General features: G+C 38.4%; 2 protein-coding genes and 1 pseudogene across 2 annotated transcripts; 2 read left to right on the top strand and 1 right to left on the bottom strand.

Annotated features, from left to right (window-relative positions):
• The first annotated feature begins 23474 nt into the window (after positions 1 to 23474).
• On the top strand, positions 23475 to 34208 carry F3 (coagulation factor III, tissue factor). The gene is made up of 6 exons (XM_033116001.1): positions 23475 to 23761; positions 24939 to 25050; positions 28933 to 29123; positions 31026 to 31204; positions 31769 to 31928; positions 33243 to 34208. The coding sequence occupies exons 1-6, from the start codon at positions 23662 to 23664 to the stop codon at positions 33368 to 33370; spliced, it is 870 nt and encodes a 289-aa protein (XP_032971892.1). The 5' UTR covers positions 23475 to 23661; the 3' UTR covers positions 33371 to 34208.
• An 18173-nt stretch (positions 34209 to 52381) lies between these two features.
• ABCD3 (ATP binding cassette subfamily D member 3) lies at positions 52382 to 118667 on the bottom strand. The gene is made up of 23 exons (XM_033114841.1): positions 118439 to 118667; positions 99433 to 99469; positions 93512 to 93610; positions 89723 to 89811; positions 83200 to 83269; positions 81763 to 81860; positions 81291 to 81414; positions 79022 to 79078; positions 76936 to 77078; positions 74191 to 74260; positions 71853 to 71922; positions 71672 to 71769; positions 71476 to 71567; positions 69779 to 69870; positions 69625 to 69697; positions 69439 to 69502; positions 65362 to 65439; positions 65192 to 65257; positions 65003 to 65092; positions 64409 to 64528; positions 59062 to 59166; positions 56417 to 56473; positions 52382 to 54336 (listed from the first exon to the last, which is right to left on the bottom strand). The coding sequence occupies exons 1-23, from the start codon at positions 118546 to 118548 to the stop codon at positions 54259 to 54261; spliced, it is 1980 nt and encodes a 659-aa protein (XP_032970732.1). The 5' UTR covers positions 118549 to 118667; the 3' UTR covers positions 52382 to 54258.
• A 2868-nt stretch (positions 118668 to 121535) lies between these two features.
• On the top strand, positions 121536 to 122468 carry LOC117027704 (lymphokine-activated killer T-cell-originated protein kinase-like; annotated as a pseudogene).
• The last annotated feature ends 21711 nt before the right edge of the window (positions 122469 to 144179 follow it).

The following is a 144179-nucleotide window of genomic DNA, read 5'->3' as shown; positions in this document are numbered from 1 at the left end:
TGGCAGAGGGTGAATGTGCTAGGAAGAAAGACAAAACCAGGATATAGGGTGGGGGTGCTTTTAGATAAAGAGGTCAGGAAAGAACTTTCTATGAAGGTGACCTATGAACCCAAACCGAAATAAAATGCAAAGATCTGAGGAAGGAGAGTTCCAGAAAGAGAGAACAACTACAAAAGCTGAGGTGGGAATGCTCTATGCCTGTGAAGATTAGTGAGAAGGCCAGTGTGAGTGGAGTCTCTTCTTTCAGCATGTATCTCGGATTCAGTCTGCCCTTCCATGCCTTCTACCACAACCCATCTCCTTAACGTGTAACACTCACATCTAAGTTATTTCAGGAAGCTTCTCATTGTCCTTCTTGCCCCAATTCTGTGTCCCACACAAGTCATCCTAAACCCCATTGCCAGAATAATTTTTCCAGAACAACTTCTCACAATCAAGAAGTTCCAATGGCTCCCTACTACAGCTGAACCCTTCAGCTCCTCCACAAGGATTTACTGGATTCCTCCTACGTCCCAGATACTTTTCTAGGCACTGCGCATACACTAACGCACAATGAACACCAGGTTCCTGCCCTCACAGAGAGTTCCTTATGTTCTTGAGGAATAAGACAGACACTGAACAAATAAACAAACATATATCAAGATCATTTCAGATAATGGGGTAAGTGCCAAGAAGAGAACAGAGAAATAGTGACAGAGGTGGTAACTTGAGGTGGTCTGGAAAATGTGAAGCCAGGGTCTGTTCCAGGAGTGGAACTAGCAGGTGTCAAGGCCCTAATGGGGTCTCTTCGAGGGCTGGCCTTCACAGCACCCGCTTCAGGCAGTCTCCCCAGCACACCATGGTTACAAGCCACCTCTCCGCTGAGTGACTAAAGCCCAGAGCTCATACTTCTATTCGAGGCTTGTCAAAGGGTCTAGTTTGTCTCCCTCCAATAGATTATGTGTCCATTGAGCAGAAGAATTCAAGCTAATTCATATTAAGCCACCTGGAGTATCTTAAGTCACTGATAACCATTGAATAAAGCTTGGTGTCCTAATCTGACAGGTGGAGTCATCCATTGCTGAGCTCTAACCGAAACTTCACTCACACTCCTGGATCTTAAGCCAGTTTCCTCTCTACTCCTGTCCTCCCTGGGTAACACTTGGCAAAGTTTACAAACTTTAATAAACCAATATCACATGAATGTAAAATTCTGGAACAGAAATTATTGTTTGCCTAGTTAAAATAACTTTCCTCCAAGGATTAATATGCTTTAATTCCTGGGTTGGAATTGTCAATGATCTCTTCCATAAATAGTTTAAACTTTTGAAATTGATATTAGCAACAGTGATTTGTGGAATATGCTTTATCTTGATTTAGCAGTTTGGTTAAACAGTCAGTAATTTATTCATGCAATTAAGACTATTAGTAATTAATATTTCAAGCCCTCCTATGTGCTAGGTATAGTACCTCTTCCTGGTTATGTACGGGGGAATAAAATATACACATTCTGTTGCCCTTGTGACGTTTACAGTCTTGTCAGGGATTCAGTTAAGAAAAAAACAACTAAATGTATAATTACTGCTTTCAATACATGCTGTTAAAGAAATGAATGTCATACAGGATACAAAACAATCGGGAGAGTTTTGCATAGTGCGGTGAGGGGGCGCCTGACATACAAACCTTTACTCAGCTGTGCAAAAAACGAAAGGATCTCCCAGCCTTTAATAAATTCTAAATAATTTGCTTAATTTGAACAGGTGATTTCCAATGTCCTGTGGCCATTCTTATGAGAAGATTTTCTCAGCTTTGTCCTATAACTAATCAGAATTCACTGTGTGTTTATAGTAGCTCATGTCATTGTAAAGTAAGAATACTTACCAAGGAGAGGACACTGTGTTCTTCATCTTCCTGGGGCATATTCCTTATCATTCGTTTAGCTGGGTGCACGGCAGCATTTGTAATTGTGTTTCCCAATGACATCAACCCCTCTGAGCAGTTCCAAGCAGGCAGACTTCTCAGTGCTCACGTTGGTCCAATCCCACAACCGCACATCAGAAGGCATTCAGGTCACACAGTTCACCTGGTTGGAACGTGGTGTCTGTGGAACATCTAGGGGATATTTCGGTTGGAGCCTGGTGACACGTCAGTCCCCTGGTCCCAGGCCTCATTCTACCCCAGCCAGCGACTTCACAGAGTTGTGCTGTAGGTCCTGTGGGGAGCCATGGGAAAGCGTAGATGACTTAGGGAAGATTCTTCACCATCTCACAGAGCTGACGCAGGAGGGCACTTGTGAATCCAATTAAATGGCTCATTTTGAAGCAGCTCCCCAATCTTCTCAGAAGCAAGACAAAGGAAATGCAGGGGCCTGAGAAGTACCAAACAGCCACTGATGGCTGTGTGTGGGGACAGAGCTCCAAAAAGCAGTTTCCAGGCTCTCGGCCTCACATAGAAAGGTGCTGGCTCAGGTAGTAAATGGCTGTCGACTGTGATCAAATGGCCATCAGCTGTGGGTAGTTGGCCGTCAGCTGTAACCAGTGAGCCATTGGCCACTAATATAAATGCCGTGGCTAGGCTAGCAGAAAATGGGGGCTAGCAAGAAGATGGTGGCTGAGCCTGCAAGCGGCACAGTGAGGGTTGAGAATTGTGTGGTTCCTGTTTCCTATGTCTCCAACCCAGCCACCAGCGAGAAAATAGTGGTGTGACTCCCCTACCTATGGCTCCGTGGGGGTTCCTTTTTGGCCTCACCATGTCCTGCGTTCTTATGTGGGGAGCGGGAGCTGAGACCCCGCATGACACATGGTGAAGTCGGCAGGATCCCCTGCACTACACTGTGTCTGTGCATGCCCACCCCAGACAGAGAAATCATTGTAAATTCCAGTGAGCTAAAAAACAAATGTGGAGCGTCCCTCCCCGCATTCCTGGAGGAAATGTGCAAATACTAATAAAGAGAAGGACGGTCAGATAGTCACGGGACAGGCGTTCTTTGACAGAGATTATTGATATGGTTTTAAGCAATTTGAGGTGCTAGGAGCCACTAGGAAAGAACCACATCTAGGATTGTTGAATAGCTATTAATTTATGATCCATCAAATAAGAACAAGATGTGCCTAATCTGGGCCAGTAACAGGTGAGAAATGATAAGAAGAGCAATAAGAGAGTTAGGGAGAGAGACTCCAAGTGGCGCGGAGTGACTGGAGGAGTGGCCATTGCGTTTCTGGTCAGACAAGTTATTTACCACCAGGGAAATCTCTTGCTTGATTCTAAGACTAAACTCAAATGAGGACCTTGGATAGAAATCTATCGTTGTTAGGAGAGCCTGTAATTCCCATACACATTTCTCACCAAGGATAGATTCCTTCCTTTATTCATTCACCAAAATTTGTTGAGCACCTACTATGTGCCAGATACTATTGCTGCTGGGTCTTCAGTACCTCCAAAAGAAATAGAGGATGTGCCTGCCCTCATAGACCTCACGTTCTATTGGTGGGGTGGAGACCTGGGGGAGACAGAAAATAAACTAATGAACAAGCAAATGCTTTTAAAAGCAATGAAACAGATAGTAGAGGGTGAGGGTGCAGAATGATGAGAAGGGGACCTTAAGAAAAACCCTCTTCAAGGGCCTTATCTAGAGTGGTCAAGGAAGACCCGTCTGATAAGTGACATTAGGGTGGAAAGTGCAGGGTAAATCCCGGAAGATGCGGGAGAGAGGGTCCCAGGCAGAAGAGGAGACGCAAATGCAACAGCCTTGGAGCAGGAGCGTGCTTGGCACGCTCAAGGAGTAGCAACAAGACTGTGGCTGAACGAGTGAGGGAGAGAATAATAGGAAGTGCCAACAGAGATATCGGCAGAGGCCAGGCCGGGTGGGGCCTTGGGCCTTATAAGCCACAAAAGGACTCGGATGGGAGCTGCGGAAAGGCTCTGAGCAGAGAAGTGATGGTGCCTAATGCAGATTTTACAGGGATCAGTCTGGCTGTGTGAGCAAAATAGAGTGGACGCAGGAATCCCCCAGGGAGGAGACCAGGGTGATCAGCACACTATTAGCCCGAGCGTCACCGTGCATACCAGGAAGCCCAGATCAAGGTGACTTAACATGAATTCCTTAAGTGGGACTTCAAAACTATGGAATGTCAATGAATCAGAAAGTTTGTTGGATGGAATGGTCTTACGACTGCACTGCCCAACATGGTAGCCACCATCCACTTGTGTGTCTTGAGAACTTGAAATGCAGCTACTCGAATTGAGATATTCCATAAGCATAAATTACACTGAATTTCAAAGACTTGGTACCTCCCCCAAAAAACAGAATGTGAAATATTTCATTAATAATTTTTATACTGATTATCTACTGAAATAGTAATGTATTGATATATACCGTTAACTAGAACATACTCTTTTCTTTTTCTCTCAGAACTTTTACTACATATAGTGAGTATGTCACATAAGGTAGCATTTTATTAGATTTTGCATTGTTTTCTAGCAAAAACCTTACTTCAATAAAATGACAAAGGCTTATGTTTCTTTATGTATTACAGGGCCTAATACCCTGTTAGTTTCACAATACATGCTTTGTAAATGCTTGACCTTGTATTGAAAGAAAGGTCATGAATGCCAAGCTGTTGGCAAGTTGCTTTCAGAATTATCAAGATCCAATTCATCTTGCTACGATCGCTCACAGAGCAACCAATAGACCAGTTGCAATAAAAATTATTCAGAGGAATTAATTTGGCAAAGTAATGAGAAAGGAAATTAATCTCACTTTTAAACTAGGACCACATTTCCCAGATGAAGTCAAAGGCTTTGGTTAAAAGCTCTTCCTTCTTCTCCTGCTACCTCTGGTCCCCCTGCCCTGCTGATCACATTCCTTGTGACAGAGTTCAGTCCGGATATCTCCTGCTGTCAGTTATGGATGGAAACAAGATTTGCCTTAGGGCTCATGAAATCCAGACCTTAGGACTGAGGTTTATCTCCACACCAGGGAAGATGCAAGACCTCCTCAGGACTGGAAAAAAATACTCTGGAAGTTAATGCCACTCGTTTTTCTTTACATTTTTTTCCTTCATGTTTTATATTTTACAAGAACATGACAAAAGTAGATAGGAAATTTTCTTTACTTTTTAAAATGTGGCTACTAGAAAATTTTAAATCACACATGTGACTCACATTTGTCACTCACATTATATTTCTCACATTACATATTGGACAGCACTAGTATTATAAAATGAATTATTAATATGTAAAGAAATCCTTTGTGATTTCAAGACTTACTGAAAATTTTTCTAAAATGTATTGTCCATCATCTGATTTTAATAAAGTTATGCAAAGCATAGCTAATGTAGTTGAATTTATTCCAATTAATGTGTGTCAGTGATTCTGCATCACCAAAGCTTTGTTCTAACCATCTCTCAGTCACCCCATTATCGTGAAGATGATAAAGGTGGTCTTTGCGTGCTGGTTCTGCCCCTGGAGTGACTCATGACCTGAGGTCCACAGCTTCACAGGTTCAGAACACAATAGGTTTCCTGGCTAACATCTTACGGATACATTGCTCAAGAGTTGGTATGAGAACGGTGACTTTCCAGAAGAACAGGCTTTTCTGGGTCATTCTGTCTGGCTTCTTGCTAATTTATCTTTTCACCTCCCAAAGTTGTATATGTCATGGGCTGGGCCCCAAACCCATGCAGGGCAATGGAAGCTACAGTGTGGATCCACTGCACAGAGGCTGAGAGGTTCTAAAGGCGATACATTTCCACACGTGAGGCTGTGGGGTGGAAATGGGGTAGGACGCCCTCACAGAGACAGCCAGCCACTGATGTGAACTTACCTCAGGTCACATGTCTCTCAATCCTAAGGTGACTTTCCAACATCTCATTTCCCAAGAATGATCAAGCTCTTGAGGAACAAGTCGAAAATTTTTCAAGTTCACTAGAGGTGGCTATGCACATTTAAAAGTCAATTTACCAATTTACAGGAGGAAACAAATTGTCAGGGATCATAACATTTTGGCCCCTTGCTCTGTGCGAGAGGCAGCTCAGGAGAGCAGTCCATCAGAATAGGACAGGTAGAAGGGTATCCCAAACATTTGGAAAAAGGGAAAAATAGATCACTTCTGAAGAGTTAAACTAGAAAGTCAAATTGCCCAATGATACCAGAGAAGAGCCACTTGTATTGGTTAACTTGGAGTGAACACTCAAGAAATATTCACAGTCAGCATGTATGTCTAATCTAATAGTTAGTGAGACAATGATTTCTAGGCCAGAGAAAGACTTGACTGAAATAGTAACATGTTTCATAGAGAAACGTGTTAATCACCCACAGAAGCACAGAAAAGGAGGAGTTTCAGAAAAAAACTTTGGCTGTCCCCATTCTCACCATCCCAAGAGGGTGTCCTGACTAGAGATGGACTGGTGGCCAATGAGGGAAGAGTTCCCAGCTGTGGAGAAAGACACATCCAGCTGTCAGGCTTGGACCATCCAACATCTGAATCCTAGAACTATGGTCTCTGGTTCTGAATCCAGTGTCACTAAGCTGATCATTTGGCTTCCTGTGCAACTTTTCTATGGGAGAGACCATGGTAGTGAGCTTGGTTTGATTATCTAGTCTGCCTGAGTTATATTTTTCCATCCTGGTAAGTTAATTGGATTTATGGTTGGAGACAGTTGTCTCTTACGGGTTTTTAAGCATGGAGCTCATTTCCAGAATAAAGCACATAAGTGAACTGTGTTTCCGAGTCTATAAGACTTACTCAAGTGACAAATTCACTAAGTCCTGCTACTGTGTCCTTTCTATTGAGAGCTCTCTGTGTTACCAAATTTCACTGCCTTCCAGTACATTCCTCAGCACCGAGCACAAAGAATCACATTCCTATCTGGCTGAGATGCCCAACTTTGTCTCTGCTACCATTTATCAATTTGCATTCTGACAAGCCAGACTCCTCCAAGACCCGGCCCACCCATCCACACTTCCCTTCTCAAAGGGAAATAAGGGGAAAGGCTCCTTTCAGCTGCCCCAAAAATCCCTTGACCACCTCCCTTTGATGAAGGGTTGAAGTTTTATGCCTCTTAATCTCTGAACATGCAGGTTCTTTCCTAACCGTGCTTTTCAAATCTATGCAAATCAGCACTTGGTAGGATGGTTTGAGATGTGTACAGGACTCCTTGTCCCCCAAATTGCCCATTCATCTACCTGGGTTTGCTTTTTAGAAGATCCTAATGTGAGTTTATTGGCTTGAATTTTCCCTTTTAAGTAGTGAAAGCAATGGCTAAAAACATTTAACAGAGTTATTAAATGAAATTAAGTTAATGGTGTAATTTGCCCATTCCCCCAAACAGCAGAAATCAAGTCCTATCAAGGGCGCTCATAGCAAAACCATGGCCCTGATACGATACCCTCCAGCTTAGAGTTTGGTGAGGCCAGAACTCAGGCTACAACTCATAATGGAAAACATCTGTCTAGTCCCTCAAGGTCAAACGTTCGGGACCTATGTTACTACCAACACCATCCAACATTTACCAGATCTGAGCTCAGAGCTCTGCAGTTAAACATTCCTCATCTCTTTGTTTTTATATCCTACTTGCAAAGACTAAGCCATCAAACACGTGTTTAATAAACAGGCAAGATGAGTAAACACCAAAAAGAAATAAATTAAAGAGGCTGACATTTTAGTAGAATCAGAGTTATTATGTTCCTTAAAAGGTCCTAAGTTCTGAGTTACTTCTGAACATCTCTTGAAATGGATGGGAGCAGGCTTTGGGTTCTTGATAGACTTTCCAGAACATGCGTTACCTTCTACCTCACATGCTGAGTTGATGGGAAGGCAGAAGAGCCAGTTCTTAGCCAAGTCTTAGATTTGTAAATGCTGGCTGGGGCCTTAAGGCAGGTCTTTTTCTGTGGGGCAGCTACCTAATGTAAAGCCTGATGTAAAGTTTTCTTCTTTCCATTTGACATTAGGGGGAAAAATGAGGTTTAAAGAGGTTAAGTACTTTTCCCAAACTAACACAGCTGAGGAGATGCAAGGCTGGGATTCAAACCCTAAGGTCATGCTGTCCCCAATAAACCTCATCAACCCAAACCTGGAGCCTTGAGTCATCTTCTAGGTCCCTTGGGATATGTACCCTGAACCTAGCTTTGGCTGCACACTGGCATCCAAAGCTGAGGGGGGAAATGGCTTTCACACAGGTACCAGGTGGTCCAGCACTGAGTGAGTGACAAGTCAGGTACCACAGCTGCCTCCAGGCTCAGAAGGCAAAATCGTCAAGGGAGTGCGCCCATCTCTTCAACCAAGGACCTTTCAAATGATTGCTCCAAAAGGAATAGAAATTAAACATTGTTTTGCATACAGAGGGTATTTGGATGGACGCTAATTACTGACATACTGCGATTTCAGAGATCTTCCACAAACATCTGATTATGGCAATAATTTCTAAGGTAGGTGCTTCATTCCACAGGGCAGCCAGAAAGTGAGGAGCTCACATTAACTCAGCAATGGTATTTGCAGGCTGTCTCTAGTAGAGTGTAGTCAGAAACCAGAAACCACTCTAGTTTCTCGAACAGACTGGATTTAATACAGAGAACTGATAACAAAGGTAATGGAAGAGCTGAGAAACTAAAGAGGATACAGGGAGGCAATCTCAGGCAGAACAAGAGCAAAACATCTGCTACTATCCCTAGGGATGGAGGGACAACAGGTGGTGCCACCAGATTTCAGGGGTAGGACTGTCTTGATGGATCCATGGAGGAGGTACAGCCAACAGAGGGCATGCTAACTTAAGTGAGGGTTGGCGACGGAGAGAAATGCCCTGGCTTCTCCCTTCCTCTCACCCTCCAGGATTCTACTTAGGTTGGTGCAAAAGTAATTGCGGTTTTTGCATTGTTGAAATTTGCCGTTTGATACTGGAACACATTCTTAAATCAATGTGGTTATGTTAGACAACATTTTAATGCACATTTCTCACTTTATGGTTTTTTGCTAATGAATTATTACTTGCTGTTTATTTTATATGTATTTTAGACTATGGAAATGATGTTAGACAAAAAGCAAATTCAAGCGATTTTCTTATTCAAGTTCAAAATGGGTTGTAAAGCAGCTGAGACAATGCAACATCAACAACGCATTTGGCCCAGTAACTGCTAATGAATGTACAGTGCAGTGGTGGTTCCAGACGTTTTGTGAAGGAGAGGAGAGGTTTGAAGATGAGGAGCATAGTGGCTGGCCATCGGAAGTTGACAATGACCAACTGAGAGCAATCATTGAAGCTGATGCTCTTACAACTACACGAGAAGTTGCTGAAGAACTGAACGTCAACCATTCTACAGTCGCTCGGCATTTGAAGCAAATTGGACAGGCGAAAAATCTCAATAAGTGGGTGTGTCGTGCAGGGTATCAGGCGGGGTCTCAGCTCCCGCTCCCCACACAAGGACACAGGATATGGTGAGGCCAAAAAGGAACACCCACAGAGCCATAAGTAGGGGAGTCATACCATTATAGTCTCACTGAAGGCTGGATTCACAGGACGTGTGACCTGCTGTCTGCTTTCTGCCAACAGACCGACTCCACTTGCTAACTGCAATCCGCACTTGCCAGCCACCAACTTCTTGCTAGCCCCCATTTTTTCTGCTAGCGCAGCCACAGCAGTTATATTAGAGGCCAATGGCTCACTGGTTACAGCTGACGGCCAACTAGCCACAGCTGATGGCCATCCAATCACAATTGATGGCCATTTACTACCTGAGCCAGCAACTTTCCACGTGAGACCGAGAGCCTGGAAACTGAACTCCTGGCTCTGTCCCCACAGGGTGCCTCATGAGCTGACCAGAAGTCAAAGAAATAGTTATTTTGAAGTATCATCTTCTCTTATTCTACGCAACAACGAACCATTTCTCGATTGGATTGTGACATGTGACAAAAAGTGGATTTTGTATAACTGGCGACGACCAGCTCAGTGGGTGGACCGACAAGAAGCTACAAAGCACTTTCCAAAGCCAAACTTGCACCAAAAAAAGGTCGTGGTCACTGTTTGGTGGTCTGCTGCCAGTCTGATCCACTGCAGCTTTCTGAATCCCAGCGAAACCATTACATCTGAGAAGTATGCTCAGCATATCATGAGATACACCAAAAACTGCAATGCCTGCAGCCCACATCGGTCAACAGAAAGGGCCCAATTCTTCTCCATGACAGCGCCCAACCACAGGTCACCCAACCAATACTTCCCAAGTTGAACGAATTGGGTTACGAAGTTTTGCCTCATCTGCCATATTCACCTGACCTCTCGCCAACGGACTACCGTTTCTTCAAGCATCTCGACAACTTTTTGCAACGGCAAACGCTTCCACAACCAGCAGGATGCAGAAAATAGTTTCCAAGAGTTCGTTGAATCCTGAAGCATGGGTTTTTACACTACAGGAATAAACAAACTTGTTTCTCGTTGGCAAAAATGTGTGGATTGTAATGGTTCTTATTTTGATTAATAAAGATGTGTTTGAGTCTAGTTATAATGATTTAAAATTCACAGTCCGAAACCACAGTTACATTTGCACCAACCTGTGTTTTCTGGAATATCTGTTTGCCTTGAAAAGTTAAATCTTTAAACATAATCAAGGCCTTAGTTAGCCAAGGGTGTCTGTTTACATAGTTACAGGATGTTGGATATCATGTAGCAATTTGTACAGAGCTCTCAAATTATTTGTGTTTTCTGGAAAGGACAAGGGCTAGTGGAGTCCTTCTGGGGTTTCCGCCTCCCTCCACCCTCTCCAGATTTGCAGCCTGGAGCTCAGCGGGATTGCCTAGGAAGCACCTCTCATCCTTTCTGTCTCAGGATAGACTTTCTCACCCACCTCACCCCTGGGCTTCCTGCTGCCTCATTTTGGGTGAATTTGTCTAGAAAAAAAAGTTAGTCTACCCAGATCTGTTCCTAATTAGAATTTTGATCATGACACTAAGGGATTTTGTTACTTTTGTGAAAAAGAAAGGACAGTCCCAAAAGAAACACAGTCACTTGCGCTAAGCCCCACAGCAGCAAACCAAAACTTAATGGCTAACCTAATTGCAGTTTCAGCCTCTCTCACGAATGTAATCTTATCCCATCAGTCTGGAATTTCTCAGCTAACACTAGTGAGGTCATCTGCCTGAGAGACCCTTGCCTTCCCCAAAAGGAAGGTGACCTTGCCTGAAATAATCCTTTCTTTTGTTTAGGACTTTCTTGTCTTACCCCGTTTCTGCCTTTAAAAAACCTCTCCTTTTCTGCAGCGCTTTGGACCTCCTTTCTGTTTGCTAAATGGGATGCTGCCTGATTCATGAATGATTAAATAAAGTCAATTAGATCCTCAGCTTTACTCAGATGGATTTTGTTTTCTTTAACGCTTTCAACACCTGGAGAATTTTGTTCTCTTTAACACTTTCAACACCTGGAGACATCAGTGAAGTTTTAGGACTTGTCTACAAGATCCTAACAATGTTACTATTGTCATTGGCCAGGGCAACCAAGCCAGAACACTATGCATCAATCCAGCAACTATTGGGGGCTGAACTTGAGATTTGGACAGTTTTTTTGTTTTGTTTGCTTCTTTAGTTTGTTAATTAAAGCAGCTGGAGTAGTTTAACAGGTATGGGAGGGCAGGATCAATGTCAGGGCGGCCTTTCCTCCTCAGGAATTAAGAGATTTTATATCAAGGTTAATCCTTCGGGAAGTAATGAAGTCAGCTGCTAAAGAAAGCTGGATTCACCCTTGGAGAGAATAATAGACTACACAATACAAGAAAAAACAAAAATGAACAGAAGGGCGTCCAAACATTCCCCACCTACCACTCACCAGGGGATGAAAGTCAGAAAATAGGCTCTGAAATTTTATTTAAAGCCATACAACTTCATTTATTTTTTTTTTCGTAAAGGCACTTCTAATTTTCAAACTCTCAATGTGTCGTCATTTTGATATACAATAATTCAAGTCAGGCAGGTGAGACTAAAAGGATAAAGTAGTTCCCCACTGAGACCGGATGACTCCTTTCTCAGACCTCGGCAGCACATTTCGTTCTCCTTGGGTGGTGGACACCTTCTTCTATAGTCAGCACATATTTCTGCCTTCAGTGCCCTGGGCCTCCTTGAGGGCAGCGGGAACACCTTGATCTTGCTCTTTCATGTGCTCCCACGGTGCCTCACCCTGAGCTGGTGCATAGTGAGTGCTTAGGGTGGGGTGTGAGTACACACTCTGGAACCAAACAACCTGTTTTGAGCCCCAGCTCTGCCACATCCCAGTGTGTGATCTTAAGCAAGTTAGTTTCGCCTTGCTAAGCCCGTTTTCTCAAGCGGGAAATTATAGCCTCTGTTTCCCAGGATTTTCATGAGAAGTAAATGAAATAATCCTAGTACATGGTAAGCATTCAAAACAGTTAGGATGTTATTCGTGAGCAAATCATAATGATCTAGATAGAAATGTTTATCAATGCTGTAAAACAATTACTTCTTTAAGAAGCATACCAGCAAAGATAAAGCTACGCGTTTAGACCAGCCCTGAGACAAGATGGGAACATTAGGAGGTAGGGACTGGGGGGGGAGCCACGTTACTTGTCCAGTATCATCAAGAAGGCTTTGAAGAACGGAGGTTTCAACAGCTTTCGGTTAAAGGGAGAATCCAGTGAGTTTGCCTGGAAGAGTCTTATAGGCAAGCAGGAAAATCCCAGAAAATTGCTCTGTGCCTCACTCTCTGAGCTGTCCCTATGGAGTTCTCTCCTCTCCAAAGCCATTCCCAAAACAGCACATCCCTGCGGACCTTGGAAAGAAATGGACACTGAGGAGCAGGTACAGAGCCTGTCATACAACCAGCTGCCTCCTAGCCTCCCCCTAGGACATCACCCAGCCTGTCCCCTATGTGTGATATGCCCTACAAGTGTACCTGCTTCAGTTTTCTGCCAAGAGCTGTGCCTGTGTTGTGCACCGACTGCATGGCTGGGTCTCAGGAATAATGAAGAGTGCGAAGATTGCAATGACCATGCCACAAGCAAGTGCTAGGCTCACAGTCCGTGCTGCTGCCTCTTCTTGCAAGTCAGGGGGACTGACCCCCGAGAGACTCTCAGAGCCCCAGGATCTACCTGGCACTAACTGAAGCCTTCCCTGTAGCCGTGGCACAAGCGAAGAACAGCGCACGCAAGATCTTAAATGCCTTTCAATATGCTCTTTACTCAAACATCAACCATCAACACACCAAACAGTAAAGCATCAATCATCAATGCACCACCCAGTAAAGCACACAGAGTAATACAATAATTGGGTAAAACAGAGTAACGGACCAGTCCCAAAGTTAGTCAGCGTCCTGGTGGAGCGAGGAAGGATGGCTGTTCCGGAAGGTCACTCCAGCAGAGTTTCTGTCTGAGTGGAGCAGAACAGAGTGGACGGTTCTCGCAGCAGAGTGACAGCGTGGTCACCTCTCAGTCGAGACCGGCTCTCTGAGCTGCAAAAGTCCTCAGTTCTTATACAGTTCTGAGTACCTCTCTGATGTCACTTATCAGTGACCCTGACGTCCTCTTATCTTCAGTAGCAAACCTTCAGAGTGTAGCTGGTTATATCCAAGTACCAGGTCAACCAGGCAATTCCTTGGGCGTTGACTGCTAAGTGCCCTGTGCATGTCCAAAATGGAGTCACTCTTGCTCATTCAGTATGGAGTCACTCTTGCTCACACAAAACTCATTCTAACAGCTTCCAGGGGTGCTCTGCACGGACAGCAATTATTGCATGTGCTAATACTGAAATAAAACAAAACAGACCCACAAGCAAATGACCACTCATATCTAAGTTAATTCCAGTGACAAAGAAATGGTAGGTCAGAATTTGGTCTCAGACTCTCATAACGAGTTTATATCTAGAAAGATTTGATGCTTTGAACCAAGTCAATTTAGATGGTACGTTCATTGAAACTATGAGCTGTAATCCTTAGAAGAAGATAACTGTCCACTAAAAGCCTTAGAAAGAAATTTGGAAATAATAGCTAGTTGATACAACTAGGATAATATATCAGCCATAAAAATAAGCTCTGGCCCCCACGGGCAAGTCTCTAAGATAACAAAATAAAGACTAGGAGATCTGGGCCAGAGTTCCACTGTGCCCATTTTACACTTAGAGAAACTGAAACCCCAAGAAATCAAATGTCTTACACACGTGCACACACGCACACACAACATATTAATCCTTCCTCCCCCAGTGGAAGAAACATATACCATTTTTTCCATGACCACTTAGGATTTTAAGACTTGGCTATTCACAGGGCCTCAAAATCCAGTGTGCTTTGTCTTGGATTAACTGAACTATTTGAGCTAAATAAAGACTTAACTTGTTCTTAATTTTCTCTTTGAAATGCTGACTTAGAGAATTAGTGCCCTGCCCAACAGGTCACAGGCACAGAAGAAAGGCCAGAGCCAGCAGGCATGCTTCTTTAGCAACAGAAAGTGCTTGGGTCAGAGATCTAGGGACCAGATGTCCACAGAGCCCATGTTGGAACCAGCATGCCATGGTCAGAGATCAAAGCAGAGACAAAGATAAGAGTAGGTTTCCAGATACTACGGTGGCCAGACAGCAATGCAGGAAGCAGCTCTCTTGCGTAAATTAGAGCAAGCCCGATTCTCTGTGAAAGAAAACCACAGACATGGCACTTGTTGCACACCTATTGTTATCGTTAGTCATAACTGCATAAGGCCATGGTCACCATCCCGACCCCAGGGAGCTAAGAAAACAGCTAGGGCTCAGAATTTATGAGTACGGCCTGGTCGAACTGCAGTAGTATCTCCAGTTACAATGTGAACTTTCTGCCGTGTGCAAGCAGCTGGTGAGAACTTGTCGTTCCTGTCCATGCACTCAGCTCCAAACTCCTCTCCATTATAAAAATAAAGTTCTCTCCATCTTGCCCCATAACTGCCTCACACCACACACACTGTCTAACTTAACTCTCGCTGCCTCCATAGGTTGTTTCCTCTGGTGGATGCCCCTAATGATTATTGGAACATGCTTGTCAAGGGGTAAAAAATGTTTCTGATGTGATGGGAGGCAGGAAAAGGACCCAAGGTGGTTTTCCCTGGGATCAACCTCAGTCATGGGTTCTCAGACACCAGCAACATTTTTCTCAGCTGTGCTAAGATGATGCAGAAATGACCTCATAGGCAGGATGCAGAAGTAGTGACTGTGGACTAAGCAGGGCCCTAGACATGCAGGCACAGGTACCACGTGACCTGCTTCCAGAGGCAGGTTCGGAGGTTGGTAGATTAGGTCTGAGGGGGGGTGACACACCGTGGAGGAGTCAGATCAGAGGTGGAACAGCCGTGGATCCCACAGGAGGGAGCTCAACCGCAGAAACTTGACTCGGTGCTCGAGTAAGGAGAAATCATTGTACAGAGACACCAGTGGAAATATAAGTGACTCCCGCAAGTTCCATCTTAAGCCTAGACATTTGTATTATAATGACAAATAGGATACACTTTTAAGTGAGAAAAAGTATGCGGGAGGCTGATAGATAAGTGGAAGTGATTCTGGATTAAACTAACTCATTAGCTCAATCACGCCACAAGCGAGGAGTAGGTCAGGACTCTAGTTAATTAATTGTAATCATGACCCATATTTCTTAATTCACAACAGAAATGCTGAGGAACATTTATTTCATGTAGTGAGGCGGGGGAAGCCATTTTCACATTTAGTCACTTTTTATTCTGCTTTAGAAAGAAAAATAATCTGGATATGGAAAAGACATTCAAGACTACATGAGTTGAAAACAAAGCAAAAGAAGGAGTCCTTTATATTTGAATAGGCCCAGGTTTTGGCTTGGTTTTCTTTTGGAAATTCCCCTTATTTTGAAGCCAGGAACTTCAGAGAGGGCCAGCTTCACAAGGCAGGGAACATAAGGGAAAAAGGCAAAGGGACTTGAATCCATGCTGTGGTTTCCCCTCGTGGTTAACCACAGGGGACGTACACCCTAGAGCTCAACTACCTGGGTTCAAATCCCATCTCTGCCACTTCCCAGTTATGCAACCTTGGGCAAGTGACTCAACCTCTCTGAGCTTTGGGTTAACTCATGTGTTTAACATTCCACCTACTTCTCACAAGGTTGTTGTGAGGGTTAAATAAGTCACTACCTAGAGGATGCTAGAATAGTATGTTCTGGCCATTTTTACTGCTTGCAAATAATAGAAATAGATTGCTGCAGGGGGTCACTGAATATTTCAAGATGATCATTGGCTTTTCTGCTGGCCTCCTGACACCAGCTAAGACGAAAGAAAAGAGGCTAAATGTAGAAAGAACAAAGTTACTTTGCAGATTTCCTGGATGTTCAGAAAGTGACATCATGTCCGAGATATGTCTGGTTAATCATCCATTTATTTGGAAAATACTTGATGATATCATCTAAGCATTAGAAGGACTGTCCTTCCGTGAAGGAACAAGGCAGAGTTCAGATCAGAGCAGAAGAGAATGACACCGTAAGTAACCTCATCACAGGGCAATGAATGCTGTGGGAGGGTGTGCGTGGGGTTCTGGCAGGGGACCAAGTGGCTGCATCTTGAACAGTCCTGTACCTACCCCCAGGTGCCAGCACAGGTCAGGCATCGGTGACAAGAAATGTTCACAGAATTAACGTGTACAGCACCTATTGTGCTGTATGGTGTGTCTCATGTTGTCCTTTATCTAATAATCTTCAAAGCAAGAACACACCCTCTTTTTGTGTCCCCAGCACCTACCGTCATGCCCAACACATAGGGTAGGGGGTCAATAAATGTTTATTGAATTGATCTGAGTGACCAATAAACCCACTAATGGGTCTCTCCCTAGTCAGCTGTAGAGGTTTTCCTTGCTTTAATCCAAAGAAGTGAGAAACTTAACAAGATCAATAACCAAGTTATTTTTAGAAACTGGGTCTTTTAGTTCCCATTCACATTATATACGTAACTGATTTTTCTGCTCAGTCTTAGCTGCCAGCACCTACTCTTTCCCACTAAAACTCTCTTCCTTTAGTGTTAGGGTCCCATTCTGTCCTCTCCCATCTCTCTGGACAGTCCTCTAGTTTTTTCCCCCTGGGGCATCCTCCTGCTCCAGCAGCATAACGTGGTCGTAGCCAAGCCTCAGTCCTGGACCCACAGGTAGCTATGATTTCTGTCAAGCCACTAACTTTATCAACCTGCTCCCTCTAGTAGCAGCGCCCCCCCACACCCCCGGCCCCAGGAGTTGACACATGGTCCAGGCCTGGACACATGACCCAGACCCAGGAGTGGGTATGTGACCCAAGCAGGGACAACCAAAGTCCGTCCCTGGCACTGACTGCTGGCGCCTGGTGTGATGGAGCTGAGAGGATGCGGCTCCGGGGCTGTTGGTAGCATCTGGGCCCTAATACATGGAGTCCATCTGCAGGGAGAAAAGGAGAGCAGCTGAAATGAGACATGCGAGAGGTCCGGCAGGAGCAAGAGAGAGACTCAGTCTCAGAGGCCTTGGCTTCTGTCATCCTTCCACTGGGCTATGAGCTTCCCAGGCTCAGAATCCTATATATTCCCCTTTAATTTGGGCTAGGATGAGTGGGTTGCTGTGCTTCCTAAGGAATCTGCTGTCACTATAGAACCTCCCTTGAAGACCTTGTCCACTTTTACATCTTTAACCAAACCTCTGGGGAAATAGCTCCCAAATTCTATTCCAGCCCCAATCTCTTCCCAAGCCTTGGTAACTCTACGCTGGGCATTTTTCCTAGAGGTTCACTGCTCTTCAACTTGAACATATCTAAAACTTATTGTTTTTGAGCTACCAACTTTCTCTTTCAGGCTCTGTCTTGACCTTAGGTGCCACCTTTCTCTGTCCCAAGACCTGAATCCTTTCTCTCCTTCCTGCCTTATCTACAATCAGGCACTAAGTCCCGTTGCTGTGCCTTCATACTGTTCCCTACAGCTGTCCTTGCTTTCTGCTCCTTAGCCACCATGTGGGGTAGAGGCCTCGTTTCCTGATGTGTCCCCCTGACTCAATTTTTCTGACATACCACAACCACAAGAGTAAGCTTCTCAAGGTGCTGTCTGCTGAATCGAGACCAGACTTCTTAGCAGCGTCCACAACGCTGCCCACCAGCTGTCTTTGTAGCTTCCAGCCACACTTCTCACGTACAATATCCCTGCTCTCTAAATCCATCAGGTGTGGACCCCTTTCTAACACTTCAGCCCTTGGCTCACCCCTCTCCCCTCTGCTTTCCTCCGTGATCCGGTTCAGATTCTGCTGTCCTTCTCTCATCACCCCAGTAAAAAGTGAACTCTCCCTTTGGAGGTCTGAATACCTTTTATATCTTGAAATAAAGCTTTATGGATATAGAGGACCTACTACCATGTTTCCCCGAACATAAGACTTAACCGGGAAAACAAGCCCTAGCATGATTTTTCAGGATGACATCCCCTGAACATAAGCCTTAATGCATCTTTTGGAGCAAAAACTAATATAAGACCCGGTCTTATTTTCGGGGAAACACAATAAGTGCCTGGCACTGGGGATATCGCTAAAGATAAAGCAGTCTCTGCTGGCACAGAGCTCTCAATCTTCTAATGGCAGACGTGGCAACATGTCCCACTTCACTTACACTGCCTTCTCCCGTGGAAGCTTACATACTTGTCTCAGCTCCCTGACTAGCTTCCAAGATGTTTCAGAGAAAGGAACTCATAAAATAGTTCCTGGCACATTGCCCTACACATAGTAATCCCTCAATAAATATTTGCTAACCCGTATAAAGCAGATCTTGGTTAACAAATCCATAAAGGATATGAGATGTAAAGCAAATGTTATGCTTAAAATTAAGGTCCAGGCTTAAGACTAATCCTTATAAAATGTCAACAAATGAATTATCTAAAAAAGAATGAAGCCTCCTATACAAAGCTTTAAATTGTTTACTTCGCTAATGTTTTAATATTTCATCTTAGGAATCCCACACTTAGTTATCTTTTTTGTTAGACTTGCCTTTTTACAGAATCATCTTTCTATATTGGGATTCATTTTTTTTCTCCCATATGCAAAACTGGAGTTCATCAACACATTCAAGTTAACAAAGTCCATGTACTTCTAGCCCACAGATAATTTTCTGAGTTAAAGATACCTCTTTGATGGACTGACCATGACATGCTTAAATCTTACAGGTTTTTTTAAATTTGCATGGAACAAAATTTATTAATAAATAACATTGTTAAGATTGTTTTATATCCAACCCAAAATGCTGACAGAAAATCATTCAAACCATTAAAATTGGGACAGTGATTAGGAACAATGATATATTTCATAGGAAAAGGACGCTTGTTTTATTCTGTATATCCAGAGTCTAGCAGAGAATTAAGTATCAGGTAGATATTCAAGTATTTACTGAATAAAAGGATTTCAGTTCATTAAATTAATGCATATATCAGGTATAAAGAGTTAGAGAAATGGAGAATTAAGGGATGCTTACATAAAATGATACCATATAAAAACTTTCAAATCATGTTATATTAATAAGAATGTATGTTAAAGGTTTTCATTTTAAATGACTTTTTGTTACTAAAAAAATATCAACAATTTATATTTATGTTTTATCTATTTTGTCACCATTGTATGTAGAGAATAAAAATACTTACTGTTTGTCAGAATGAAAGTTGATAGGTAGTTTGATAAGCCTTAGATTTATAAAGATAGTTGTGTGCTGAAAATACTAATCCTTGTCTAAGGTTTGAACTGGAAGCTTTTTCTCTAAACTTATACTTTTCAGAATACTGGTGCTATGTGATCACTTATTTGGCAAAGTTTCCTATAAACTATCCTAGACAGTTAATAGAAGGATTTTGAATAACCAGGACAGTAGATTTCATTGTATGGGCTTTCAACACATCTTTAATTGTTTTTATTAAATCTTGGCCTAAATGTTAGCTGTTGGACTAGTATATAATTATTTTTACAAAATGCATAATCATGACTGCCAAATTTTTCCATGACTAACTATATTCTGCCAGATGTGTTTTAGGTTCTGCTGAGTCACATTTTTTCCCCCAGAACTCTGTGTTCCCACTCCTAATTCCCTCTGGCCTTTTTTCATATTTTTCCTTTTACCTGAATTTTGGGTAGGATGCTTTTATAGCTCTTTTTACCATTTCATCTGCATAAAAAGACTAATTTTATATGAACGACTCTCAATTTCAGCTACTATCAAGAGCTTAACCTATGCCTTTCCCAGGCAAATAGACATTTTGTGCAATTTACTCTGAAAAGTCTTTAAGCCTTTCTATGCAAAGAAAGCTAACAACAACCTCATGATGTGGCTGAAAATCTTCTGAATCGCCATAAAATCAAGTCTTTTAGAAAAATGTTACCTTGTTCATAAACTTCCACATTTGTTTTCTGTTTTTCAGCTACCTCTCCTTCCGATTAGATTTTCTGTCTAAATCAAGGATCAATAATCACTAGTTAGACATCTAGAGCTTGGTGTGAAGTGATGCATTGCAACCCACAATGGATATATATATCCTTTTTTTTTTTTAATCTGAGCATTATGGGACATTCACTGCCCGGCCCCTAGACAAGAAAATTTCAGCCAATGAAAATATTTGGTTGCATGCATGGTTCCCAAAAGCATTCATTGATTCAAAATGTATTAAAAGCCTACAATGTGTGGGTAATTGTGTGAAGGGTTGAGAGACGTAAAGAAAAAAAAACCTATCCTTATTCCAAGGAGCTCTAGTGGAGAAGACAGAAAACAAACACAGTTGAAGTCAAGTAAAGCCCTCAGTAGAATTAAGTCTGTGACATTGGTGGGGAGTGTTACAAAAGTACAGAGGGAGGACTGTAATATCGCCGGTCATCCTCAGATTCCTCATGGACCACATTTCATCACCGGTTATGCAAAGGCAATGCAACCTCTTCTACATGTCCCCATGCATGCGTGTTTTAAGGAATAAGCATCCAGATACTTCTTCTGGAGAACAGTGAGTTCCCCAACTGCAAGTATGTTCTATACAGACGACAAAGCATTGTTGAGTGCCTATGGATGAGTAAATTGATCCAATAAGCCAGGGTTTGTGGCCCCATCTTACTTCCATGAATTGGTAGTAGAAGAAAGCACGGCCATGGAAAGAAAGCTCCTGAAGTCAGAGATCTGCCTTGCGAGGTTAGGCAAACCGGTTCACTCAGGCCAGGTCACAGATCCTCATCTGTAAAAGGACGTCTGAGAGGTCCCCTCCAGCCCTCCGACTTTCTAACATCTAATCATAAAGGGATTGGTCTGTCCAGCCTGATGATCATTAGCGTTTAGGAACTTTTCAAACTTCTCAGTCTCTAAGACATATCATATAGGAGGGAACTTTGGTAACTGCTAAGCTCGACTTTACTAAAGGGGGTTAAAAAAAAATTGCGTATTGTTAGTGAGAAGTTTTAACAATCTGTTCCTGTGCAATAAATATCAACTACAAATTTTTAGAAATGACATTTATCGGTGCCAAGCAGCAGCAACTGATCCAGAAATCCGGCCACTGTCTGATCAACCAGAAAAGAACTTTGCTATGGGATGTTATCTACCATAGTCAGTTTTCTTCCTCTTCTTCTTGAAAACGGTAATAATTTTTAGCATTTTTCAAATCTTAAAGAATGTCATTCTGTATTTACTCGACACCTGGAAAAAAACTAATCCCTACTTTCTTTCCAGTGTATATCCCTTTACAATGGTATTTATCACATCTGCTACAGCTCTTGATGTGTTTCACCGCCTGGACTCTGATCTCCTTGCCCATGTCTCACTCATTTTTGTCTCTTGAGCCCCTTACATGTGAGGAAATTTACTCAAAACCCTATGCAAACACCCAAGAAATTCCTCTCTTCTCTGCCTGATAATTTTAGTGAATATGCAAAATAAATATTCATGTAACTTATCAACCTTTAAGGCACCTTTTGTGTCACATTCTAATGTTAAACATATTTTTCTTCTCAAGTTGCTGATCTTGACATTGCTTAAAGCCCTTGATGATTTCAGAACAGTCAGTGGCTCCAAATTGAACCTGTAGACGGAACAATTCCTTGGGTTTCCTAATGCGCCTGATAGAAGCGTAGCATATTCTAGCTATCTTCACCTCCAGAGTAGGAAGAATCACATTCTAGGTGGGGCTAAAGATCTGTTAGGGAAAACGACTCAAAAAGAAGGATTGCATGGCTTAGTTCTGCAAACATAAACTTTGTGGGTGTAGAGCTGGAAAAGAGCTCATAGAGGAAACCAGCAAGTACAGTTTCACAGCCTGGATGTGTTATTTCACTTCAGGCAAGAGAAGAAAATAAAACTATTGCAAAGTTTTCTTTCTTTTCAAATGAGTGCAAGCTATATGGAAATGTGCATACAGTACGCACTAAAATGCAAGGCTGATTTCCCTAGGGAAAAAATGGAAGAGGAAAAAGAGAAAAGATTCCACACTTCCCCTTAAAACTCTCCAGTCAGTCTTGGAGGCAACTAGGGAGTAATAATTAACAGATAATGGGCAGTACACGTACAATGCACTTCCCAATGGGAAGTTCACTCAGTAGAATGAAAGTGGACGTTTCCTTGCCTGACCATTTTACAGCAAAGCCCAGAAGAGGAAGCCAGAAGCTAATTCAGAAAAACCAAAGCATAAGACGCACGTGTGATTATATTTTTTAATTTCATTTTTTGTTTCTCTGCCCTTGAGCGGAACTAACTCCGTCCCCCAAAATGTCTTCTTCAATGTGAGAACAATCTTTTCGGGAACCACAGGGTTGCAGATGTCACGCTGGAATTCTCCCACAGGCCAACTGCCAGGTTTGGGGCTGCTTTTCCTGGGTCACTACTCCGGGTTGCGCTGGGTTATGCCGGTGCTAACTACCTTCGCACCTGTGAGCAGATACCTGCATTTACACCACCTTTATAGTTTGCGACCCACGGTAAGGGCCTCGTAGGGGAGGAAGGCCAGGTATCATTGCCTTCGGGGTAGAAGACCAAACCGCAGCTGGGAGAGTGCCCTACTCATCCTCACGCGGTTACTGGGCTGCAGATTCCAAGGCCCAGCCCCACGTGGGCAAAGCGCAGGGGAAATGCCTTGCGCTGTCGGAGCGGAGCCCCGAGCCGGTACTTGCTATTACACTTGGTAAATGCTGCGGGTCCACCGGCCGGGACACCACCGTATCACCAAGTAGAAAGAAAAATCCCTCTCCTGCACCCCAAGAACTCCTTCCAACGCTCCCCCCCTTTCTTCCCCACAGACTGCTGCCCACTCAGGCTGGACCGCCAGATCGCCGGCCTAAGGGTCCCGGGGGCCACGGGGCTGGAGAACCAGGAGGCCTGGCTCCCCTCGGCACCTGGAGCTGCCAACGGCCGAGGGGCAGCTTGGCGCTCAGCGGCGCAGTTGAATCAGGGGTGAATCACTCCTTTCAGGGTCTCGGAGTTTCCTACGGGCAAGAGGCGGGACGGGGGTGTGGATTCGCCGGAGCCGCCCACCGCGACGGCTCTGACCCGGCCGGGGCGGGGGCGGGGAGTCAGGAGGAGAGGCGGGGCGGGCGCCGCGGACCGCGGAGGCGCTGGCGTCCTCTCGGCCCTTTATAACGCACCCCGTACTGGCTCCCCCAGACTCTGGCTCCCTACACCCCTTCCCGCTCCCTCCGGCCTCCCCAGGGTGCCTGCGGCCAAACCACCCCAGCCTCCGGAATCCTCCTGACGTCGCCGCCAGCTCGTGGACATGACGACCCCTACCGGCCCCCCGGTGCCCTGCCCCGAGGCTGCTGTCGCAAGGACGCTCCTGCTCGGCTGGGTCCTCGTCCAGGTAGCAGGAGCCTCAGGTGAGTGGCACCCGCCCCCTTGAACATGTGGTGCGCTGCCCGGAGGGGGGTGGGGGGACAGTCTTGGCTGGCAGCGGGCTCGCCCTGCTACCGGGAGGTGCTCCTGGTACCCACCAGACTCAGCCGCGCTCACCCACCCGCGTTTGAATGAACCCCGGCTGGGAGCGCACAGGCGAGAGTTGGAGGTTAGGTGGTTCGCGCCCGGGACACCGCCTGCTCTTTCTGCTAGAGATGCTTGCTAGGGGAGTCCATCGTTGTTGCATAAGTGGCTTTGTGGCTCCAACGTTAAGTTTAGGAAAAGAGCTTCCCAGTGACCTTTAAGGTGCTGGGTGGGATTTGGGTCCGCACCTGCACGGGCCGGCAGCGTGCAATGGTTTGGATATTATCCTTTATTAAATGTGCACTTTCCTTAATAAAGAGCGGACCGCGCGGTCTTGTCTTGATAGTCTTTGTTTTAGATTGGGTTAGAGGCAATCCTGCTGCAAAATGTCGCTTGGATTCCAGCAGTCACCACCTTGTGCATGCCCCATACGCCTGTTCTGTGTGCGGAGCAGACCAGAGACTGGCCTGAGTATTGGCAAAGCAGACCTTAATAATAAATAACAAAGCATCCTGACAGTATGACAGGCTGCACGTCGGCCTCGGTGTCTGTGGAAGTTTCAGTATAGACATTTTTAGATAAAAATGAAAGAAGTCAAGATTTGTTTTTTTTCATTGTATACAGTCCTAACTCTTCTCACACATGTGGGATTTGCCCTTTTCCATAACGTATGGAAGACCCTTCCTGTCCGGCCTTCCCTGCCAGAGTTCAACCTTGGAGTCCTCCACTTCCCCAGCTCTGCCCTGGACACCCTGGGGCACTGACGGCTCCTGGGCTGTGCTTCCCGGTCACGTTGTCACAGGGCTTCCCCCGTGAATAATTTCAAGCAAGGACTTCCAGCTCCTTGCCCGTTTCCTTAGATTACAGGGATGATTTTGCCATGAGGAAATTCTGAGCTTAGGAAAAACTTGAAGATTTTTTTTCTCTTGACAATTCAATAGTGAAGCTTTGCGGTTGGAAAACAAAATTAATGTGAGGTTTATGGTGCTGTTGGGGGGGGGAATCTTTTATAACGTAAACATGAAATCGTGTGCTGAGAAGTTCATGTAATAATAGCTGTTTCTCTGTTGTTTAAAGGCACTACAGGTGTCGTGCTAGCATATAATTTAACTTGGAAATCAATTAATTTCAAGACAATTTTGGAGTGGGAGCCCAAACCCATCAATCATGTCTACACTGTTCAGATCAGGTAAGCCGGGTCCGAAAAAAAGAAAAACGGTTTTTGATGTTTCCACTTTCCTGTGCTGAATTCACATGTCCTTAGAGTTGATTGATGGATGAAATTATTTAATAGATGACAAAGAAGAGGGCATTCATGGTAATTTGCTGGCCAGACCCCCCTATTCCATCAAGCCTGCAACATTTCCAGGTCTTAAACTGATAAAACGTTTTTTGTTTTGGGAAAGGATGGGAAAACTCCTAAGTAGAGTATGAGCTAGGGAGAGCAGGCCATGGCGGCACTGACGGACATGGTCTTGGGTCGATGACAACTAATCTGATCGAACCACACACGTCTTTTTTTGTGCTGTCTAGACTGTGAGTCTGCTCTAACATGTTAGGGAAGAGGTGGGGAGGAGTTCGAATGTCTCCATTGCCCTGAAGCCGTGTTTGATGCATTAATCTTTGGACTCATGATTCAAAATTTGGTTGCATACGTGATATCGGAGGAGGCCAAGTTCGTGACTCACCTAGACAGGAAGAAATACTCCTCTTTTTGCACCTTCACTAGTCAGGGCTGCTCTGCTTATTTATCCTTATCTCTGATTGACAGCTCTCTCCAAGATCCTGTAATTCAACATATTCAGTCTAAATGTCCACATGTCTTCCTTGATGGTTTTCACCATATTCTTGTAAGTTTCTAGTTTCTGAAATGTTCTAGGAGGCTTGGTAGAGATCTTATTAAATAGAGGAGAACCCCTGTGGAAATTATTTAAACACTGCTTGTATAAAGGCACAAAGGTGTCACCGGCTGAAATTAAAGGTGTTTTGCTGTTTTGTTTGGTTTAGCTTGTGTCAAGCCTTTTATAACATTAGGAACGCAACTCCTAAGTATGGAGGGGGTCTTTTAGGTGGATGTTCTTGCTTTTTCAAAATGAACTTCATGACAACTGTTGCCAAAGCAACAGGGAAGAGAATTTGTGTGTGTGTGTGTGCACATGCAGTATAGATAGAGGGAGAGAGAGAGGAATTTCATAACTTGAGGTAATAATTACAATTACAGTCAAACTTGTCAATTCAGATTCTACTAGCCAAGAATTAAGTAACTAATTCCATTGATACAGAGCTGAAGTTTACCTTAGTAGACACTTTCCTTCTCGTTAGTGAAAATAAGATTTTAGTAGGAATGCTTATCTCCTAAATATATTCAGTCTTATGTTTGGTGAACATGTGGAAACATTTATGATTTACCTGATTTTTTAAACATAAGCCTTCGTTAACTCGCAGTTCTTGGACTTTCCAAGGCTGCTGTTATTTAAGTGCAAACATCCTAGTGCAGAGCTGCCGCTTGGGGGCGCCCGCGGACACGGGGGTTGGGGGTTCCTGCGGTGCTGGGATCTCCCCATGCCCTTGCCTGTGAGCGAGAGAACCTGCGAGCAGTCCCTCCCCACTGCTGGAGACCTTACTCTAATCCGTCCCCCTCACGGGTGAAAAGGATCATAGCAATTACTTTTTATAGAAGAGGAAACTGCTGCCCTGGGAAGGTGAGGGATTTCTTTATGACTGCATTGATGGCGAGTGCCAGCAGCTGAGTCTGGAACCAAGGTCTCTCCAGCATTCCACCACCACCACCTCCTCCGGTGGGTTTGTCACAGTCTGATGTGACGCCCCACAGCTGGAAGGAGGAAGGAAAACGGTTCCCATGGCATCTCCTCAGTGGACCTCCTTCCCTCTCAGTTTTCCTCCCCTAGAGGAAGCAGCTTACCTTGCTGCTCCTCTTCACCCACTGCCGGCCTGGCCCCAGCCAAGGGGCACAACTGCAATGCCTGAAGCTCCTACTTGGAGTTCCAGCCGTAATTTTCCCCTTTGGAAACAGTTTCAGTGATGGTTGCACAGTGCTATTGGCTCAAGCGCTGAAACATCACTTGTAGCGTTGCCTCCATGGGAATGTTCTGAATTCTAAAATTGAACTTCCAAAGCTTCTAGAAAACAACCTGCTTCTAAATTAGTGAATCTGAATTCTGCTGGCATTTTTTCAGTAATTCAGGCAGGACTTTTATTATTTCCAGATCAGGAGATTTGACACTACCTCGAGGGCCCTCGAAGGTTTCTACAGTGTTTATGCTGGTAATCGCATCCAGAGGAACTTGATACAGAATTGTCCCTTCAGTACCTGTTAACCCGACTTTACTGACTTTGCTAGTTGCAGGGATATAGGTGCTTGTGCTACATTTTGCCATAAAGTGCTGTGACTCCTACGTGTGAGCTGGGAGGAACCAAATACCGATCTCCCAGATAGAATGTAGCCACAGAGCTCAGCCGTCTTTCTCCTGCTGTCTGAATGATTTGTTTGCCTTTGCGGTGTTGGCGAATCATCATGTCCCCATTCACTTTTGTAGAATGCATTTTGGTCACTCTGGAATTAAGATAGCCTCTCTACTTTTATTTACAAACTAAGATTGACACAGCCACATTGTGGTTTCTTAGGGTTAATATTTTGGTTTCTTGGAGTTTCTAGAGAACGCTAAGAAACCAAAATATTGCTGTTTCAATCTTCTGTGTTTGTGAATTTTAGGACAAAGAGGGTGTTCACCCATACCCTTTTAGCCTGGTTATTTAGTTCAGATTTTTAAAAAATACGTATTTATGGCTCTTATGCATGGATTTAGACAGTTGAATTCATACAGCGGCTTGTTTTCTCCTTGATTCAACCTGTAAATGCAAACCATCTAATACTCAGCAAGGCCTGGCTCTAAAACCCTGCTGCTTAACAGCAAACCCAGGGCATAGACCCCTGGTACCAAGCAGACCGCGTTCAATGTGAAGTAGTTGAATGGAGGTATCAGCAGTGGGGGACAGGGAAGGGAGACATCAATTCTGAGCAAGGAGATCTGGAGATTCCTGGGGAAAGTGGGATTGACGCATGGCCCTAAATGATGGATAGGGCTCTGGTGGTCGATGATGCTGAAGAGAAGGGAAGAGCAGTGTAGCTGCTCAATTTATGGGGGACAGAAGTGTGTGGATCAAGTTGCAGTGGCATTTATCTATGAATGATTTTGGTCCTTTAAAATAATTTCATGTTTAATACAAGTTCTTTAAATCCTTTCCTCTTCAGCACATCTTACAAAAGAAAGATCTTTTTAGCCTCTTCGTCTTTTAGACTTTGTTGGATACTACCTGTGCGGCTACTGTTTAATCTTTGATGGGACGTATCACATCTTGTTAAAGGGAGAGAGGCATGTAGTGTAACGAGATGAACAGACCCAGCTCTCACCTCATTGGCTGTGTGACCTTGTACAAGTTACTTAGCGTCTCTGAGCTTCAGTATGCGCATGTGTAAAAAAGATCCTTCTCGGAAGGATTATATCAAATGAAGTGACATGTGTAAAGGGCCCAGTACAGTACCGGGCACATTGTGATTCAGTGAATGTTAAGGAACCACACCAGTAACGGTCATGATAGAATGTAACATACAGACTATATCAGTAATTCTACAGAGCCTATAGAAAGTGATATAATAAACAGAATGTCGTATGATATAATAAGTAGACTATAATAAATAATTGGGTCTTAATGGAAAAATCGTCTACATTTTAAGAAAGATGTTTAACAGAATGACTAAGAGCCCCGACCCAGTCGTCTAACTGGTCTGGCTCAGTCCAATTGTGCGACTTTGAGCTGGTCACTGAGTCTCCCTTTGCCTCAACTGCCTTATCTGTGAAAACAGATGATTATAGAGCCAGCCTAGCTGCTGGGCAAACTGAACTTCATCTAAAGTGTTCAGCACAGCACAAGCCGGCTCAGGAGTGACGGTTGTGGAGACTATTACTGTACGCAGCACCACAGCCAGAAAGCCATGTGTCTTATTGTTTGCAAATAATCATCTTCCTCTTCTCTTCCTTCCTTCCTTTAGCCACAGATTAGGAAATTGGAAAAACAAATGCTTCTCCACAACAGACACAGAGTGTGACGTCACCGATGAGATTGTGAAAGACGTGAAGGAGACATACATGGCGCGGGTCTTTTCCAAGCGGGTAAACGACACCAGTTTTGCTGGGGATCCCATGAGTACAAACTCCCCGACGTTCACACCTTACCTAGAGAGTAAGTAGCTCGGTTTGCAATAACCTTTCATTCTTGTTGTTATGAGCTTCTGAATCTTCTTGTGAGCTTGTGACCCTCAGGGGCCATTAGATTTTTAAAAAGTGTTTCTCCACACACACATCTTCTTGCTCACAAACTGGTACGTGCCACAGCCCTCTTCAGTCCTTCCAATGTGGTAGGAAGTTCACAGAGCGTGAACTTTGGAGTTGATAAAAATGTCATCAAGTAACTTTCTCCACCTGTCTGTCCCCAGACCGAACAAGTAACTGGCTGGATGGATGGGGGTGGTGGGGAGCACGAAATCCACCAAGGCTGGGGTTTCAGCATTTCCCCACACATAGTTCTAAGATTATATTCACACACAGATACACACACACTGAAAATTCTGTCCCATCATCAGACCAGAAGTCCCACTTTAAGGTTTTTCACAGCCCCAAATCCACAGGGAGAATCTAGTTTCCCTCTGAGCCCATAATTGGGTTTACTGACCTTTTTTAATCAGTCGGCCATGCTTTGAGTCCCGTGATGTGCCACACTTGTCCAGCCAGCTCCCAGCCTGCCTCCTTCATGCTGGTTTTCAGAGTGCTGAATACTTTCCTCCCCAGCCTTTGCCCCAGTAAGCTGACCTTAGCATCTACTAAGGGAATGCAGAGGATTCCTGCCAAGTAGGAGATTACATTTTTGTGTGGTGACTCTGGTTCTGAAGTAGGTATTTTAAATAAACACATGTAGCACATTGGGGAGAGTGAAATCTTTTGTCTTTAAATCTTCAAAGATCTTTTAAGAAGACCTAGAATGAAAGGTTAGAATGAGAGTGTGATGGTATTGGTGCTTTTTTATTTACCCCTTCTGACCTCCTGGGGAGAGAGGACAGTTTCTCAACGGCAGGGATGGTGAGAAGGGGCGGAGTGACAGTCAAGCAAACTTTCCCCTCTGGTACCTACTTTGAGGGTCAAAATAGGAAGCTGCCTTCCAGGAGCCTCTGTTTGCAGAGCCCGTCTTCAGACTCTTCTAGTGCTTTTCACCTGTGTGTCTCTCGCGGCACTCGGCTGGAGTGTAGACTCCACGTCCACAGCCAACTCCAGTAACTCTAGGATCAGTGATTGTCATGCTCCTTCCATGGGTGGCAAACTCATGATTTTCTGTTACAGGTGTTGAGTTTTTTGTAAGCCACTTCAGATCCTTTGTTTGGTGCAAGATAGAAAATATTTTATATATTTATTTTGCATGTGCTCACATATACATGCACATAGTTGCTATAATTTATATTAAATTATTAGAATTGGTTTTAGGGTACTGTCATTCATCCAAAGCACACGAGATACTTGAGCCATTCTAGAGTCCCAGTGGTTAAAACTGGTTCCTTGAGGTACCAAGGACATTTCCTCGGCTTTCCCTTAGCCCCTAATTTATTGTATCTAAAATATGGAATCTTATGCAATTGTACTGTTTAATATAGTAGCCACTAACCACATGTGGCTATAGAGCACTCGAAAGATGGCTAATGGTCTAAGAGTAAAATACTTATTGAATTTTGAGAAATATTGCCAAAAGGTTTTATATTGATTACATGTTAAAATGATAACATTTTAGCTATATTGGGTTAAATAAAATATATTATTGAAATTAATTACACATATTCCTGTTTACATTTTCTCATGTGACTGCAAGGTATTTTAAAATGCCACCTGTGGCTCCCGTTATATTTCCCTTGGGCGGCACTGGCACAGAATGTCTCGGGGTTCAGCTCTGTTGCCACTTAGCTCACTGCTGTCGGGGAGTTGATACTATGTGGGTGTTTTATGACAGGTGACTAGGTTGTTATCACCTGTGATAACTGAATGAGATTCTATTTTGTAGAGAATTCTTTGATTCCAACGAAGCTCATTTTCTCTGTTTCAGCAAACCTCGGACAGCCAACAATTAAGAGTTTTGAACACCTCGGGACAAAACTGAATGTGACCGTCCAGGATGCACGGACCTTAGTCAGAAAGAATGGCACATTCCTAAGCCTCCAGGATGTTTTTGGAGATGACCTAAGTTACACACTTTATTATTGGAAAGCTTCAAGTACAGGAAAGGTGAGGAGTCTTCCTTTGTTTTAATGACTTGTTTTAAATCAGGGGTCCTTGATTTTACAGCCTACTTCTTCCCCAATCCAAAACTAGCAGAATGGGATAGTTGAGAGGGCAGCATGGTGGAGTGGGAGGGGTGCCTGCTGTCCTGATTGTGCTTGTCACTTTGAGCAGCGTTGTGACTTTGGTCAGTGCCCCCTTGGATATCCAGTCCTTCAGGCAAGGGGCTAGACCAGATCATCTCTAAGGTTCCTGGCAGCTCCCACATTTTCTTCCTCTATTGAGGGTCACAGAGACAAAATTGGTTTTCCATTCAACAATTAATTTTTTCCTTTACTGTAAATGTCTTCTGAAGGGGCTAAATTGGGTTGAATGTGCCTGAATTGGATATCTTCAGTCTTGGGAAAAGCATCCTTAGCAGTTATCATGGGAAACGGTTTGGTCAAGCTATTTCTAATCCTGTATATGTGAGATGTGTTCATGTAGTCTTTCACTGCCACAGTGACTTAGTTAATGGGAAAGAATTCACTCTGAGCTCAGATGAATTAAGAACTCCTTATCTTTTAACAGAAAACAGCCAAGTCAAACACTAATGAGTTTTTGATTGATGTGGATAAAGGAGAAAACTACTGTTTCAATGTCCAAGCAGTGATTCCATCCCGAAGAGTGAACCAGAAGAGTCCAGAAAGTTCCATTGAGTGCACTGACCGCAAGAAAGGTATATTCAGAGGTGAGTGGCTCTGCCTGGCAGGCGTGGATGCACAATTGCTTTCCAGGGGACTAGCACCAACCCCCCTCAAAACCAGAATGCACTTTTGTTCAGAGAGAAACTGTCTTCATTTTTCTTTTTTCTGTGTGGGATTTTGGTACTCTTACAATTTTAGGCATTTAGAAATAAATGTTTCTGTGTTGTTCCCTTATATTAGCAAGTATTTTCTTGATCACCTACCATGTGCTAAGCTCTCTTCTGAGCACTGGGCACACAGCCCATGTGTAGGATTTCGCATCAATCACAGGTTTCTCTGGGAACGTTTTCATACTTAAATTCTGATCTTGGGGGTTTGGGGGCAGCTGTTGGACCACCCGATAAACATTTGTGAGTACCCATGATGAGCTGTTGCCACAGAGGAGATAGTCTAACCCATGAAGGGAAGGGATTGAGTCTGTCACATATAACCATGTGCGTGTGTGTCCACGCATATGTACACACTGGGCCCAACTGGAAGTGCAGTGGGTGTTCAGACACGTACCTGAGGCTAAAAGCCTATGAGTCTCCCTCCAGGCTTTGTAGGGAAAGTACTCTGGCTACTTTCAGGGATTAAAAGAGTCAAAGGATAGTAATGATGGCCTAGCTCCTTGCTAAGAGGAGATTTAAAAATTTAAAACCACTTTTAAGTAAATTCTCTCCCATTTATTGACATTGACAAAAGGAAAGGACTCCCCTTCTCTCTGGTCTTACACCCCTCTGGGCGGTCGTACCCACGGCCCTCACATCCATCTTCCTAAAGCCAGCTGCAGTCCCACTGCCTCTCTGTCTTCATGCACACCCTGATCGCTGCCTCCTCTCTCTGCTGAAATGTGTCCTTTGAGAACCATTGCAAATGCCACTTCCACCAGGAAGCCTTTTTATTGCCCCAACCAGTGTCACCTCTCTTCACCTGAGTCCTGGTAGCACTCTGGATCTCTCTTCTGATAGCTCACCTTCTAGTGTAATTGTTGCCAATAAGTGGCCTTATTTTTAGCCATTTGTTTCTACCAGTGGTTCTTGTTTCCATCTACATATGTCTTTTTAAACTGTGAGCATTATCCAGTTTATTTAATGGCTTGTTTAATGCTTTTTTTTGCCATTGCCAATTGCCCTAAAACATCTAGGGTTTGACAAATATTTTCCTCATCAAAATGTTGTGGAAAGAGTGGAGGAAAGACATTTGAAATTGTGCAAAAACAAGGTGGTGTAATTTGGGGTTAAGCCCTCAATGCTGCCCACTGATAAGTGGCATTCTAGCGCTCTCTCTCAGTTGACTTGGTACCTGTTCTTTTTCAGAAATGTTCTTCATCGTCGGAGCGGTCGTGTTCGTGGTCATCATCGTCATCCTGTCTGTGTCTCTGTACAAGTGCAGGAAGCGCAGAACTGGGCGCAGAGGGAAGAACTCCCCTCTCAATGTTGCATAAGGCACACGCCATGGGATCTGCTGACGGCTTCACAGTTTATATTGCACTGCGACCAGGAACTTTTAAGAGAATGGAACATATGGAAACACAAATGAGTATTTTGGAGCATGGAAACCCTTGGGCGCAAAGAAAAGTTCTTTGCCTGACCTGGTGTCCTGATTAGCACTCTGGTTTTGACATCAATATTCGTCACTTTGGAATGTAATGAATGGTACGACCAACTCCAAGTATTTTTAATTTCCTTTTGAACACTGTGGCACCTTTTGCACATATCATGCTTTAGACTGTTTTTTCTACAGTCAAGATGAAACTAAGTCATCTAAGCAAAAATATTAACAAATGAGTTAAAAAATCCTGGGTGGACTTTTGGAGAATTTTCAAGAGGCTGATTTCAAATCATGTGGGAGAATGAAATGGAAATTGGGTGGACTTTTTTAACATATGGTGGTTAGGTTCTTCTTTTTTAAGAGTTCTTTTGGAGGTACAAAACAATTGGCACATTTTCATATGAATGTGTTAAATGCAGAAGATTTCTTATTTGGGACTTTTCCTGACATGCATGACATTTTAGCACTTTAACTGACTTAAATGCTGTTGATTAAACACTTGACAGCTACTTATATTTTTATAAGACTACTATACAAACAAACTACATAGAGTTTATGACTTAAGGTACTTCAAGTTCATATGGTCAATAATGTATATATTTTTTTAAATATATTAAAAGGTTTTGTATATGGGGATTTTCTATTTATAGAGGTAATATTGTTCTATTTGTATATATTGAGATAATTTATTTAATATGCTTTTATATAAATAAAGGTGACTGGGAATTGTGCTTTTTGCCTGTATTATATTTTCCATTTACCCTTTATGATTTGATCTTTGGCTTGGTGACAGTAACAAAGGACCCTAAGATGCTCAATCTTATGACAATTTTATACTATTTATTTCTCACTTACGTTACAGGTGGGTGGTTGAGGGTTGACAGCAGCTCTTCCTAATGTTTTCTCATCCTAGGACCCAAACCAAAGGTGAAGCCCCGATTTGGATTAGGGCAGAGGGAAAAAAGAAAAACCTGGTAGAAACAGGCAGTCCCATCTTCAAACTTTAAGCTGCCTCTCGAAACGTCTGCTCCTACTGGCTCCCAGTCACTCCTGCTCCCATGCCACTGGCCCAAGCAAGACACATGACCACACCTGACCATACTCTGCCTACAGGCAGGCGCCACAAGTCACCGAGCTCAAGGCTGGGACGTATAGTGTTACAGGGAAGGGAGAAATTATACAATCTACTGCAGATTTAGAGGGAGAGATTTCTTCCCGTGGGCATTAGTTCGCAGATGAAGGTTGGAGAGGAGAAAGGAAGAAAAACTCTTTGGATTATTGTCTTAAAATTGGATAAAAGGACAATAAGCTAGGGAGAGAGAGAAGAAGAGTGGCGTCTCTAGAATTAACTAAAAGCAAACTAGATTGAAAGCTCTTTGCAGGCAGGACTGGGTCTAGCTCACGTGTACTCCTTTAGGGAGGCCTTGCCAGTAGCTCTTAGTCATGGTGGAGTCAAGTTGATTTCATTACCTCCCTCTAGAATGTAGAAACAGTGAAGCCTCCATTCAAATGCAAATAAAATGTCACCAAACAATCTTGTTCTCTCAACTATATTGACAGAGGATTCTAACTAGAGATGAAATTGAGATTCTTGGCACCTAGTTGGACCAAAACCCTATTTGCTTTCTGCTGTGGAAGGCTGGGCCGGGACAGTCTAGGAAAAGCACGCCAGATGGCATGCCCACCTGGACGTGGTCCCCACCTGGACATGGGCCCACAAGGAGACACCGAGCAAGCATTAAAATGAGCGAAGACATGGTTTACTGTCCAGCTATCCATAAAATTTAAATCTATATTGTTCCTTTGCTGAAAAGAACACTAAGCATTGGCAATAAAACACTGAACATGAAATCTTTGATATGATATTACATTCTAAGGAAGAATAGGCAAAGCAAACCTTTCATGTTCCCATAAAAATAGTAGCCTGAAGAAAAAAAAAAATATGGTAGGGATTCTGAAGAAATTACGGGAAACAGACCTGTGGTTGGTTGGTTGGGCTGGTTTTGTTGGTGGGTTTGCCATAACCAAGCTGTATCGATGCTGGAGAGAATGAATCGTACACTGTTGCAGTGTTTGTTATGCCAGAAAAAGGGGGAGGGTGCCCTGGCAGCAGAGTCAACAAAAGAGAGGTCGGCATGGAGCATGTCCTGAAAGAAGTGTGCTTCGGCCATTAACGTGAATTCCTGGTCACGGGGGAGGGGGGGCAGGGGGGGTGGGGGGTGGTGACCCCGAGCAAATGGCTTAGTGCACTGTGAGAGCGTAGAACAAGCTCCAGGAGAGGGCATCTGTCCAGACATTTCCGTCAGGCTGCACCTTCCCTGCCGGGAATCATCACCGCATTATGTGCTTCTGTGGCTTCATAATCTAAAGAATTCGAATGGTCCCACTGAAGAAAGTCCTGGCCGAGTGAAAGCAGGTCCCAGTAGTAATGAGGTGTCTGGCTGTTCACGGGGATGGAATCCATTGCAGATCTGAATGAGGCCACCCTGTGATGGTTGGGAAGCTTCAACACTGCACATTTTAACCTCGCCTCAGGTTGCCACACATCTTATCGCTGAGACAAAACAGCTGCTGCTAAAATCAACACCGTCGTCTTCCTAATAATATCCAAGCCCATGTGCCCGTCTGACACCCTACGAAATCTTTACCTTCTTGATTGTATTCCCCAAACTGTCTTTCACGTCCCCAAGCCAGCATTGTGGCTATCGATGTGTGCTTTCGAGTCCCCTCACCTTCTCCCTCAGCACCACCCCCTTCCCATCTAGAGACCATCAGTCTTAAATCTATGTCTCTGAGACTGTTTCTGATTAGTTTGCTCATTTATTCTTTTCTTTAGGTTCCACATATAAGTGAGATCACGGGCCCTTGTCTTATTAGGGAGACCACTTTATGGACGGTGTAGATGCCTGACCACTGCACTGTACACCTGAAGCTGAAGTTGAATAATACTGAATGTCAGCTATAATTAAATAAATATATAAGTATATATATATATATATATATATATATATATATATATATATATATAGTCACGGGAGGTGGAGTACAGCATAGAGAATAAAGTCAATGGAATTGTAACAGCTATATTTGATGTCAGAGGCGTAGTAGATTGGGGGAGAGGGGTTATCACTTTGTGAAAGGTGTAAATGTCTAACCATCACATTGTTTTGTATACTTGAAGCTACTAAAAAAAATCAACACCGTCGTTAGCACTGGAACAGAAACCCATACTGTCAGTTGTTGGCTGGTATCTAGAAACTATCACTCTCCACTGGGCCAAATTATACTGCATTACTTGTTGCAGTCCCTAAAGGATCCCATAAGTCTAATTGTTAGTAAACTAAACTTTCATACTTTGAAGAGAGATTTTTACCATCTTAAATTATTGACCAAGTTTGACTTACGTATAAGAAACTAATACTTGTGGAATCCAAAGACATTTTACCTTAGTTACAACTGATGGCCTATAATCTAGATACCTATCTGTTGAGTAAACAAAGGAACAACGATCTCTATCAAATAGTAAATAAACTCCTTCCTAAATGTAGTTTTTACCTGTTCTAGGACATGCGTATTTAGCATGTGTTATTGTTCTCCATTGGTTGCCTGAGGCTTGTTCCTATTACAACGTGATTCTTCACTCAGAGGTATACAGTGAAGATGAGTTCTTTCCCATACACCCTGCTTTTCAGCTGGGAGTTAGGCAATTCTGGCTTTGCCATTCAGCACATTCTTTCCTCATGGCTGCAGAAATTGGTTTAGGGGTCGGCACATGACCTAACCTAGTCTAGGAAGCGTAATTCTCAGGGCTTTTTCTTTGTGTACTGGGATACTCTCTTCCTTGATGAACAAAATGAAGAAACATGTAGACCCAAGGGCTGCTGGCAGTTATCTTGAGACCATGAAGAGAGCTGACATCTTGGAGAGCAATGCAGAGCGATGGAAAGAAGCTAAGTCACCAAATTACTGGATCAGGCCTTGCCTGAAGTTATCCCTATCCATGGACTTTTCACAGGATATAAGCCAGTTAATTGTTTAAGCAAGCTTGATTCAGGTTTTCTTGACTTTTTCTAACTTGCAGTCAAACAGCACCCTAGCTGATGCTGTGTAAGCATTGACCACAGAATATAAACATAGAGGAAGAAAGTGCCTATAATGAAAGCTTATAATATAAAGAGCTTATAATGTAAAATAACATTCCATTCTCAACTACTAGAAGTCTTCCCTGAAATTATCCCCTGTCCAGCCCTATCAGGTTCTCCTTTTCTATTTGATCATTCCTATCCGAACACAAACATACTGTATTATTTTCTCTCTTAAAAAAGTAATCTTCCTTTGGTCTTATAAAAGCCCTTATCTGGATTTCCTCCTCACTCCCGACTCCTCGGACACCATCCTCTTCTTTCTGACGTCTCAGTGTTGGGTTACCTTAGTGCTCCAAGTGATGCTCTCAGCAATCACTCTCTCCATAATATATCCAAGCCCATGGCTCTATCACCCAGCTCTATGACGCTAGATCCCCATATCATCTGTATGCCGATGACTCCCAAATGTGTCTCTCAGCCCCCAGCCTCTTTCTTACACTCCACAGTTGCATTGTAGGTCCAACTACTTACATAACATCTCTGTGAAGATGTCTAACAGGCATCTCAATTTTAATATGGCCAAAGAGAATCTATTTCTCCCAACCTCAAAACCTATTTGTACCCCCGTCTTTCCCATTTCAAGAAATGGCACCATCGTTGAGTCAGAAAGGAACACTTGGTGCCCTCATTGACCTTTTCTTCTCTCATGCTACATTCAATTCATCAGCAAACCTGCCAGTTCTACCTTTAAAATAGATTCCAGTTCCAAAGGTCACCTCCTTCTCTGCCATCCCTCTAATTCAAGCCACTCTCATCTCCTACTGGATTATTGCAATAGCCTCCTCGCTGGCCTCCCTGTTTCCACATTTGATCCCCTACAGCAGGGGTGTCCAAACTTTTTTCAACGGTTTTCACCAAGGGCCACATGCGGTAAAATACACAAACAGCCGGGCCACTCACTCGAGGTGAAGTACGTATTGCCTCACCTGGTTTATTTAAGTAAACTCAATATATTTTTGGAATTTGCTGCGGGCCAATTAACAATGGATTGCGGGCCGCAGTTGGCCCGGCGGCCGCAGTTTGGACACCCCTGCCCTACAGTGTATTTTCCTCACAGCAATCAGAGTAATCCTTTTAAAAATATGAATTATGTTTTTTCTGGTACTTTTCTCAACCCTTCAAGAGGGCCCTGCGGGGGTGCGGTTTGGAGTGTGTCAATTTGGCTAATCTGAAACCATGTTGCCCAGAGTCCTTTTTCCTATATGGTTCTAGATGAGAGTTAACCAGAAGAGAACTGTGCACAGGATTTGAACAGGAGAGGTAGGCATGAAAGGTGGCACGAGACAGAGATGTGTAGAGTCAGCAGATTCCAGGGTGTCCCCGTTCTCCCCTACTCTGTAACTGGCTTTTCTTCCTGACTTCTAACCCCACTAACCAGTGACCCTTCCACCAGAGGCAGAGGGAACAATTTCTCATAGGCTTCCCACCAGCTCTCTCTCTGGGAGTCCAAGGAGGGAATGACCATATTCTTCTGTGGGGATCCATGAGGGCTTCGAGGAAGAGGGCTTGTGGAAGCTGACATCGGTCCTCCCACCCAGAGTCTCCCCAGCTTTCAGGGCAGAGCGCTCAGTTCTTTGGTGGCTGCGCCGATAGCATGAGGACCAAAAGGCTGCTGAGCGGAGGCCAGCCCAGGCCTTGGCGTCACCTGCCCAGCCCTGCACCATGTGGCCCTCACTCCATACTCCCCAGTCAGGAGTCCTCACGCTCCTATAGCGGTATAAGTCGTGGCACGTGGCCCATGTGCACAATAGCTGTAACTCTCTTCATTTCCCTAACACTTGATTTAATTTTAAATGTGGGCTCCCTTTCCACCAGACAGAAACCATCCCGAGCAATGTGGTGGTTCCCCGAGCATCCACCTTTTCCCTGGAGTTGCGCCCAAGTCCACCGTCCCCACTACCACAGTTCCTGCCCCCTCATTCCCTTCACTCCCCACTGACTGGCCTCTGCCACCAGCTTGGGAAATCCTTTCCTAGCCAGAGGGCAGTAGGCTGGGGTGGGGAAGCATGGTGCTTCCTTGCTACCATTTTCTCGTTTAAGTCTGTTGTCTGTTCAGACTGTTCAGACTGTTCAGACTGTCCTGAACCAGAGGAAACTCCATGTATCTCTGCTTTCAGCCGCCATATCCCTTCCCGAGACAAGGATCACAGAACTGCGGACTAACTGAATGGGGAGAGGGGTCACGGGTAAAAGAACATACCAAGGTAAACAGCATAGATTGATATTTCAAAGGGCATCAACCCACCATTCCAACTAAATAAAAGATTTAGAAATCACTCACATTAAAGAGTCAATACGTCATGATAATATTTTACCAAGAGTCATACTCTTAAACCAAAAAGAATGAGATTATAAGGTGGAATTTCACTCATCAGGAATTGTGAAGGGGTTTGGTGGGAAGACAGAAGAGGAGCTTCTCTTTCCGAAATCCGACCACATGCTGGTCTGCCACTCTGTAGGACAGGCCCCGCGCCTCCCTGACATCCCCCACTTATCCTACTTACACTTCGCTGTATCCCTGGGTTTCCATTTGTCCACCTGTTTAATATCCTCTTACTTTCCCCCTACGAACAACTAAGCCACGTTATTTCCTTTTAAAGGGAAGCTGTGTGCACAGTGGCAAAGATGAAATCTTGTGTGCATATCTGATTCCCTGAAGAAATTTTGTTCATTTTCCTGGATACATCCAAGCCATTGCTTTGTTCCAATGTTAACTTTGTCCAGTAGTTCTCCAAGTGTGGTCCCCAGACCAGTGGCATTAGCATCTTCCTAGAACTTCTTAGAAAAGCAAATTCATAACCCTGACTTCACACTTACTGAATGAATTAGCAATCCGTATGGGCTTTTTCCAGTTTTTTTTGAGACACAATTGACATGCCTCACTGTAGAAGTTTAAGGTATGCGGCATGGTGGTTTGATTTATATGTGTTGTGAAATGATTACCACAATAGGTTTAGTTAACATCCGTCATTTCATATAGATACAATAAAAAGAAAAATAATTTCTCCTTTGATGAAAACTTACGATCTACTCTCTTGACATCTTTCCTGTATATTATACAGCAATGTTAACTATAGTCATGAAGTTGTACATTATATCCCAAGTACTTATTTACCTCACAACTGGAAGTTTATGCCTTTCGATCACTTTCCTCCAATTCTTCTTCTCTTACCTCCTGCCTCTGGTGACCACAAATCTGGTCTTTTTTTCTGTGAGCTTATTGTGCGTTTTTGTGTTTGTTTTAAGATTCCACATATAAGTGAGATCATACAGTATTTGTCTTTCTCTATCTGACTTATTTCACTTAGCATAATGCCTTCAAGGTCCATCCATGTTCTTGCAAATGGTAGATTTCCTCATTTTTTTCATGGCTGAATAATATTCCATTGTATATACCACAATTTCTTACCCATTCATCTATCCATGGACACTTGGGCGGCTTCCATGTCTTAGCTATTATAAATAATGCTGCTATGACTATGGAGGTGTAGATATCTTTCTGAGTTAGTGTTTTCGTTTCCTGTGGATGTATCCCCAGAAGTGGAATTTCTGGACCATATGGTAGATCCATTTTTAATTTTTCGAGGAACCTCCATACTCTTTTCCAAAGTGGCTGCACATTTTACATTCCCACGAACAATCTACAAGGGTTTCCTTTTTTCTACATCCATGCCAGCATTTATTGTTTGCTTTTTTGATGATAGCCATTCTATCAGTCATAACGTGATATCTCCTGATGATTTTAATCTGCATTTCCCTAATCATCGGTGATGTTGATTGAGCATCTTTTCATGTTCCTGTTGGCCATTCATGTATCTTCTTTAGAAAAATGTCTATTCACGTCCTTTACACATGCACATTTTAAAACTGTATTGTTGTTTCTTTCTTTCTTTGTTTTCCTACTGAGTTTTCTGTGTTCTTTATATATTTTGGATATTAACCTCTTATCAGATATTAGTTTGCAAATATTTTTCCTGTTCCATAGGTAGTCCTTTCACTTCATTGATGGTTTATTCTGCTGTGCAGAAGCCTTTTATTTTGATGTCATCCCATTTATTTTTAATTTTATTGCTGGTGCTTTAGGTATGCCTTCCAAAAATTCATTACCAAAACCCATATCAAAGAACTTTTTCCTATGTTTTCTTCTAGGAGCTTCATGGTTTCAGGTCTTACATTTAAGTCTTTAATTCATTTCAAGTTAATTTTTGTGAGTGGTATAAGGTAGGGGTCTGTGTTTTGGCAAGAAGCCCTTCAAGTGATTCTAATGCACAATAAATTTAGAGAACCACTGGCTTACCCTATAATGTACTGCAGTGAGAGGCTGGGAGTAGCTATAGACCCAAATGGGGCATTCCTAGGCCTTGGAGAGGTCAAAATGCAGACTTCTGTGAAGCCAAAATCGAATTAAGAATACATAAAGCACAGACAAGATTCTTCATCTACAGACTGCACACTTCTCAGGGGAAAGTTGATTACATAAGGTTCTGTTAGGATTTTTCTTATCGCAAGGAGCAGAAACTCTTTCAAGAGAACTTAAGCAAAATTGGAAAGACTGTTTTCTCTTGTCAAGTACACTAATTGGTCTAAAGCTGTTCAACGCCTTTTAGCCTAAATTCCATGATTATGCGTTATTAGCGCATCAGAAATTAACAATTAAAAATAACACTCTTTCTCTGGGGAAAATGAAAATACTTTTTAAAAATCCGGGAATTTTGAAACTGACAAGTTGTAATTTTGTATATAAAAATATACAAAATTTAATAAACTTTAAAAATAGGGTTGTAAAAAAACTCTAAGATTCTCAACAATCTTTTGGAGCCTGTGTTCAAAACCACTGAAAAACTATGCTCCATTTGCAAAGTAACTTGTCTCCTCTGAGCATGTATCAGGCCAGAGAATAAGAAATGTAACAACATTCAGAGAGGCAGGAAAATCCTTTCCCCTTACATAACAGCATTTGGGACTGGAAGTGTCCTTTATGGCTAAGATTGTGGCGCCATCTTCAGTTCCTAAAGAGGATTGATAACTTGACCAGAATGCTTAGACTGGATTATAAAAGGACTCGTAAAAGACAAAATAACCTGTAAATGATTAAGAAGGAAGGCATATGGGGGCAAGAGTGGTCTGAATCGTTTAACCAGAGAACCTTCTCCAAGTGGCTGCAACTCTACCTGTGATGGTCTCAGCTACAACTCCCACCCCAGATCTTGTTACTTTGAAAGTGTGGGCTGAGGAGAGCAGCCTCCTTGTTTGAGAGCTAGTTAGAGATGGAAATTGTCCGGCCCCACGCCAGACCTACTGAAGCAGAATCTGCATTTTCCAGGTGAGGTGTGTCTGCTCACTGAGTGTAAGACGCTCTTCTCTCTGTGCTGTCCCCAATCATTTAGCCCACTGTTCCTGATTTCACAAAAGCAGGGTAGGGGAAGTGGCTTGGAGAAGGAAGACAGACATCTCAACAAGGGATAGAACTGCACACACAGCCTTGATGAGAAAACGCCCGTTATTAAACTTAAATATCAGCAAGTTATTAATCCACACCAAAAGTAAAAGAAGAACCATGATCATCTTGTGAACATTACGTATTTCCCAAAGACAATACTTTGAGAAACCTCTCCCTTAATCCACAGCTTTCTAAAGACCAAAAAGCTTTGCTATCTCAATTCCACTGATTTGTGTGTCCTGCTTCTACCTACTTATCCTTAAGACTGTTCATGCTGTTTCCTGGATCTCACCCAGGAATCTTCCTGTCCCGGATGCCCAGCTCATTTTTCCTACCTCCTTACTACACTCTCCCAACTCTTTCTTATGACCCTTAATATTGTACAGACTAGTTCTTTACCTGTCATGGCCCATTTATTAGATCGTAATTTCCTTGACAAGAACCATGCTTATGTATTTGAATTCACTCAATTATTCACTCTTTAATCCAATACTAAGCACCTATTACGTGTCAGGCATTATGGAGTTGATTGGACATAATCCCAGCTCTTACAGAGTTCACATATTTGTAGAGTAAAATGTCAAACAAGTAATGATAATAGAACATAAATATAATAATGGGGAAAGAACAGGGTGTTTGGGGGAACTCATGTGGGGCCATCTAGCTTGGACTTTGAAGGGCTATCTAAAAAATCTCAGCTAAAGGACACAGAATTAATTAGGCAAAGGGGGAAAGAGGAGAAAGTACGAGAAGTATTCCAGGAAAAGGGAACGCTTGCATCATTAAAAACATTCTTGGGAATCAGATAATGTCGAAAATAAATGTGTGTTTGATAAAGTTTGGCGTTATGTGTTGCCTCAAGGATACCAAAATAAAAGCCATTTGGAAAAATGTGTTTGGCTAAATAGAGAGTTGGACCAGTTAATTTATCTTTAAAGTTTAACTTTTTAAAAAAAGATGGTTTTTAATGTATGGGCTATAACTATATTTTATTTAGGATAACTATTAATTTTTTAAAAGCATTATCAGAGAACCAGGATTCTCCTCTTTCATTCTAATGAGCAAAAGGAGCTTTACTTGAGTCAACAGGAAGTTCTAAGAAATTAAACATCATGAGTCTGCTCTCCATAATCACTGTGAAAGATAATGCTCTTAAGGGCATTCCAGAATCATGGTCCAGTTATTCATTTTGAGTTCTCTTAAATATATTATCCTCTTTATTGTTAAAATATGCAATCTTTTGTGAAAAAAAATAAACACAGGGACTTCAAAACGTCTATGGACTTCCAGTTAAAGATGAAACACATGTTTTTCTCCTCTTCTTTCTGAGACCCCACTAATATGATAACTAAGTAAACTTAAAAGGTTTAAATCCATAGGGCCAAAGAGCAAAGGAGAGAGGAAATGAATGGACAAGAGATGTCAGTAAATAATGGACAAAGAAATAGAAAATGTTTGTACATGGAAAAGGGAGCCACACTCTGAGTGCAGAGGACGAAAGTGGAAGAAAAATTAATTTGCCTTCTGAGAGATCTCAAGAGGCTCCGACACGAGGATTTGCCAGATAAATCAGAAGAGTCTCTTCAGATAGGAGAATGGTGTCGTCATGTGCAAAGGAACAAGAATCAGAATACTGAAGTTCTCAATAGCAAACTGGATATAAGAAAAGCAATATAAGAGGAGAAGGACTATTAAAAAACTTTAAGGGAAAAGGTTCTTCAGCTTAAATCCAGCATTCCAGCTGAACATCCCCCCATGTATAACAGAGTAAGGATATTTTCAGACGTATAAGACTTTAAAGAATTTTCCTCCCATGCACTCTTTCCCAGAAAGCTACTCTAGCACACGTTCCACTAAAAAGGGAGTAAATCTGAGAGGAAGATGTGGGATCCAAAGCAGGAGAGCGTGGTGGCAGGTTGACAGCTCAGCCGGCCTACAGAACCAGAGTGAAGGGGGAAGACAGAAGAGCCCAGGAAGAGCATCTCTGGAAAGAAACAGAACATTGATATGATGGCGCAACTGGAAAACAATTAAGAATTATTATCTGTTATGATAATTACAGCAGATAGAGCAAAGTTTAAAAAAAAGAAAAGGAAGGCAATCAGAGACTAGAGGGAAAAGACAGTAAGAAAGGAACACAGTTCTCTACTCGGCTCTGCAGTGAACAACATTATATAGTAAATAGTCTCCCCTTATGCAACACTCCCAGTGGATGCCTGAAACCACAGATAGTACCAAATCCTGTACAGTATATGCTATGTTTTTTCCTATACATACATACCTTTTCACTTGAAGAAAGCACTTTACAGATTCTCTTTGGCATATTCGAATTGCCAGCATCACACCTCTTGGGCTTTGGGGCCATTTTTAAGTAAAATAAGGGTTACTTGGACACAAGCATTGCGGTACCATGACAGTCGATCTGAAAATTGAGATGGCTACTAACTGACTAATGGGCAGTTATCGTCTACTGTCCAGACTGGATACACTGGAAAAAGGGATGATTCGTGTCCAGGGCGAGATGGAGCAGCACACTGCAAGATTTCATTGCAATATTCAGAATGACACACAACTTAAAACTTATGGATTGTTTACTTCTGGAATGTTTCAATTAATATTTTTCAGACTGCAGTTGACAGTGGTAACTGACGCGGAAGAAAGCGAAATGGGATAAGGGGGGTGGGGACTACTATACATTCATCAAAACGCAAATACTGATTGTAAATTTAAGATGAGTGAACTAGAACTTCTGCTGCATTCTGTAGGTTGCAGATATGTTCTATACATGGGCCAGAGATGGCCCCACTGCATTAGTCTACAACAGCCCCCATGTTGTTTACTTCTTCACAGTAGGTTAGGCCATCAGCCCAAAGCCTGTCAGGGCCAAATGCGAATCCTCACACATCCAACTACTTTAAATATAGTCCAAAAAAAAACCCCATATTTTTAGCCAATTAGAGCCTACCTACTTTCCAAACCCGACCTACTTCACAAAACTGAATCAAACATCTGCTAGACATAAAGACAACCCTGTGGCTGTAACAGACCTGCGACGGCTGCTGCCCTTCGGAGCCGTTGCTGCTGATCAACATTCCCTTCCCCCGAGGCCCTTGTCCTAGTCCCACCCCACACCACCACCTCTGCAACTGATTTTTCCTTAGTTCTGTCCGTTTGGATGTGTTTTGAGCCGATGTTGCTCAAAACTTCCCTTCTCACCTAGTCCTGTCCAAATGCCACCCAAATAGAGTCGTGTGTTACTGCCTCTTTATCTTGTCTCCTTTTTCGTCCACCCCCAAACCCCTGAATTTACCACAAGAAATTACAAGGGTTTGCAGGTCCCAAGGGAGGAAATGTAGGCCGCCCCTCTCCATGCAGGATGTTGATCGCCCACTGTAAAGAGCATATAGGATGGGCTACATATTCATGGCACTGTCCTTGGCAAATACGTTCTGTCACAAAGGTCAGTATACAATTAACTGCATGTCTATTTAGTGGCAACAAGTAGAAAATGAAATGTTAAATAGATACAATTTACACGAGTATCAACAATCAAATGCCTAGCAATAAAGCTAATGAAAGATATGTAAAACCTCTACAGAGAAAACTACAAACCATTATTGACAGAAGTTAAAGACGTCTGAAATAAATGAAGGAACCTATCATGTTCAGGGATTGGAAGAATTCTGCAGTTGCTGGGTGCATGTTGATTAGGTCAAGTTGTTACTGTGTTTATGTGTGTTTTTGTTTGTTTTTTTGTTATTATTGGATCAAGCTTTTATCATTATGAAATGTCCCTCTAAACTTTTAGAGACGCTCATTGTCTTAAAGTCTACCTTGTCTAACATTAGAACATTTATCTAATAAAAGACTCATACCAGAATATATAAAAATCTTTGTAATATCAATAGGACAATTTAAAAAGGGGGGGTACAAAGATTTAAATGGCCATTTCAAAAAAGACATACAAATGGCCAACAAGCATGAAATGAGTTCAATCTCATTAATGATCAGGGAAATGCAAAAGGAAACCAAATGATTTACTATTGATGGCTAAAAATAAAAATTTAATGTAATTTAAAACAAGTATTGGCAAGGACTGGGAAAACTGGAATCTCAGACATTAATGGTGGGCATATAAAAATGGTACAACTACTCCAGAGAACAGTTTGGCAGTACATAACAAAGTTGAACATAATCCATTCCAAAAAAACATACACGTGTGCACCAAAAGATACACATAAGAATATTTATAAGGGATATTCGGAATAGCTTCAAACAGAAAACCCACTGTCCATCTCTGATAGATGAATCAAGAATGGTCTATTGAAATAATGAAATATTGAGATCCAAGATGGTGGAGTAGATAAAAGCTGTGCTTTCCTCATCCCATGAACACATCAAAATTACAACTAAATTACAGAACAATTAGTCTGGAGAACCATCTGAAGTCGAGCAGAACTTTTATAACTAAGGATATAAAGAAGGCCACGCTGAGACTGGTAGGAGGGACGTGTGGCAATTAAAAATTGGGAGAGCTATCTTGGCCACAGAGGTTCCCCACAAAGGGGTGAGGGACCCCAGGTACCCCACACCAGGCTCCCCAACCCAGAATATTTGTGCCAGGAAGAGAAGCCCCCACAACTTCTGGCTGAGAAAAACGGGATTCTGACCATCGGGTGGGAAGATAGGCTGCAGGAGACTCAGACGTCCTCTTTAAAGGGTCCCGGCAAGCACTCACCCTGGGCTCTGGCAAAGGAACGGTGACTCTGGGAGCATCAGAGAAATATGTGAGAGCCTGAGTTGTGTAACTTCAGGGCAGGAATGGAAGTACAGTCCCCATTTTCCCCGTGAGACTGTCCTCCCGTGCAGCCAGCAGGAAGGCGCCATCTTTCCTGTGTTGAGCCCACCCCCACACGGTCAAATCTGAATCTGATTGGCCTGGTGAGCTCCGCTGCTCCACCCAGCTGACTCACTGAGTCACTGCCTCACCCAACTTGCTTACCGCAGACTTTATCAGAGGCTGAAACTTATGGGAGTGGGGAAGTTGCAGCAGGCCTCGGAGTGTCCTGGCTTTATGCAGAGCTACTCCAGACCTGGTACCGGTGGCAACCATCCTTAGTTCGAAGCATGGCCTCTCCCATACACCACCAGGTACAGCACAGGGAGTGCCCAACCATGGATTGCTTTGTGGCTCCTCCCAGGTACTCCCCGGCCAGTCACAGACAGTGACTAACCTGGGCCAGCACTGGAGACCCTCCCAAAAGACCCCAGAACCAACATACTTGGAGGTTGGCTTCAGACCACAGCAGAACACCACCCAATTAGAGCCACAAGCAGCATACATAAAGGACGGTCTCAACAGGTACCAGAGCCCACGGGGGCAAATCCCGCTGCATGGGGTAAGTCCCCCACACAGCAGCCCATAGCTGTGGATGTGGCCAAACACCACAGCCATTCAGCCTGAGGGTCCATACCACCCACTGGGCAATTAAAACTCAACTATAAGAGGAGGGCACCCACAACCCCCACAAAGGATAATCCTGGACCACCCGGCTCAGGTAACCAGGGAGATTGCACCACTGGACCCCACAGGACACCTATTACCTAAGGCCATCCAGCAAGACTGGGAGACATATTAGATCTACCTGATACATAAAAACAAACACAGAGAGGCAGCCAAATGAGGAAAGAAACATGTCCCAAATGAAAGAGCAGGAAAAAACTCCAGAAAAAGAACTAAACAAAATGGAGGCAAGCGACCTACCAGATACAGAGATGCTCAGGAACTTAGTGAGAACTTCAACAAAGAAATAACAAGCATAAAAAAAGACATAGAAACCATAAAAAAGAGCCAGTCATAAATGAAGAATGCAATTATTGAAATGAAGAACGCACTAAGAGGAATTACCAACAGACTAGATGAAGCAGAGCATCAAATCAAGAATTTGGGAGACAAGGTTGCAGAAAACATCCAGTTGGAACAGCAAAAAGAAAAAAGAATCCAAAAAAAATTAGCATAGTTTAAGAGACCTCTGCAACAACATTGAATGTACCATTTGCATCATAAGGATACCAGAAGAAGAAAAGAGAAAGCAAGGGATTGAGAATATATTTGAAGAAATAATGACTGAAAATTTTGCTATCCTGGTGAAGGAAATAAACATATAAGCCCAGAAAGTGCAGAGAGTCCCAGATAAGATGAACCCAAACAGGCCCACACCAAGACACATCATAATTAAAATGGCAAAGGTTAAAGACAAAGAGAGAATACTAAAAGCAGCAAAAGAAAGGCAGTTACCTACAAGGGAGCTCCCATAAGACTGTCAGCTGATTTTTTAACAGAAATTTTGCAGGCCAGAAGGGATTGGCACAAAATATTCAAAGTGATGAAAAGCAAGGACCTACAACCAAGAATACTCTACCCAGCAAGGCTATCATTTAAAATCAAAGGACAGATAAAGAGCTTCCCAGACAAGAAAAAGCTGAAGGAGTTCATCACCATCAAACCAGTATTACAAGGAATATTAAAGGGACTTAAGATGAAAAAAAAAAGAAAAAAGAAAAAAGGCTCAAAAATATGAATAAAATGGCAATAACTACATATGTATCAACAATTGCTTTCACTATAAGTGGATTAAATGCTCCAATAAAAAACATAGAGTGGCTGAATAGATAAGAAAACAAAACCTTTACATATGCTGCCTACAAAAGACTCACTTCTGATTGAAAGACACACACAGACTGAAAGAAAAGGGATGGAAAGTTATTTCCTGGAAATGAAAACAGTAACAAAAAAAGCTGGGGTAGCAATTCTTATAACAGATAAAATAGACTTTAAAACAAAGCCTATAACAAGAGACAAAGAAGGACTCGGTAATCCCACTTCTGGACATTTTCCCAAAGAAACCCTAAACACTACTTTGAAGGGTCGTATGCATCTATATCTTCATTGAAGCATTGTTTACAATGGCCAAGATGTGGAGGCAGCCTGGGTGCCCATCAACAGATGAATGGATAAAGAAGAAGTGGTACATATGTATACAATGGAATATTGCTCAGCCATGGAAGGGAATGGGTTCTTGCCATCTGCAGTGGCATGGATGGACCTGGGGGTATCGTGCTGAGAGGCGTACATCAAAGACAGATGCAATGTTATTTTCCTTTTATGTGGAATCTAAAAAACAAAATAATAAAAAAAAAAACAGAAACTGACTCATGGATAACATTATGATGTTTGCCAGATGGGAGTAAAGTTGGGAGGAGCAGTTAAAAAAGGGGAAGGGATTAAGAAATACAAATTGGTTGTTACACAGTAATCATGGGGATGTAGGGTGTAGCATAAGGATTATAGTCAATATTGTAGTAACTATGTGTCAGGTGGGTACTAGATTTATTGGGGTGATACATGGGAGGGGGTTTGGAGGCAGGGTGAAAAAGGTGAGGGGACTAAGAAGTACAAATTGTTAGTTACAAAATAGTCATGGGCGTGTAAAGCACAGGGAATATGGTCAATAATACGGCAATAACTATGTATAGTTTCAGGTGGGTACTAGTCAGGGGGGTTACTTCTTAAGTTATATAAATGTCTAACCATATGCTGTACACCTGAACTATAATATTGAATGTCAACCCAAAACTGAAAAATTAGAAGGGGGGCAAGGTGAAAGGAGGCAAGATGAAGGGGAACAAGTGGTCTAAATTTCCAGGTATAAAACAAGTTATGAGGATATAACGTACAGGAAAGAGAATATAGTCAATCATATTGTGATAACGTGGTCCAGTGTCAGATGGTTGCTGGACTTATCATGGTGATCACTTCTTTAGGTATATAAATGTTGAATAACTATGGTGTGCCCCTGAAACTAATATAATATTGCATGCTAACTATATATTTAATAAAAATATTTTTTTAAAAAGAAATATTATGCAGCAATAAAAGTGAAGGGACTACTGCCAAGTCTACAATGGATCCGTCTCACAAGGTTGAGGGAAAGAAGCCACACATAAAAGGGTAAGCAATATACAAAGTTCAAAAACGGGCAAACTCATTAATTGATAGCAGTCAGAATAGTGGCTTTAGGGGCCAATAATTGGAAGGTGACCTAAAGGAGGCCTTTGAGGTGTGAACTGTGTTCGATTTCTTGATTTGGCGGGTGGCAATGAGCATGCAAACTCTGCAGAAACTTATTGAGCTTAAGATGTATGGACTCTTCTGCATATGACAATACTGCAATCAAGGGTTTACAATTTTTTAGATGATTTAACTACACATGGAGGGTGTGGCAGAAATATGGGCAGTAGGAATGTCTAAAACTGATAAATCAATAAATAGCTATATAGCATATTGTTTAAAAAATAAAAACTACTTACCACAAAATAGTTAAAAGTTAAAAATGGATGCCCTTAAGGGGTGGAAGGGAACTTGTTTTCAGTAATTTTTGGTACTCGGTATTTTTTAAGTGACATGCATGTTTATAGGTCAGAACATTTCAAATCTTCACAAAGGAGTAATTACTGATGTAGGTAAAATGTAAACAGTTTCCTACAACTAACAATGTTAAAATCTAACAGAAGAAAATTCACTTTTAGACAAATTATAAACATCAGGTTTAAAAGATAAAAAATTGTGTAAGGAAATGATAGATACTATAGTATGCCCAATTTTAAGCTAAACGCTAATAAGAAAGAGGTGAAGGGTGGCAAAATATGCCACTTCAAAATATGTCACTTTGGCATAAGGACTATTTTGAGCTAAAGACACTTTACAAAGCAGATGCAAGATGGGCACCAACTCTCTCCTTTTTCTTGCTAAAAACGCTCTATCCAGCTGAGCTAACTGGCCGCCCACACAATTGCTTCTCTTTGTTCATCCTAGTCTTTAGGTTCTGCCACTTCTTTGGGTCTTCTTTTCCTTAGGAGGGCTCCCACGTCACATAAAACTTAATTAAATCAACTTGTATGATATCCTATTAATCTGTCTTAATTATCAGGCCCACCCAAAAACCCTAAGAGGGTGGAAGTAAAAATTTGCCTCCCCTGCAGAGGCAAACCCGATGTAAATTTTATTCTGTTAACACACAGTAAAGAACCTTAGTTGTTTACATCCCTCATTTTTCATTATATAAGAAGTAGCGGCTTGGTATTAGAACATAGAGCGATACACTTGGTATGCAGTATGTTTCTCACCAACGAAAGTTATTATGCTTTAGTTTATTCTTCAGATTAAACAGCCATTTCCCAGTGCAGTCTGTAGAAGATGCCAACAGGAATTATGTAGAAAAAGACGTTCCATGGTCAATCATGTTTTGGAAACACTGGGTTTCTTTATTGTAGGCCTTTTAGAGCCATCATTCTGTTAATAATGTACACTGTGATTGTCCAGGAAAAGGATCTTCCTCTATGCCTCAAATGATGAGGCACTTTAACATTTGTTAAATTTAAAAAGAAAAATAATTTTTTTTGAATGGCAGGAATACATTACAGAAGAAATTAGACAACTATTAGTAGTTTAGGGTAATCTAGAAATCTGAACATCTCAAACTTCCTTCATGTCTTAAAATCTTTCTCGGGACTGATAATATCTTTTAAGTTCTTCTATTTGGTAGCATTTGGGAGGTACTCTATAGGTTTTAACTGGGTTTTCTAAAAGAGAAATTCATTCCACTAAAACCACATTTGACACAACTTTTTAAAAAAGACATTGGGTGCTAAAAAATCTTTCTGAATATTAATTTATTTTTGTGTTTTTCAAGTCAAGACTATGAACTATGTATGAACTACTCAGTATTTAGATACAAGAATAAAAAGAACAAGCAAAAGATGTATAGGATATCTTTTTTGTTTTTTTAATCTGAACAGAAAATGAGGACATATATAAGTTTGCTAAAGAGAGTGGTAAAAATTGAATGTTATGTATTATGGAATCAGTACATCAATTTTATTTCAGTAACCGGTGGTTATTATAGTTAATTCTGCAAAAAAACAAAACCAGTTAGGCAGAAACAAGAATATAAAAACCCCTTTCTGAACCCCCGTTTGATGAAACTGATTTCATATCGAGCTTATTGATAATATTCAGTTTCAGTTTTCCCTGTGCAAATAATACATGTGATCGATAATGGTGGTTTGGTGAGGTGAGATCCATTTCTGTTAGGACAGCTCAACGTAATAACCCAAATATAAAAAAGTTATTAAAGATTCAGAGATAAACCAGTTCCTAGGGAACAGAATTCACCCGTGTGCATAATAGTTTGGTAACACATTTTTAAACATAAAATCACAAAGACAATGACGACACTGCATACTCAGTGCTTTCCTATGGCTCGTCTGGAGTTTACCATCATGGAGCCAACACACTTCTAATGAATGGGTTTCTAATGTATACAAATCTGTCCAATTTTTAAAAAATAGCTAAAAATCTTTAAAACCTTGAGCTTGCCATGTGAGGGCTTTGTGTTTTAACATCCCAAACATTGGGAAGAATAGGTGTGAAACACAGTAGCCACCCCTTGTAGGCAAGACTCCTTATACTTTTGTTGTATCTCCACAAAGAACCCTCAAAACAACTCAATGTTGCAGATTGAGAGGGGCACATTTATTATTTGGCCAAAGAAAATTCAAATGGCTTTCCTGGAGTCAAAGGTACCTCCAAGACATATACAAGTAATGAGTATAACTGTGGCAGCTAAAGCAATCTGCCACTGTATAATAAATGCTATTATGCAATGATGCTGTACATTTTGATAATACACTATGATTTGTTTGTTTCCCACCATCATGGGGCACAAGAAAATGAAACTCAAGACTATCTTGTTAGAACAGGACAAGCGATGACCCCAGTTTTAAATAGGGTTCTTCATTGAAGGAAAAGATAGAGCCATAAAAGTCAAATTAGCTGACTTCAAATGGTTTACATCCCAGGATGAATCAAGTTACACTGATTTAAGCCCAATTTAATTTAGGCAGTTTTTTAACCACAAGAATAAGGTCATTCTTAGTACATATTAATAATTAAACCAACATATACACAATTAGCATACCCTATATAATATTAAATGTTTTAACAACTTGATCTTGATTAGTTTATATTTAATTTGTTGCTTTTCTTTAAAAAAAAAAAAGCTCAACTTTATTTTACAATGTACTTTGTATTCCTGTGTTCTGTAATTTCATTGAAGCAGGTACAGTCCTCCGATTCTAAGAGCCAAACTCAACTGTATCTTCTGTTATCTGTTTAAATTCGTAATTGCCTCTGCCATCCATATGCAGGTAGTACTATGGGAAAGAAGGGGGAAAAATCAATGACTAAGAGAATTTCCCTTTTGTAAGGAATTTATGTAAAAGTTATTACACAAGAAAATGATTGCAAATGATTACTCTAGGCCACTAAAAGTTCAAAAGTTTATACTCAGAAATGCATACAGCTCTCTAAGGTACGATTAAATGAAGAAGTCTGTTATTTTTTTTAAAATAGCAGCAATATAACTCTGCTTGGAATGGATACAGTACTTTCCCCTCTGAGCATTAAAATACCAGACTTCTTCATTATTTTAAAGGAACCAAATCTATAAACATTCTACAAATTAGAACGTTTCTGTACCTCCACAACCAAGGATCTGATGGACCATAGGGAGACCTGTGCCAGGTGCTAGCCTGTTCCCTAGTAAAGGGCAGTCTTTACCACGTCCTTACCTGGCTTCCTAGTAGAAGAGCTTGGAATCTCTAACTTAAAGCTTTTTGTTCGTTTTTGGATTTAGCAGAGGAGGAAAAGAGCTATAGAATGTGCCTACCTATCCCATTGTATGAAGACACTTCAGACGGCAGTTACAAAGCCTTCTGTCTTTAGTGGCTTTTTATTTACAGAAAAAGACTTTTGTTTTTCCATTTTCTATGTTGTTACTTCTCAGCTACTCTGGCCTCTAACCTTGCAGTTATCCTGTCCGCCCTCCTCCACGTGGTCACTAGCCCGATGGTTATTCTGCTGCTTGTCTCCACTTCCAGAAAAGGAGGAGAGGCAGAGTGCTCTCACTGACCAATAGCTGTAATGTTTAAACTTCTGATAAAATACAAAGGCTTAGATATATTTTAAACAGCTTTGATTTCTAGTTATTTAATTTCTCTTTCATGAAAAATGGGCAAATTATAATGTGCCGTGAGACAATAAAACCTATCTTTAAAAGTCACACGGCTATGTAGAATTTCTTTACATTGTATTAAATACTTTCATACAGGCCACCTCTTTGATACTCATGGTAATCTATGAGACAGGTAGGCGAGGATCAATAAGTTTATTATATGAAGGAAACAAATGATGCAAGAAACAGTGGTGCCTGAGTCCAGATGTTTCTGACTTCAAGTCCCATGTTCGTTTTATCATCTGTACACTATCATCTAAACCACGGGTGCCTGAGGGTAACCACAGTACTCTGTATCCCTCAGACACTTAGCCCAGTCTTGGCAAAAAAGGTGCTCAGTCAGGTGTGTATTTTATGGGACAAGATACTAGGTTGGTGCAAAAGTAATTGCGGTCTTTGCAATTATTTTCCACCTTTTAAACCACAGCAGTTACTTTTGCACCAACCCAATAGAGTTGTTCCAACTTTTCTCAAACCCTTTCTCTTACCTAAAATGTCTGTATCATATTTAGGAAGGAAAAACGAAGAGAAGAAGGAAGGAAAGAGGGAAGGGGAAAAAGAAGGAAAGAACAGGAAATAAATTAAACTGGGTTTATTTTTAGGGTTTGATCATTTTACACTAAGAGCTGAAAAGAACTGCCTTACTGAGAATGGCACTACTGGAATTCCAGAATACATAAGATATTTATACCAGTGTAAACCTCACTATAATATCTTTGTAAATTATCGTGATGACCTAATGAATTCCACTTTATTACTGTGCGATGATAAACATAGCTGACATTATTCAGTTTCCCCCTCATAGACGTCATCACTAAAAATGTCCCTAAACTTTTTGCCATCTTATCCTTCTGAAGACTCTTTCCCCTTTTGTCAATGCTGGATGGTAAGAAAAAGTTTACTTAGCAATAGTTGTAAGAAGATTCTGCAAATTTTAGTCAGTTATTATACAATAGTCATTTATAAAATTGGAGAACTACTAACTGGTTCTCTAATATCTCTCATATAACTAGGGATTATTTATAGTTATTATAATTTTCAAAACTGACAGCTACAATATCATCTAAGAAAATCCTATTTCATTTTATTAAACTAGAATCACTTTAAGATATATGTATATAAGGGAATGTACAACAAGAAACCTAAAACCATAATAATCAGAATTCACACATTTTAATAAAATAAACTTCATTGCATCATTCAGTGTGAGAAATACAAACCTCATGGTGTTTCCAAAGAGACTTCCTATGTGATACAGTGAAGAGGGTGATGCCGACCTAGTACAAAGAAGATGACTTACTTAGGTTTCTATCAATAACACAGAGTACAAATTAAACCACTCTATATATTTTAAGCTATTAAGATGATCATCTTTGGTAGCTACAGTTAAAATCAATGTCAAAGAGAAGAATTAACAACTGATGCCAAATGTTCAAGGTACTATGAAGTATAGGCCATCAACCACATAATAAAAACCACATGACAAGTATCAATAAAGTCCTTTAAGAAAAATAAAACTAAACTAACAGGTACTAGCATTGTGTATTATTTTGTTTTGGGCAGAAAATATATATCCTAGCATATTTCCTATTTTATTGTAAAAAATATATGAAAAAAGTATAAGGATAATAAAAATAGAGAAAGGTCAAAATCTAGAAAATTAAATCCATATAGTACTGTCTACAATCAATTTGTTTTTCAAATACAGGGTCATAATCCTTTATTTGAAAACCCTTGTCTTACAATTCAGATTTTGGAAAAATAGTATTACCAACCCCAGAAGTTCTGGGACAGAATTCTATAATTAAACATATGAATGTTTCTGTAACAACACATGTGGACACTAACATTAAGATAAATAAAAGAATTTAAATATCTTTTGTTAGTTTAGACCAGGTTTGGCTATACAGTGAGCTTGCCAGAAAATAATGAAAAGTCTTTTGGTTTTCAAAGCTTACTGGATTTTAGACTGAATAAGCATTTACAGATCTGGACTTCAGATTTAAAAAAAACACTTGTCTATGTAACTGTAGTTGGTCTGAATCAGTGGTTCTCAAGTAGGGCGCTGGTGTGTGTGTGTGTGCACGCGCGCTCATGTTGCGTGTGTGTGTGTGTGTGTGTGTGAGAGAGAGAGAGAGAGAGAGAGAGAGAGATTTTGTCTCTTAGTGGATATCTGAAAACATCAAGAGATATTTTTGGTTGTTAGTGCTAAGATTGAGAAAACCTGCTCTAGGTCACTTTCTCAAAATGGATTTCTTGAGGCCAACAGAGATACACGCTAGCATATCCAGGAAATTTCCATCATGAGTTCTATATTTTATTGTCATTTTATATATGTATATACATATATACATATATATGTATGTGTGTGTGTATACACACACACACACATATAATCAGCATAAATATATTCTGGGTCATTTCTATCATGAGATTTGAATGCCCAAGTTTGTGTTTACACTTCTGCTGGTACCAAGTGATGACTTAAAACTTAAAAACTTAAAACTTTAAATGTGTCATTAAGTTTGGCTGCCATGTGGAAAGGTTCTCAAATTGGCTAGGAACTGCATGACAAAATAAGTATATTATTAGTTAATAAAACATACATTTCAACTGTACAACACTTATCTGATTTTTGAAAACTCACTTCAGACATTATTTCCCTTTTCATGATTCTACAGTAATTGAATTAGATCTTGACTTCATGAGGCATTCTTTATAACAGAATGACTTTAAGTCAAAATATATAAGCAAAATTCAAAATGTAAGATCTGGACCTCAGATTACATCTTTCCGTAATTATATCCCAAACCAGTGGTTCAGTTTCAACAAAACAGTATCATGGGTCTCTTAAATGCTAAAAATTTGAAACTGTGTTTGATCTGTACTGAGTTTGTAAACTGCTATTGCTTGTGTAGTTGTATAAGCTCTAAGTTTAAGGAGCGCATACCTCATTTCAGGTTCATACATACTGAAGTGCTGCTATAGTGTCACAATTTAAATGACCACCTGGGGGCCCCATAGAATTTTCTTCTTTTAAATGGAATCTGTGCTTTCTAGAATTCTATTTCTTCTTTCATCATATGTCAGTGCGTCTCAAACTTGAATGTGCATCTGAATCATCTGGGAATTTTGTTACCGTGCAGACTCTGATTAGGAAGGGCCCAAGAGTCTGCGTTTCCCACGAGCTTGCGGGTGGTACTGATACTGCTGATCCATGACCGCTCTGAGTAGCAGAAATTCATACTGTATGTGTGCAGCACGGCCTTTCACATTATTGTAAACTCCCAAAGAACAGTTACAAAGTGTTAAAACACTCCTGTATTTCATCTACTTACTTAAAATTGGATACCTGCTCCTTTTCTCAAAATCCAACAAGATTACATAGATAGTAACAATTCCTCCCAGAAAAAAACCCTACTTACTTAAAGAATGAAAATGATGTAGGTAACCTCAGAGAACGCTACTAAAAGAAGCTTTAGTAAAATATTGCCCAGGACAGAGGGAAAAAGTAGATAAATTAAAATTGTCAAGATTATTGTCAAGTTTTTTTGATTAAAAACACAAATGATATCCAGTGAAGTTAATGGACCAAATTAAGAAAATACCAGTGCAATTAACTCTGAGTACAGGGAATGAGGTAAAAGGCAAATAAATTCAAATGTATTATTTGTTTTATATCTAAGACATGGCTAAAGAGAATTATATACAGAATTCATTCACTTTTCTTTTACTCGTCTGTAATAATTACCAGTTTAAGATCTTTACTAAAGGGAGGTACCATCCTTTAACAGTAGTTTTGTTCCTTAAGAACTTAGAATCTTTCTTTGAGAGACACAGTAAACCGGGACCGTGGCATACGTACCTTCCGACAATGGCTGTAAATGTAACCCTCCACGTCCACACTAACTGCACTTGTGCACTCATCCAAAATGGCAAACTGAGGTTTATGATAAAATAATCTTGCCATCTGAAATATAAAAAGACATATTTTGTATAATCACATGCAGAAATTCATAAACTAAAACAGACTTACTTTAAATTAAGTACGCATTTACAGTCTTGTAAAGCGAGTATGAAAATTATTCTAACTCAAAGGATCTATTTCCCAGAAATAAAAACAATATATATAAACTTAATTGCTTTCATTGTTTTCCCCAAAAAGTGGAGAAATGAATAACATGTTCTGAAGAGGAAAACAAAACTTTTAGGACTGATGTGAGATGAAGTTGAGTTTTAAACTACTATTAAAGAAAGTTCTCTAAACAAGACTAAAGGGTACATTATTTTAACCAAATCTTAGAATTCAGACTTATAGATGGCTCAGGTGCAAATATGTGTCTATTTTTAAATATTCAGTTGCTTAAGTAATGCCCATTAATATTAAGTTGCCAATTAATAATCCCACCAATCATTTTTGATTGTATCTGTTTTATATCTTTATGGTCAATACTAGGTGTACTCATTTTTTAAAGCTTCTGCTAATTTTATAAGTAAAAATTAACATCAAGATTGTTATAGCTTACATTTCTTTGATTAGCAGGAATGCTGAACATTTTCTCATGTTTATTTTCCACATGTATTTTACTTTCCAGGAATTATATACTCTGATCTTTTGTCTAACAGACATTCCAATATGTCGTCTTCCCCTAACAATGATCTCGACGTTACAAGACCAATGGACACTTAGCTATCCTTACCCAAAATATCTTCTTTGCAATGTTCAATCACATGACCACTCCCTCCCTGAGAAAGTGACAGTGAAACCATGGTCCTAATTTTCCTCCCATTTCTTAGGCTGTTTTCTCAGTTTCTTTTCCAGCATTTTCTCTCCCACTTGACCATTAAATATTGCATCTTTCAAATATCTGCTAATGTCACCTCCTCAGACAAACCTACACTGACCCCTCCCCGTCAATCCACGTGGGTCCTTTCTATAACATCGCTGCACACTTTCATGTCCTGTGAATTGTATGTTGTCTGTCTACTTCCCAAAGCTGTAATATTCAAATAAGCAGACTCCATTCTAATTAGTACTGTACACTGAACACAATATAGGAAACATTCAAATATCAAATGACTAAAACATAAAACAGCTTTCTTGGGGTTAACATATATTTATATAAGGTGAAGAAGAGGAAGCAGCAAGTATAGACTATTGTGAAATTCAGCAATGCAAAGACAGGTGAAAGGCATAAACTAGAGGAGACCTTTGCTTTTGAGATCAGAGAGACCTGAAAATGTCTTTGTGAAAGAGAAGGGCTAGAAGAGATTACATATAGGGACGCTCACCCACAAAATTAAAGGAAAAGGACGTAATAAAGTTGGAGAGAAGGTGGAAAAACACAAATAAAGACATTTAGCCTTTTTCGAGGAAGGATGACATACTATCCAAAGACAGTAGACCTGCAGGGAGGTCAGGACAGCCCAGTGCAGTGACGGCAGCCCACCAATGCCTCTCCTCTGCTCCCACGGAACTCCACTGCCTACCTTCAGCACCACACTTACCACATTACGTGGAAGTTTTCTCATCGTGTGTCTCTCTCTCCACTATGCTGTCAGCTACTTGATGCCACAATACAAGATTATGAAGTGACGAAGTACACAAACACTGCACTGATGCTGCTGCCACCCACCACCCCAAGCCCCACCAGCTTTATTTTTACTACCTATCCTTGCTTGGCAAGCTACTCAACCGTTCAACTTCCCCTATTAAATGGGGCATTCACAGTTCTTACCTCACAGGGCTGTTGTGAGAATTGAACGAGATAACCTGTATGCAGCGCCTAGCATACTGCCTGTCATCTAAAGCACTCAGTAAAAATCAGCTGTTACTTAACTGAGACAACAGCGTCTCTTTTTTCTTTAAGAAGAGATGAGTTACTCTGCTGACAGTGGTGGAGAAGGTAATGGGGTAGAAAGCCTGACACTGGTAGTTTTTAAATGATTACCATGAAAAATGAGAGGGGGGAAAAAATAAGTAAAATGATTGCCAAGCCACGCTGTGAGCCCCTGTAAGACTGGAAACCATGAAAGTGTGGTGGTCCCAATCCTTACCATTCTAATGTTTTCCAGCAGTGCTCAGAAGCCTATGCACAGAAATGCCACAGCAAACAACAGCTCTGGGGTTGGAGTTTAGGTAACATGAAGAAACAAAAAGTGGGAAAGGAGTTAAAGGGAAGGGATATTTGTTCATTCCTTTAAGAAATATCTCCTGGGGGGCCAGATGGCTCAGTTGGTTAGAGCGTGGGCTCTCAACTACAAGGTTGCCGGTTCAATTCCCGCATGGGATGGTGGGCTGCGCCCCCTGCAATTAAAGATTGAAAATGGTGACTGGACTTGGAGCTGAGCTGCGCCCTCCACAATCAGATTGAAGGACAACGACTTGCAGCTGATGGGTCCTGGAGAAACACACTTAAATAAATAAATGTTTAAAAAAAAAAAAAAAAAGAAATATCTCCTGAATATCTCCTATGTGCCAGGCCCCACGCCAGGCTCTGGATTAGTAAGTCTGTACTAGACAGGAAAGGAGGCGGAGTCAGAAGAGGACGGATCAATTGTAAGACAAGGGAGTGGTCAATACTCAAGGAATCTCTGTGAGTTTGAAGAAGGGGGACAGTTGCCAATTGGGTAAAATAAAAAGAATTACAAAGATGGATTTAAAAATCACTAAACATTTTATGACAGGGGTATCTCTGGTTAAGGGGGGTCTGGCCCTTCTTTACATTTTTATAAATGTTCCAATTTTTCTATCATTTATATGTTTTTTCATAACTCACAATAAGAAAACCCATTACTAGGTAGGAAGAGCAAAAGCAGTGGAGTGGGAAGGATAACTATCAGTCAGAGAAATAAGATATACCAACTTATGATATTAAGTGGAGTAACCTGGCTGATGATGGCTGGGCCCAAATGGGTGCAATGAAGGCAAATGTCACTTGAGACCTCAAGGGACAATGAGAGAAGAGAACTGGAGAGACAGCCCACCTGCACATTGAAGACTATAATGTATCGGTTAAGAGCAAGAGTTCTGGTGTCAGACTCTCCTGCACTTGAATCTGAGTTCTGCCCCTCATTAGCTATATGGCATTAGTAAGCTACTTAAGCCCTCCAAGTCTTTCCCTTGTCTGTACCTTACTTGACAGAGCTGCTGGGAGAATTAAACAGGATCTTCCATTCGAAATCAACTCTCCTCAACATTGTCCCAGTGCATTTTCTTTGTAGCTGTAAGACTGCCTTGTAGTACAATTAGTTCAGAACATCTGGATCTCCTAACTAGACTATTAAGGGCAGGCATCTGGCTAATACTGAATTCTGTGGAAACTACATCATAATTAAATTAGTTTTCACTCAAAATAATCTTATTTTCCTACATTTATACTGAAGGAACTTTTAGAAATCTGTCACCAGACCTTTGTTCAATAGTATTATTCCATTCCCTCAAATTCAAATCCTGACTCTCCTTACCCAAAAGTTCTTTTGGTTCATTTGTTTTACACAAACCTTGACTCTTACAAATTCACTATTTTGGGTGGTTAGACCTTCCAATTCTGTTCTTCTTAAAAATTATAATTTTTATAATTTATAAAAGCTGTCTTCACTTCCCTCAACTTTTTGCTCTGAAAATTGCTTAATCCTATCAAAAATGAAAAAACAGTAAAATGAACACACATACTCTTCACCCAACTTCACTGATATTTGTTGCATTAGCCTTTTCTCTCTCCCCAAAAATCCTTTGAAAGTAGCAAAACAATATGCTCTCTTTTAAACTTCACATTCAGTTCTCCCAACAGTGGCCTACACAGAACATAACCCTGTCAAAGGCTTGGTCAAAGCCGCATCACAAGTAAGCTTTCTCCACTTCCCAAACAACTCTATCATGGTTCATCTGGTTTTATGGAATTCCTTCTCCCCACTCTCTTACTCTTCCAAGATATCCTCTCACTCCTCTAGGCCCTGAACTTCTTATTTTCAAATAAAAACTTTCCCTTCTATATCTTTATACTATGCACACAGGACTCCTTAATTATGCACGTTTATTTTTCTTTCTCTGAATTACTGTTCTGTCCATTTGTGAATCTTAACTTATCCTTCCATTTTCTTTGAAGTCACAGTACAGGAATTTACATTTGTTCTCTTGACTTGCAGTTATTTCTATAGCTATCCTCTAAACTGATTCAAGAAATGCCCAATCACTTCAAATTCTCACTCCCTCAGCTCAATTTCCATTTTTGAGTATGGATGACATCTCTTTTCTTTTGTGATTAATTCTTCACTCTAGATTAAGCTCATGTTACAGCACTGACCAGACAGACCACAATATTAGGTTGATATTAAGTTCATATACAATGGGTATGAGTTGGAAAAACATATAAAATCAGGAAGTAAGAGGCAACAAAAAGGTAGAATGTAATCTGAGGATAATGAGTAAGCAATTGTACAATAAGCCATTTGTTTCCTGTCTTTCCTTGGCTACAGTTTTCTCTAATTTCCACAAGGTTAACATTCTGAAAAAAAAATAATTCCTCTCAATCTGCTCAAATTATGGTACGTTAGAAAACCACTCTTTAAAAGTTATTCCTCCTAACAGAGTACTCAAAGTTATCACTCTTCATATGTAGTGTTTTACAGTCATGTTTAACTAGGGATAAGTTTAGTCAATCATAAAATTAAAATAGCTCCTTTCAAATGCTTTTTTATAGTGTGAAAATTTTTAAGTTCTAAATAACTTTAGGTAGTAGATACTGAGTCCTGAAAAAGGATACATACAATAGAAGAGGGGAAGGGTAAAAACAGAACAAATAAAACGATAATAAAGTCAGAGCTGATCATCTCTAATTCCTTCAGCTACTTCAGAGAGAATAGCCTGAGTAAGACAAAGCGATGTCTATAGGGAAAAAATACTGAAAGAGATCTCATAATCCAACCAGGACTACCATATATCCCGGGGCCAATGTGTTACAAAGTTTCCGCAACTTTTACAAAAATGGATCAATGGTATATAATTGGATCTGTAGCTCTTCCTTTCACAGGGAAATTGTACAGATTTTTCACAATTCCAAATTTACATGTGAGTTATACACTTTCAAGCATCTTTATTATCATTTAAGCTTATCTATAACAATTGCTAATTAAAAAGATTAAAAGAAAATTGTGTGCCTTGATTAATCGACCAGTTGCATTGTTGTACAATGCCTTCAGAGTATACTTACTGCCATTCTTTGTTTCTCTCCACCACTGAGTACATCCATCCAATCCTGAACACTGTCCCAGCCTCCTTCACGTTCAAGGATATGACCCAACTGGACATTATCTAAGTATTCCTTCAGTACCTTTCAGCAAAATGATTAAAGGTGACATCAAGCTTAATATAAACCAACAGTATCTATCTTGCTTTATTTTATAAACTGAATTTGCTCTAATTCTATTGCCAACATTATTTAAGAAGGCACATTTCACAAAAGAATGTGACACAAAAGCAGCCCTGAATCCTTTACTTCCTATCTATACTAACTTTGACAAAATAGATCCAGTAGTTTAAGGAGAATAACACTATTGTACATAATTAAAGGACGAGGGGTAATGAGAAAACAAGCAATAGTGTAAAGACGAGGTTAAACACTCAACGAGTCATATTTAAGCAAAATAGTTAACATCTTATCTCAACTTGGAAATTATAATTAACGGCTAAGCTTTATACAGCTTTACAGGTTAGAATAAACTATCTGGCATTAAAAATACTTAACTGATTAAGAAAAAATCTGAAACAGAGTATTTTCAGTAGGTCTAGGATATATATTACTTACGAAGTCAGATATCCCCTTCTTTTTCTGATCTTCTCTTCCATCTGGATATATCACTTGGTCTCGAAGTGTTCCAAGGGTCATATAAGGTCTCTATAGTAGTAGAAAAAAATCATTGGAAGTGTATTTTTAAACAATTAATAAAACTATCTTTAAATCAAAGATTATAAAATAACTCAAGCAAGGTCTTACCTGAGGAACATAAAATAACTTTCCTCTCTCAGGTTTAGTTAGACGTCCTCCAAAAAGAGGCCATAACTATAAATGGAAAGGAGGTGGGGAGGAGCAATTGTAAATTTCACAATATGGTAGATCATAAAGCAAAACAAAACTGCAAAATTTTGAGGCCAATTTGTACTTACTTCACCAAGAACACGGAAAAGTGAACTCTTCCCACAGCCATTTGGGCCACAAATTAGAACGTTGGCCCCAGATCGAACCTGAAAGAAAATTAGTCTATGAGTTAATTAAATAGAGCAAATATATACACAATAAACATTTCCTTGCAGTCCAATAGTTCTTTGTTAATGATAACTTTTCTGTTTTGTCTATAAATGTGGTATTAGGTAGAAGTAGTAGAGGGTATGGTTGAAGGAACCCTTCATTTTTGTTTACTTTCAAATTTTACTCACTTTTTAAATTTAAAAATCACTTGATATTATCAACTTAATCTCAATCAGAATACAAAGAGCTAAAGCTTTAAAAATTTGAGAAGTCTTGAAAACAATAAATATGTGTGCATACACAGTCTTTTTAAAAAAAAAATGGAATCATACTACATATGTTCTACATTTGTTATTATTTAACAATATATTACATACGTTCTTCCAGGTCAGTATATTCAAATTCCTCCCATTCTTTTTATTTTATGCTTGCATAAAGTAAGGATGCACCATAATTTATTTAAATACTCCCCTTTTGTTAAATATTTAAGTCATCTGCATTTTGTTTCGCTCTTTTACATATACTGCAATGAACCTCCAAATCAGTGAGCAAATTTATGCACTGGTGAAAAATATTTCTATAGATCAAATTCTTTCAAATTATAAGTGTTGGGCCAAAGTATATAAGCATTATAAATATTTATCAGCGCCACCAAATTGTTCCACAACAACATAATTAAATGAGAAAAATGTAAAAACAGAGTGGTTAAGTTCTAAGCTTAGGGTCTTATATGTTTATCAGCCCTGTGAAGACTCCAAAACCAGGGTTATAATCTAGCTTACAACATTACACAGCAATGTACACCAGGAAAGAAGACAATAAAGAAATATGAGTTACCCTAGCTGTGGAACCTACCTCTGACAAGTTTTTAACTGTTGAGCTTGAGGTTATTATTTAATTCAATGAATATTTATTGAATTCTCAGTGGCAGGCTCTGTTCTAGGCAACGGAGCTACATTAGTGAATTAAAAAAGACCAAAAGAAACCCCTCCAAAACAAACCAAAAAAGCCCGAAACCCTCCCCTTACTAGTTCACATTCTAGTGGGAGAGATATAAAGAATATGCATAATAAATGAGCTAATTAAATAGTATGTTTGAAAATAAGGGCTATGGAGAAAAAAATAGATCAGGGTAAGGAAACTTGGGAGTGGGTAGGGCTGCATTTTTAAGGTGGCCAGGCCAGGCAACTGGGCAAAACTTTGAAAGAAGGAATAAATCTGGAGGAAGACTGTTCCAGCCCCAACTCTACCCTAAAAAAGCTAATTCAAAGACACCAAGGCAGGAATATAGGCATTCTTTTAAAAAACAAAAAGGAGGGTGATTTGGCAGGAGTTAAATTAGCAGGAGGGAAAAACAGGACATGAACTCAGAGAGGTGGGAGGTGGGAGTAGGGTAGTGGCAGGCAAATCCTACAGGGCACTGCAAGCCATTAAAAGGGGCTTGCTTTTACTCTGATGAAATGAAGAACGCAGTTGCATTATTCACAAGCGGCAAAAAAAGGAAAACAACCCAAGAGAGTAAACGGATAATCAAAATGTGGCATTTACATACAATGGATATTAACTATTCATCCTTAAAAAGAAATGAAATTCAGACATATGCTACAGCATGGATGAACCTTGAAGACATTATGTTAAGTGAAATAAGCCAAAAACTATAATACTGTATGATTCCACTTATATGAGGTAACTAGAACAATTATAGTCACAGAGACAGAAAGTAAAACAGAGGGTACCAGGTGCAGGGGAAGGAGGAAATGAGGAGTTACTGTTTCATGCGTACGGAGTTTGTTTGTTGTGATGAAAAGGTTCTGGAGATGGTTAGTGGTGACAGTAGCCCATTATAAATGGCTTAATGCCAATGAATTGTACACTACAAAAAAGGGTTAAAATTGTTAAAATTTTTTATGTTCATTTACCACGATAAAAAAAGAGAAAGAATGAGCTTCTAAAAAAATGTTGAGAATTACTGGCCTACCACCTACCATGCTTCCCCGAAAATAAGACCTAGCCAGACCATCAGCTCTAATGCGTCTTTTGGGGCAAAAATTAATATAAGACCTGGTCTTGTATTATATTACATTATATAAGACCCAGTCTTATAGTACAATAACTGAAGGATGTTTTTTGAATAAAGGAAGGCTATGTTAAGTAAAACAAAGGAAAGACAAAATAAATGAGAAAAAGTCAAGTCTAACTTAAAATACCTTAAATCAGAAAGACAGAGAGGAATTCATTACAGTAAACCAAAGGACAGAAGTCAAAGAAATAGCTCCCATTGGAGGAGAAAACAAAACAAGAATCACAGGACAGACAACAGGTGGTACAGAATATGATCACAAAGTAAAAATCTTGAACAAGTAGGGGTGTAATTGGGCACTTAAGACTCTCCAAATTAAACTAAAATAAGAGCAAAAAAGTAAGGACCTTTCTGAGACTATAATAGTGGAATTACAGGAACTGGCCAGAAGTATATTAAATCTAAACATAAGGGTTTTAAAGGAACAGGCTTTTGGACTGAAAGGAAAAGGAGAGCTTTTGTGTGGTAACCTTATGACGAAGTGGTATCACAGTTTATGGTATCACAGATGATAAACATAATCACAGACCATAAACATAATCTTATCTTATGGGGCGGCCAGATGGCTCAGCTGGATAGAGCACAAGCTCTGTACAACAGGGTTGCGGGTTCAATTCCTACATGGGCCAGTGAGCTCCACCCTCCACAATTAGATTAAAGACAACGAGCTGCAGCTGAGTTTCTGGAGGGGGCGGCCTGATGGCTCAGTTGGTTAGAGCATGAGCTCTCAACAACAAGGTTGCTGGTTCAATTCCCACAAGGGATGGTGGGCTGTGCCCCCTGCAACTAAAGACTGAAAACAGCAACTGGACTTGGAGCTGAGCTGCGCCCTCCACAACTAGACTGAAGGACAACGACTTGGAGCTGATGGGCCTGGAGAAAAACACTGATCCACAATATTCCTCAATAAAATTTTAAAAAACAATAATAATAATCTTGTCTACTCCACATATCTGTACATACAGATCCCAAATCCCTTTTCACTATGCTTGAGCCACATGTGAATCTGTATTGTTGGTCTATTTCTTCATAAAGACAGAGTGAGAGAAAGTGGGAGAAAGACCCAAAAGGATTCTTCAATAGGGAAATCTCATGGCTCTTTTTACCCTTCGGTTCTGGCAATAAAAGGGCTACTAGAAATCTAACAAAGATGGGGTTCTGATCTCTATTTTATCCCTGAAATCAAGCCTGATGGATGGCAACCTACTGTGTCAAGGGTACACACCAAACTGACTAAAGTACCTAGAGCTAAATGAGAAAACACTTCTGTAATACTTGGATTCATTCAATATTTACCAACTATATTTACATTTTCTCTACTTCCTCATTGCTCAATAAGTTCAAAGTACTTTGCAGAAGTAATATTTTTTCATTTATTAGTTCCTTAAAAAGTGGAGATTCAATAAACTCACATTACTAAGAGTAGGAAAACTGAAGACTTACCGAATATATCAATTTAAAAACAAATCCACTAATTATACTCCTTATTTTATAAACTATCAGACAACACTCCTTCAACTGAAGCAGTTGAAAAGAATTGCTATAGACAACACAAATTACAGAAGGCCACATACATAGGCATGTAGAAAGAAATTCTAGAGCTATGCTGTTCACATGTGCTACTGAATTTAAGAGCAAATTTATTAAAATTAAATAAAATTTAACATTCAGTTCTTCAGTTGCACTAGGCCTGGACTTTATTTGCAAAAAAATTTTGATAGTAATATTCAAAACTTTCAAGTCCTGTCAATTAAGAAAAATAAGATTTCTAAGTATTTCAAAGACTTACTTTTTAAAGCAATTTTGTGGATTCAGAGACTAAGTCAAGGCTTAAAATTATCTTCATGTTCAACCATTTTTTCATTTCACATTTTAAAGACAATTTAAGCTTTTATACAACCATTTAAAAACTTACTTCAAAATTAAGGTCTCGGATCAAGATATCTCCATTTGGCGTTGCTAAAGGAACATGATCAAATCTATAGGGGAAATTAATAAAAAGAAGATAATTTTACATTAAACACTAAGCAGATGTAGCTGAAAGGGTACAGTGTAGTTTAGCAAATGTTTATGGTGCTTAAGAACCTTTTTCTGTACATACTTTATGATGTTATCAACATTGATGATTTCTCCTGCACCAGGTATCAAGGGAATGACTTGTGCTGCTTCAGTACCTGAAATGGAAAAGAAGTATTAAAGCATCATATTATGTCAGCAAAAATTTAAACTATGTGACCTACTGAATTCATATTTACCCCTTTCCTGTTGTGAGACCATTGTGCGTTCATATTTTCCATGATTTAAATCCTTTAGTACTTGCATTAATTCTGAAATCCGAGCGGTAAAACTGCAATTTAAAAAACAAAAACAAAGCTATAACCAAATCTCCAAAGGCTATTATATCTTTTATATTTATTTTTTATTTACTTATTTGAGATAAAATTGACATATAACATTATGCAAGTTTATATCTTTTATTTTAACAAACCTAATTAAAGTTTCTAAACTTATAACTTAGTTTAAATGAAACAACCTAAAAGAAGTCTCATCAACATAAAGTGTTAGTGATAGTATGAATGTTTTACGGTGTTGCAGTAGGAGAACAGAAACATGGGGGTAAAAGAAGAGGTTTAACAGGATTCCCACCTCTACAGATACTTCTTTAATAAATAAGTCACAAAGGTTGCCTGCCGCTAGGATTTTAAGGATGTTTCTAGTAGATACTACAAAAGGACTAGTTCTAGTGCATTCCTCAGACCCAGGAAGTATGAACCCTGAGTTTCCACTGGAGTGAGCTATAACACTTTGTATAAAGATGGCCTTCTACCTGAGAAAGGCATTTGTTATATATACACCAATGCATGCTACCTCTCTGCAAACATGGAAGCCTTTGGAAGATTTCTCTCTTTCAAATTCCGAAGAGGGGAAAAGATGAAGTACTCTTAATATTAGATGGAAATCACTAGAGCAATGGAGAGAAATCGAAACTAATGACAAGAAGTTGAGGCATGTAAGAATGACATGATAGTCAAACAGAAAGCCCTCTACATCGGAGAAGTAAAACAGGATTTTTCTGTAAAGAAGCAGTAATCTCATAAAGGAACAGAAGCACCCCACATGCCATGAACTGTGAAAGCACAAGTTATTAACAAGTAGGAAGAATGTCAGTATTATCAAGAAAGAGACTCTGCACAGTAGTTTATTTCTATAATTTCTACAACTTCTATCTTGCAGTGAAGACCTTAACTGCCAGAGGAGGAGAGAAGGAGGAATAAAGAAGAGGAAATATGCAGAGATGAATCAGTGACCTGGGAAAGATCCTGAGTCATCCAATTTCTCCAGATGACCTAAAATTTATGGTGCTTTTTTCCATTATAGAGTTTTTTATACCATACCAAGCCCGTTATATTGGAGCCTGAAACATTGAAATATTTAATTCCACTTTATGGTCTAAGAACAATTTTATTAGACAATATGATCACATTTACAATTGTACCTAGAGATACCACAAGGTAACATTTCATTTTTTTCCATTAAAATCAATTTCATCTTTTGCTAGGTTGCCAGTACCAAAGATCTAAGGGGGAAAAAATGTATGATAGGCAACAAAACATTCAAATTAAAAGATTCCATTCATTAGGTTAATTTTCTGTGAATTAAAAAAAGACTGTTATGATTCAATAGGGTCCAACTTATTAAATACCAGTGTCCATGGAGCAGATGGACTGAGAACTGCTAACTTAGTTTAAGGCTCAAAACAACTATCTTAAGGAAACATGAAAAGTTGACTGTAAGAAAAAAAAAAATCTTAATTCTTTATCAAAACCAGTTTCCAGTAGTAGTAGCATCTGTTTTTACTGATCTTAACCTCAACTGAGCACAATCATTTAGGATAACGTATTTTTTAAAAAATTATTCTCTGCAATTGCTCCTGATTACTAATCTTACTTACCCAGCCAATCTAGTCATTTCACGGCCAGCCAAAACTATTCGACCCAGAGCTTGAGACATTCGCAAAAGCATCCTTCCACTTTGGTAGTAATCCTTAAATAGAAAAAATATACTATTTTTTACTTACATCTCTAAGATTAAGAACTAGGTTTTATTTTTATACTTGAATTTTCAATTTATTATTACTACTACTTTACCTCCAAAAGTTCGGCATGTGTACTCTTGAGATGTCGAGAATGAGACAAATCTAGGAAAGGACGACTGACAACTAGATAACCAACTACAGTGGCAAGATCTGAAATAAAATAGTTAAGATTTAAAACATTAGCAATACTTCACTTTTTCAACAAATTCCATCATCTCTTTAAACATACTTACATTTGGCAATTATGCTATCAATGAAGCCCATAGAAAACCGAAACAAAATGAAATTATGTAGGTGTTCCACCTGACAGAAAGCAAAAACAAAAAAATACATTATTTTCTATATATAAAAAAATCAATCTACCATGAGAATGAAAGACACTGTGTAATTTATTTATTCAAGAAATATTTACAGAGTGTGTATGATTTCTGGTTATATTGTACATCACATTTCATCAAGTATATGCTGATCACAGAGCAGGTGCCAAACAAATACTTCATGAAACCATTTTTATACAAACAGAATGGAAATTACATGAAGAATGTTAATGTGGTGTTCCTTGCATGTAATGTACTAGTACAATAACACTGTATTCACAATACTATCAGATATATACATGGCAAAATTGATCAATAATCAAAACAAAAAGGACAGAAAAATAAGCTAATTTAGGTGAAACACTAGCAGTCCAGATTGGTACTCAATGGTTTGCTTTAATTAGAGACACCCGGTCTGTGCTTTCTCTAAGAATTGTATTACACTCAATTCAAACCAGGTGTTGATGTAAATTAATGACACATAGGCCGAGTCTGTAGTTTTAATCTGAGCATGCGTTATCTCACAATTCCAAGTCTAAAAATGTTTTTTTCCCTCCATTTTTATTGTTCTCAAATTTTCCATCTATCAGATTATTCAAGGTCCTGCATGACCTGGCACTAGGCTCTATCTTAAAACTCATCTGCTTCTACTTTGCTCCTTCTCACTGACTTCCAGAAATGGTAGTTCCTCAAACATGCGCCTGCATTCAGGCTTCCCTCTTTTTGTGTCCTCTGCCAGAAATACTGTCTTTCTAAATGTTTGTATTTTATGACTAGCACCCCCACTAAATGCCACCTCCTCTAGAAAGACTTTGCCATTCCAACTAAAATAGTAAGGCAACAGCCCCCATCAGACTCTATCACTTTATCCCATTTTATTTTTGGTCACAGGACTCATTACTATCTGAAATCACATAAAACATCCAGTTGTTTACATGTTTGTCTTCCACTAACATGTGGGTTTCCTAAGTACAGGGTAGCTTGCTCTTACTATCATCTGCAAAAGAACAATGGTTGGAACATTTATTCAATGAATAAATGGGGTGATATATGGGGTGCTCAATGCCTGAATACAACAATAAATAGAACAGACAAGGTCCCTGAGCTCATGGAATTTACATTCTAATTGAAGAGACAAATTAATAAACAAATAAGGTAATTATAAAAACAACATATGCTTTTAAGAAAACAGGTCATTAAAATGGAAAGTTAACTAATGGAGGCAATTTCAGATAGACTAATCAGAAAAAGCAAGGCCTTAAAAAGTGTTAACTTTTGGGATGCAATCCAAAGGGTAAGTATAAGCAAGCCATGTGAAAAGTGAGCTGGTGAACGGCAGTCCCCTGGAAAATTACCTTAAATGCATTTTAAGGAGCACCATCAAATTTCAGTCATGTTAAATACAAAATATTAGGGAAAAAAAGGGCAAAAATCCAATTTATGAAATAATTTTAAATGAAAACCATTTTAATCTTTTCAAATCAAATATATATTTAATTTCACCAATTTCCACTAAAATGTTAGCTCTATAAAGGCAGGATTTTACCATCACATTCACCACTGTTATCACACACTAGCTTCTGCAACAAGAACAGGCATCTAGATGACATTCAATATCTTTTGAATAAATAATAAAATTACTTCAATTCAAATTTTCCAAGTGGCAAGTAAATAAAACTGAAGTATAGTTTTCACAAGAAACAATGTTTATATTCCAAATCATGAGTCAGCAAACTGTGGCCCACAGTCCAAATCCAACCTGCTACTAATTTTTTTTAAATAAAGTTTTATTAGAACATAGCCACACCCATTCATTTACATATACTATATGGCTACATTTGTGTGGCAGAATTGAAGAGTTGCAATGGAGACCATAAGGCCTGAAAAGCCTAAACTATATTTGTACTATCTTGTCCTGTACAGAAAAAGTTTGCTTACCCCTGCTCTAAATAATAATCTTTACAGTATTTTTGCGAATGCTACAGGAACAAATCTGCTGTAGGAAGCAGTAAATTTATCATTATGTAAGGTTGCATATCCTATGCAACCTCTGTAGAAATACACTGACAATTATTTTAATTAATCTACCCATTTTTATAATTAGGCAACTTAATATAGATATGACAGAACTTATTCTCATTTTTTATGAAAACATATTATAAAAATCCTTTACAGCTATTTAAAAGCAAATATCTTAAAAATTATCAAAAAAACTCTTTCCATAAATACGTGAGCCTCAAGCATGTAATCTTACCAGTTTTCGGAAGACTGTGTGGATTGTCTGCTTTTCTCTTTTATTCCCATTGTAAAAGGCAATTTCTTCACTATTAAAAAAATAATACAGCAATTAATTTTAATGTTACCGAAGCCTGAAAAATAACTGAAATACAGTATTTGATGACTGAACATCTGTATTTAAATGGACATTTTGTGACTAAGAGCTTACAGGTACGTCTCAAGCCATGGTCTGCACTTGACACCCTGCTCCTAGCTCAGCTGATCAGAGCACAGGAATACATACCTGACTTGGTCAACTATATGTTGCATATGCCATATGTAGCCTGGCTGGAAAATGCTCTGGGCTAATTATCTAAAATTTGAGTCAAGAAATAAGAAGGAAGTTGCCATGATACATAGGAAGGCAGGGCTGGATCAGGCATCAGAGAGTACAAATTGAGCACAGATCCAGATAGGAAGGAGCGAAAGCAACAGCTAGAAAAAGATAGATAGTGACGCCATGACGTACAGTCTTCGAAAGACAGAAAAGCAAAGTAAGTCCTGATGGCTTCACAGTGCCAACTCTCAGGAGGCACAGCTGCGTAGTCATGCTTATTCTTGGAACCCCCACCATATCCTCACAACTTCCGTTTTCTTGAGCTGGTTTGACTGGAGTCACAAGGGCCACAGGAGCTTGACTAGAAATAAAAGGGCCTTTTTATAGGTGAAGAAAGGTTCAATGTAGTTACATAAATCTGTGAAAGTCATTCAGCTAGCCAGTCAAGCAGCTGTTGTAACTCATATCTGACCCTAAAGTCTAGTCTTTCCACTCTATTCAGTGTGATGTAAACTTTCCCGGCAAAGTACCTCTTACAGCAGAGGAAAGTAAAGATTTACACAGAAGTCCAGAAGGCACAGTTAAAACAGCCTTCAATAAACACCTAATATTTCTTTAAAGTCTCTTTTCTCTCTTAAAACCTTATGTGAATTTTATATTCTTCTCTAAAATGTACCTGTATTTTTTTCCCATCGTAAAAACAAGGTAGCTCCTACTTTAACCCCTTCAAGTAAAATTAACTTTCAATAACGATGCACCATGTTTGACCTGTTTTATGGTCCCCTTGACACAATGATACAGAGCCCCAAGGTATCAGAATCCCAGTTTAAGAAACACAATTCTCCACCTATAATTAATTACTTTTCTTACTTCTTTCTACCTCCTCCACACATTTAAGCCAACGGAAGAAGATGAGGTGAGAATCCTACTTCTCCTGAACTGAGTCCTTTGAGACCCACCCTAAAACCTGAAAAGACAAACCATCCCGGAGTACTGATGGCTGCCTATTCACCATTTATTCTCTTCCTTGCCCTGTTTCCTAAGAGAACCCCAATTTCCTTAAAAGTTATCTTCCCTTTTCTGGGTATCCAAATGGTTTAGTAATGGCCTCAACCTCACCCACAGGGCCTGAGTTTCAAATGGTCTAAGCCAATCACTTTGCTGTAATTGCTTTAGGCACCAGCAAGTGATAATTCTGGCGAATACGGTGTGAAAAGAAAGTCTGCTGTAGGGCTTCTGGAAAGTTTCCTTGTTCATTCTCTTAAAGATAAAAGAGATGGCCCATTCTGGTTTCTGGACTTTTTGCAGGAACAGAGGGCTAGTGGGATCTGGAACTGCTTTTGACATTTTGTGGTCACAGTAAGAATTAACCTGAGGAAAGGGGCAACATACAAAGGAGGGCAGGGCCAAGAAAACATCAAAGAAGAGCCAGAGCCCTGATCATGCTGTGGCTGGAAGTGCTTTATCTTAAGAGGTCTTCTGTGAAGTAGTAAATATCCTTATTGCTGGAACCTTCTGAGTCAGGGGATTCTGTTTCTTGTAACAGAAAGAATCCTAGCTGATACCATCTTTCATTCCCTTGACAAATCACCTCTCTACTCAACAACCTATTCCTCTGCCTAGAGAACAAAACCCTATTTAAAACTGGTACCATTTTAGCAATCCAAGGAAACAAGAGGGAACTGTTAAAAGAGTAACTTCCTAAGTAATTTTGTAAACGCCTACAGGGTAGTAAATAAATTTTGGCACCCTCAATATGACTTAAGGTTGACAGATCAATATATGAGAAAATTTACTGAGCGCCTGTTACATACCAAAAACTGTGCTGGAAGCGCGCGCGCACTTTCTTTCTCTCTCTCTCTCATTATACACAGACACACACACACACACACACTCATGTGTATATTTCAGATTTAATGTTATCTACCTATTATAAACAAGAAAAGTAAGGCTATAAATAACTTGCCACAAGTCAAAGGATATATAATTGATAAGTGAAGGAGGTAGATTTTGCAACTAGTCAGGCTAGCTCCAAAGCTCAATACTTTTTCCTCCTATTTTGAATTTTAAACTATCTGGAAACTAGGTAGAGAGACATTCAGTGAAACTGAATTACTGAGTATTCCAAACATAGTCTCAAATAAAACTATTTTGGGATAAAGTGAGACAAAATTTTCTATGAAGTACTGTAAGTAAATCTGAATTGTATTTTGGCTATGTTTAAAGTGAAATTAAGAGAAAATTAGTCAATAAACGACATGAAGAGGAGAGAATCAGGGATACTACTAGAAAAAGGGTTATAAAACTGATATTCTTCATAATGTGTATTTTCAAAAGAAGTAAATACACATAGACACAATTTCAGTAACAGTGTTACCTGACTTTCAATATCCACAAAAATTAATTTTTAGTACAGCTAAATACATTTAATACATTTTTCCTCACCTGTTTGTGATGAGCCGGGAATTAACGTATCTATACTCTCCTTCATACTTTTGCTCAGTTATTGTCATCTTACCAATGGGTCTTCTAAGTCGAGTTAGGAATAGCCCAGAAACAAGCAAGTAGGCCATCATGCTTGCAGGGCCCTATTATTATTGTGAGAGAAAGATACAAAGTTCAAGGATATCTAATAAATGTACTGGATGTAACATGCACAATTGTTACAATTAACTCCAGTGACTTTGAGAGATACTGATCTTTTGGTTAATTTTTTCCCCTTAATTGTTTCTTCTCTCACACACATACTGGGCGTCTACACTTTTACTACTCATTGACTTCTCCCACCAAGTGCAGCTCATCCCCCAGCTCTCCCAAATATGCTCACCTAAACACTCCTAATTGCAGTCATCATTCTTTCTATGGCATCTGAAACTCTACTGATGGAACTCCTCTTGAATTTTTCTCAAGATTCCACAATAACTCTCAGACCTCTTTTTCACCTTCTCTTTGAATGTTAATATTCCCTGAGGTTTCTTCCTTACCTCTCTTCTCCTCCCAAATTTATATCTCTAGTCCCATTACTCATAAGAATCCAAGACATTATTTTCAAGAACTATCCATCTTTACCACACTACTCTGTCGAGCCTCAAGCTTAGTTCTCCCAAACACACTCCATCTGCCTTTCCATTCTCATACATCTTGCTTCCAGCTCCATACTTTCTGTCTTGATAAGTGACCTCATCACCCACTGACCATCCCAAGAGAGAAGCTTTGAGCTGACTTTTCCAAAGTCATCACGGAAACTTCCCTCATTCCCATATATATCCTATGTTCTGCCATACTGAAATACTTGTTTCCTGAACGTGCCATTCAATTAAGTTGTCCTTACGTTTGGCAAGCCTGACATAGCTAATGAATGAATGCCTACGCATCCTCCTCAAAGAAGTTCAAATATCACCTCCAATTCTCCCAGATACTAAATACTTTAATCAAACTTCTATTATTGGACTTAACACACTGCATTAGATCTCCTTGTACATCTATCTCTTTCAACAAATCATAATCCTTCCTGAGCAGGGGAAATGTATTTTATGCACTTTTTTAATTCCTTCTACTCAGTATAATATATGTAGAATATAGTGTGTATCCAAGATTTTTTAAATTAAATATAGTTGATTCATGCATTTCAACGAAACATAGTTTCTACCTTCAAGAAATTCAGAATCAGATAACAGAAATACCTGGAGGTATATTTAAGTAATATGTAAGTGTAATAAGTACCATAAAAATATAGAGACCAAGAAAAAGAAAATAGAGACAAGAGGAATTAGTAAATTCCTTAGAGTAAGGAATTTGCTTATAGTAAAAACATGCTACAAGAATGATTAAATCTGGATTATGAGATAGAAAAAGTTAGGAAAGTAGACAATAAAATTCAAATAAAAATCTGATTTCCCCAGTGCTTTGGAAAGGAATAAAAAGCACTCTATAATTTATTTATCAACTACAAAATGGATATACATGTATATATATTTATGCATAAAGCAACCATAGTATTATGTGGTTGTGTTATATAACAATAACATTACATATTAAATGACTCAAGTTAGACTTCAGTGAGAACACTCAGAAAAATTTAATTATTCTTACCAACACAAATATCAGAGAGACAGGGTAATAAGGCTCACAGATACCCAACCATTTATACAAGATATTCTTGAAACTGGTATAGCCATTCTAAAGGTATTCTTGATATTTTAACATTCAAATTTCTTGTTAAAATGACTGTCTCCAAACCTCTTTTTAGACATTACTTTGCAACAATAAGTACATGTATGTTCAATGTTAAACATTGTACTTCTGGTTATTGACACCACAAAAATTTTCCAAGTATGTGACTTAAGGAAAATTTAAAAAGCTAAACTAGAATAATTTTTAAATCTCTTGTATAGTATTATCTTACATCCACACTTTACTAGGTACATCTTACAAAAATGTTCTTGAGACACATAAAAATTCTTACAAACCATCCAGCTATTCATAATACAGCATTATAGCAATTTAAAAGACAAAATAAAAGTAAACTCACCTGAGCTCCTATTGCACTTGTTAACTTGAAGATATACAAAACTATGTCTAAAAATGGCTGTAAAATAAATATTAGAAGATACAAAATTAAAAAGGAACTAGATATCCTAGATTGACAGCTAATACATGTTAAATACAAAATGCTACTCAACACTTAACACATAATTGTCAACATGTAGAGTTCCCATTATGCATAATGTACTGTAATATCATGTAGACCAATCAATACATAAAAGACAGTTCTTATTCTCAAGAAACTTAAAATAGAGACAGACAACTTCACCAATGTCTACTGACAATCAAGTGGGAAAAACATTTATAGCTTTCTATCAACTAAGGTAGCTCTAACCATTAGTAACTAAGTAATTTCTCAAGAGAGTGCAAAGACACTAAATAAAATGACCTGAGCTATAACCCCAAATCTGCTGCTACCAGCTTTTCTGGCTTCTACATACATATCTTCCCCTGTAAAAATGAGAGGTTCTTCCTGCTCTTTATATTGTTTGATTCTATTATTTTAACACAACATCCATATGTTGAAATAATCAAGTGAGCCTAAGTATCTAATTTTCTGATATAAAATTCAAACTTCTAGAACTAAAATAATACATAAATGTACTGCTCCTCACAGAGACAGCTCAACTGACATACCAAAAGTTCTACACATTTTGAAGTGTTTTCCAGGAAACCCAAATTGTGTTGATTCACTTAAGTCTATAGCCATCCTTTCCTAATTACTATCTGCATTACCAGGATAGGTCACTTGATTTATTAATTGGCTTGTACTAAGATGAACCTTTTCTTTTTTGTTTTATAAGTTGTCAAGAAGCTAGAAATACTTGTAAATTTTAAGTACATCCAAAAGTCATTGATAAATATAATAACATAATTCAAGTGAGAGTCCAATTAGATAATTAAAAAAAATTTATATATATATATTGTAGTGCACACCACACTACAATTAATTAATTCAATATTTTACCCTATTACAGATGTGACAAGACCTGAGCCATAAACCTGCTCAAGTGCCAAGGTGTAAAAACTACATGTCTGCAGAATACATGAAAATTTTTATATATACACCCCACCACCCAACACACACACACACACACACACACACACACACACACACAAACAGAATAAACTTTAAAATGTGGTAATGGGGGGAGAAAAGAAAGCTGAATTGCTGAATAATTTGTAGTTGTGTTAGAGTTCTAGAGTTTGGGATCAGTTAGCAAAGGCTTCTAGAGAGCTGAATAAACAACAAAGTTTGGTATGAAGTGAAAAGGAATCTTAGTAGTGGGCCTATCACGAGGGGGTAAGAAGCTCTATGGATACATATCGCTTTTTAAGAATTGCCTATCCTCCCTCCATCCACATGGTTGAAGTGGGAGCATTCCTTTTCTTACAATGCAACCCAGGCCCTTCCTTTGTATATGGTTTTCTTTGTCTCAAGAGTGGATATATCTGCATCAATTGTGGCCAGAGACAAAGAAATTATAAATGGTCCAGTATGAGAAAAAGCTACCACCCCAGACCCAGAGAAGTCATGTGGATTAAAGTGGGAAATCTAGCATGAAGAGGGGAAAGAATCCTGGGTAGACAATCCTATAGGTGCCCATTACATGCCATAGTCAACGCAAGAGGTAACGGCAAAGAAGATAGATTAATGAGAAGACTATAGCAAAAGCTATGAGATGAGTAAGATAAAGAACTGAGAAAATCAACAAGAAGAAAACTGGTTAAGGCCTACCATCTGAGTCAAGAGGTTTGGCAATTATCTGGGAAAGGGGGAAAAACAGTAATTAGAAGAAAACTGAAACAAACTAACATCTTATGAAATTTTTTTGACTATTACTTAAACAATCTATTAGAATTAGAGATACTGAAGCAGAGAAATGGGCAGGAAGAAGTCCTAACCTACTATTATAGATGTGGAATTAGAAACATTAAATTGACCATCAATCTGTAACAATTGCCAAATTGGTCAACAGATCAAAATTTAAATTTCTGGTGCTTTACTGAAATTAGCCTGTAAAATTCTTATGAAATCTTTATAAGACACTTAATTCTCAATTCTTGGTCAAAGCACCTCATAAAAATATAAAAAATTAAATAATTATAGTTAAAACTAGTATAACTCTAATTTTCTTATAAAAGCATTAAATATTTATATGCCGCTGTTATATCCATCAAATAAATTCTATATAAATTTGCTTAGATTCAAAATTCAACAAATTAACAAATAATAAAAAAATAGACAAACTTACCTTACTAAGATTTGAATATAGATCGACTACACTGTTACAAAACTTTTCTACATCTTGGGTAAGCAGCTGGTCTGGATTAGCTATTCTGTTGTCCAGATTTCCCATTTTATAGTATGTGAAAGCTCTACAATAACAATAAGAAAATGACTTTTAACAAAACGTTGTTTTTTAAATTCACATTATACTACACAGTCCAAATTACTAGAAACAGAAAAGTTTGGAGCTGGACGAGGCCCCCGAAGACTGCCCTAATTTATTTTAAAGACGAGGAAGGAAGTCCAGAGACAGATGACTTGTCAATTAAGGGAATTAGATTCCAAATAGTTGAAGTCTTTCCCTATGTGTTTCTGGATCTGAGAGCAATTTTCTTGAAAAACGTATCCAATAAAAAAGAAAAACTTCTTCATCTCAATATCGTAAGTATTACTGTTCAGTTTAAGTATTTTTAACACAAAAATAAATTATCACTTACTGGAGATACTCCTCATAGAGGTGTTTGGTTAGTCTTACTCGGAAGCACAGTTTGAGCTCATTTAACCCAAACTTCAAGAAGTTATTAACCAGAGAGATCTAAAACAAACAAACATACACACATTACTGATTTTGCTTCATTTCTACTTACTAAATCATAATTTATTTCTCCCGAAATCCTATGATTTTTATAACTGATAGTCCAAATTTCTATAGTTCAATTCTGTTTTTCTCAAAACTTACAAAAATACAAAGAGAACATGCTAAACCAATTGCAACTGGCTATATTATATCCTGATATGTTAAACTTTACTTGGAACTTAATTTTAGAATATGTTAACTTCATTAATTATGAGAAGAATCTTGCGATTTTTTTGGTAAACAAAAAAGCCACATCTGTCACCTTTCTAATGTAAAGGACTTGCTTTTAGGCATTTATGTTGATATCTTCTGTGTCCTACTACATACCACCGCAGACAATGAATTCTATATATGCTGCATTTGTATTTGTTAAAAAAAGTAGTGTAAGTTTTACACCAACTAATGCAACTTTCCAGATTATTTCTAGAGTCATATTTACTACTCTTTGCCATCATATTAATTCTTCCACCATTCTGAAGTCACATTTACATAAATTTTTTCTCTAAACACTGGTCTTCTGCTGAATCTCAATTTTTGACTGATATCTAAGCTACTTATCTCACTTGTTATTTTAAAAGGTCCAAAAGCCTTGTATGTCCATCCTCAAGCTTTATTAAATCTGATATATAATCTAATTAATTGGATTTTTTGCAATCAAGCTCCTCCTTTTTACTCTCATATTTAAAACACTAAAATTCTTATAGTGCCAATAAAATAAAGAACCAAGCTAACAAAACCACTGATGATTTAGACCAAACACTTACTTTAATTTTTGATAAATTCATATAAGAAATTCCAGTTTAACTTAAACTTCATTAGAGGTTCAAGTTACTATAATATACAGCCTAAAGTAGTAAATCTCTATCAGGGTGATTTTGCAACCACATCCCCCGCTCCCTACCTCAGCCCCCATGGGACATTTGGCAATGTCTGGAAACATTTGGTTGTCACACTGGGAGAGGGACACTACTGCCATTTACTGGAACTTAATTTTAATGTTTAGTGGAATCTACTAAACATTCAAGAAACCCAGGCCTAAAGGTCAAAAAAAAAAAAAATTCATCCACATATGTATACATCTACACATGCATAATTGAACCGAAGATAATTCCTTTTAATTTTTCTATCTAGTGTTGAAGGTTTACACTGAAATATTCTGCTACAAGTTACATAACTAATTTCGAAATAGGAATTCAGTATCTTAAAAATTTAAAAAACTTAATAACTAAATATCCTTAAAGACTTTAGCAAGATGCAATTTTTTTCCCTGTGTAGTTTTTTAAAAAATTACACTTACGAGAGGCATGGCAGCGATGAAGTTGAATAAGTATCTCTTGAAATCTTTTCTGCTACGACCAATGATACCACTGCAAACCACCACATGCAATGCATTAGTTGCAAAAGAAGCAATTTTTAACACTAAGAAAACTTCTGTAAAGCTCTGAAATTACCCGTGGACATTTTTATTTAATCAAACGAATCAATAAGGAAAAAAGATGCTAAAAAACACTTTCTTACAGAAACATGTTTCCAACTTTTGAAATTTTATCATTTTAAACAGCTTGCTTGAGAATTACTCCCTAAATGGCAAAATCAAATAGGAATAACTACTTCTTTCCTTAGTAAAAACAGTAATTTTAAAAAAGGCTTAGACTGCCACAAAAGAGGTTTAGATGGCAAAACACTAGACTCTATAGACTCAGGACTGGGTTATTATGGATGAAATAAACTAGTATTTTTTTGTTTTTTTCTTTAAATGTTTTAACATTCTGATTTTCATTTGTATGAATACATTTGTAGAATGAATCTCTAGACAGACAGACTAATGAGAGATCACCAAACTCTTACTTATTATATGGGGCCAAGACAAATACTTTAAGCTTTGTGGGCCATAAAGGTCTCTGTTGCAACTACTCAATTCTGCTACTGTACAGCAAAAACAGCCAAGAATGAGATTGGCTGTGTCCTAATAAAATTTTACCAAAACAGATGGTATTGGGATTTGACCTAGGGGGTCTACTTCGCTGACCCTGGGACTAAATGATAACTCAGAGAGTAGATCACTGGGGTTCCTCAAAGCCTCAATCTATTAACACACTTCAACTAAACGAGCTCCTCTTTTTTTTTTTATCTGTTTTTAATCTATTTTACATATTTATGTTTCTAAAATATCCATTAAGAACTTTTAAAGTAAAAGTTCCACTACTTTTTATTAAAAGTTTGAAAACCATTATATCATATAAGAATCTCTGACTACCATATATCTATGATCTAGTAAAAAGATATGATTTATTTGATCACACTTTTTTTCAAATAACATTTATTGATACTCCCAAGTGTAAATAAATTTTGAAAAACACTGTACTACATGATTTAAACCTAACTCCACACCCCAAAAAAATGACAGGTATATATGATAGAGAAATAATTTGTCTTTTATGAGGGAGTAGGTGAACAATGCCAAGTAATGTTAGTTGGTCTTTTAGAGAAAAAAGTTTCACGGTCAATTAAATTTGGGAAAACCTGGGTTAAATAAAGCTAACAAATGTCTTTACCAAAGCCCTCCTCAAAGTTCTATTGTATATGTGCATTGTAACTCTGATAGAGCTCTGTAGCATGTAGCATTTCCTCTGTCACACTAGGATTCCACAAAACATACTTCGGGAAAGTAACTTTACACTGATAGAAAAATTAATAGTCCAATTTTTATATAACTGCTAAAAAGTGGAAAGAAAATAATAAGTTGAACTAGAAAAAAGTTAAAATAAAACCACACAACAATAAGAATTAGAGACAAGCAATAAGACAGTACAAAAAGTTCAAAAGTTTAAATTAAAATTGTTTGAATCAAACTTTACATGACACTAAAGTGCTTTAGTGCTGCCCAAGCTGCGATACACACAAAATTATAAAACTTTGGTAAAACACATGTAATCATTCAGCAATGCTTTACCATTGGAATAGCAGCTATAAAGTTAAAAAATGGTTTCTTGAATAAAGCCGTATTTCTGCTTATTATTCCACTGCAAAAAAAAAGGAAAATAATAAAGAATAATTTTACAGTAGCCCCAGTCTTTATTACTTCCAACATACACAAGAATCTTTATAAAAGATAGTTTGGTAACTTTAAAATGCTGCCTGTAGCCAAATGGATGAAAATAAAATATATCTTGATGATTACATATAGCAGCAACAAGGCAGAAAGATTGTCCTCCACATAATGGAATTACCAGTTTCTACCTTAAAGAAGGGATCTGTCCTAATTAACATTTGCCCACACTCCAAAATCATTAGTCGCTGCTAACAAATAAGCCTAAAAGATATAAAGCATATTAAAATGAAGTACACTAAGTGACGAGACATGGGAAATTGTAATGGTGGCACTAAATCTTCTATTTTGAGATTTGGATCTCTGGTATAATTTGATTTAACGAGTATAATTTAGCTTGGGAATTGTTGAAAGCTTTCTTTTCTTTGCCTTCCTCCCCTCCGCCAAACCTTATTTGCATTTTCAATGGTTCTGTATACTCTGGCCACGTAGGCCCTGTGACTAGAAGAGGTATTGCATCTGTAGGGATCCACTCTGGATTCCAATTTAAATCTACACAATATATGCAAAAGTTGTGGATAAGCAGTATAAACACTTCTCCCACACCAACAGACAAAGCCAAACTCAACAGAAAATTCCACTACAGGCCAAAGAAAGTTACATCCTGATTAGAAAATATAAAACGTGAGAACAAAGACTCGACGCAGTTGTTTGCAATAGTTTCCAGCAGACTCTGCCCAGCCGACCCTTCTCTTAGTTTAATAAACCTTTCTTCCGTATTTCTACCTGCCTTGTGAATTATTTCACAACCTACAAACAAGCAGCCACAACACTAAGGACCATAACAAGTCTTTTAGACTCTTTTTCTTTTTTTTCAGCAGAAATACAAGAACCTAAACCTACTTTGAAAGCGGCAAAAAGAAAGTGACAGATAAATCCATTTACTACAATGTAGCTTTAGTAGCAAGTTAAAGAAATGTGTAAATTTTTCAAATAAAACTGTTCCATATGATGACTTCATAACATTTTAAAACTTGTAATGGACCAAATATCAAATATTTCATACGTAGTTCAAAAATATATATTAAGCAGAAAGTTAACAATTAACTTTAAAATGATCGCTTCACAATTGATGAGTTTGAGTTAAGAATATAAGGAGGTACCTTGTACTATTCTTACACTTTTCTGTAAGTTTAAATTATATCAAAATAAGTTTAGAAACTCTTAAATTTTTTTTGTTTTTCATTTTTTCTACATCTTGTAACTAAAATTTAAAACTAAATACCCAACAAGTTGATTACTTTAGTAGAATTACAAGCTAGCTCATGCTACATTATTAACTTTCCTCTTTCCATCATCACCAATTAAATTAATACACCACCTACTCTTAGCAAGGCATTTTCTCCAGGGCATTAAGTCTTGAAGAAAATATTTATTGGCATCTATTCAATTAAAGAGGAAAATCCCTAGTTTAGAAGAGTATTTTTCTTTTGGATTACAAAAACATGAAATCACAAAACCTGAATAAAAGAGAAAAAATTTAAAATAAACTAATCTATACTATACCATAATTGTGCAGGGTTTCTTATATTTGATATGTGACTGATTCTATATAGATACTTAATATAACATTGCTCATAGCGGATGTAATCTGTGTATTTTTGCCACAGGTAATTAACAATGCTATAATTGGGGAGTCTGTATTTTTATTAATAGATATGGCATTTAAATAATGAAGTAATCAAAGCAAAAAGCATAAAACCCTACAATCGTATAAAAAAAGCATAAATATCTTCTCTACGTAAATTATACAAAGGATTCAAATTACTTGCCACATGGCTAATAAAAATAGAACTTAGTGATAAAATTGATCCTCCTACAGCTGATATGCTAGTAGCAATGGACAAACATTTTAATTATGTTTATACTGAACTCGTAGCATTTGCTAGAGCATTCACTAGAGCAGATACGAAAGTGACAAAACTCCCCCACAAACACCCTACAAACATCTACAAACCTAGGAGACCAGAGAGTCAACAAGCCTTCTCCTTGGCTTCTAACAAGATTTTTAGGCCCTCACTTTTAAATATGAAAGGAAAGCCTGTAACATGAATAACAAAGATCAGAACAACACACAAAGGACCATGAAGGAAACAAACAAGGCAAAAAGCTAAAAAAAAAAAGTCACAGACTTGAAAGAATGATTGCTACAAAAATGAAAAGTGAAAATCCATATAAAAATATAACTCCTAGAAATAAAATTATAACAAAAATGCACTAGATAATAAAATTAAATTTTCTAGAATGTGGAACAAAATATCAGAAATGAAAACTGTATAGGAGTTATAAGATAATCAAATGATCATCCAGCAGGTCCAACACTCAACTAACAAGGATTCCAGAAAAAGTATATAAAAAAAATGGAGAGGGAAAATTTTTTTAAAAACACAAGAAAATTTCTCAGAATGAAGAATGAGTTTATAGATTTAAGGGAGTCCACTTAGTGCCCAGCCCAATAAATTATAAAAAAAAAAAAAATTACACCAACATTCAGTAAAATTCCCAAACACCAGCAATACAGCATCAATAACAAATGACCATAAAAGCTTCCAAAGGGGAACGAAGAGATCCGTTGCTGAGGAAGGGCAACCAGTAAGGAAATGGGCCTCAACACCCACGTGAAAGCGAGATCACTACAGTTTTTAGCCTTGGCTGTAACTTAGAATCACCTAGGCTGTTTCAAAAAGTAATACCTAATTGAATCAGAATATCTAGGGATGAGCCCAGGCATTAGTACTTCTCAAAATTCCCCGGATGAGTCTAATGATCCTGTAGCCAAGGCTGAGAACCAGTGAGCTCTACAGAAGACCACAGGAAAGCACAGAATTTGATGCTTTCCAAATTCTGACAAAAAAGTGATTTCCAACTTAGAATGTATAAAATAAAAATACAGCTATATTATCATTCAAGTGTGAGAAGACTTTATCAGTTCTACAAGGTCCCCTTTGTACCCTTTCTCAGAAAAAGACTGCATCTGCCAAAATGAGAAAGTAAAGTGAGGAAGAGGAAAACAAAAGATCTAGAAAATAAGTTATTTAATGCAGGAGAGAAACATGAAATTGTCAAGATCGTGATAAAAAAAACAAATTCAAACATTACTGCCATTTAGTGGGCCTAAGTGCAATCAATCCTGACTAGAGCAGGAAGACAGGAAACTAACAAGAGGCATGGGGTGATGGAGAGAGAAACAACTACACATTATTTGGTGTGTCTGACCATATTACAATACTGAGAAGATTTTACAGTGTTATCAATAAGCTTGAGTTGAATTAATAAGAAGTAGGCAAAAACCTAAAGAACAAAAAACTTGCACTTTATAAATGCCAGGAAAAGCAAAAAGTGGTATATGAAAGAAACTATCAAAGTATATACGTGTGGCTCAGCTGTAAACAATAGTCAAAATCATGTCAACAAATCCGTGTGAACAAAACATTGCAATATAACAACATTCACTGACAGGATGAGCATGGGTGTGGATATGAGTGTAAAAGAGCTAATTTTCATCTTCCAAAGTAGGAAATAAATACAAAAACTGAAAAATCTAGGAACAGTAACATACTGTTACACTGACATGCAGAAATAAAAGATGAAATAGTAAAGAGAACAGAAACCGACTGGCTCCAAGAATGACAGTTATAAGTGGGAGAAATGATGCACAGAACTGATGTGTTTGTGACTAAGTCCGGCAACACTATTTGACAAAAAGCAATATTCACATATTACTTTTTCAGCTGTTCATATATTACTTTGATCAACATAAAAAGGTTGAGCACAGGTTTCAGAGACCTGTGCTGAATATAGGAGACTACACAATTTACATACAATCAGAAGCATGTGGTTTGGGCTTTAATCCTATGCCAATCACCTTCTTTATTCTCCTAGACAGATGAGTCAGAAAACGTGCATAAAGCACTGTTCCTCTTCCTACATATTCTCTAAGAAGTAAATCAAGAATGTAAGGGGAGAAAAACCTATATTTCAAAGTCTGGAAGCATTTAAAAATTTTAAGTACTGTCATTCAAAAAGTTATCTTAGATTAAGTATTTGAGAAATTTTCTGATAAAATACTGCATACCGGGAAACAAAATTCCAGGAAAATTTTTTCACTGACATTCAAATTAATATCATGAGGAATAAATTCTTTATTAACATGTTGATAAATGTTAATATCCTGTTATTTTTGTTAAATTCAAAATTATCAATTGAAGTAATAATATCCTATGTAGTAAGACCATAATGAAAACAAATACTAACTTAAGAAACTAAAGGAAATGTCTAAGATTTTTTTTCCCTTTTAATAAATATTCTCAATATGATTCTTTGAAATGCTTTGTGATATTTTCCTCCAAATTATCTCATGAATTTCAGACGTCCCACTTGGTGACTTGTTTTACCACCACCACCCCCCCAGCATTTATTATACTGCCTTTTCATTTTCTGCCTGCTTGTCTAACCCTCTAGGAGCTGCCAGCTGTGCAGGGCTGGGTACAGGGCGTCTCCCCTTCACCAGGACACCCCGATCATAGAGCAGCACGGTGCCTGGCACATGAGAGACACTCAGTAAATGTCTGTCAAGTCAATGAACAAAGATATAATTTGACTTAAGTATTTATACCTAATTTAGGATCAATTTCTTTCTTATTAAAATATTGCTTAAATATGAGCCAAATTAGTATTTCATACAAATGGGAGGAAGGTGAATAGAAAGTACCTTTCAATGAGTGTCCCATTTTGAATCATCCAAACATCACAATATGTTCGAGACACCAGCATAACAGCAATAAGTATCAAATAACCTGTCTAAAATAAATCAGGTATAGAAAATTAAATAAATACATTTTAGAAAAAGAAACATTACCGTGTTAAAGAGTTTTGGTTTCTAAGTTCAAAGGTTTATTCTAGCTTTAAGACAAGTTGGCTGACATTTTACCTATAGGCAATTTTTAAATAAGAATTGTAAAATACAAATTGAAAAGGGCTTATAGATCATTTAATCTAACTTTCTCATCCAGAAAATTAAAAGTGAATCCCAGGCAGGTCAAATGACTTGCCTTCATACAATAATCAATGACAGAAGCTAGCAGTGTAACTTAGGTTACCTGAATCACCATGTATTGTGATTGTCTTATAATTTTAATATATGACTGTAATAAAGAAAAATGACAATAACTGTCAATATACAATTAAACAACAAATATTGAAGCCTAAAATTTTGCCTAATTAAAATAAATTTGGTTCAAGTTTGTTAGAAAAATCTCTAATAGTGTCCCTGCCCTCACAGGGCTTTCTATTTAGTTATTAAGGCAAGATTTACACATAAAACATAAGAAAACAGACTGACGTAGGTAAGTATGTTTCCATTACTTCATGTGCTAAGTGGCAGGATCGGAAGATCTGGGATAGCTAAAGAGGGTTATGACAATAGAAATAGATTAACTAGACCAAGTGAAAGAAAGGAGAGAATGAGGATTATGAGTTTTAAAAAAATGAATGATTTAATGGAAAATAAGAAATAGATTAAAACCATATGAATTATGGTACAGCATATCCAGCAGAGTTTAGACAATATAAAACTATTGCAAGCTTCTAGGTAGAACAAACTGTTTAACGTGTTGTTTAGAAAATATTACTTATGCGATGTTGGGCACGATGGATAATCAAGGGGGAAGAGATGAGAGGCTAGGAATCGATTACCTCTGCAAGAGATGAGAATCTAACACACGTTCAAAGTTGACCTTAAACTTCCTAAATTGGAAGAACATGGCATTAACATTAAGAATCTAAAGTCAGGGAAGAGAGTGTGTGGCGGGGGGACATTTGTTGGATAATGTGCTTAATTCAAAGTTATGGAATTGAGGGGCAACTGTATCTAATACTTTTATAATTTTTGCAAAACAAATATTGGTTTTTAAAGAGGTGATGGTACTGAAAACATAGCCCTCTAAGTCAAAGACAAGGCAGGGAGTCATAAACACAGAATAAATGAAGCTATAAGACAGAAGACAGTGCCAAAGAAAGTGTGCAATTGTGCTGGAAGAGCTGCTACCCCAATGTTTGCAAGCAAGGAAAATACCATTTTTGTACCCTATCCCAACATCTCAGGTATTCAATTGACAACAGAAGAACCTATTGATTTTAAAGAAATGCTATCTGTAGCTGTCACTTTAACTATAATGCTAACTTCTAATCCAGACCTTACAGTCTTAATCCTAAATTAATCCTTTGAGGTATAAAGGTAGCAACATTAGGCAAAGATAGTTTATTTTTTCCTTCATCTTATGTTCTTCGCTTAATTTTTCCTTAAAATAAGTATCAAGTTTACTTGTATCACTTGAGCAAAATCCGGCAAACTTTACTTACTGACAGTCCTAAAATGCTTTTATACAAAGGATTCTTTATACAAAGAATCACCACTCTGCCATTAATGGGTCCGTAGACTATCCCAGAAACTAAAGATCTGAATTGATTTAGGCACTCCCTCACCATATGACACATATGAACTTCCATTTATTCACATGTAGCATTTTCATTTCTCTACTTCCTAAATTAATCTATCTCTATCTCCCATCATGTGTGATTTCTATGCGAGTTTCTGTCACTTTCTTAAACGGGGGTCAAACTTGTATTATTAGATTCCTCAAAGATGGCACATACAATGACTCTGTGGCATGGCTACACCTACACAAAACCGGGAGGATGGCCAAATTAGGCCCTTCTACCTCTGTACTAACTCCCAGAGAGCTATCCAATGTTTCACATTCATTTTATACTCTGCAAACTCCTGCTAAGCACTTAAATGAGCATTATGCTGTTAACTGAAAAGGGGGATAATATACGAATCTTTCCAGAGAAGCTTGTATTTTAAATAGGGATTCTCCAAAGTCAGGTAGGTTGTAGAGTGAGAAAACAATTAATTTTAATTATGGCTAAAGAGTCACAGGAAACCTTCACAAAGAGGACAAAGAGCATTAAGCTATTTTTTAAACATATTTGTTTTTGTCACAGACATGATGTCATGAAAGCATGAGAGGACACAGCCTGAGTATAACACAGCAAAGAATCTTCAAAGCAGATGATACTGAAAAGGAAGGGCAAAATCAGGCTGTGATTTAGCATATAAGAAAAAGAAGACAAATGTTTTTATTAGGGTTTTAGAATACTAAAAATACTAAGGCTACTTAGTATTCTTTAGAAAGAATACTAGTTAGGAAAGGAGAAGAAGCAAAAAGACCAATTAAGAGACAGTAACAATCCTGGTAAGCTATATTGAGAACAGCAGAAATGGAAAGGGAGAGACTAATTTAAGAGAATCTCAAGGATACTTGGAAAAAACATTTAAATAGTAAGGGGAGGAACAGATTTTAAAAGTTGCAATGTGATCTCATTTTTATTAAAATATGTACTCATGCACTAGAGGACGACACAAGTCCTCTCTGAGTGGGAGCCTAACAGGCACCAAGAGGAATAATATCTATCTGCACTTTCCAAGTTTTAAGGGACACATATTATCTCTATCTAATTAGGAATAAACAAATATTATTGTTTTTTAGAGTTTCTTAAGGGCAGAATCACCACGATATGATGCTGAAGTGAAGGGAGAGGAGAGCAAGTGCAGGGTAATGGAGGAATGTTCGTTCTCCTTGGGCATTACAGAGCTCTTGGAACATCTTACCCTTTTCTTGCTCTTAATAGATTATAAGGCTAATGCTTTGTAAAATTGAACAATGGAAACATGTTTTAATAAGATAAATTTGACAGAAAAGATTAGAATTAGAGATTCTTTGAAGTGAGACTAATTAAAGAACACTGTAATATCCAAGAAAGAATATTTAGAAGGAAAAATTATCAGATCCCAGTGGCTGAAAGAACGAGGCATGGGGAGAAGAGTCAAAGATAATGATGTTCCTAGTTGTATAAAAGGAGAATACTAAGGTGATTAAAGATGGAAAACACGGTATTATTTTATTTTTAATCATTAAAAATACTTAATACAGATAATCTTGATAAAAAGGCAAAGGAAGGGATAATAAAACTTTATTCCTACAACCAGCTCACTTCCTGAATATACGCGTACTTAAAGAATACAGATCTCATTTTGATATCTTAAAAACATATTTAGTCAACTATGAAGTATCAACCCTCAAATATATTCTATACCAATGTGACTTGTTAACATCTTAATGAAATAAAAAGATTTATCTAAATTTAATTTTGTTTTCATTATAGGTATTATAATAAAGCAACTTAGGATTGCTGCACTGATGTACTCTGTAATAGTATGTCACATAAAATATAATAAAATATTTCATAAACAAGGGAAAACTGACACTAAACAACAAGAATACTTGCACAACAGGCAATGATTTAAAGACAAAAATTTAGTAGTCTTCATTACCTATACAGAAAACATTTGTAGTGTGATAAAAGTTTTACAATTTTCTTATTCTCATCTCATGTAACCTTTAAAGTTAAACATTTAACATAATTTCATTAGACTTACCTCTTTACAAAATGTTCTAGGGACCATGATTTTCAGAATCCGCGTGAGCCTTGAAAAAAACAACTTGTCCACCATAACTCGTTCTTTTTTCCCCTCTTTCTACATTAAAAAAAATAAATAAAAAGCATTTAATGTAGTTATAACAAATTAAAGAACCATGTATCTTCTAAGTCAATATAAACAACCAACAAGATGATGCTGCATTTAAAGAACAGACTTATACTGCTCTTCATATTCAAACATGCTTTCAAGGAAATATTACCAAAAACTGAGTTTTGGGGTTTTTTTAAATCTTGAACACGAATTTCCCTGCTATCAATTACAGGAAACTTTTGGATTCCTAAATTTATCATTTAGCATTTCCAATATGCAATTTGCCAATTCACTCTTTCTTCCTCATAAATTCAAAGACAAGGTATCTTCACTCATACAGCTTACACTCTAGCAGGGGAAAACATAGATAAAAATAAACTAATAAGTACACTGTTACAGATAGATTAGGCAGGGTCATGAGAAAAAGAAGAATGAATCAGACAGGATGCTAAGAAAGGTCTCTTTGGGGCAGTGACATATAAGCTGAGACATAAACAAAGTGAAGCTATGTGCTAATCTTGGAGGAGAGGGTAGTAGAAGCACAGGGACCACCAAGCAGAAAAACTCAGTGGCAGGAATAAAACTGGAGCAAGATGATAGTATTGCTAGAGCAAAGGGAACAAAAAGGAGAGAGGCTGAAGAGGGATGAAAGGACCTATAAAGGACAGAGCCTTAAAGCCATAGTGAGGATTTACAGTTTACTGTCAGTGTAGAGGGAAACCACTGACAACCACTTAACCACATAAATAAGAGTAGTAATTAATCTCATCGCCCTCAGACATTTCTTCCTTTTGACTAGTTTGCAAGGATGAGGAAAAAGTGGTATGAACTGGGTATGGTGGAGGCAATTTACTTTATTACTCTTGTACAGTTTGGAAGAACAGGCAGGAGAAACTTCTTGGAAAAAGCAAGACACTCCCAAAGGAACCCATTCTATACCTAGACCCTTCCCCCAACTCCCGTATCACAGCTTGATAATTCGCTAACCACGGTGCTCTTGGTAAACAAACACCCACGGCATACAGCAAATTCTACTAGTTAGACAAACTTTAATATAAATATGCTTTAATTAAATTAGCATCTAACTTGATGCCCTTGAGTAAGTTTTGCACTGAATTAGATTCACAATAAGCTACCATCTACATGTCAGACACTGTGCTAAGTGCTGAGTAGAGTACAGAATTATAGACCATGAAAGGAAGTATTAAGTGTGTGTTTGTAGAGTTCAATCAGGAAGACGCAGATGGAAAGAACTGGATGAGAATCAGCCTACCCTCCAACTGCTGGAACAGAGTTCAGGTCTTTCAAACCTTACAAAGGCTGCAAACCTCAACCTACTGGGTTACAGGCCCAGTCTATTTCATTTACACAGACATACATTCATTCATTCAATATTCACTTGGTCCAAGGCACTGTTCTAAATGATGAGGACACACCAGCCAACGAAACAGACAAAAAGCTTTACTCACAGTCTATTTACTTAGCTAGCCTATTCTCCTCAAGCCAAACCTTACACCTACAACTAAATCTCCCCTTCCTTCCCCAAACTGAGAAAATATAGTAAGAAAAGAATAAAGAGAAGGCAATACACACCAACTACCTTTACAAAAAAGTTAAAATTTTTCCTGTTCATTGCCTCCTTACTTCCCTTCATCCCACCTGTAGTCAATACCCAGTTCTCCATTCCCAGCTTGAACCTTAGAATAATTCCAAGGTGAAATGGCCATCTTCTGACTTAAACAGAGGACTACCTATTTCTACCTAGGCTCAAGAAATGATGTAGGGCAAACAATGAGGTAGGTTTTTTTAAAAAAAGTTATAAGATAGTAACAATGAAGCATTTTAAAATATTAGTGGCTACCAGGTATGTAATTCCTCCTCCTGTTTTTTTTTTTTTTCCTGTTCCCATTGCCACCGCTCCTATTTCTTAAGCTGTCTGAAAGCCTGACTTGATTTTCATTACATTTCAATCCATGAAGGGAACTCTATACTTCCTAAAGTCATCACAGGGTTTTCTGCAAAGAAACACCTGGCCTGGAGAGCTGGCTCAGAAACGCTGAAGAAATAGAGATGCTCTCCCATTCTCGACCCATAATAAAATTCATACCTGAAACCAATCTAAATGAGAATACCTACATAGATTGTACATTTCATAAACTCTACTAGCCTTGCCTAAGAATTCGTTTTAAATTCACAGTTGACTTTCCTCACCTCTAAACTTCCCAGTAATTTTTTTAAAAACACAAAAAAACACTTTGATGACATAAATTTAATGTGCAAATTATAGAAAAAGCAAACAAACTACTAGAAAAAGACCATTGAAGAAGTTAAAGTAATAATGCCACCAGAAAAAAAATGTACGTAATATTCAGGAAGCAACAGGGTCAAAGGGCATTGAGAAGTTCGTACTGATGTGTCAATCACTTAGAAAGGTGAGATGAATTAGAACTGACTGAAAAAGACATGCGTTTGAAATAGCAAATAAAATAAAAAGCCATATGGTGCTGAAGTGAGTGTAAGCATTCCTGTACTATACTGACGGGATAAAGTGTAAACTGGTACTAGCATCTATCGAAATGTACAATGTACACTGACTATAAAATGTACAGTAACACATCAAACTTACTTTTAGGAATTTATCCTCCAGATGTTCCTGCACATATGCTTAAACACACAAATTTAAAAACTCTCGCACACTGTTTATAATACCATAAAATTAAAAACCTCTATGTACATGAGGTATTACATAAATTATGGTAAATTTATGCAATAAGGTCTACACAACTGTAAAAAAGGAAGAGCTCATATTCATATAAAAGAATATTACAGATCACTTAAATTAACAATCTACAGCTATCAACATAGACAGATATTTTAAAATGCTGAAAAAAGTAGAATGATACAATGATTCCATTTATAAAAATGTTCAACACACAAAATAATTCTACCTACATTGTTTATGGAGAGATACATACATATATACCTCAAACATATAAAAATATGCATGGGAATGTTAAATACCAAACCTAGCACAGTGTTGACCTTTATGTATTTTGAATTTTATACCATGTATATTAAATCAAAATTAAATGAATATTTTTAAATGAAGTCAATTATCTCTTTATATGCTTTCTAACTCTATTAAGTCTTTTTCTCCTTAAATCTCATGTCTTACGAAAACTGTCTCACCCCACCCCATCCCAGCAAATATTTCAATGAAAAAAATTCCTTTTTAATTGCTTTCCCTCATAAAGAACACATTCACTGAAAAAAATTAGAAAATTCTGATTAGCAAAAATAAGGAGCCTATACCTACCATTTAGAGATATCAACTGTTAATATTTGGAACATACCCTTCAGATTTCATTGTAGCATATACGTGTATGTGTGTACTTCCAAGAAATTTTACAAGTATGGTACCAGTGTGCATACTGTCTTGTATTCTGTTTTTCTTTGCCAACCATTTAATCTAACCTAAATTTGTCTTGCTCACACTATACAACCAGCAAATAAGTACATGCTAAAATAATTGTAAAATAAAAAAGAATTTTAAAAAATGAGTGAAAAAATTGAGCTATACTAACTAGTTTCAATGACGTCCTAGAACTTGCAGAGGACAATATGCAGACAGTAGATATAAATAACTACAGTTTGATTACGTGGGTCTAATTTAGATTCGAGAGGGACGATGAAGATGGAGATATGCCAGATGACTGGAGATAAACACATCTTGTCCCATTTTTCAAAGGCTGGGAAAAAGATTATGGAAACTAAAGAACAGCAATTTTGATGTCAATTTTAATGTGTATTCTCTGAATAGACATTAATATAGAGGATCTGGGAATATTTAAGAGACATTAAATATTCTAGAATATAAATAAACTAGAAGACAGCATGAGTTTACTAAGAACAAGTCATGTTAAATTCTTCTAATTCTCTTCTTTGTTAAGGATATTATACTAATATATTAGCTGACATGGACAATGTAAGCTCCAATGTAGGAACTTATTGTTGTAACTGCTGTATACCCAGAGCCAAGAACAATGCTCGGCATACATGAGGGGCTCAGTTAATATGTGTTGAAAGATTGACAAATAAATGAATTAATAAATTAATCAAGGAATTTTATATTTCTTATAAAATTATTGTGCCCTTAATGGAGAAATACGTAAGGACCAGATTTTGCTACAGTTGGGTATGGTCACAGCTACATAAAACATAACCAAAAATAAAAAAGATTAAGAGAAACCACAGAGTAATTTCATTGGCCCTTAACTAATCAAAGCTATCAGCAATTATGAGGAAGAAAAAGAAGGCAAATTAAAATTTGTAGACAATACCTTCTGTCTAACAGACTAGATGTTAGAATTACTTTCAAAATTACACTAATAGTATAGATATACTAAAGAATATACTAATAGATAGACCCAATAAACTGACATTTACAGGGACAAAGTAATGTTTATTTAAAATAAATCAAATGAGTTATCATATGACCCAGCAATGCTACTGCTAAGTATACCCAAGAGAAATGAAAACACATCCACACAAAAACTTGCACATGAACATTCATAATACCATTACTAATAATGGCCAAAAAATGGAAACAACCTAAGTTTCCCTCAACTGATAAATGAAGAAAATGCGGTACATCTACACAATGGAATACTATCCAGCAATAAAAACGAATGAAAGACTGATACATGCAACAACACAGGTGAACCTTGAAAACATCATGCTAAGTGAAAGCAGCCAGTCACAAAATGCCACATATTACATGATTTCATTTATATGAAATGTCCAAAATAGGCAGATCAGTAGAGACTTTAGATCCATGGCTGCCAGGACACAGGAGGAGACTTCTAATGGGTAATGAGGAGTGACTCCTAATGGGTGCAGGATTTCTTTTTGGGGAGACAAAAGTTTTCTACAATTAGATAGTGGTGATGTCTGCACACCTCTACTGAACTGAATATACTAAATATACTAAAACTACTGAATATACTAAAACTACTGAGTTGTACATGTAAGTGGATGGATTTTATGGTATATAAATTATAACTCAATAAAGCTGTTATTTAAGAAAAGAAATGAAGAAATCAACAGTGAATACAGATGTAGGGGAATCTGTCAACCGATCTATTCATCAGAAATGAAGGTTATAATTTACCACAAACTCCACTTAATGTAAAGAGCAATTATGATTAAAGAAGTAAAAGTAATTTGAAGCTGAATTTTAGCAATAGTGCTGATATACTCCATGCTAGTCAGACCACATCTGGACAACTATTCCATTTTAAGCATAATGTCTACAGAAACAAATAAGGATAGGTCCAGAGGAATGTATACAGAATTGAAAAAGGATCAGAAACTCTGCCATGTGAGAAATACTTAAAAAAAAAAAAAATGAGGCTTGATTAGCATGGGGAAAAAAAAACTCAGAAGATATAACTATCTTCAAACAACATGAGAGTCTATTAGAGAAAACTGAGTAAACTTGTCCTGTGTTGCTACAAAAGACAAAGTAGAGTCAATCATTAAGTGGCTAGAGGGGGAAGATTGATCTCATCGTTGGCTAGAACTAATAGCGATGGCTGCCTTCTACGTAGTACTCTCCATCACATGAATAGATTCAAGTAAATATTAGAAGTTGCTTATCAAGGATTCCTATTTCAGGAAGAATTCCTATAATATGTAGCAGATTGCAGATGATATTTCACTTCCCTTCCAATTCTAAAATTCTATGATTTTATCCTAATGCAAAGTTATGCAATGAAATAAATTAAATAAATTCATGAGATTCCAGAGTAGATGATTTAAAATTTTACCTCATTGTTCCGTAATGGTGGTTTTCCACTTTTCTTACTGCAGAAAAAAAGAAAAAAGAGAATGCACTTTATTTGCAAACTGTTCCCATTATTAAAATTGTTTTAAGGTATCAAAAGAATATACCAAATTCTCCAAATGTTTCTTCTTTTTCATATCATACAGAGATGGAATATAATATAGTCCAGCTGCCTCTTACTAAGTTAAAGTTTATAGGAAGTGCTCAATAAATGTTAACTATTATCATGCATCAGGCATTATGTTGGCAAGTTTTACACACACACACACACTTATCTTTCAAATTCTCCCATGGAAAGGTGGAGTCTATTTCTCCATCCTTGAATCAAGGCTTGGCCACGTGAACTGCGTTGGCCATGGGACATTAGCAAATTGACACAAGCAAGTGCTTGAAAATGTGCACTGGATTCTCTTGATGCTGGGAATCTTTTCCCAGCCATGCAAGCAATCCTAGGTTAGCTGCCTAAAGAATGAGAGACCATTTGTGATTCCCATGTTACAAATGAAAAAACGGACATGGAAAGGAGGAAGTAGCATGTCCAAGGGTCATGCTACTCAAAGCAGTTAACCTGGCACTTGAACCCAGGTCTGAGCGCTGATCTAGGCTACCACCCTAAGCAATATAATGACCAGGCTTAGGTTCTTTTTATAACACAATACCATAGCATCCCATGCTATGAACACATTTTAAATCTTGTTGAATGTATATTTCCTCCCAGTAAATTAGTGCCAGGAGATAGGAGCTACTGCAGGTCAGCTTCTCTAAAGTACAGGTCAGGTGGTGTTTAGGGCACAATATGTTTGTTTAGTAGGGATCAACACCAGTGAAAGGAAGGTAAGAAAAGTTTGGGAGGAACTTAAACTGTGAAGTCCTCTGCTTAAAGAATTCTTTAAATGTTTTCCACACGTCCTCAATCAGGCTTTTCTGTAGAGTGTCAAGCTGATTCTAAAATACATTATGTAAATGCAAAAGACCTAGAATAACCAATAAATTTTCAAAAAGAAGAATAAATTTGGAGGAACTGCACCTGAGTTCAAGGCTTATTATAAAGCTATAGTAATGAAGAGTTTGATATTGGGCTATATAGATCAAAGAAACACAAAAGTCCAGAAGCAGACCCACACATACACGTATATGGTCAACTGATTTAAGACAAAGGTTCCAAGGCAATTCAATGAGGAAAGGATAACCTTTTTAATAAACAGTACTAGATCAACTGGATAGCCATAAGCAAAAAAAAAAAAAAAAAAAAATGAACCTTAATCCTTATAGCATACCATATACAAAAATTAAAGTAGAACATACACCTAAATGTAAGAGCAAAAACTATGAAATTTCTAGAACAAGAGAAAATCTTAGTAATCCTGAGTTAAACAGGACACACAGACTAGAAAAAAAAAGGAAATAAATTGTACTTCAGCAAAATTTAAAGTGTTTTCTTCTGAAAAGATACTTTAATTTTCTTAACAAAATTAAAAGACAAACCATCAACTAGGAAAAAATATTTGCAAAACATATATCCAAGAAAAAACTTATATTCAGAATAAATAACAAACTCTTACAATTGAGTGAGACAATTCATTTAAAGATTTAAACACTTTGCCAAGGAAAATGTATGGATGGAAAGAAAATAAACCCATGAAAAATGCTCAAAATCATTAGTTCTTGGGAAATACAAATTAAAACAATGAGAAACCACTATTCTCATGCACTAGAATAGCTAAGATCATACCATACTGTTATCAAGGATGTGAAGCAACTGGAATTTTCTTAAACTGCTGATGGAAATATAAAATGGTACTATTACTTAGAAAACAGTTTGGCAGTTTCTTAAAAGTTAAATATATACCTAACATACAACCCAGCCATTCCACTAAGTATTTGTTCAAGGTAAATGAAAGCGTATGTCCATACATAGACTTTACACAAATGTTCAAAGAAGCTTTACTTTTAATAGCTAAAACCTGGAAACAATCCGACTGTCCATCAATAAGTGAATAGGTTAAAAAATTGTGTTGTATCCATAAATGTACTCAACAACTTTTAAAAACCAAACTATTGATACACGTAACGTGAATGAATCTCAAAAGCATTATGCTGACTGAAAGTAGCTAGGCAAAAAAAAAGTAAATAGTGTATGATTCCACTTCTATGAAATTCTAGAGTAGCCCAAAGTAGTCTGTAGTTAGTTACACAAAGCAGATCAGTGGTTGCTTCAGGCCGGTGGCAGGCTTACTACAGGCTTCTACAGGCTTAACTACAGGTTTAACTACAGGCTTACTACAAGGGGACAGGAGAAGATAGGCGAGATAACACGGAGTGATACAAATGTTTGTTATTTTAATTACAGTGATGGTTTCAGAGGTGCTTACATGTCAAAACTCAAGTTGTATACTTTAAATATAAGCCGTTTACTGTACCTTAGTAATGATTCAATAAAGCTGTAAAAAAAATTTTGACAAAACTTAGGACTTTTTTCTATGAATATAATAGAATAGTACATTTTGTTTGTTTTTTTTAATCTAGGAGGGGTGAATGAAGGAGAAGAAGTTTATTGTTCCTTAAGAATGCAACAAAATATGTAAATTAATAAGCAGGAACTTCCCCTAAAGATGGGAGGAGATAAACTATAAGACTAGGAAAAAGAAATTGCCAAGGATGAAAATGTAGACGTGCTTAGAGCTTTTAGACTAAGTAAAAAAGAACACAATTCTGAAAACTTTCATCAGAATTTAGTTAACCAGAATGGTAGTTCTGACCCTCAAGCTTTTCTCACTTAGTAGTTCATTTTTCTAGGCCAGTGTTTCCTACACTCGGGTAATGAATGAACCTCTTTTGAAGGAAATGAAATTCTTACAGACCCTAGCAAAAAAATTCTTCCAGATCCCAGCATTGCCTTAAATTAAATTGGTGCTTCCTTAAATATCCATAAGCACAAAATTAAGTACACATTACTTTTATTTATAGCTCTGCACCACAAAATAAAATTTATCATTTAAAAACCTGCGAAAATTTTAAAGCCAATAAAAATGGAATTCATTGAACATTCACTTAAAGTGACGGCGAGATAACACGGTTACAACTAATCACTAGTGCTGCGGTAAAAGAATAGAAAGAATTATTTATGTTATATGTTCCAGCTGATATCCAAGAGTTTTTTATAAATCTTCATTATTTTTCTTTTGTAAACAATTAACTGGTTTTAAAATCACTGCTTTATGAATGTTGATGGGATAATTAATATATCTTAAAACAAAATTCTAAAAGTTAAATTATTCAATGAAAATTCATAGCACTGACTGCTAATAAACATTACAAATTGATATTTAGAGACAAATGGTGATCCATGTAATGTAACTGCTTACAAAAATAAGTATTAACTTTTATTTGACACATATATACATATGCATTACATATATACATACATACCACACACACACACACACACACACACACACACACACACCAATGGGCCACATGACCAGTCAGCTCTCCCATCAATTTTCTATCTTCAAGCTTCCATGAAACACTCGGTTGAGAGTGTACCATGACATCTTATAAGGCCTTCACTTGGCCTGAATTCATAATCTACATGTAAGTCCTATATTCTTTCATCAGTCTGTGACAAATAAAATGGTACATTTCTGTTGCTCTATGTCATTTTCGTGATTTCAAACCAAAGCTTCCTCATACTAAGATTTCAGTTTCTTAGGAATTCTATAAAAACACCTTTCACCTGTAATTATCAGTACAAAAGAAAAATTAAATTTAATGGCAAAATAATCCAGCATGAGTACAAAAGTTGAAGATGATTTTCTTAGTTTTACATTACTACACTTCAATCTAAAGCAGGTTCTAACGCAGCAGACTTGTTTACCATACATATGCTCTTAAGATGATCACTTAGCAACAATTCAAACACAAATACAAGCACACAAATCATCAACAGTATGGTGATTCAGATGATCTAGATTGTATTTATAATAATTTATTTACAGTTTATCACGGAAATAAAAAACAGTTACAAAATTCTCATGAAACTTTAGGACCCTGAAGAACGCATTATCTCTAGGCCCTAAAGGTACATTACTGAGGTAGGACCATTGTTCAGTATGAGAAGTTGGAAAAATAGATTTAGTGTCAAAAGGTAAATTCACACAAAGACATGTCCAGTTTAAAATGGGTTCAGTAGATCCAGGTACATTATTATTTAAAAAACCAGATACTTAAAAAAACAGGTATTTACATTAGGAGCTCAGGAGAGATGAGGGAGCTAGGGATTTGGGGAGGCATTAGAGAATGGGTGACAGCTGGTATCCTGGTTCTGACTGATTTGGCCTATGCTGCACACAACCAAGGTCAGTTAGGGCCCAGAGATGACGAAGACCTGCGCAAAGGTGCTGGGTATGGGAAGGAAAAGAAAGATGCAGGAAAATTGCTAGAAATGACAGGGTCAGGAAACATATAAGAGCTGGAAACTAATTAAATATGGACATTAGAGAAGAACCCAGAGTGACCAGAGAATAGTGATTCTATTAACCATAACAAAGAATAACAGTAGAAGCATTGAGAGAAATAATAATTGGATTCATTATAATAAGTGTTACATTTCAAGTCCATACGTTAACTATATGGAACTGTCCAGAAAACAATTTTGAAGAAGTTCAAGAATACAGATGACGATCTGAAAGACATTAACATGACAATGATGTAGACATACAATGATGTAACTCCTTTGGGGGAAAAATACGAATTCTGAACTGTGAGTCTTGTATCAGTTTATTAAGACACTATATTAAAAATTTTATAATGTGCTCTTAAGGAACTTGGTTTAAGCTGTTTCCTGGCTGATTGTTTCCAGGCACTTTAAGAGGCAAACTTTCCTCTTAAAAGAGAAGTATATTTATTATAAGCCTCAAAATTATTCCAAGTAGTTTTTTGTTTTGTTTTGTTTTTTAATTTTTTTTATTGGAAAATATTGGGGAACAGTGGTTTTTCCAGGATTCATCAGCTCCAAGTCCAGTCGTTGTCCCTCAGTCTAGTTGTGGAGGGCGCAGCTCAGCTCCAAGTCGAGTCGCTGTTTTCAATGTAGTTGCAGGGGGCACAGCCCACCATCCCATGTGGGAATTGAACCGGCAACCTTGTTGAGAACTCGTGCTCTAACCAACTGAGCCATCTAGATGCTCCTATTCCAAGTAGTTTTAAATGAAGTGTGCACATCATAATAAAAAATAACCAAACACACAGGAAACTAGACTCCATAACCACAACAAAAAGAAAAATATAAGAAAAATTTCCAAATGTTTGGCTATTGTGGTAGATTAAATACAGAGACAAATTCTTTGTGTTCCTCCTAAAGAGGAGTAATCTATTTTCCAATACTTGAATCTGGACCAGGCTGTGACTTGTTCTAATCAACAGAATATGGTGAAAACACAAAAACATTGTCACCTTCACGTTTTGGAATGCTGACCTGAGACTACCATATGCAGAACTGGTCTAACCTACTGGATGATAAAAAGTCACTTAGAAGAGAACAAAGGGACCGCAGCCACCAGCCAGCACCAACTGCCAGACAGGAACCTCCAGTGCAGCTAACCCTCTAGAGGGATGCAGCATCGCAAACAAACCCCGTCAAAACCAGCAGAGGAACTGCCCAGCTACCCACAAAACCAAAGGGGGATATAGCTGATTTAAGCCACTAAGTCTTGGGGTGATTTATTATGCAACTACAGAGAGGTAACTGACATAAACAAAGAGATATGCTGGTAAAAAGTCATGGGTCAAATACATCAAAAATATTTTGAAATGAATGATATACATATCAAATGATATGTCTGCAAAATGATAAGGTTTACATATCAAAAAAAATCTGTGGGGTGCAACTAAAGCAGTGCTCAGAGAGAACTTTATAACGCATACATCAGAAAATTAGAAAGGCTGAAAATTTCTAATCTATCACAGAACGTTAGGAAAATGAATTTAACTGAATAAAGAATAAGAATACAGATAAAAACAAATAATGAATTAAAACACAGACACTCAACAGAGGTAAAGCAAAACTAAAAGTTGGATTTTTGAAAAATTTAACACATTTTACAAACTTACAGAAAGATTGATCAAAATAAAGAGGCCAATATAACCAGTATTAGAAATTGAACTATAGATTAGAAGCAGTCCTCATCAAAATCCCAACATGCTGATTCTAAAATTTATGTAGAAGTAATACCAATGCAAGAGTTGATAACTGAGGCACATTTCATAATTTGTTTGTAAGATTCACTGCATTCATAACATATGGTTCCTCCAAAGCATCTATAAAATAGTGAGCATTAAATATTTACTTGTAGTTAAATCAATAGGTTCAGAACGACACGTAAGAAGAATTCACTGGTTACAGTCGGACAATACCAGGGAACTGTATTATTAAAAGAACTGGTAAGGAAGCAAATGTCTACCCTGCTTTCCTAATTGAACTGTACCACTGGGTAACCAAATAGTAGACGAAGGAAAGTTTCTTTTAATGGAAGCATTCCACCTTATAAATGAATAACAATTCAAACATTACCGTTCTGCAAACCCTAATAAATTCGTTCATCTAGGCATCAAACATCAGTGGCTGCTAAAATCACAAAAAGAGAAAAACCAGACATTATATACTATATACCTCTCGATGAAGGTAAGACCACGTCAACCCCTAGTGTTACCAGCGGTGCCTTGGGTTTTTTTTGCGATCTCCCAGAATGGAAATCAAGAAAGATCACAAGAAAGTTCAGGCCAGAGGCAAAGGTTTATTAAGCTTGTACACAAGCTTAATACCGAGAAGGGAAAGGTTTGGGTGGCTCCTCCAGAGAAGTTGGGGCAGGGTTTTAAAGGGAACTAGGAGGGGTAAAAGCTATGTCTAGGCACGTAAAGGAGGTTTCTTGGCGCCTGTGAAGTGCGACTACATGCTTCCTCATGCATCGCGTCTCATTAGCTTGGTAAATCTCCAACCCTGGGCATGATTTTTGGTATTAAATTAAGGAAAGATCACCTTAGGGACACCCTGGGCCTTACTGCACATGTGCAGTGATAGAGAAAGTCCCTGCTGCTGGTATGAGGATCTTTGTGGTTTACCTCCCAAGGTTCCTTGGGGCCAATCCATAGAAGGCGGATATTCGTGTGAAATGCATCAGGCTCCAGCAGCTCACCTTTCTAACTCAAGAGTAGAAACTCGTCCTCCTGTCTCACTAGGAAGTACTCTTGTCTAAAAACCAAAACCAAAATATGAACTCGATCAAGACTTTTAGGGGTGGCTGGATGGCTCAGTCGGTTAGAGCGCGAGCTCTCAGTTCAATTCCCACATGGGATGGTGGGCTGCACCCCCTGCAACTAAGATTGAAAACGGCAACTGGACTTGGAACTGAGCTGCGCCCTCCACAACTAGATTGAAGGACAGCGACTTGGAGCTGATGGGCCCTGGAGAAACACACTGTTCCCCCCCAAAAAATAAAATAAATTATTTTAATAAATAATGTTTATAAAAAAATATTTTTAGATCCAACTACTAATTTACAGGAAATACAGAGAATGAAGAAAAATTATACAAATAGCATAATCCAGATTGTGGAATCCATATAGTGAAAATACCTGCTTGCTTCAATAAATAAAGTGTCAAAAACGGGGGGAAGGAGAGGTGGCATTGGAACATGGAGACTGAGACTTAAACAAACAAATAACAAACACACAGACAACTAAGTTACAGGGCGTAGGAATGCACATCTGGGTGATAAAATTATAAAGAACTGCAAAGATGCACTTACTGCAGTCAGGATGGCAGTTTCTAGTCGGGGAGACAGCAGGGGCTGTGATCGGGAAGGAGCACATGTGAGGCTTCGGGGTTGGGGGGGGCGAAGATTTATTTCTTGATTTGGGTGATAGTTACAATGGTATTTTGTTCAAAAAACAGTCATTAAGTTATATGTGTTTTATGCAGGTTTCTGTATTTGTGGTATAATACACAAATCAAAGGGTTTAAAAAATCTTAAGAGTATTTCACCACAACTATATTTTAATATTAATATACTACAATATAATGTGAACAATTAACTTCACTTTGAATTTAATGGAAGACTTTTTTTAAACGCCTCAATAATTCTTGAGTATTCTTTTGAATCTAAGTCTGTCTGAAGCATTTCATAAAAATGCTTTATTCTGTCTTTTTTCTTCCACATGGCTAATTCAAACTTAAGCACTCTTAGAATCAGGCACCATTTTTAGCTCTCTAATTACTCACTGTTAAAATGAAAATAATAAAAAACAACTATCTCAAAAATACTGTTGGGAGGAATAAATGTAAACTATTTAGAACAATGCCTCAATAGTTAACAGCATTATGTCCGGCTTCCTGTCCTTGCAGTGCCTTCTCAAATCTAACTCCATCAACTCCGTGCCTTAGCTCATGCTCTTTTCCCTACCTATGCCTTTTACCGCCTAGCAAAACACTACAGAGGGTGCCAAAAAATGTATACATATTTTAAGAAAGGACAAATCTATTAAAATTGTAATACTCAATATACACCTATAACAACAGATGAATGAATACAAGGCACGTTTGACTTCCACAAAGACAAGAGGTGCTCAAAGTGGTGACCATCAGCGTCCAGACACTTCTAATTACGGCGAACTACTGTTTGAGCAACGCTGACCAAAGTGTCCACTTGTATACATTTTTTGTAACCCTAGTATATATCTCTCAAGGTCAGGTGCAAATATGAAACCTCACCAAGGTTAGCAACCTGAAAAATTAAACATTCCCAATTCAGTGCTCCCTCCCACAGATTTTTCTTCCTGCCATAGGTCCAGTCACACTGAGTTGTATGAATTTTCTATGTACTTGTATTTCCAGAAGACTTGAGTTAGAAACAATGTTCATTCAATTTGGTATCTCAATGATGAGTCTACCGACATACAACAAACATTCAATAGAATGTACTGGATAAATATTAAGTTTCTTCCAACAATGATTATTTTCTCCAACAGACGGAGAGGAAGTAGCTATTTTGTTGAACCAGTGATAAAATACACACAGAAATGTATTCACCCATCAATTTTTAAATTGGAAATTAGCTGATATTTATATTAAAAAAATGGAATCATACCACATATTCTGTCCTGCACTTGCTTCCCCCCACCCACTCCTTTACTGAGCAACACATCTTGGGCATTATTGGGAGGAAAAATCAAATGACTAACTACTGTGGTTGGAAACACCTTAAACCTAATTTCCCGATGTAACAAAACTGTATTCAAAGGTCAATGGAGAACAATATTGTAAATAAAATATTACCACATTTTTTAAACCAGAAGTTCAGTGTGAAATGTTGACACAGAATTCTCTTTCAACAGTCAGTGAGTTTCTTAAATAGTCTATGAGTTCCTGTCTAATTCAATTTTTAATCTTCCCAAGTGCCCAACACAAAACTAGCATGAGGTAGGTTCTGTCTTCTTCCACTGTAAGATCCACCTTAGAAAGAGATCTCTTATTCATTATGTCCTCAGCACCTAGCACTAAATGTTGAATTATGGTACAAACTTGTATCGCAACCCCCAATTCTTGAAAATAGGACGTCTTACTCATTTCTACACAGAACATTCGAAAACCCAGCTTCTGACATATCACAGGAACTCAACATTTTCTGAGTTAGAGCTTCACCTTTGGGTTCCTTTCTTTGAGTGGGTCATTGATTCCCAGGCCAACCTACTTCCTCCAGTCCTTGTTCTGGAATGAGGAAAAGATCTGATTCTACCTCAATTTCTTCCTTTCCCGTAACTTAACCTCCAAGATGTACTGAAGAGTGATAATAATACTGAATTTGAAGTCAGAAGATTGATTTTGATGCAAGTTGACGTGCAGCATTTTTACAAGCAAGTTAAAAACATGCATAATAAAATGGAAATGCAACAATATGCTAATGCCATATTAATCAAAACTAAGATGCATCAACTATAAATTGCATCTTAATTTCAGACTAGTTAAAATGTAAAAAAGGATATTTAAATATGAAAAAGTACATCTTAGGATCAATGAAATATGACAATAATCATGATGTAGATGTTTTATCCCTTTTTTCTAGTATTCCAATTTTTCAGTGTGTAGCTATTTTGATAATGTAAAAATAAATTTTAAAACGATGAAGCATGAAAGTATTTAATTTTAAAACAAATTTTTAGATCTAGTCTTACTCACTACAGTAAGATAACCTTATAGGACTATACTTTTTCCTTCTGAGGAGATACCACGTCTCATGTTGCTTATTTTATAGGTTTGTGAAAGTGTATAAATGTTTTAAATAGTGACATATAGACACCACATGCTGATTAAATGACTAAATTATTATTTACCTAGAGAAGTTGCCTCGTTCCACATAGTGCATTTATTTTTAATGGCAACAGGTAACTTCTTAAGCATAGAGTAAATCACATAATCTATGTTTATGTATAGCATTATGGTACCATTATAGTGGTGAGACTGCTACATCTATTCAGATATCAAATTAGTTGATTATGCTTTGATGAGCTTTATATTCAATTTTATAATTTATTAACTTAATTGCATTCATTCAAGACTGCTAATCAAACAAGAGGATAATGAATGCATGTTTTAATTAAAAAACCTCTACAATACTCACTACGGTTTTACCTAACACGGCTTCAAACCACCTTAATATGTCTGATAGCTCCCATTGAAGAGCACAACCATTATTTTACCCTTATGCTATGGAAGCCTATATTCTGAACAGAGATGCCTAAAATAAAAAAGAATTTTACGAGGAAAGCCATCCTCTTAAAGTTTGCTTAAGGACTGATGTCAAATGTTTTACAGAAATGACATTTTTAAACAATTCTAATGTTCCATAAACATTATTCTAAAAGAAATAACAATCGAGAAACACAGTACCCAGTTTGCATGAAACTTAATTTGGCATATATAATCCTAAAGAAAATGACAAAGAGCCTATCTTCTTCATAATTCCAGCTTATATTTTATTGCAACAGCTTATGTTTTACTCATCAGGTCATGAATGGGTTTGATGTTCACACTAGAAAAAAACTACAACTTATTTATTTAAACTGATAGTGCGGCATAGGTACTTAGGAGAGCGTGGTCAATTCTAGGACCAAGCGTGAAGTCACCACAAAGTCAGGTCAGACTGAACTCATTCTCTTCTCGGAAGGAACCATGAAAATTCTGTAAACTTACTTTCTTATGTTACAAAGCATTTGATGATGGACCAACCAGGGATTCTCCACCTTTTCCACGTAAAGGGACCAATGCCACAGACAGCTCTAGGGTCTCACCTTCACAGCGTCCTTCACAGTGACCAGAAAAAAACAAAAAAAGACCCTTCCCTACTGGCTCCAGCAGAAACATCCCACAGGAGACCTCTGACTGGCCCAGGATGGATCGATGCCTCATCCATCATCAGAGCTCCACGTCATTAACAAAGGAAAGATGTGAAAAGGTGCTAATTTAAAGATGAGAACCAATCCAACACCTGAAGGGTGTCAATGAATAGAAAGGTTACAATGCTATAAACACACTGTTTTATACTTAGTCCTGTGCAGTAATGGAATTTATTGGGAAAATAGACAGAAGGAATGCTAACTAAATGTGCAGGATCAAAAATAATTCAGAGAGAAGTAATATGCCCAAACAAAGGTAAGTGTAAATACCTGCACCCAGGTTAAACCAAAAAAAAAAAAAAAAACAAGCACAACAAGTTGAGGGGAAAGGAAGGGAAAACAACTGTATAAGCTAAATATGAGTGAACAATATTGATTGTAATAAAAAAATGAATGTAACTTCACCTATTCTAACAAAAAGCTTAGGATCTACAAAGTGGGTTCCACTCTGTGTCAATCAGACCACACTTAGAATAATGAATTCAGGTTCCAACCTCCTCTTTAACAGGTGGAGAAATAAAGAGTATTATACTCAGGGAGCAGCATCTGAAAAAATACAGAGATCTGAAACCATGTCACATAAAAGTAACTTAAATACACCCAACTCTGAAAGTAAAGGAGTCTGTCAATTCAAAAAGGCTTCTTTAAGGAGACTTTCATGGCACATTTGAGAAAATTTTTAGGAAGCCTCAATAGTTTTTTGAGAACCTAACAATGAGACGTTTTGCTGTCCTTTCAGTTTTCCTTTAGCAAGTATAGAGAGATCTAAAGCTGCCTTTTACTTACTGAGCTTTATTCAAGCTACTGAGTTAAGATATTTTCTTGTTAAATCCTCACAACTACTGAGATAAGTATATACTATTATCCTTGTTCGACAGATGTGAAAACTGAGGCTCAAAGAGGCTAACTGACCAAAGTCACAGATTAAGCAAATAGCTGAATAAAAACTTCAACCCATGTCTATCTCCGAACACCATGTTTTATACTATGCCAAGCTGCTTCCATACTAAAGTTTAAGTTGCTGCATGTAAAAATACACATTCTTGCAAACTGAAATAATTTTGCAACACTATTTTAACCTCTAAAGTAGTCAAAAAAACCCAAAAAGTTAAAACACCCTTTAATGATGATTAGAGAATTAAATCAGCATTCATTCATAGTATTCTATGACAAGTATCTTGAAAAGTAACTATGTGTATTTTGTATAGCTCAGAATGTTCATGTTCACACACTTTCCACAAACAAAGGAAGTTCCTAACCTTTTTCATTCATTAATACTATCTCTGGCAATTTATTCCAAGAAAATAATTCATCACAGACAGAAATGTTCACTTGCAAAAGTAGGTAGTATCATCTATAAAAGTTACAGAAGCTATTTAGATGCTCAACATGTAAGGGTAAAATAAATTATGATAATAATCATACAAAGGAGTATTTATGTATTTCTCTACAAACATACTTATGAAGTTCATGCATAAATATAGGGAAAATGTTTATGATTTAAATGAAAATAGCAAAACATGCACATTATAACTATGTAAAAAATATATACATATAAATAAGGAACAAAAGGTTAATAAAAATATAACAATGTGTGATGGTGATGACACTGTAGATGATTTTTATTTTTTAAAATTACCTTTAATACTTCTGCTCTACTGTTAACTGTCAAAAGCAGGTTAAAAAATAATAATGATACCATTTTTATAAATTTCTGAGACTTGCTTTCCCCATGAATATAAAAGGAGCCAGCTCCTAAAGAGCTCATAATATACTTAAGGAGACATTCATTTGTAGCAAGAAAAAATTGTTATTTAAAACAACAGTAGCCACAGCCCTAAGAAACGAACATCTCACAGTGAAGAGTCATTCAACAAACATTTTTTGACAGAATACTACAGTTCTAGCCACAGTTCTAGCCGCTGGGGCTATAGCAATGAACAAAACAGACAAAAAAATCCTGCCTTCATGAAACTTAAATTCTAGCAGCAGAGACATATAATAAATAAGATAAATATCCAAAATAAAAAGCACATTTCACAGTGAGAAGTGCTAAGGAGAAAAGTAAAGCCAGGAAAGTGGGCAGAGTATGTCTGCAGAGGATGCTATTTTAAACTGAGTGGCAATGGAAGGTCTCACTGCGAGTTGTCTGATAAAAGATTGAAAAGGGGGAGGGAGTAAGCAGTGTGGCTATCTGGGGAAAGAGCATTGCAGGCAGGGGAACAGCAAGTGCAAAAGCCTTGGAACAAAATGCCTGGCCAATGATGCTGACATGCCAAAAACTGAGAAGTGTGATTAAACAGTCTGTACCCAGATCCCCCGCTACCCCTCAGCAGACGACCACAGCTACACAGTTCTGAGAACACTGCTCTGGACCTGACCTGCATCAGGTGATTTCAGTACACAGCTGCTTTTTCCCGGCAAATCCTTTAAGCCTTTCTTCACCTATGGTTGCTTAAGTATCTCCTTTTATTCTGAGGATCCAAATGCGGCCAGGGCCAGCCCCTGAGACCTACTCATGGTTTATCCTAAGGGTCTCATGCAGCTCCAGCCCTCACCTGACTCAAGCCTGTACTTTGCAAAAAATTCAGTGGGCCCGTGATATTGATAAAAATGAAGCCAGCCTCTTCTGGAGCTTTATTTGAAAGCAGATCTCAGAAAGGAAAGTATGCAGGAAAGATGGAGAGACCTTAGTGGGGAGAGAGTGCATGGAGTAAAAGCTAGAGCTCTGAGAACATCCAAGGAGTACAGAAAAGACGCAGCTGCAGGGTTGCAGGGCTGAGGCTCAGGGAAAAAGTCAACAAATTTCCAACAGTGGGAATATCTAAAGAACTTATAAATAAGAGAAAGTCTCCATTTTAAGCTGTGCTTGACTATGCTGCTATATAATCCCTGCCACTATTCCCAAATTTTCAATAAAACTCTACTACAAATATCTGCTTTGTGACTGATGCTTTAAAGGAATCAAGGCAGATAACTAAAAAGACAGGCTCAAGAGACAAGATATGAGAGGGAGCTAAAATAGAGCAGAAGCAAAGAAGTGAAGTAAGGTGTGTCTAAGGAAACACAAGCTCCCTGAAACTCCACTAAAATAGTTGGGGGAGAAAACTGTTCCCATCATCTATAGATCGGGGCTTTGAAAAGGACGGTGGCCTTGAGCTGGTGGCCCATGAGCCCCATGAGCTGGTGGCCTTGGCTACACCCTGATGGCTGACAGCTAGATCACACCCAGTTAAGCAATAAATAAATAAAACAAGAAAGGTACCTAAATTCACGCTGCAGAAGGTTAAAGACGGGGTGATCATCATTTAGACGATCGAGAGTTGTTAAATAACTTCATGGCAGGGTGAACCTGACCTAACCCTTCAAGGATAAAAGTTGAAGAGAAATATCCCAAGTAAGGCAAATGTCATGAATAAAGAAAGCTCCAAAGCCAGGAATGAGTGTGGCCTGTTCAAAGAACAGTGCAGAAACTGGCCTATTTGGAACAGAGAGTCCTTACTGGCAGGCAGTGGCATAAAAGATTAGCCAGGTAAGGTGAAACCAGATGGAAGAAAGCCCTGAAATCCAGGATGAGAAATCTGAACTTTGACAAGCATTCATGGGAAGGGAAAGAAACTGCTTTGTTTGGTTTCTGGTCTGGGTTTTTTTACGATCATAAAATACTTTGGCAGTGTACGCTGGTCCTTTTCCCTACCTTCTAAAATTGGCCCACTGATTTCCCACTCTCCAGCTCATGTTATACACCCTCAGGTACACCACTAGGGCTTCTATGAAGATAATGTTTCTACTCGTGTTTGTACTGGTCCCACATCTCCAACTGCCTGTCAATTACCCTTACAAGTTCTTCAACTATCCTACATCGTTTGTCCACCCTATAAACACTTGCCGTCTTTTCCATGCCATGTGCAAACTAGGAGTTTAAAGATGACTCAGACCATGTCCTTAAGAAACTCAGAGTCTGATGCAGGCAGAAGCCAAGAAAATGAACTAATAAATACAGAGAGGTAACTAACTACTAGAGGAGTGGAAAGCTTAGAGTATCATGAGAGCTGAGGACATCAGTTTGGAGATCAGGAAAAGACAGAAAAAGCATAAAAGAAAATGTTGAATGAACTGAGACTTGAAGGAAAATAAGCATCAAAGGCTAGGGAGAAGAGCAGAGGGTGGCAGCGATTACCACCAGACTGGGCAGAGCCTGTCATGCTCAGATGCTGTTAATTCCATATGGCTGGATGGGAGGAGAAGTAGTAGTAAAGGGTTGTATCATGGACACCATTTGCTCATGCTAAGAATTTTGTAGTTTAGAATAGCTGAAAGATTTTAATGAAGGAATAACATGATCACATTTGTGATCCTTAAAAAGTGCTCTGGTGGCAGCGGAAGATGGGATTGAAAGGGCACCACAAAGCTTTTCTTCCTGTCATAAAATGCAACAAAAATCCAATAAAGGCTGCTATAACATTCAGTTTATCTCCAGTTATCCATTCCTGCACCCCCTTTCCAGGCTTAGCTCACAACCTTCACAAAGCTTTCCCTAACTCTTCCCAAACACATTATTCTTTCCTTTCCCAGAACTTCTAATACATCTGTCTATACACTGCATTCCGTCATCACCTTACAGTTTTAACTAATTTACATTTAAATTTCTTCTACCAAGTAGGTAAGCTTGTTAGAAGAGAAAAAAATGTCGTATATTTTTTGAATGTGTAATACGCGCGCGCACACACACACACACTCACACACACACACACCCCTCTTCATCCCACAGCACCTACCATAACAATACAACATTCTGAAACAGCTACTTCCTTTGATCTGAATACATGGTCTCCTTTATCCATGAGTGAAAAGATTCCATTATTCCCCATAAATAAAAAACAAAATAAGACGTGTGATTAGGCAAAACTAAGGTGAAAAAAGTTAGTACAGTGATGACAGGAAACGAATACGAGGGAACTTTCTGAGCAGATGAAAATGTTCTAATTCATGATAGGGGATGAGCTACCCTGTTGTACCCATTTATTTAAAATAAATATAACTAAGATTTGTACAATTCAATATATACAAATTTTACCTAAAAACCTGTAAAAATAAGAGGCGGGGATCAAGGAGCTATATATAAAACAAAAGTGGCAGGATGGTAATGGTACTTCTTGGGTAAAGTGTATAGGGAGTTCACAATATCATTCTGCTTTGTATTACGTGTGAAAATTTCTATAATAAAAAGTCATACAGATAATTGAACTGGATGAAAAAAAATTGCATTAACAAAACTAAAAAGTAATACAGAACATTACTCATTCTCCTAATGTTTGAAATAACGTGACATTGTAACTTTTAAAGTGGTTTTTACTAACTCTATTACCTATCTGAGTCTAAGGAACGTCTTGTAAGACAAACCTACTGTTTTTGGCATGGGCCAAAAAAGGCAGAGCAGCCAACAGGTTCCTTCATTAAGCACCAGATAGCAAAATTAATTATCCCTGTTACCAAAGATACCCAAAAAGCCAATAAAATAGAAAGTTAGAACGTTCTAATCTCCAATCTGTGATGCCAAACATCGTGACTAAAACATTGATAAGATTCTGGAAGTATAGCATCTACAAAGATAGACTTACACCATTCTTAACAGTTTTAAAATAATTCAATCACTGATCTCAGTAATTTAAACTTTATGTTTATCGTCTCTTAATTTGCATTGTCCTCCCACGAGTTTCTCAAGAAGAGATTTTAAAGCATTTTACAACAGACATTATTGTAAGACATTATTAAAGACATTATTGTAAGACATTATTAAACTATTGTAAGACAGATTCTGTTATACTGTTGTGTGACAACTGCTATTATTTCCCATTAGATTATGTTTAAAACTTTCCTTACTCAATAATCTATGGTTTTGTAAATCAGTAGCTACCTTAGCTGTGACATGAAGAGTTTCTGGGATGCTGATAATGTTCTTACCTAGGTACACGTCTGAGAGCTGATTACACAGATGAGTGCTATTTGTGAAAATTCTTCAAGCTCTGCACCTACGTGTACTTTTCTATGTGTAAGTAATACTCCAATAAATTCAAGTGGTTTTTTTTTTTTTTAATCATAAAAGTAAGCCAGACCTTTAAGGGCTGTCCTCCAATCCCCTTCCCCATACCAAGCTGTGCTATGCACTGAAACACTTCTCTGCAAAAATGTAATTCAAAGTTGTTTTATAGCATTTAATGTTTTCTGTTGGCATATTCTCAGACAACAAATAACTTCCATTTGAAATCGGGGGCTCAGAAAGCATACATTCGAATAATAAAATATGCTTATATTTTCTAGAATTAATCATTGTAAAGGCAAACTGAATAGAAGAAAAGTGAATAGATACTGTATTCTCCGGCCAAAGATACAAGTCATTTTCAACTTTGTTAGACGGATTTAGGTAGGAAGAGAAAGACCATCACTTCAGACTTTAGTAAGATAAAGAAGATAGGTTAGGAAAGGAAGGTCACTTGGTGTTTTAGTCCAAAGTCCACTACTAATGAGATATTTTAGGTAAATCAAAAACAGAAGGCAACAGTATCTGCTCAGAGATGAATGAAATAAAATACATGAAAGCAGTATACCAAGTTAATATGAAATATCCAATGACTGGCAAGAGTGATTGGGAAGTAGTTGCTGAAGGCAAGTGTCTCCCAGCAAATAAAACAAAATGTTATGTCTATGATCTGTAATCCTGCAACAGTAATTCAATTCTCTCTCTTCCTTTCTCTAATTTTATAATCTCTCAAAGTTAAATCTAAACACTAAAATTCTCTCAAGGGGAAGCAGTGGAGTGTAATCAAAAAGGATCTTGATCTTCACCTAAAACACAATTTGACCTTCCACCTGTAATGCCAGAGAAAGGAATCTTGCTCTCCAAATATCAGGAAACCGATTCCGCATTTGCAGATGAAACGCCAGGGCGTTTACTAACCAATTCCAAGGGGACACCACTTTAGAAAGCAATTTTGCCAAGTGGATTCAGGATAGTTCATATGAACCACCCTCGCGACTTTCAACAGCAACTACGAGGGAATCGTGCCAAATCTCCTCCAAGTGACTTAGACAACAAGCCTCCAGCCTGGCGAGTCCAATTCCCGTTCTCGATCACACAAACATGTTCACAAAGCAAATCCACGGTCTTCAGGAGATGAGATGGCAAAACTAGAACACACCCAGAAAGTTGATACAGAAAGGAGGTGGTTTGGGGAGACCGGGGCGCGACAGCCTCGGAACAGACGCACAGGTTTGCTAGTGGGCGCAAAAGAGAGATTCACGGTCCAAGAGGCAGAGAAAGGGGCCGGTCAGGCCCGCGGGGGCGCAGGGAGCACGGGGGACGCCGGCGCCGCGGGCACACGGGACACCGTGACATTGGAGCTTGGCAGCAGCCGCAGCCAGCTCTAGCCTCGCTTGACCCGGCGGGGCAAAGGGACCCGTCCGCCGGGCGCCAGGGAGGGAGGGAGAGGGCGCGGGAAGCGCCCGCTCGGCCGGGAACGCAGCGCGGGCACGGGCTTTCTTACCCTTGCAGGCCCAGGGCGCGGCGCCGCCTATGGAGCAAGCAGAGCAGCAGGAACCCGGCCCCCGCCAGCGAGGAGTTTCGCGCCGTCAAGTACTTGCTGAAGGCCGCCATGGCACAGCCTGCGTGAGCCAGGAAAGGAGACGCGGCCGTGAGTGCCTCAAGGTAGGAAGCGCGGGGGAGACTGGGAGGAGAGGAGTGCGCAGAGGGAGGGCGTTGCCGTCCGCGCAGGACCGCCCCCTGCGCGCGTCGCCGCGCCGTCCGCGCGCCGGAGCCCACGCCGGACTTGGACTCGGCGGGAGCGCGCGAGGGCGAGAACGGAGGCTGGCGCAGGCCCGGGCGCTCTGTGCGCACGCGCACATCCCCGCGGGTCGCCGGGAACGCGAGCGCCGAGGCGCCGGGGAGCCTCGCTCAGAACCTCCACGCTCGTCCGAGCCTGGCGGCTGCCCCTGCCTCACCCCCTACTCCCACCTCCGCACACGCACACCCAGGCTTTCGCAAGAACCGGAAAAGCGGGCCTGGCCTGCACCGGAGATTGAGTGGGACCTGCCACGCCACCCCCGGCGAAGGGCCGTTACCACCCTCTTAAAGGAGCCCGGGGAGACGGGGGGAGGGCCCCATCGGAGAGCATTTACCTAAAACTGAGGCTCTGTAGTCACTTAGATAAAAACAGCAGTGGGGAACTCCGAAAAGGTGTGCGAGATGTAGGGAGAAGGACTACAAACCGAAAAGCTTTTTCCAAGCCAGTGTTTTCCAAACCGTGGGTTATAACTTCTAGGGGGTCGTGAAATCCGTTTAGTAGATCGAGGCCACCCGTTTTTGGTTTTTTTTAATGAACTCGGGAAGAATAGAACACGATAGAAAATCTCAGGATGTATCACGTGTGAAGGAGTTGTTTTGAAATGTTTATTCCAGTATTTTGTGTGTGTGTGCTGCAAGTAGTGATTTAACATGTATTTGTGTGGCTCTGATCAAAAAGTTTGAGAAACAGTGCTCTTGGCAAAGGGACATTCAGAAATAACAATCTTGCATTGTGTTAAAACTGGCCTTACTCCCAGAATCTGAAGTCATTACAGACTACAGCATTCTCCCATCTGGCCCTAAGGATGCAGAAATCATTACCCCTGGCATTCTGGCTGGTATATGTAAAGGAACTTAGTGAGTCCCTGTCTTCAGTTGACGAGACTGGAGAAAAGCAAGTGTGTCAATCAGAACATAAAACCTGGTATAATATGTACACTTATTTAAATAGCCTGTGTGTTAAAGTAGCCTACAAAAGGGTGGTTTCATAGGTGGTGGTGTTTTTGGGTTTTTTTTTCCTAATATAAATTGGTAGTTGCCTAATACAGGTGAGGAGAATCACAGGGACCAGATACAGTCGTGTTGGGGGTGGGGGGACGGGCTTAACTCTAAATTTTGCTAAAGTGCAACTTCTACTAAGTTCTCCATTTGCCATGTAGACATTTCATGACTTCATTTAACAATTGGGTAATTAGGTATGCCTGGAACAGAGGCTATAAGGATGAAAAAATGATAATGCCTATTCTCCAGAGGCTAGTAGAGCGAAAACACATGAGGAAAAAAATTATGAATGCGGTAAATGCCATATTGGAAGTATGAACAAGGCACAATGACAGCACAAAACAAAAAATGCTTAGTTTTACGGCTGTACGCGATGTCAGAAGGGTAGGAGATTGGGGGTGGGGGGTTATCACTTTGTGAGGGGTATAAATGAGAAATGTCTAACTATTACATTGTTTTGTACACCTGAAACTAATAATAATAAAAAAGAGAAAAACAAATCATCTGCAGAATGGCTACTCACCTGCTATCTCTTCTAGTAGATATAGGGAGTTTAAACTGTTTTCTGCCATTACTGTTTCTGCAATCCACATGGCATTGTGTCTAGGGGCATTCTAACTTCTGGTGTGTCAAATGATTCTCAATTAATATGCTACAGTAGTTGTGTGATAAGAGTTTCATAAAATGGTGTCTGGTATCTGCTCAGTGTCCAAGTCGCAAGTGCATGAATTAAAATACAATTTTTAACTGGAAAAAAAATGCTTAGTTTTATCTATGGTTTTCAATTAAGGCATGACACAAAAGATGATTTTGTAGCTGAATCCTAGATGACCAGAAAGGTCACTCAGGAAGACAAGATGGAAAATTACTAATTCACTAATAAATTGCATAGGAATATAAAAATGTTAGGAACCTTGGGAGAAAGTGATTAAATTATCTTGGGGTTTGTAAATGAAGGAACAGCATGCAAACTTAGTCCAAACTGTAATCTATTTAGGAAATACATTCCAGAGGAAAGATATATTTAGGAAGTAAATTATAGTTCAGAGGAAAGATAAGTATGACTCATTGGGCAAGATATTCTAAAAGGTACCCTTGTTCAAGAAGCACGGGTGATTCCAAAAAAAAATGAAATTGTTAGTGGCAGTGTGTAGGATGGAGGAAGGAGGAAACATCGAGCAGAGAGACCAATCAGAGCACTCTTGAAATAATCTAAGTAAAAGGTTGTCAACATCTGAGTCAGGGCAGCACAGAGCAAACAGGAAGGAAAGGACTCTGGATTCAAGTTGGATGAGGATGGATGAGATTGTTATTTAATGGGAAGGAAAATTTTAAATTGACTCTGAGGTTTCCTGGTTGAGTGCCCAAGAGGATGATAATATTTACGTGATGTAAGCTCTGCCTACCTCTTTGAATATCTTGGCACTCCTCCTCTCCAGCAGATGTATTCTACCTCTGCCCAGGAGACAAGAGCACACTGTTATTCCCCTCTGTTGTCTTCCTGTGAATATGCTATTCCTTCTACCTGAAATACCAATACCTTCCTGCCCTAACATCCTCACTCCAAACTTAGTTCATCCTTTAAAATGAGGCATTGATATATTCAAGTCTCAACAATTGATGCCAAGTGCAGGTGTTAACCCGCAGGGCACGGAGGCAGCCACAGGGTCTAGTTAGGGGGTGCTTGGGACCAGATTTCAAGATGGCCTTGGCCTAGACCTCTCATCAGTCCAGGCTTTTCCTACTTGGAGTGTGACTCCACTGTACCACATGGCTCAGGACTTACAGTGATTATTACAATGGAAGAAATCACTAATTTCAAAATACCGACCAAATTATCTGAAAAAAAGAAATCTGCATTGTGTTCAACTCCATGTTGTAGATACTCCTGCCTCTCCGTTTATGCAGAAGCTTGGCTTTGTCTCAGGGGTAAATGTCTACCTTATGAAATGATCTCCAAGAGGCTCATCTCATTCTCCTTAGACTATGAAAAGATTAATTCTAAATGTAATGGTCACTATCAAAGTATGTGTCAGAAGGTACTCACGGATGACACTAAGATTTTGAAAAACCTCCATCTTCCAAACATTGTAGGTTATTGTGCTTTCACTGAAGCCAGTGATGGAAGTCTACGTCTTGCTATGGATTACAGGGGTGGTAAGTCCCTAAATGACTTAATAGGAGAACAAAATAAAGACAGCCGAGGTCTTTTTCCAATAGCCAGAATTTTAAAAGTTGCTTTGAATATAGCAATAAGGTTAAAGTACACCAAGAAAAGAAACTGCTTCATGGAGATATAAAGTCTTCCAATGTTGTAATTAAAAGTGATTTTGAAATCATTAAAATCTGTAATGTGGGAATCTCTCTACCATTGGATGAAAATATGACTCTGATGGACCCTGAGGCCTGTTATATTGGCCTGAGCCTTGGAAACCCAAGGAAGCTTTGGAGGAGAATGGTGGTATTATTACTGACGAGGCAGACATATTTGTCTTTGGCCTTGCTCTGTGGGAAATGATGACTTCAGTATTACACACATTACTCTTTCAGATGATGATGATGAAACATAAGCATACTATGCAGCTTTGGGAACTAGGCCACCTGTTAATATGGAAAAACTGGATGAAATGTATCAGAAAGTAATTGAACTCTGGTCTGTATACACTAACAAAGATCCTAAAGATCGTCCTTGTGTGCACGTTGTTGAAGCTTTGGAAATAGATGTCCAGTGATCACTTCATATTCATGACTACCTGAGCTTCGAGTATGGTTCATGTATATAACTCTTCTGTTGACTGTAATACATTTATATAGCTACTATGATAATCCATAATTATTAGACTTTTTGAAAGTGGCCTATTTTAGGACCATAGTAACGTATGAGCAACTCTTTCTATCATAAAGGTATTTCATGTATACTTACGGTGAGCATTTGAGATTGTAGTGGGTTTTCTATAAAGTTTAAGAAACTATGTTCAGTTTAAGAAACAAATATTTGAATTTGTTCATGCAGATTTAAAATACTAGCAATAAACTGCATAAACTCTTATGTCTAATGTTAATTTGGGTAAAGTTACCATTTTAATGATCTTTCTCAAATATTTTCTCTTTTAATAAATCTATTGAAATTAGTATTTTGTGTGATACAAAATAAGTTTATATTCGCTTATCTTTTAAAACATTAAACTTTTTGCTGGCCTTTCTTGGTTGATGTGCTTATTAAAGATGGTCACTGGAAACGGAGAGAATATGGCCCCAAAAAAGGAGCTCCTTGGGTATTTCCAAACATTCGGTTAAGGCTTGTATTGCTCTCTTGGCTCTCCACAGATCTTTTGGATTTTGCTTTCATTTATTAAATGTAGTCTCTGAACTGAGACCCTTATTCTAAAATTTTTTATTTACTAAACTGTATCTTAAGCATTTCACAGTTCTGGTGTAGAAATAATACAACTCTAATAGGATGATATAGAATAAATAACACTTTAATTATCCAAAAAAAGAAAAAAAAGGAGGCGTTGATAGCTTCTTACTCCAAACTGTCTTTTCTGACCACTTCCCCCTTCATCGCCCCTGCCAAGTTAATCACTTCCTCCTTTGAACTACTTTATTTCATATATAATTCTATTTAATGTACAGTAGGGTGTACACTTGGGGAGACACTTCTTAGAGAAGCTGCCAATCATTTCTCTGACAAGGTAAACACCTCTGGTTAACAAGGTAAGTCACCCAGAACAGATCGTCTTTGCTTAGAAAAGAGTCATTTGAGAAGCTCCTCCTACTGATACAAATGGAAGGAGAGTTAGGTACCCATTGCACCTGGGAAAGTGTGTAACAGAACATTCTGACAAAACCGTTCCTCCAAATAGCCCTACTTAGCCCAAACCAGTACTGGGAAAGTTTGCCCAGGAGAGCCTCCTGGGAGGAAAAAGATTGAAATCTCAACCTCTTTTTTTTTGAGGTTCAACATTCTTAGAAACTCTCTGATAAACTGAAATAGTCCTGTTTTACTAGCACAGGGTCCTAAAGAGAAACACTTCAGGAGGAACAGGGGTTCGGGGCTGATGAACTACAGTAGTTGAACAATAGAGTCTCATGGCCACAAAGAGAGCTGGTTCCAGCATAGTACACGGCTAAGCCATGAAGGCCATCCCAATCCAGTCACCCAGAACCACCCATATTTTTGGGGAGCAATGTCCAAACATAGAGAAACCTTGGGAGTCCATGCTTCAGCCACTCTACAACCTGTTCATCAGGGATATCATGGCAGGGGAACAGGGATGTTTGGGATTGAGGACAGACAGCTTGCAATGGCAACACTAGCAGCCAAAGATTTTTAGTAACCAAAAATCCAGTCAACAAATGACTGGAAGCCTCTGTTCCGTCTCTTACCAATTAAGTCTAATAACCTCTCTGGGCTGAGTTAGCTCCCATGGTTTTGGTGAGTTAAGTGAGAGAGACAGCCTCCAGATAACATACTGAATTTCCTAATCAAGGCCTACACTGAACAATTCATTAGAAAAATAAATTATATGAAATGATATGTGACTTTTACCCCAAACTGATGAGCCAGTCATACTAATTATTAGGTTGGTGCAAAAGTAATTGCGGGTTTTGCAATTATTTTTGACCTTTTAAACCGCAATTATTTTTGTGCCAACCTAATAAAAATATATGTACACACAATTGTGCTTCTTTACATTAGGCACATTCTCAGGCCCTGTACCATGCTGGCACATAGCAGGCACTCAGCAAATGTTTGTTCAATTAAACAAATTAATTTTACGGTTCTAAAAGGAATGGCCACTGGAAAGGCCCAGCAGGTACTCAGAAAATTCTATTTCTTAGAAAGAACTAAGATCTAGTTCTTAGGAAAAAGAATTAGTACTAAACATTTATTCATATGAAAATATTTATCAATGACTATGTGCCACGAACTGGAGCCAGTGGTGAAAAAAACAGAACAGTCTTCACAACAGTCTATTAGGAGAACAGGTATCAATATTAATCAAATAACCAAATAAATAAAATTCCAAATATAATAAGAGTTTCAAATACACATTTAGAAAAAATATATACAATGTAGAGGTCTTCTGTATACAAAATAGATGAATCTTGGGAACTGAATGAGAATTTAAAAGAAGAATAGGCAGTTGAAAGTGGAATATAGTTCTATGAAACACCTACATGTGAAGGATGGAGGAAGGAAAAGAAGCTAGGACAGTGAGAATGATTACAAAGGTAATATGGGAACCTGGAGGCATAAAGATAATAGAGGTCAAGATGGAAGAGAGTTTCCAGAAGGTATAGGAATGTTGCTTCAGGTTATCAGTAAGTATTAGAAATATATTCCTTTGTGAAGCCTTTACTGCACTACTTTTCCTTCTCCTTGGTGTCACCAATGCACCCTGTTCAGATTTCTGTCATAGCTTCTTTAATGCTTATCTATTCAAATGGCAGTAGCCATCACAAGGAAAGGAGCCAAGTCTTATTTTTTTGTAATCCTGCGTCACCTGAAAAAAAAAAAAGAAAGAAAGAAAAGAATAGTATCCATTCTCCAAACAGAGTAAAAAGAATAATTTCTAAATTGCTCAAAAACTAAATAAAAATCAAAATGAAATTTAAAGAAACCATAGAACTATTAGAAGAAAACATAAAAGAATTCTTTATGAAATAATTATAATCTTAGCAGAGAGAAAACCTTTACAAGTATTAAAATCCAGAAGCCATAGAAGAAAAATATTGATGTTTGGCTAATTAAAAATAATTTCTTCATGGCAAAAAAAAACCACTATAAATAGAGCAGAATGAAAACTACAGGGGGAAAAAATGTACTTCATTTCACAGGCAAGTGGTTCATTTTCCTAAGAGTATCTTCAAATCAGTAAGAAAAAGGCCACAAACTGAATAGAAAAATGGGTAAAAAATATTAAGTATAGTTCACAGAATAAAAAAATTAAAATGACTCTTAAACATAATAAAAGATGCTTTTCATCACACATAATAAGTGATATATAGCAAAATGACACTAAATTTTCACTTACCAAATTGACAAAGATTCCAAACTTTGATAATAAATATGTAATAATTTATTAATATTTCTGAGAAGCAGGTAAATTTGTACGAACTGCAAAACAATTGGTCAATAGCTTAAAAATACTTACAAATGCCCTCTGACCCGATAATTCACTTCAGGGGATTGATTTTGTAAATGTTCTCTTCACACATAAGTGAAATGTCATAGATGTCATGCATCTTTCTTTGTAAAAGTAAAGAATTGGAGGCATTCTTTAATTCCAATCAGTGGTTAACTAAATGTAATGGAATATTATATATCTATTATATTAAAAGAATGAAGCAATTCTGTATATACTAATATGGAATGATCTCCAAATATCATGTTAAGTGGGAAAAAGCCAGGAATGGATTAGTATGTAAAGTGTGTTACCATTCATAAAAGAGTAGATCGGGGAGAAATATATACTTATTTGCTTATAAATGAATATAATATCTTTGGAAGAGTACTTAATAAATTGATAATATTGACTGATTGCAGGCAGGGTAACTTAAGTGGGTGGGGGGTGAGAGGCAGGAAGAAAACTTTGCACCAAAAAAATGTGTACCTTTTTAAATTTTTAACTATGTGAATATATCATCTATTACATTTAAGAACTTTTTTTTAATGAGGGGAAATTCAAATATCTATTTTAATGTCAACAATTCAGTGGCATTTAGTACATTGACAATGTTGTGCAACTACCATCTCTACCTAGATCTAAAACATTTTCATCACCTCAAAAGAAAACCCCACACCCATTAAGCAGTTACTCCCCACGGTCCACCTCCCCCCAGCCCCTGACAACCACTGATCTGCTTTGTGTCTCTATGAATTAATCTATTCCAGATTTTTTCATATAAATCTAATCATACAATATGTGACATTTTGTGTCTGGCTTCTTTCACACAGTATCATGTTTTCAAGGTTCATCTACATTGTGGCATTTATCAATACTTCACTCCTTTTTACTCATATGGTTGAAAAATATTACATCATATGGATAGACACATTTTATTTATCCACTCATCAGCTAACGGACATTTAGGTTTCCACCTCTTCTTGGCTATTGTTAATAGTGCTGCAATGAATATGCATATGTGAGTATTTGCTTGAGTACCTGGTTTCAATTTTTTTAGGTATATACCTAGGAATAGAATTACTGGAACATGTGGCAATTCTGTTTAAATATTTTGAGGAGCTACCAAACTGTTCTTCACAGCAGTTGAACCATTTTATATTCCCACCAGGAATGAATGAAGGTTCCAATTCTCCACATTCTCACCAACAGCTGTTTTTGTTTGTTTTTATTATAGCCATCCTAGCGAGTATGAATTAGTATATCATTGTGGTAACGATTTGCATTTTCCTAATGACTAACAATGTTGAGTATCTTTTCATGTGCTTGTTGGCCATTTCTGTATCTTCTTTGGAGAAATGTCTGTTCAAGACCTTTGCCCTTTTAAAAATTGGGTTGTCTTTTTGTTGTGAGTTTTAAGACTTTTTTATATATTCTGGATACCTGACCCTTATCAGATGTATGATTTGTAAATAGTTTCTCCCATTCTGAAGATTCTCTGTTCACTTTCTTGACATGTCCCTGAATACACACAAGTTTTTAATTTTGATCAAATACAATTTATCTATTTTTTTTTTTTGCTGTGCTTTTGATGGCTTATCTAAGGATCCATTGCAAAAACCAAGGTCATAAAGATTTCCCCCATTTTATTCTAAGTGTTTTATAGTTTTAGCTCTTACATTTAGATCGTTGATCCATTTTGAGTTAATGTTTGTGTATGGAATAAGTAGTACTCTCATTTCATTTTTTTGCATGTGGATATCCAGTTTTCCCAGAACTACTTTTGTGCCTATTGTATTATTTTAAATAAAATTTAAGTATAAAACAAATAGATAAGCTTAGTCTTCTTGGGTTTTCCTCCTTTTGTGGTGCATCACAGTTCTGGAGTCTAATTCATCAATAGGCATTGTAGAGGTCCTTCTATTTATCAGTCATCTGTCTGCACTAGCTGTCACTAAAGCGTTATTGTCTCAGACAACACAGCTCCTCCCATGTTAGGAGATCTTGGGTAAGGTTGGGATCTTCTGATACTAGCTGAGCTGGTATACTATGTAACTGAAAAATCCCCTCTCTTTTCCATTTGCTGGCAGGATCTTTTTATTCTCCTCACATCTCAGTCTCAGTTTAAGCTTTGACTATCAAAAGTCACGAGGCCTTCCTACCACATCCACCTGAGGCAATGAAGCATAGAGCTTGCTCTCTGCATGGGAGAAGGGAAAGGGAAAACTATGCGGTGAAAACATAAACTGATATCTCAAGAAATTATCATGCTACACACGTATTGGGAACCTACCTACAAAAAATTCAAAAGTAAGATAATATACAACCTCATGAAATTAACAACATATACACTACTACAGGCTAGAGAGTTACAAGGAGGCAGGTTTCTGACTATATTTCTACATGTACTATTACATTTATGTTGATTTCAGTTCTCTCTCTCTTGTCTACTGTGCCCCATGACTGCATGCTCAGCTCCAATCATTTCTAAGCAAATCCTGATTGAAATAGCAGGTACAGTTTGATCCACAGTCTGAGCAGCAGGCTTAATGCTCAGTCACCCACCTGTACATGGGCTGCAGTCAACCAGACATAGCTCCTGGGCCTCAGTCTGGCTTGTTCTGACTCATTAGTCAGCCCCAAATCACCATCCCCCTCTTTAGAACTAAAGTGCTGTCCTGATCCCAGCTGGGAGTGAACACTTTGCTGACCCTCGTCAGGCCATCTTCTCAGAAATAGAACTGTGCCCAATAACTTGTCCAGCTTGGGATCCTGCTCCTCAGTCCCCTTGTATGACAATTGGCCATTGTCTGATTCTTGGATTCTTGACACTGTGTGCTACACATCACATTAGAATCTTAAAAGGCTACTAAAGTTTGGTGTGTCCGAAAAACCGTAATAATGCCAGAAAATTTTGAAATAAAACAGATATATAAAGGCCAATGGAGTCTTTATTATTTTCATTTATATATATTTTTAAAACTGCAGTGAGTGTGTAGGTTCACCAACATAGCTAGACATTGTAGTGATAAATTTTGAGATAAGAAAAATGTAAATTGACTTCTAATAAAAATATGGATCTAAATTAATTCATATTATATTGCTTCAGTTTTCTGTTATCAAATGTATCAAAGATCTATCAGTGATTAATTTTTAGGGACAAAAGACTGAAACGAAAAACAGGTAAAATTATGAGGTAACTTATGATTTTGTGTAAAAATGACCATAGGCATAAATGCCTTAGGAGTTACAAAAAGGAGCAGAGTAATATGAGTGGAATTAGTATGATGGAATGTTCTCTGTTCTCTGAATGTTCCTCTTACAGAATTTTATCCTTACACAATGATTGCAATATTTCTTTTAATCTTTCTGACACTATGAATGATAGTTTTTTATTTTTGTTATCTTCTTCCTATATAGTCTTTTTCATCCAAGTTGTCATTTCTATCATGCCTTTATCTTCCACGTAAGAGCTTCTCCTTAAATGTCTGATAACCCTTGATTGTGTGCTCATGATCTTTGAGTGTATGGAACAATTTTTAAAGCCTGAAAATTAGCAATGATTAGAAAGAAAAATACCACCAACATTTATGTATTGTACTTTATTCAACTGACTTAGTTTACTTACTTTATTTATATCTTGGTATCTATTCTTACGTTTATTTTGTTTCTCTTTTGTGAAACAGGTACGAGAAGATGATTGCTTAAATCATAATGATAACTTTGAGGCAGGAAGTTATAAAAAGACAAGCAGAAGCAGAAGATTTTAAAGCTGCAATGGCCCTTTATATCTAGACCCATGACCTTACTTACAGATGAAAAAACTGAGTTAGGAAGAGGTGAAGTGATTTGGTGATGTGAAATGCTCTGTGACCAATTAGTGCCAGAATCAGTATAACCTTTCTTATTCCATCATTTGTTTCTATACTTTTCCACTTCCTTCCTCTATAATATAGTTACAGAAAGACAGACAGACCCATTCAGAGTAGTAATTTAAGATTTGTCTTGCAGTTTTATTTGAAATTGCAAAATAATGGAAACTAACCAAAAATTCAAACATAGGACATTGAAAAATCTTTGGTACAGGCACACAATGAATTCTATGCAGCTATAAAAAATAATAGAGGGTCGGCCCGGTGGCTCAGGCGGTTGGAGCTCCATGCTCCTAACTCCAAAGGCTGCCGGTTCGATTCCCATATGGGTCAGTAGGCTCTCAACCACAAGGTTGCCGGTTCAACTCCTCGATTCCCACAAGGGATGGTGGGCTTCGCACCCTGTGACTAAGATTGAACACGGCACCTTGAGCTGCCGCTGAGCTCCCGGATGGCTCAGTTGGTTGGAGTGCACCCTCTCAACCACAACGTTGCCGGTTCGACTCCCGCAAGGGATGGTGGGCTGAGCCCCCTGCAACTAGAAAACGGCAACTGGACCTGGAGGTGAGCTGCTCCCTCCACAACTAAGACTGAAAGGACAACAACTTGAAGGTAAACGGCACCCTCCACAACTAAGATTGAAAGGACAACAACTTGACTTGGAAAAAAGGCCTGGAAGTACACACTGTTCCCCAATAAAGTCCTGTTCCCCTTCCCAAATAAAATCTTCAAAAAAAAATAATAATTATAGAGAAGATCTCCATGAACAGAAATGAAGTAATTTCAGGAAGAACCATTAAGTTAAAAAAAAAAAAAAGCACAAGAGCTTACGTACAATGCTACCTTTGTGTACAAAGAAGGGAAAATAAGGGTATATACATATATTTGCTTATCTTTTAAAAAGAAACACTAGAGGAGAAAACAGATACCAAAATTGGTGGCATCTTACCTCTACCCTTCCAGGTTCTTTTGGCTGGTCTAATAATGAAATCTACATGAGACAGATTAACCAGAGAAAATAACCAAATTTAATTATATATGAATGCATGGGAGCCGCACATACATGAGCGAGTCAGAGACCCCACATACATGAGAGGGTCTGAGACAGAAAGAAAAATGAGGTATATATGATGTTCTGAGCTAAGGACATGGTGAGGCACCTTGGGGCTTCAGAGGGGAGGAAGGTCATTTGCAGGACAATAAGAAGAGTAGATGTTCAGTAGTTAGTAGTTTTCCTTTCCATATAGGTAGGTCAAAATGTTTATCTCTGATTATCTCTTATTATGGGCAAGGCCCCTAATTTAAATTCTTCTAAATTGTTAAGGGGTGAGGGCGGGGCAGGAGTTTCTCTTGAGCCCGCAGAGTCCTGGTTGCCTGTAACTCAAAATAATCTGTCTACCACAGAGGCACATCTTGGGGTGACTCGTCCTGGATCCCTACATACATGTCAATTTTTATATATGTGTTTACATTGATGTATTTCTTAATTCTGTCCACTGAAAGGGACAGAAGCAAAGGTACTTTGGTAGCAATGATCACACAATTACACCTAGTCCCTTGATCTTGACCGTTAGCACCATCCTGCACTAAGACAAACCAGGACTCCTCAAAAAAAAAACCTAAAACAAACAAACAAACAAACAAACAAACAAACGCTAATTCCATAGATGGAGCAGGGTAAGGATAAGATGAGCCCAGAACATATAGTTATGCCAGAAAATAAGAAAATGATTTTTAAAACGATGGGGATGTGTCACAAGAACACAAGGGCCATCTAGAAGAGACGCTGACCAAAAAAGTGGAATAATTTGTGCACCAAAATGAGTACAGTAATGAATTAAAGCCATTGAAGAAATAGAAATTAATGAGTTCATACCTATAATAAATAAATAAATAATAGTGCAGAGGACTGGGTTCTTAATTACAGTTGAATGCTGATAAATGTGGAGGAATATGCCAGTGAAAAATTATCATTTTGCAACAATCATAGTAAAGATTGAATCATGCAAGAATCACCAATAGATGCTAAATCTAGGAGGAAATTTTGATAAGAAACAGGATATTTTCATAATCCTACGTTATCTCCCCATAGACCACCTATTAGTTACAACAGAGAAAAAAATAGTAATTTTCCAGTGAATAAAATAGACAATATCTTGACTACATGATCTAAATTAACATCACTAGTGTGGGACATCTCGTGCCTCTAAATGAGCTACTCAGAGAAAGATACAACAACTCTTATGCAGCATTCTGGTCTGGAAAGCACAATGTGAATCTAATCATGAGGAAAGATCAGAATACCCTAAACAGAGGAGCTTTTTTTAAAAAGAAAGGGGATACTGTATTTGTCAAAAATATCAATGTTGTAAAGACAAAGTAAGGATTTAGAAATATTCCAGATTAAAGGAGGCTAAGGAGAGGTGACAATTAAAAGCAATAGCCAACCCTAAACTGGATTTTATATTGGGGGGGTGGGGAGTAGGGGCTTTGTTAAAAACATTATTGGGTCAATAACTGAAAAAATTGGGATATGATTGGTAGACAGTTATAATGATGTTAAATTCACTGAAATTGGGGCTGCTGGTTGGCTCACCCGGTTAGAGCGCAGTGCTCATATCACCAAAGTCGCCTGTTCGATTCCCACATGGGCCAGTGAGCTGCATCCTCCACAATTAGATTGAAAAAAAAACAACAAAACAATGACCTGACTTGGAGCTGATGGGTCCTTGAAAAACACACTGTTCCCCAATACTCACCAATAGAAATCAGGAAAAAAAATTCACTGAAATTGATGATTATACTGTAATTATATTACAGAATATCCATATTCTAAGAAATATATACTGAATTTTTAGAGTGAAGGGCCGTAATTTTAGAGTAAAGAGCCTTCAAATGGTTCACAGGAAAACACACACATATACAAAAAGAGATAACACACACAAATGACGAAGCAAAGCTTAAATATTTACAATAGATAAATCTGGATAAAGGGTACATGAGTGTTTGTTCTATTTTAATTTTTGTAACATTCTGTAAGCTTGAAATTATTCCAAAATAAGAAGTTTTTTAAGAAGGGAAAAATTAAAGACTAATTTAGGGATATCCATAGCAACCTTATTCCTAACAGCCTAAAACTGGAAACCTCAGTGCCCATCAAAATGAAAGAGATTAAAGAGATTGTGGTGTATCCATACGATGGAATACCGCTCAGCAATACAAAGGAAGAACTACTGATAAGTACAGCAATTAGATGAATCTCAGATACGTTGAGTGAAAGACGCATGTGTGCGAGCACACACACAAACTTAATTACTTGATTCAATGAATGTGAAATGCAAGAATAGGCAAAAAAAAACTCATGATAGAAGTCAGAAAGTGATTGCATTTGGAAGTGGAGTAACATTACATGGAAGATAGCAGGAGGTAACTTTCTGGCGTGATAAAAATGTTCTATATTTTGTTTGGGGTGGTGGTTTCATGGTATTAACTAAAGTCAAAACTCATCAAACTGAGCACTGAAGATCTGTGACTTTTATGGTATGAAGTTGTAACTCCAATTAAATGAATGAATGAAGGAGTGAATTAATAAACAAACAAGCTAATTATTTTCTTAATAAGGGAGATTTCTTAAAGTAAATTCAAGTTGAAAGAAGTTGCATCCACTTAAGCATTCCTGGAATTTATCCCAGTGTTAATACCATCCTGAAAGAGCCCTGGGGTTTTAAAAACATGAAAGGGAGATAATTAATCTTAAGAAGACCTGGGATATCTGAAAACATTGGAAGGGAAATAATTTATCTTAACCTTTGTTCAAATAACATTTAGACTATTTAAAATGCCCGTGGGGTGTACAGTTAATGTCAAAACATAACTAACCAGTTTGTAATCCAGAAAAATGCATATATTCCTACGCTTGAAAGGATTCCTAAATTTTGCTGCTCGGGGTTTTGTTTCAAAAATGCAAAGAGTGGCACATCTTCATAGACTTGAAACCTGTTTGGCATCATTCTGTGCTGGGCGTGTTGTCCCCGCCCGCCCACACTGGGCACCAACCAGGGCTGTGACTACACGTTAGTAAGTTCTACCCAGTTCAGACATCTATCTTTAAGAGTAGATGGAGTTCATTTTATTCAAGCAATAAAAGGATTAGTTCAGAAAAACTAAATTGCACAACGGAATAACGTAAGTTTAAATATCTGTGCAGTATTTCAAACACTCATAGCCTTAATCATAGTATAGTTTTAGAGCTGCAGCAGCTCCTCTCCTCTGGATGCTGGTGAAACCTCCAGCCAGGTTTCCTGTTCCATTGACATCCTGTTCCCGTCCTGTGGCAGCTCCGCGTCTTTGCACAGGCTGGCACGGTGAGTTCTTTCCCACCTCTTTTGCTTCTGAGTGCCACACTGGCTCATTTGGAGTGGGGGCGTGGAGGAGGTCTTTTTAGTTCCTCAAAGTTCAGTTTCAAGGGCATAGATTTTATCAATAATTCTTTCATTGTTCTAGAATGTTGTGCTTCTAACTGCTACTGCTCAAATCTTTGCAAAACAGGGACTTCCACAAGACAACCTCTGCTGCATTCTCTTTGTGAGCTTCTCTACAAATGCCTACCAAAACTCTGCTGCAGCCAGAGGGAAAAGGTTTTATATAGACTTCCAAGTCATAACAAGAAAAATAAAAATCTGGGTGGAGGCCCTCCTCCAACACACCAGTGGCCGCTTTATCTACAGCCACTACATCAGGGGAGGTCAAAGCAGTCTACTTATCAACTCGTGGGTGTTTTACAAGTTATCCATTTTATACTCACCCGTATTTGGGTTGCGATTGATCTGAGTACATGTCGTTGAACAAAATCACCAGGAAGTGGAAAGAACAATGACTGGGAGTCTTGAATCTGAGCTCCACCTCAATTTTAATCATAAGTAACTGTGTGAACTTAATCTCCGATTCTCAGCTTTCTTATATGTGAAGTAAAAGGTCAATACTAGCACCTCTGAGAATGGGGCTTGAAACCCTTAGCTACTGGGCGACACTTCCAGATTTAAAGGCCTGAGACTGGGCCAGATAAGGACACACCAACGAGATAAAAAGAACCACAGAAGGAGACAAGTCCTCATATATTGACACACGCAAACAACTGAGGAAGAATTGTTTTTCATATTATACCTTTCTTTACTGTTAAACAAAAATGTATATGTATTATTTTCATACATTTTTAAAATACCAACAATTATAAAATAGAAGTTTTGGACAAGTTGATTCCTAATATGCTTTATTACTTAAAAATGTTTATTATTGAAAATGTTACCACAATGTGTTAGGGTAGAGGGAAGGAATTCACCCCAACGGGGCCGCACAAGGGAATTTTATGGTGATGAAATTGCTCTACGTGGCACTGCGGTGGTAAACACATGACTATACATTTTTAAAACCCACTGAACTGTATATTACAAAAAGCAAACTTAACTGCATGTTATTTTAAAAATTGTATCATAACATTCATTAATAAAATTCTACAGTTTGCAAGTGTGCTATTCTATAACACATCATCTGTATTTTGCATTGTGTGTTCACCATCAGTCAAATCACCTTCTGTCACCACATATTTGACCCCATTTACCCTTTTCTACCTCCTCCCACACCCCTTTTCCCTCTGGTAACCACTATACTATTGTCTGTGTCTATGAGTTTTTGTTTGTTTGTTTGTTTGTCTTGTTTGTTTGTTGCTTTCAGTTTTATATCCCACGTATGAGTGAAATTATATGGTTTGTGACTTTTTCTGTCTGACTTACTTTGCTTAGCATAATATTCTCAAGATCCATCCATGTTTTCACAAATACTAGTATTTCATCTTTTCTTATGGCAGAGTAATATTCCATGTGCCACATCTTCTTTATCCAATCATCTATCGAAGGACACTTCAGTTGTTTCCATGTCTTGGCCACCGTGAACAATGCTGCAATGAACATAGGGACTATACAAGGTCTGACAATGAAGTTGACAAACTTATTGCAATGATGTTGCTAACCTTTTTTGATATCAGAAGGATTATTCATTATGAATTTGTCCCAACCGGACATATAATTAACCAAGGTTACTATTTGGAAGTGCTGAAAAGACTGCGTGAAAAAGACGACCTGAACTTTTCGCCAACTCATGACCAGCACACATAACCACACACACATAACAGAAGCAGTTTCTGTCTCCCTACACTCTTCTAGGACCAGACTTCTGCCTGGCTCTGTCCTGTGCAGGACTAAAACTTGGCAGAGGCAAGGCAGGTAGGATGGTGACTGGGAGCTCTTCTACCACAAAGGATGTGGTTTGCTGCTCTTGCATCGGCTCGCTAGTGATCCTGAGACAAAGCTGTCTCCCTAAGAAGTCTTTCTTGATTCTGCATTTGGTAGGGTCCCCTGTTATGTGCTGTGATAATACCCCACAGTTCTCCAAAGCATGTTTTACTGTAATGTTTAATTAACCATTTAATCAATTTATCTGAACTCTGCCTTCCTCACGTCTACCTAAGGTCCATAAAGACAAGGATATTCTTTTTCTTTTTCTTTTTTTTTTAACATCATATCTCCAATTTTCAGGACAATACTTGGCACATGATAATGCTCAATAGTTGTTGACTAATAGGGTGCCACGTGACCATTGGTCTGTTCCCTGTCTAGTATGTAATCAATGCTGGAAGGAACTAGTCTACTCAGCCTTCTGTAATGTTCTCAGATATGAGTATATTCAATCACTACTTGTATTTTACATGTATAAGTATATATATATATATATATATATATATATATATATATATATATATAATATATATGTATTTAACCACCATCTGTATTTATGAAGATGTATGAATATATATGTATTCAACCACTATCTGTATTTTAGAATCATTTTTATAATATTTAATGCCGGAGAAATTTTTTATCCTGACAGAAAAAAAATATATATGTCTTTCTTCAATCTCCTTCTTGTCATCCTTCTTCTCCTTCTCTCTCTCTTTTCCTCCTCCTTTTCTTTCTCTTCCACTGTACTCTTTCTCTTTCTGAATAAGCCTATATTTAACATCTCTTATGTGCCAGAGATTGTGCTAAGCATTCTATTCGTTGAGTTCTTTAGACAAGAATTATTATAACAATCTATAATAGGGTTTTTCCAAACAGACTTCTCAAAAAAGGGCACAAATCTCTATAAAAAACAAATTTGCTTTGTTTTTAGATTTCAGGAGAGAGTGCAGATTTTTATCACTTTGATTAAAAAAATGGTCCTCTTCTATGTGAGAAGATGATCCTCTTCCGCTGAACTCTCGTTTCTGGAGAGTGTATGTACAGAATGCAAACATAGGTACAATCACATGGCTTCTTGTGATTAATGGGGTGGCAGATGTCAAAGTCAGATCACCCTGTAACCAGTGGTCATTTCAATCTGAGATGGCTAGAATGCTTCAAAAATTAAAACAAAACATCGAGCGGGATAGACGAGGGTTATGCTACAGTAATAAACAACTCCCAAATCTCACTGGCTTAAAACAGTAAATATAATTTCTTGCTCATGTCATGTATTTTTGTTGACCTGCTGTGGGCACTGTTCTGCATCATCCTTACACAAGGACTCAGGCTGAGGGAAATTCCACCATCTGGTACTTTGCAGGCCACCGTGGCACGGGGAAGGATACATAGCAAATTATTCACTGGCTTTTAAATGCTTCTACCTGGAACTAACACCCGTCATTTCCATTCATATTGGATAAAGCCATGGTTGACTTTAAGGGGATGGAGAAGTATAATCCTGCCACGTGCTTGGAAGGAGAAACAGAAATATTGCTAAGCAGCACTAATCACCACTATAAACTAATTCTACCAATTCATTCAATCCCTAATTCCCTTCAGAAATCCCAATCACTTAAATATGTTATAACAAAAATATATATTTCTGTCAAGACAGAAAAATTCTCAATCATTAAATATTATAATAAGATTCTAAAATACAGATGGCTTTACATGTGGTGAAACTATAGGTGCTTTATTTCCCTCTAATTTTTGACTTTTCTGAATTATAAATTTTCTGATGTGACCAATTAACACCTTTTATAATGGAAAACATCAATAAACTTAGTTGTTTAAAGTATATTTATGAGACTGTAGTAACACAGAGGAGAGGTTTATGTTTATTAAGTAAAAAGATCAATACATAAATTTGGATCTATATTGATATGTGCATCTGTGGGGACAGAGTCCCAGAAAGCAGTTTCCAGGCTCTCGACCTCACGTGGAAAGGTGCTGGCTTGGGTAGTAGATGGCCATCCGCTGTGGCTGGGTGGCCATCAGCTGTAACCAGTTAGCCATTGGCCACTGATATAACTGCCATGGCTGAGCTAGCAAGGGTGGATTGCAGTTAGCAAGTGGGTTGGTTGACAGAGAAGCAGACAGCAGGTTGTGGATTGTGCGGCTCCTGCTTCCTGTGTCTCCAACCCAGCCGCCAGCAAGAATATAATGGTATGAACCCCCTGTCTATGGCTCCGTTGGTGTTCCTTTTTGGCCTCGCCATATCCTGCATTCTTGTGCGGGGAGCGGGAGCTGAGACCCTGCATGACAGCATCTATGGTCAGGGACAAAAGAAATAGATAAAATGTTACTTAGAGTGGCTGTATATTGATGAATTTTAAAACTCCACAATTTTTTTTTTATTTTTAAACGTAAAATAAATATTGATAAGTTGTGGTCAGTAATAAAATGCTCTTCCATTTGGGAATGGGGCAGGAAATGTGGAGAAAATGTTGTTTGCCAGTTCTGCCTTTATTTCCAGCAACACATCTATGTACTTCCCCTCAGGAGAGGACATAGTGCTTCCCGGTACAGAACAAACAGAGGACCAGGAACAAGGAGATCTACGTTATAATTCTGACTCTAAAGCTCACCTGACTGTGATGTTGTTCGATGCATTTACCCTCCCTTGGCCTTGTTTACTCATCTGAGAAATGAAGACAGTGATCAAGCTGACCTCTTCATTCCCTCTGAGCTCTAAAATTCTTTAGGCCACGTAAAGTACAAGGGTCCTAAACTCCTGTGCTACAGGACATGAACTGTTTTACAAAACTGCTCCCTTCAATCTTATCTTTAGTACCCTTTAGCAAAATGATCTTAGCACATAATAGGTATTTAATAACTGTTAACCACAACTCACCTCATTGAATAGTCATAATAATCCTCCAGGGTAAATAGTATTCCTCTCTTTGTCCCTTTAAAATTATTTTACAGAGGCTGAAATTACATGCCTAGTAAATGAGAGAATACCATGGTTTATCTGCTCCAAAGTCAAGGCACACTTTCCAACACACAAGCAAATTAATCTCAATGCAGAGTATCTGTTAGAATTTTTAGAAACAGGATGAATTTTAATCTAAAAGCCAAACTAGAACATTATTACAGTATTCTAAATTGTGGAAGATGTTTACTCATATGACAGTTTCGTGAGCATTGCATTGTTTATTGAAAAATTAGTACTTTGGCCCTTCCCTTTGAGAGACATACAGATTAGTTAGGAAGCAAATTGTATGTATGTCAACAATGAGAAGTGAGTGTAAAACATATCACAAAAACAGGCAAGATCTCAGGGCAAATGCTGAACATTATCCCTGAACTCTTGACCCTGTGCAGATGTTAGTGATTAAATACAACGATTGCTCTCCTGTTAAACTTTCACTAAAAAAGAATGATAATATTTAATTCGTGTGAAAAAAACAGATTAAGCATTTCTGGTATTTCTGTCCTAATCAAACTGGTGCCCTTAGAAACTCCCTCCTTTCCCATAGGCAAGATTTCTCCCTTAGTACGAGGTCTGACCATTAAGTTCTCGAACTTATTGCAACGATACTGCTAAACTTTTTTGATATCAGAGGGGTTATTCATTATGATTTTGTACCAACTGGACAAACAGTTAACCAAGTTTACTATTTGGAAGTGCTGAAAAGGCTGTGCGAAAAGTTAGACAACCTAAACTTTTCTCCAGCAATTCATGGCTCTTGCATCACGACAATGCACCAGCTCACATGGCACTGCCTGTGAGGGAGTTTTTAGCCAGGAAACAAATAACTGTATTGGAACACCCTCCCTACTCACCTCATCTGGCCCCAATGACTTCTTTTTTTACCCAAAGATAAAGGAAATATTGAAAGGAAGACATTTTGATGACATTCAGGACATCAAGGGTAATATGATGACAGCTCTGATGGCCAGCCCAGAAAAAGAGTTCCAAAATTGCTTTGAAGGGTGGACTAGGCACTGGCATCAGTGCATAGCTTCCCAAAAGGAGTACTTCGAAGGTGACTGTAGTGATATTCAGCAATGAGGTTCGTAGCACTTTCTCTAGGATGAATCCGCGATCTTAATTGTCCAACCTTGTATGTGTTAACAGTTAGGTCTTTTACTTTGGTTCATAGACCCATCTTTGTCCCAAATACTGCCTTGGTTTTCCTCTTTGTTCCAAATTCCATAACTTAAAGCATATTTCACCCCATTCCTATTCCACGCAAAGAATTTAACTACCTGGGTAAGCCCTACCCCAGTGTCACACAGTAAGAAATTTATCCCCACCTACCAGGGAAATGCCTGACATGGTATCAGAATACTGGACCCTTTTCTCTAGAGGGCATAAATGTTCCTAAAACAATAAATCCAAATAGCTTTTCTTAAACTGCTTGCAGTGTAACTAAATTACTGAAAAGAATGTTTTGAGGCAAATTCAGAAAATTGCTCAGTTCTGAATACTCTCAATTAAAATATAAATGGTCTTTTTCTTCCTTAAGTTAGATTTTAAATAAGAAGTCTTCAAACAAATCATCATAGACACAGAATTCCAAATTCACTAAATTTTATTCATAGCTGCTCACCTGTTTACATACATAGACATTGGGTTGGGAATTACCATAGGTTGGAGGGCTTATTCAGGGAGACTGCTTCTAGAAGGTCTGTGGTGGAGACAGGCAACTATATAATTTCAATGAAAAGCACTGAAGGTCCATGTCCCAGAGTCTATTTTTTTTTTTAACTAAAATTTTAAACATGCATCCAAGCTCTTTTGTTTACTTAGGGCCTTCTCCTTGATTCCTATGTTGTTTCCTGACTCCAAGCTACACCAGGTCTGAGTAAAATGTGACCAGCATCAACTCTGCTCCAAGGTACATTTTATTCCTATCAGTTGAGTATCTATTCCCCTATTTTGTGGAACATTTAATAAGCTTGATTATATATATTTACTTTGTTCTTCTGCTAGGATTTTATGTTCTTTTCTTAACTTCCCACATGGCACCGACCTTACCTGAAGGAGTATAGTATGTCCAATACAATGTCAGTCCATTCGAGCAGAACCAGATTCTCACACATCTACAGTAAATGGCCGGATTGCTCTCCCCTTCCTTCCCCAAGATGGACTGTTTTAAGATTCATTTCATAAGGGTTCTCAGAAGGTCTTGGCAGGATTGAGCACCAGCTAAACATAGCGGTCACCAAATTAATAATGTATTATGGAATTTTGGTGTTTTTTTTCCCTTCCCTGTTTTATTCCTCCAGACCCTCCTCACTCCTGCTCTTTAGGATACTTCTTAAATAAACTAATTGCATGCAAGACTGCTTTTTTGGAGACTCAGGCTAAGAGGATCCCTCAGTGGCCTTGTCTGTGTTATCCACTTATTTGGGGGAACGACACCTCTGCCTTCTGTGGCCACCTGGTCCAAATGGGGGCTGCTGTATTCTTAGGGAACTTCATTTCCTTGGCCATAGTAGTTGATCTAGGATAGATATGCGACACAAAATGGGCCAAGTAGAGTGCTTCTCCAAATTTTATCTGTTTGAAACTAGTGAGAAAAATAGCTTCAAGTCTGGGTACTGCTAAGCACTACATTGAATCTGGCCAGACCTGCCAAAACTCACATCTGCCAAAAGCTGCCACGTCTGCCTCCGTCTTCTGGAAGAATGCCCTTGACCTTCCCTCTCTTTTCCAAATATCTTCAGTGTGTCTGCTTGTCAGAATATAAGCTGTATCCAGAAATGTAGTTTCTGAGTTTCCAGTCCCTTTCATTCAGAGAAAAGCATAGGAGGAGGTGGAAATAAATGCTGATTTCTAATAAATAATATGAAACATGGGAGATAATACATACTTCATAGGATTGGAGATGATCAAATGAAATTATATACAATGGCTAGTTCAGATTAGGAATAAATACATGACATTAATATTCAACTCAAAAAACAGGCAAAGTGATATTGCCATGGCGATAGACTATTTATATTATGGACTATTTCCGTTTAACACTTCTACGGAGATAGAATAGTCAGCCATTCCTATGAACAAGTAACGTAAAAGCCAGATCATCTTTTGTGCCATTATGTTATTTCTATCTGTATTACTTAATCTAGATATTACTGTATTACTTAAAATAGATATTATCGTCTCTATTTTACAGATGGAGAAACAAGCTTTAAAGAACTATGTTGATTTGCTCCAGTGGCAGAAAGAGGACTTGAACCAAGTGTGTTTTAGCTTCAAGGGATAGGGTCTTTCGTCTGTACCACGATGAATTACCACAGAACTACAAAGGGCTTCTGCAATATAAAGGAATTAATCCCAGTTGGGGGAAACGGGGAAACATTTTAAAGAAAGCAAGGTTTAGGTCTGGCCTTTGGAAGAATTGAACACGTGACAATGGGGAAAGCAAAATCATTCTCCGTACAGGAGAAGCCTAGAGAGAGGGAAGCAAAAAAACATATCTGGAGAGTGATAAGTGGTTGGGGGCTACAGAATTCAGGGGGGCAAGAAATCATGTCCCAGATGAAGTTCAGAGAGGCCAGTGACTGACTGGGCCTGCTCAGTATTGTATCCTCAGAGTCTAGCACAGCACCTGGCATATATGGACTTAAGGAATATTTGTTGAATAAATTGACTGAAGAAAAGTGTAGCTGGGGTCAAGATTTAAAGAGCTTTGAATACCAGGTTGGGTGTGAACTTCATTTCATGCGTGACAGAAAGCCAGCTGAGGATTGCAAAAAGAACAGTCATGTCACTGAATGTGTGGAAATATTTCCCTAGGCAGCCATGTGTAGGAGGCTCTGGAGGAGAAGACTGAAGATGGAAAGGCTGCCTACGAGATCTAGGCACGAAGCCTGAATAAGGGTAGTTGCTGTTAGAGTAGCAAGAAGATATTAAATTTTAAAAAATACTTTGAAGATGGAATCAACAAGACTTGACAAAAGATTTTTGAGTGTGGAGTGAAAAGAAAGGGGAATTTAGAGAGTACACAGATTTCAAGGCTGAATTACCTGGAAGATTGGTGATTACTCAAGATAATGAATGTAGGAGGAAGAATAGAACAGGAATGCTAGGTGGGGGAATCCGGGGGTAAATGATGACTTCTCTGGATGGTTTGGTTTTGAGATGCCTGTGCAACACCGTGCAAAGATATTCGGCAGATAGCCAGCTGACAGGATCCTTAGGGAACAAGTCAGATACACAGTATATATTTGTGCATGGTTCAGTTGGAAGATGCAATTCAAATTGGGAGTATAGAATAAACAACCAAAAATAAACCCAAATGATTAAATAGGGAAATGTAGATTGAGTAACACCTGGATTCAAATTCTGGCTTTGTGCACAGAGAGTACTTTCCAAAGAACATCGTGAGATATGAGAGGGGAAGTTAGTTAAAGTCTTTCCACATATTCTTTTTCTTATAAAAATCTGGAAAAGGTTTTATAAAAAAAAAAAAATAATAATAATAATAATAACATACACTTCACAGATAAGGTAGCTTTTTTAGGAATAAATTCTTCCTTTAAAATTATTTTTAAATGGAAAACATTTATATATCCAGAATAAATTGCTTACAAATTATTTTGCAGACACTCTATATGATCACGGATTATCTACAACAAGTGAATATTGCATACCCTTGACAATGTCCACTTGACATCTTCATCCCTGCAGAGTAAAAGTTGCTGTTTTTCTCCTACAACAATATTTTATGAATGCCTAATTCTATATTTGATTTATTTTCTTTGTGAGTTAATTATCTTCTTAATGGGTTTGGTTTTGTAAAGATAAACCAAAAATTGAGTTTGTGAAAAGTGTTCAAGAAATGAAATTGTTCTTCAAAACAGAGGAGTCTGAACTTCTTTAGGCAATCCAGAAGGGAAGGAGTGGGGAGGAGGCGGAGGAGTGGGAGGGCTGAGAGAGAGAGAGAGAGAGAGAGAGAGAGAGAGAGAGAGAGAGAGAGCAACATAATGCATAGCTTGGTGCCATGTAGGGTGGAGTGGGGACTCCAAGAACTTGTAGGAACAGAAAGAGCCCACTTTCAGTGTCTTTTTAAAAATTATTGTTCCCGCAGTGAAGCCACTACCACCATTTCTAGTCTCTAGCAAACCAACAATAGGTACTAGATGAC

Source organism: Rhinolophus ferrumequinum, chromosome 9 (assembly GCF_004115265.2).
Source record: "Rhinolophus ferrumequinum isolate MPI-CBG mRhiFer1 chromosome 9, mRhiFer1_v1.p, whole genome shotgun sequence".
Classification (NCBI taxonomy): domain Eukaryota; kingdom Metazoa; phylum Chordata; class Mammalia; order Chiroptera; family Rhinolophidae; genus Rhinolophus; species Rhinolophus ferrumequinum.
This window is presented reverse-complemented; position numbering and strand designations above follow the sequence as displayed.

What these genes read in the sequence shown, in the direction of transcription:
- F3 (XM_033116001.1), top strand. Translation starts at nt 23,662, where the DNA reads ATGACGACCCCTACCGGCCCCCCGGTGCCCTGCCCCGAGGCTGCTGTC. An exon ending in AAGCTTCAAGTACAGGAAAG is followed by an intron (nt 31,205 to 31,768) that starts GTGAGGAGTCTT and finishes ATCTTTTAACAG; the next exon opens with AAAACAGCCAAGTCAAACAC. An exon ending in CAAGAAAGGTATATTCAGAG is followed by an intron (nt 31,929 to 33,242) that starts GTGAGTGGCTCT and finishes GTTCTTTTTCAG; the next exon opens with AAATGTTCTTCATCGTCGGA.
- ABCD3 (XM_033114841.1), bottom strand. Translation starts at nt 118,548, where the DNA reads ATGGCGGCCTTCAGCAAGTACTTGACGGCGCGAAACTCCTCGCTGGCG. An exon ending in CGCGCCCTGGGCCTGCAAGG is followed by an intron (nt 99,470 to 118,438) that starts GTAAGAAAGCCC and finishes TTTTTTCTGCAG; the next exon opens with TAAGAAAAGTGGAAAACCAC. An exon ending in TATATTCAAATCTTAGTAAG is followed by an intron (nt 79,079 to 81,290) that starts GTAAGTTTGTCT and finishes TTTATTTTACAG; the next exon opens with CCATTTTTAGACATAGTTTT.